This window comes from Scyliorhinus torazame, chromosome 8 (assembly GCF_047496885.1).
Source record: "Scyliorhinus torazame isolate Kashiwa2021f chromosome 8, sScyTor2.1, whole genome shotgun sequence".
Classification (NCBI taxonomy): domain Eukaryota; kingdom Metazoa; phylum Chordata; class Chondrichthyes; order Carcharhiniformes; family Scyliorhinidae; genus Scyliorhinus; species Scyliorhinus torazame.
In genome coordinates, this window is record NC_092714.1 from 195,104,630 (window position 1) to 195,248,808 (window position 144,179).

General features: G+C 50.3%; 1 protein-coding gene across 2 annotated transcripts; it reads right to left on the reverse strand.

The window, feature by feature from the left end:
- Positions 1-6,942: 6,942 nt before the first annotated feature.
- Positions 6,943-68,107, reverse strand: LOC140428320 (protein-glutamine gamma-glutamyltransferase 2-like). 2 transcript variants are annotated; one of them, XM_072514665.1, is made up of 13 exons: positions 67,929-68,107; positions 54,147-54,341; positions 48,114-48,353; positions 40,870-40,988; positions 39,551-39,679; positions 34,312-34,489; positions 26,539-26,674; positions 21,302-21,405; positions 19,904-20,146; positions 18,790-19,059; positions 16,103-16,263; positions 10,422-10,558; positions 6,943-8,114 (listed from the first exon to the last, which is right to left on the reverse strand). In XM_072514665.1, exons 1-13 carry the CDS (start codon positions 67,945-67,947, stop codon positions 7,964-7,966), a joined length of 2,082 nt encoding a protein of 693 aa, XP_072370766.1. In that variant the 5' UTR covers positions 67,948-68,107; the 3' UTR covers positions 6,943-7,963. The 2 variants fall into 2 exon arrangements, with proteins under 2 accessions (XP_072370766.1, XP_072370765.1); XM_072514664.1 differs by lacking the exon at positions 67,929-68,107 and adding an exon at positions 65,507-65,690.
- Positions 68,108-144,179: the final 76,072 nt, after the last annotated feature.

Here is a 144,179-nt window from a genome sequence, read left to right on the forward strand (position 1 = left end):
ACCATTAAAGTTGTGGGAGTTAGCTGTTTCACAATTAAGGTACAGCATATCGCAGGGAAGAGATGAGATGAAAACAGAGGTAGCACATGACATCCACAGTGAATACCATCTAAGAGCAAACAGTGCTTGTGAACAATTGTCTCTGACAGCGCTCATCTTCCTGAGCGAGAGCGTAGCTTAACTTTTGCCTGTGTGCCACTGTTTATGGCAAATATGGCCCTATATGGAGCTGCCTCTGAGACCATCAGAGTCCCACGGAACAGTTATCAGGGATTTCACAAACAGGAAATTTGTCCTCTCGCATGTTATGGCCTACTGCTACTCAGCAAGCTCCAGACCACCCTGCAATTGAACATGTAGGGGAACAAAGGAACATATCAGTGATTTGCGTGCAGTCTATTATACCGACGCTGCTTGAATACAGATGTTATCACCCCCATATGATATCCATTGTTTTCGAGAATTCTTTGTGTGTCAACTGGCACTGTTTGTATCTGGAACAGCGAGAAAAGCATACCTTCCCATCTATTGAAGTATAAAGCATCTCTCCATGTGGTCACAACACCCTAGGCTAGTGTGGGCTCAATTCCAGCCCCACTTGACGAGAAATTGCAACACAGTTGAAATTAACTCTTAATTTAAAAAATGCTCCAATTCTTTGATCTTTGGCTGCCCAATAACTACAGTCACCAGGGGCGAAATTCTCCCCCAACGGCGGGATGCCCGCCGACTGGCGCCAAAGCCGGCGCAAATCAGACGGGCATCGCGCCGGCAAAAAGGTGCGGAAGTCTCCGCATCTTTGGCGGCCTAGCCCCAACATTGAGGGGCTAGGCCGACGCCGGAGGGATTTCCACCCCGCCAGCTGGCGGAAATGGCGTTTGTTGCCCCGCCAGCTGGCGCGGAAATGCGGCGCATGCGCGGGAGCGTCAGCGGCCGCTGTCAGTTTCCCCGCGCATGCGCGGGAGCGTCAGCGGCCGCCGAAAGTTTCCCGCGCATGCGCAGTGGGGAGAGTCTCTTCCGCCTCCGCCATGGTGGAGGCCGTAGCGGAGGCGGAAGGGAAAGAGTGCCCCCACGGCCCAGGCCCGCCCGCGGATCGGTGGGCCCCGATCGCGGGCCAGGCCACCGTGGGGGCACCCCCCGGGGTCAGATCGCCCCGCGCCCCCCCCCAGGACCCCGGAGCCCGCCCACGCTGCCTGGTCCCGCCGGTAAATACCAGGTTTGATTTACGTCGGCGGGACAGGCAATTCCTGGGCGGGACTTCGGCCCATCCGGGCCGGAGAATCCAGCGGGGGGTCCCGCCAACCGGCACGGCTGGATTCCCGCCCCCGCCCAATCTCCGGGAGCGGAGACATCGGCGGGGGCGGGATTCACAGCGGCCAACGGCCATTCTCCGACCCGGCGGGGGGTCGGAGAATGACGCCCCTGGTTTGTAAATTTAAACAATTTGGGGCGCGATTCTCCGCTCCCGCACCGGTTGGGAGAATCGCCTGGGTCTCCACATTTTCCCGCGACGCCGGTCCGACGCCCTCCTGCTATTCTCTCAAGCGGCGAGAACGGCCCCGTCGAAGAACCCCCTAAATGAATAATTATCCATTTTGATGAGATAGGAAGGCATATTACCATATAAAGATGTCATCTTATAGAAATGTAAAGGCTATGTCCAGGACATTTCAGTAGATCCCTTTGAAATAATTCTTGCCATCCGCAGGTGTGAAATTCCAGAGCCGGATGCATGTCTGAATTCTATTTCACATTAGAACTTCCCAGAAAATTGTAATTGGCAATAGCAGAGGTATGGTGACTCATGGCAGCCATCTTTAGTCTGTGTCTTTTTTAGTCTTTAAAAAGTCCTTCTTTACAAAATATTTTTATTCAAATAAGGAATATACATCCCCCAGCCATGAAACAAAGGTATCCTTGTTCTATAAGGGCATTCAAATGGTCATTGGATAGACATATGGACGATAAGGGAATAGTGTAGATTTAGAGTGGTTTCACAGTTCGGCGCAACATCGAGGGCTGAAGGGCCTGTACTGCGCTGTAATGTTCTATGTTCCATGATTCAGAAATCAGATAAACAAACACCTTCTGAAATCATTATGGGGGAGAGAGATCCTGTGACTAAATTCCCTTTAGTCCAAGCTGCTAAAGACAGAACTGTGAGCAGTCTGGAAAAATTGCTTTTCTCCTCTCTCAAGTTAAGACCCTGGTCTGAATAATAAGTCGGGGTTGAGGGGAGGGGAGGGGGGGTGGGGGGGGGGGGGGGGGGGTATGCAATTGGCACATCCACCCACCAAAATACCACATTGGCATGGGACCAACATTCTCCACTCTGACCTGCTCCACTGCCATGGAACACAGCAGGGTAGACTAACAAGAGCCAAGTGAGACTTCCACCACACCCATCATTGGGGAGTACGACCCACCTTCTGGAGCTGCCAGCCAATAACATTGATCAATATTTCTGTCAGTCCCATCAATGTCAGCAAGGAGTCAGTGGAAACTACTCGGACTGCAGGAGAAGAAGTTGTTCAAGGCTCATGGATCCCTGAGACAGGTAAGTCCAGAATCTTGGGCTGGGAGAGTTTGGGTTGTTGGGAAGAGTGACGGGGGTGAGTTTAAGCGTGAAACTGGGGTATAAGGAGTTAGAACTAAGGAAGGCTGTCCCATGAACGTCAAAGGGCATCCATGAAGAGGGACCACTCTTCCTTTCCTGATTCATTGGCCTTCTACCAGGAAAGGCCTGCAACCTCCCAAAAGTTTTGTGAGTCCTCTTCTCAAGGCAAGTTCCATAGATGTCCTCTCTTCCACACACTCATCTCTTCTCTCATGCACACTTACTCCTCTCTCACACACTCTCTACCTCCCTCTCACACATTTTCACAGCCTATCTCACACACACTCTACCGTCCTCTCTCACATACACTCTACCCCCTCTTTCACACTCTACCCTCTCTCTCACACACACCCTAACCCCATCTTTCACACACACTCTACCCCTTCTCACACACACTGTATCCCCTCTCACACACATTCACCCCCTCTCTCACACAAATACTCTATCCCCTCTCTCTCACACACTCACACCCTCTCGCACACATACTCTGCCCTCCTTTCTTAAATGCACCTCACCCCTCCCTCTCACACGCAGACTCTGCCCTCCTCCCTCTCACACACACTCACCCACCCTCTCACACATACACTCACCCCTCTCTAACGCACTCATTTTACCTTCCTCTATTTCACACACTCTATCCCTCCTCATATACACTGTATTCCTTCTCACACACATTTACCCCTGTTGAGTTTGATGGCTCTCCTGATCATGAAGGCCCGCATCGAACACAAAGATATGATTGTTGTAAGTATTTATTCTTGACATGCAGGATGGTAACCATGTAATTCTATGTACAATTCTGTCTATGTTACTGTGAAGCTAAAGAGAGAAGTGACTGTCTCATTGTCTGTCCTACTACCAAGTGACCCCGCCTCGTACATCCCCGGGTATATATATGTCTGTTCTGGGTGCCTGGTTTCACCTACTGGTGGGAGGTCATAAATGTTACTACACGTATTAGTCAGTGGCTATATTCACTAGCGCTGTTATATACAAATATATACATTGGTGCAATCATGTACCGTTATACATAGATATGCCTATGCGCATATCACCACAACTCCCTCTCTCACATACACACACTCTACCCCTCTCTCACATACTCACTCAACCCCCCCTCTCTCACACACTCTACCCCCCTCACACACCCTCTACCCCCTCTCTCACACACACTCACCCCCTCACTCACACACTCTCACCCTCACACACACTCACCCTCTCTCTCACACACACTCACCCCCTCTCGCACACATCCTCTCCCTCACACACACTCACCCCCTCTCGCACACACCCTCTCCCTCACACACACTCACCCCCTCTCTCACACACACTCACCCTCTCTCTCACACACACTACACCCTCTCACACACTCACCCAGTCTCTCACATGCACTCACCCTCTCTCTCACACACACTCACCTTCTCTATCACACACACACTCCACCCTCTCACACACACCCTCTCTCACACACACACACTACACCCTCTCACACACATTCACCCCCTCTCTCACACACACTCTACCCTATCTCTCACACACACTCTACCCTCTCTCTCACACACACACTCACCCTCTCTCTCACACACACTCTACCCCTTTTCTCACACACTGCTCCATCCTGAGGCCTGGTCTGAACCCTCCACATTTCATTCCAAGGCCATCTACTCTATTGTCCATGCTCATCCAATCAGAATTTGGTTTCTGCAGAAGCCAGCCTCTGATTGAACACAGTAAGAAGTCTTACAACACCAGGTTGATGTCCAACAGGTTTGTTTCAAATCACTAGCTTTCGGAGCACTGCTCCTCCCTCAGGTTGGACTTTAACCTGGCGTTGTAAGACTTCTGATTGAACAAGCAGATCTGCCGAATTTTTCAATGTGCCTGTATTGCCACGGACCCCCTGTGAGGCTCCGAAAGATCATTTGGGTTCTGTGGACCCCAGTTTGGGAATCTTTAATTTAGACCACTGGAGCTAAGACTTTTGCTTAATCTTCCCAGCCCTTGTGAATAACAGTGGGAATTGTTGCCTCATTAGCACATCAAATTATCCTTCATTCCAGTGCTGCTGTCTGAATGTTTTCTTTTAAACCTTTGCAAATCCACGTTGCTATAAAACATACTCTTTCAAAACAGTTGATTACCAAATTTTCTCTGTGAAAAAAATTGAAGTATCTCCAGAATTGACAGTGATGCAAAAAAGACACCAAACCAAAAACTAAGAAAGAAAGCTGGAAGAATGAGAAAAGACATCAATGGGCGGCACGGTAGCACAGTGGTTAGCACTGCTGCTTCACAGCGCCAGGGTCCCAGGTTCGATTCCCGGCTCGGGTCACTGTCTGTGCGGAGTCTGCACGTTCTCCTTGTGTCTGCATGGGTTTCTTCCGGGTGCCTCCCACAGTCCCGAAAGAAGTGCTTGTTAGGTAAATTGGACATTCTGAATTCTCCCTCTGTGTACCCGAACAGGCGACCAGAGGATTTTCACAGTAACTTCATTGCAATGTTAATGTGAGCCTACTTGTGACAATAATAAAGATTATTATTGTTAGATTATTATAAAATCGATTTTCTTTGAACACGTTAGATTGATCACAGAGCAAGTCAAAAAGCACAAACAAATTTGGCAAATTTGTTTTGATGAAAAACTGGCAGAAATGATCGATTTCTCCGTCATAAAAGGTTAGTTTCCCCAATTATTCATTGAGATTATATTAAAAAAGCATTGAATTTAATTGCAGAATCACCATAAATAACCAGTAATGAGGATAATCCCTTTCCAAAGCTGCAGAATATTTAACTGATGTTCTTACTACCCTTTACCAATTCATGCAAAATACTTCTATCTCAAAGTAATTAAATGCCAAGAATGAGATTCGTACAGATAAAACGCATGATGAACTGAAGTCACATGCCGGTTTTTACATGGATAGACCACCCGGAGCTTTGAGAGGTGTCAATTGGTGTTGGGTTTAATTAATATATTTGGTGCAGGAAAGGAAGCTGGCAGGATAGTAGATTTGATGAGTTATTTGAAGAACTTAAGTTCTGACTGCGAAGTGGAGGTGAAGAGGTTCAGGACACAGGAACAGTGGGCTGGATTCGCTGCACCCAACGCCAAAATCGCGGCCGGCGCGGGGGGCGGTGAATCCATTTCTCCACACGGAATTGGGTCCGGCGCCGGTTCCCGATTCTGCTGGCCCCAAAAAGCGTTTGGGATACTCGCATAGCGGCTGCGGACTCAGTCTACGGCCGCTGGTCGGGGGCGGGCCGATCGGAGGGCAGGGGGGACCTTTTACGCGGCTGGGCAATGTTTGTGCGGGCTGTCAGGGTCGCACGCGCGGCCGATCGGGGGGGGGTTATTTTCAGGGTCCAGCTCCGCGGTTCAAGTTCGCCATGGAGCTCGGCATGGCCGCTGGAGGCTGCTGCCATGCGCATATGTGGCCTCCGACCTGGAAGTGTGGGGGCCTATATCTGCAGCAAAAGCTGCTAGATTTACGCCGGGTCCCTGCTAGCCCCCTGCGAGGCTGGGAATATGTGGCTCTTTCACACCAGTTTTTCTGGCTTGAAAGTCCACAGTTCTGACGCCGGCGTGGGAACATAGTCCCAATAATGGAGAATCCAGTGTTCCGAGCTACTTAACCAGCAATTGGTAAACGTTGTCCTCATGGGTATTGTCATCGTTCAAAAAGAAAAAAAACTTCCATTGGTATATACACCTTCAAATGTTTCATAGTCAGTGAGGTACTTTTGAAACATTGTTGGGAAAAATGCTCGACAATCTGGATACAGCAGCATCACACCAACAGCAATCATGTTACCGACCAGGGCTGGGATTTTCCTGCCCATCAGAATTGACCGGCGAGTTCCCTGGTTATGCGGCCAGCAAGCAATGCAAATGGCCATTGCTTTGGGAGGGAAGATCCTGCGCACCGGGGGAGGGGGGAGTATGGAAAATCTCAGCCTCTAGACAATCTGTTATAATGATGTCGCATGAGGCAAATATTGGTCACAACACTGGGGGCAAAAGTCACAGATTTTCGTCCCAGAGTGGCATGAAATATTTTACATCCACCTGAGGAGGCAGATCAGCCTCAGCATAGTATGTAAGCTGAAAACTCATATATCATTTGTATTGTTTTATGAGGCTTTAATCGCTCACTCCTCCCCATGCAGTTTGAAGAAAGATTTTTCTTTCCAAATGAATTAAAATGTTCTCCTAAATCCTCTGGGGACAGAACATTCATTTATTACAATCTCCGTAGAGACCAATAACTTTGAAAAATAGATTCAAAATTCTAGCTGCTACCTGAAATAATAACACTACAAGATTTCAAATTTTAAAAAGTGTTTATTGTAATAAATGACTGAGAAAACACTATTGATTACATACTATTTTTTTTGTTGGCAACTTACACTTTAAACTACAAAAAGTGAGGTTTCTACATACGACCCCTCGCACACTCCACAAAATTGCCGTTGTTTTGGTAAACAATTCAAAGTTACTCCCAGCTTCCGATGGGTTTCCTTTTTAACATTCCCGGCAAGGTAACATCTAATCCCAAGACTGACTTTTACTGTGAGGGTTAAATTCCTTCCCTCCAGCTCAAGCCAAGCGAAGATGCCAGCCTCCCTTGAATGACCACAAACTTTGGTCTCTTCAATTTGAGCTTGTCCTGCCACCTGCATTCTATCTCACCAACAATAGAGTCAGTATTTTCTCTGCTTCAGGTGCAGGACTGGTTCACTCTATCTTCTGCCGTTTGCCTCTCTAGTAGCTGCACCCCAACACAAAACTGCTGTCTGCCTGTGATGTTCACAGATTTGTCTGTTGCCAGATCACAAAAATGATTTCCCTGCCCTGTGGCAACCTCGCATTCAGGTAGAAATGCCACTTGGACAACTTTGATCCCAACTCCTTTTAATCATGGAAATAAACAATAGTTTACAGTGCCACAATTTACAACTTTGGGAAATTCAGGTTCTATCCAACCATAAATACCCAGTCCCTTCTTCCCAATAAAACATTCCCCTCCTTTGATTTCCGACAAGCAAGTCACCCAAACTGACTGTCAGGCAGGTGCCAGGCTATATGACCCCCTTTATTTATCCTACGTTTAATGCTGCAGAAAAAATGTAACAATCTTCTAAACCTCAAACTTGTGACACACCCAAAAAGTGCAGTATTAAAATTGATTAGAATTTGTAACTAAACAAAAAGTATATTTAATCAAACACCCTGATTGCAATATGTAATGATTATGTGAAAATGTAAGCAGTTAATGCATCTCTTAACGACTATCCCTTCGATTCAGAAATAGGGAAAGCTCTTTTTCAGGCTTCTTCTGTTCTCTATTTTTCTTGGACTGTGATGTTCAAGAATCCTTTTACATCTCGTAGTTTGTCACAGTCAAAATCCAACAATAGTTTCTTCAACCCCGTCTTGTAAGGAGTAAAGGTACACTTTATTTTTGCTAATTCATTCACTGCCACATTGGGAACACTGAGGGGAAGAAATAATGAGGAAAAGTTCTTAGAATTTTAAGACAAGGATTGTAAAATTGCTAATACAATCAGTAAACCTGGAATTATGGGCAGAATGTTACACTCCTCACCCGCAACCCCCACCCCCCGCTCCCCTTCTCCCAGGGCTGGCTCTGAGGTTCTGAGGCAGGGGGTGTAACATTGCATGCACGGGGTTCTCTCCAGCATTCCTCCCGGCCAGACCGAGGCGCAATTTCACAGTGGAGCAGGCAGAGCCTCAGGAGGGAAGCCTGCCCATGCCTGAATTAATGATTGCCCCACCCAACTTCAATTTCTAAGCTGGCCGGCACCAGTTGGGAGCTCTCGTCCTTCTGTCCACACCAGCCTACATCCCAACACCAAGGCCACCCCCTTTTCGGCCCCCAGGGCATCCTCTCCCGTCCTGCCCCTGGGATTGTCCAGTACTTACTTGAAGTGTGGTCCCAGGACTCAGGTTTAGGCACAGCACTGCAGTACCTCTTCTGGCCATTGCAGCACTATGCCTGGAAAGGCTGGAGAGTTGTCTGCCAATCTGATTGGCTGACAGCTCTGCAATGCCCACCTGCTGCCAATCAATGCTCAACTGAGTGTAAAATGACTGTTTGGGGTCTGTTGGGGTCAGCAGGGATGGGTTACATGAAGACTCCCAGGAGGACAGGCCCGAGTGCTCACTATCCCAAAAATTCAGGTCTATAAATCTGGTCTAATGGTGATCACGAAACTATCACTGAATGTCGTAAAGACCCATATGCTTTACTAATGCCACCTAGGGAAGGAAATCTGGAATCCTTATCTGGTCTGGCCTACATGTGACTCCAACCTGCAGCAAAGTGGTTGACTCTTAGCTGACCTCTGAAATGTTCAGTTCAGGGGCAATTAGGGATGGGCAACAAATGCTGGCTTTGCCAGCGATGCCCACATCTCATGAAAGAAAAAAATGTACAAAACAATCGGCCAATAGTTTTCCTAGAGTGTTAGGGTTAGGGTTAGCACTACCCTAACCCTAACCCTAACCCTAAAGGTCCTTCAGCCTGATGTTTTGCGTTATCAAGTTCAACACTGAACTGGAACAGCAGAGAGGAAGGGAACGGTTGGTAATTTCTAACGTTTTCTTTACTAATGAAGAAAATTCACTGAACAACAAAAGAAAATAATTTCTAATTTTTAACGATTCTATTCACCTGTCTCAACTCCAAATGTTAAGTTCAACACTGCCCTCTGCAGGGTCCATGCTATTCTTAAATAGCGTGAGCTGCATACATAAACCACGTGCAGTGTACCAAATAAGCTTCAAAGTGTTAAATTTGTTCTTACCCCCTAACATGGTCAGCCCTGTGGAGGAGGGTAGAAGGCTCCCTCTAGTCACAGGCAATAATTTTTCCATACAACAGTTTCCCACTTTCAATTTGGGTCTTAACTCCCTCGGGGCACCTGAAGATTTGTTTGGTGGTGGTCCAACAAGCTTTGGTCAGCATTACCACCCCCTACCCCTCGACCCCAGCCCATCCTTATTAAATTCCACTCCATGTCTCAAAGACAGGAATCTCCAACAATGCTGAAAATGAGTCAGCTACATCTTTCACATTTGCTGAATATATCAAGTTATGTTATCAATTATCAATAAGGCAGTGACCTCACTCGGAGTCTACTATACCGATCCAATGAGTTCCACTGCGGTAATAGCAGAGCGGGAAATGATGCTCGCTGGGGTAGCTCTGAGGAAATTGGTGTGGAAGGTGTGCCAAATATGTTAAATGCTCCCCTGGCCATTTGACCAGACTTGCACAATAATGCCACGGGGATTTGGCAGAAAAAATGAAGAAAATGACTGGACCAGGTAAAGTGGATTACAAATATTTTTGGGACATTTAATTTTCTCATGGGACAGAGGGTGAATAACTGTCCACTTAAGCGCTGCATTTGGCAGTCAAGTGGAAAAAGCCATCCTTGGGCCATCCCGAACCAGACTTAACTGGGGGAATGGGAGGCATGGACCCAACACGCACGCTCTTCAAAAAGGCCTGAAGATTATAAATACTGGAATTGAAATGCCCAGTGTGCGCCTCTGCAAAGAACTTCAGCAGGGAAATGTTTGGGCTCCAACCAGGGAGAAGGGAAGGCTGCACATCAATCTCTGAGCTATACATTCGCTTCTTGGATCTTACTGACCCTGTGCCAATTTGCTCTTGACTCAGGTATGACATGATCATTTGTAGCCAGATGCTGGAGATATATTTGCTTATTACCAAACACAAACACTGTACTTTTCCAAAGGGGCTCTACTTACTTCACTTCCATTTCACCTTCAATCAGACCTGCCCCCTCAAGAGTCAAGACACATTCCTTCAGAATTTCAGGAAAAGAGTTCTGAAAGCTGACTTCGATGTGAACTTTCTTATTCAGCACAGCAGAGAAATTCATCATCTGATGAAATAAATCAGTTTTTTTTTAACATATTGAAAATGACACTTTACTCCCATCGAAACACTAAGATTAATAATAACGTGACTTTATAGATTCGGCTCACCGAGGACACAATATTTGGTTACACATTGGGGATTTATATCCAGATATCTTCCTGAGTATCAAAGACCATGCTCGATATCCTTAACAAGCACTAAACTATCCCAGTTTTGACAGCTCCTATTCTCATTGTATCCATAACCGTTTGGGAGATACCATCCCAAATTTCCACTGCTCTTGTCATTAATAAGTGTGCAAGATTCCCCACGAAGAGGGGAATTTAGTTTTTTTTTTTGGCAGACGAAGTAAGATGAGCTAATTGGTCTTGCAAATCTGAACTACCAGGTGATCTATTTATACACAGATCTTTCTTTTTATGCAAACTTCATATTGAAAATAAGCGCATGGCTTAGTCCCATAATAAACCATGAGAAATTGGACAAGTATAAGCAACATTCAAATTTTCATGGCATTAAATGCATTAGTGAATGCGATCATACATTTTTTGCAAGTACGTTTTAGGCCTGCCTCACAAATTGCAACAAATCTCACCTGACTCCGTCCCTGCATCAGTTCATCTGTTACTGAAACATCCATCCATTTTTTTAAATCTATGGAATTAACTATTCCAACACACTCTTCCCTGGTCTTCCACATTCTGCCTGCCATAAATTTGAGGTTGGACAAAACTCTTCTGCCTGAATCTTTTGCATCAAACCCTGCTCATCCATCACCTTGGTGCTTGCTGACTTACATTGGCTCCTGGTCAAGAAATACCTCAATTGTAAAACGCTCATCCGTGTTTTCAAAACCCTTCGGGTGAGATTTTCCATTTAAGAGATTAAGTGCTGACGATGGAACTGAATGGCGGGTATTCTACAGACAAGATGGGCCTGCTGGTCCCGGAGCCATTCAGAACATGCTAATGGGCCAGGACTGGTGCCACGTGGAACTAGTGCAATTCCAACGCACGCCGACATGTGATTTGCCAGGGCTGGGATCGGCACTCGAGTGGCTGACAAGCTGCAGCCACATATAAGCACTCACTCGCCACACACCCTTATTCCAGCCACTAAAGTGCCACCCTGAAGAGCGGCACTGAGGCTCGTCGATGCAGGGCTGGGGACACCGCTGGATGCCATGGAGCAGAAGTGAGACTCCCTGCTCCCCAGGGTGGGAAGGAGGCTGCCACCGGCCGATGTCAACCTGGATTGGGCGCAGGTGGCTGAGGCCGTGAGCGCCGTCGGCCTCACCGCCAGCACCAGGGAGATGTTACACAACATCCTCAGGGCAGCCAGCCCAACCTCCATGCCCCTGGCACCACCCCTGCCCCACACAATGCAAAATCCATCAACCCCCTTGCCCCCCTTCCCCCCAGCTCCATGAGGCATTCACCAGGTGGATCAATAGGCAGTGCTGGGTGAGGATGGGCAACCCTCCTGTGCATCACACACTCAAGTGCCTCACACTGTGCATTATCTATCCCCCCCCCACAGGAGAACCACAGGGAACAGAAGGAGCCGGAAGGGGGGGGGGGGGGGAGGCACTGGACCTGTGGCCCCTCACCATCAGCAGAGCAGAGGCGGTGGGGTTGCAGAGCGGGCACTTGCCGAGGTGGAGGTCGGCATTGGAGATTCAAATGAGCCCTTAATGAATTGTGGTGTTCCAATGGCACATGTGCCAACACTCCCCTCACATCACACCTAGCCGCGATCTAACCATTCGTCTTGTCCTTTGTCTTGCAGGATCACCTGGCGTCGTGACAGGATCTACTGGTGACCCGCACCCTCAGCCGTAACTGCGCAACACCCTGGAGCACCTGTCCGGGCACAACACTGTCTTCTCATCACTGCAGTCACCAGCAGCCTCCACCATCCCAGAAACACTCAGCTCGGTTAGGTACCATAGTGAAGGGGTTACAGGGAGACTCTCTGGTGTGCATGACACACATGCAGCAGTACCTCAGGTGGTGGTAGAAACCCTGAGGGAACAGACGGTTTGAGGGCAGTCCAACCCTGGGACTAGCTGCTGCCAGACAAGCATCGGGCTACTGGAAAGGACAGTCCCATCAATGTTAGAGATGCAGGCACAGAGCCAGTGAACACACGAGAGGGCCTCAGCAACCATCCAGTGCCTGCAGGTGCTGTTGGAGGAGCTGCAGGCCGTGCCAACCATGCATGCCACCCAGGCCAACATCACATGGGTGGCATCTGCAGTGGAGGCCTTTGGTGCAAAGATATCAGCCATGGGTCAGGATGTCCAAGGCTTGGGGCGTTCTGAGAGTGGGCGTTGGCCAAGGCACAGGACAGGGCGACCATGTCACAGGCAGCCATGTACCAGGGCCACATGGACATTGCAGTGGCGCTCCAGAGCTTAGCCCAGTCACAATGGGTCATAGCTGCGGGCGTCGAGGGCATTGGCCTGGCACTGGCTAGTCTGAGCCAGTCTCTGAGTGATGTGGCACAGTCCCAGAGGGACGTGGCACAGTTCCAGAGGACGGTGGTGCAGTCCCTGTGCTCCGTGACCGCAGCATCAAGACCCTGGTCGCGATGAGATCAGGCTTCCAGACAATGCCAGTTGGCGGGGGAACCCCCGGAGCTTGTGTCGGCCACATCCCTGTCCCAAGAAGTAGCCCAGAGGCCATTGGGCACCCCGAGGGAGGAGGAGGTGATAGGGCCCATGCCGATTCAGAGCAGGTGCCAGACCACATCAGCGCCTCTGAATCTCCCCCACATGTCCCTGGCACATCCGATGGGCAATGGGCTGAACAGGACGGCACCACATCACTTATGATAACCGTAAGATTGCCAGGCCCATCCAGAGGATGGCTGCCAAGGGGCTCAGATCACAGGACAGTATGTGGAGTGCAGGGAGAAGGGGCAGTGGAGGGGGTGGTTGGCCAGAAGGGGACGTGTGAGGGTGGGACGAGATGTTTGGTGGCCTGCAGGTGGCCAGGCTGACTAGTTGGTGAACCTGGAGATCAAGTTGTCCCATGCACAGCGGCCCTGGTGCACATGCTGTACGGCCTCCTGTGACTTCCCATACCCTACCCATCCTAGCCCTCATCCGCATCCTCCTCGTCAGACAAGGCCTGCCGCTCAATGTCCTCCTCCAGTATGTTGCCCCTATGCTGCGTGATGTTGAGGAAGATGCAAAAGGCCACCACAATGTGGGAGACCTGCCTAGGGCTGTACAGGATGGTCCTTCCAGAGTGGTCCAAGTATCTGATCCACGCCCGCAGCACACCGAATCACCGCTGCATGACACTCCTGGTCTCTGTATGCGCGTCGTTATACCAGTTCTCTGCATCGGTCTAAGATCTCCAGATAGTCATCATTAGCCACAATGCAGCGAATGACCCTTGTCACCCAAGAGACAACCTCTCACCCAAGGGCAGCGTCGAGTGTGCCAGGATGACGCATTGTGCACGCTGTCTGGGTATCGGGCGCAGACATGCACGATGGGCAGGGGATAGTCACACACCAACTGCTCATTGGGTTTTTGAAGGGCTCCCCCTCATGCGGCCGTGGTCGTAGGGGGATATGTGTGTCATCGATCACCCCATGGACCTGGGGCATCCTAGCAGTGGCAGCGGATCTCGCAGCCCGCGAAAGCTAGTGGGCTCAGTCCATATTGAGATTGATGTATTGACCCACCCGTGCATATAGGGCCTCCGTAGCACAGATGCACCTATGCGCGGAGGTCTGGGAGATCCCAGACAGGTCCCCACTAAACGCCTGGAAGGACCCCGTGGCATAAAGGTTGAGGGCAACCATCACCTTGACGGCTACCAGGAGCGTGTGTCCTCCTTCATAACCTGCAGTTCCTGGTGTGCCATAATCCGACAGATATGGTCGCCCTGGTTAGCTGGAGTGTTTGGCGACACACTCGGTCTGGCAGGTCCTCGAATGACAGGCGCTGCTGGTATTTACAGGATGCAGTGCCTCCATCCTATGTCCTCCTCGGCCTGTTGGGCGGTCAGCTCTCCATCCTCCCTGCCACTTTGGGATAGGCTCCAGTTCAACAGGGCCCTCCCCGAGCAGCTCTTGCTCATGCAACCACAGTGCATCTGCAAGGGCCATCACGGCCAGGCTGGTGCCAAACATTCCTAGTTGGATACCAAACTCCATTATCTGCAGGGCTGAAGGGCAGACATGTTAGCATGGCGAGTACTCCTGTGCCCAACCAGGTCCAATGGGCTGCACGGTGGCCCTGGCTTGCACGGCTGCCCCTGCCCCCACTTGTTTCTCCTCCCCCCCCCACCACCCCCCCCCCCTCCCCCACACCCCCCGCCTTTCCTACCCTTAACCCCCGCCGCTCCCACAGACACTTGGCCCTCTCCACCACACCCCTGGCCCCCTCGGTGCTGGGCAATGGGGGGCCTCTAACCCTGCCGCCCAACCCTGCTGGCAGGGAACCGGTATCTGGTGATACCCAGGCCAGTGGTATGCTCTGCGGCCCCTGTCCTGTGCGGTCTACCGTGGGGGTGTTCCGTAGGTGGGCCGTGTGATACCTCGCCAGCAGGGAGCTACCAGGTTGTGGGGGGTGATGTGAGCGCAGTGCACCACCGACTGGTGCCATGCTTGGTGGCATGCATGTTGGTAGGGCCGACGGATGTAGCCCAGCCAGGCTGGTGGGCACCAGTTGGGATCGTGGCTGCAGTGTGCTGTCGGTCATTTGTGTGGTGCAACGGTTATGTCTACTTGCCTTGGGGCAGGATGGATGGGGGCAGGGGCGCAGTGGACAGGCAGAGCTTGGTCACAGCCAGTGGTCCTGCGGAGTGAGCTGGCTGATGGTGTCACTGGTGGGATGTCTGCCCTGCGGGCAATGTGCCAGGGTGGGTGTCGGACACAGTGCATGCGTCCATCGACTGCATTCACCGGAACATGGCGTTCCATTGGGAGCCCGGCGCTGACCTCAATTTTCTTTGCTTGATTGCAATTTGCAATGCTGGAATCAGCCGACGGAGTATCCCGCCATGTCCCATATCTTCCTTATCTCTGTAATTTCCTTAAGCCTATTGCCCTCCGAGATATCCGCAATCTTCTAATTCTGACCACTTCAGTTTCTCCAGTTTCAATTGCTCTGCCATCGGGAGCCATGCCTTCAGAAGCTAAGGCTCTAGAACTCTGACTTTTGCTCCTTAATCCTATCTATCTTTCCACCACTCCTTTTAAGATGCTCCTAAAACTCTACCTCCACCAAGCTTTTGGCCATCTGGCCTAATATCACCAAAAGTGGCTCTGTGTTTGATTTTGCTTTCTAATTCTCTTGCGAAGAGCCTTGGATTGTTTAATGATGTCATAAGACACTAGTAAGTGCAATTTGTTGCTTTTGGATTACAAAGTGAGTAGTGATCTGATTTCCTGACCCTGGCGCACACATGTGTCACCGCAGTCTACAGTCTGCCCTAATATAAAAAGAAAAAGGGAAAATAAATCCATCAATCCACAATCAGTGTTAGCTTCCAACATGAACATTGAATGAGGTGAGGTTCACTATTACCTTAACTGTTAATTTAGGGTTGATCAGAGAAATGTCTTTTATTGCACAAGCTTTTTCTTCAGTTGATACATCAGTTACAACAGATATCAGCTTAATTAGGTTGTACATGTCAGGGAACATGCCATATTCTTTGTAATCCAATTTCACAGGGATTTTCATATCTGCAAAATATCAGGAAAGGAAAAAAGGTTGCAAAACTGACATATATAATATTTATGTATCATTTCACATCTTGAGATACATTAATACAAATATAGTACAGTATTTTAACACAGTACCCAATGCTTATGAACCTGGTGACATCGCTGATGGATATTTGATCATAGATCATAGAATTTACAGTGCAGAAGGAAGCCATTCGGCCCATTGAGTCTGCGCCGGCCCTTGGAAAGAGCACCCTACTTAAGCCTACACCTCCACCCTAACCCCGTAATCCAGCAACACCACCTAAGCTTTTTTGGACACAAAGGGCAATTGATCATGGCCAATCCACCTGAAAATGAAATGAAATGAAAATCGCTTATTATCACAAGTAGGCTTCAAATGAAGTTACTGTGCAAAGCCCCTAGTCGCCACATTCCGGCGCCTGTTCGGGGAGGCTGGTATGGGAATTGAACCGTGCTGCTGGCCTATCTTGGTCTGCTTTCAAAGCCAGCGATATAGCCCTGTGCTAAACCAAATCTCCACTTTGGACTGTGGGAGGAAGTCGGAGCACCCGGAGGAAACCCATGCAGACACGGGTAGAGCAATCTCGGTCTAAATCCTCTGGTCATGCGCGTTGAGGGAATCATCATGGGCGGGACAGTAAATATGATGCACAACCCAAATTCCATGGGAATTTCTGGTCCCAGGGCAGATGGGACTGGAAAATCTCACATATTGCAACAACGAAAACAACCTAATGCAAAGCAAAGTGGTGGAATTTAGTTCCAGTCGTGCAGCCCCCCACATTCCCACCCCAACCGATGCTCTGTCACTTCCCCACCCCAATTTACCACAGCGGGAGGGATTCCCATGTCAGGCCCTTCCTGCCCTCCACTAAATTGCAGATCATTTTCCTGACTAAGAATCGAAGCGGGTGCTCCCATTGATTATCGCCTCTCCATCCCCAGTAAATATCACGCCTGTTCTGGCAGGCTCCATTAAATTCAACCCAGAAAACAGAAAATGCTCCCAAAATATTCAGCAGGTCTGGTAGCAACTTTGGAAAGAAAAACAGAGTTAAGATTTCATGTCAATGACATTTCTTTAGTTATGATGGAAGATCATTGAACTGAAACGTGAGATGAGCCATATATAATATTGTTGGTGGTACCTAGCGAGGACAGAATTTAAAATTCATGGTCACAGGGGACATCTCTGAATCGCAGTGAGCGGGAAACTGCTCACCTCCAATTAATAGGCCATTAAGCTCCTCTCCTGTGTTGTACAGGTAGGGACTGAAATTTTTGATGGAGAGTTTGAAAAGCTCAACACTCTGGTCCACTTTAATGTTGCAAATTCTGTGATAATGGAGTGCAGGCTTCAGTTGTGATTAAGAGCAGCTGATACAAATTTAGGTAAGGTTTAGGCACAATGATAATCTTGCCCGGGATTCTTCAATATGACGGCTAAGTGTTGACGCCGGCGTACACATTGGAGTGTTTCACGCCAGCATCAACGGGCCTCTTGGCCCAGCGATTCCGTGGCTCACGCAGTGCTCTACGCTGCTCCAGCTGCTGATACACGGCCCTGCACTTCCGGCCGCGGGTCAGCGCATGCATGCGGCGGCCCCGCGCGACATGGTGGATCTACACAGTAGGCCGGCGCGGAAGAAGGTAGGTCCCCCCAGATAGCATGCACCCGACGATCGGTGGCCCCCGATTATGGGCCTAGCCATCGTGGAGGCCCCCCCCCCTACCCAAGCTCCCGCCAGGTGGAACCATACGTGAACCACGCCGGCGGGAACTCGGCTGGTTGACCACAGAGAATCGCCGCAGGGGCCTCTTTTAACGGCCCACAACCGACGCCGCGTTTGGCACCGATTATCCGGTCGCCAGAGGTTCGGGTCCCGCTGTCGGACCCGATCACTGGTCTGATGCCCCATTCTTCGCCCCGGCGCTGAGAACGAATTTGGCGCGGAGGCTTGGAGCATCCCAGCCAACATTCAGTTTCCAGTTGTGCAGGGGAGAACCAGAATAGAATGGGAAAGTAGCCTGCACTTGGGTTTATCCACAAAACCCATTTAACATATGTTGAAGTTTCTATCTTTACCAGATGACTGGTCAGCAGAACGACATAGATATTCTGCATCAGGTCCCACACTTCACACCAGTTTTGTGCACTTGCACTCTGTCTCAATCCTTTGGCTGTTTGCCCTCTGCGGAGCTGCCTTCTTTCTTCAGCAAGGCTGCAGCAGGCCCCATCATGGATACCACCTGCCTATGCTGCAGGTCCCAAGCAGGTGGCCTCCATCACATGGTGCTGCTCGATGCCAATAATTGGGCACCATGCTCCCATCCTGCCAAATTAAAGCATTTACATTTAAAAGCAGCATCAAATAAGCAACACAGTTGAGACCTGGCAATTGGACATCAGGTACCTGGCACCTCTTTGAAAATCTGGCCAGTGAAGCCTGTGTCTCTCTCCACATTTGCTGCCTGATCTTCTGAGTATTTCCAGATTAAACATAGTATCACTTTCATTACCTTCATTGGGAGAAATAGTGATCTCTTGTTTAAGCTTCTTAATGCATTTGTTCTCTGATACTCCATGGTACCTTCTTTTCTTAGCCCAAAAGTTGACGCTGCAGACCTTTTTCTTTGAAGTCTTGTTGGAGACGACCAGTGAGACAGTAAATGGTTTTCCATTGTGAATAGGCAGATCGGTGGTCATAGACAAATTAAGTGTCTTGTCTGCTATTGGAATATTTTGTGTTCTGTTAGCCTTTTCAAAAATATCTGCTTCCTGAACGGAACCTTGGAGTCAAAAACAAATGAGCTTTATTGCATCCAAAATGAGTAAGTTTGCTGGTATTAATAATTCTGTGCATTAATAACCTGTGTTTCTGACAGTTTTATGGTCAGTACTGTTCAATATGAATTAACCAGCTGATTTAAAGCTGAACCATTTCAAATATGGTCTGCAAGTGGACCAAATTCTGATCACAGTTTGCACCAAACCTAACTGCCTGCAGTTTATTTTCCTGTTTTATATGAATTTAGTTAATTCCTAACCACTGTAAAATCATCTATCCAGCCTTCCAGGTCCCTTACACACTTGAGTGGCATCTTAATGATAGCATTGTGAAAATCCAAATGTGTTACATCCACTGGTTTGCCTTTATCGGCCCTGTTATTGCTTGGCTCAAAAAACTCTAATAGATTTCTCAAAAATATTATCCTTTCCATAAGGCCATGTTGATCCTACCTATTCACATCATGATTTTCTTAGTGTCTTGTTATCATTTTCATAATAATGGATTCCAAAATTTTCCCTCCTACTTATTTTTTTTTTGGACGACCAGCAATGGACTGAAGCAGGTCACTCTCAAACGCAATGTGAAATGTATACGATATTATGATCAATCTTACCCAAAGGATGCCACACCATGAGTGTATTTATTAAACCTGCTTCATTATAAAAGATAATACCTAAAATAGTCAGTTTTCTGCCTGTATTCACGATGAACAATACATTAACAATTCCTCCCAGCACAGTATTTTTGAACTCCTGCTTATTTTGCATTAAGCAGTATTATATACAATTAGAAATTAAACACATTTGCCTTTCTTACTTTGCATGAATTAATTCTGTTCTTACCGTCGGGATATTTGTAATTGCTTGTAATATCCTCACGCTCATCGGTACCGCAGCTCTTTGTGCTTATTTTGTGGCCGACACGTGATTCATCAACATCGATTTTCATTTTCTCTCCATTTTCAAAAATGAGCCAATTCACACAATGTGCATTTACCTCAGCAAAAACAAATGGGACGTCATATTTCATTTCCACCTCCCCTTCTTTGATTGCATTTACTGAAGCTGGTCCACAGCAGTAAGTTCCTGAAAGCAAACAGGGAAATTATTGAGAATTTGAAGAGATTATCATGAAATGAACTGAACGGGTACGTATAGGGCTTATTTCTATTGTCTGTGTGCTATATTTAAACAGATTATGTACCATATGCACATTCACACTGGGTGAACTCTTCAATTCAATTATTGAATTGTATCTAACCACTTCATCATTTATCCTATTTATAATCAATTAGTGTGGCACTGTGATTAGCACTGCTGCCATCACAGCGCCCAGGACCCGGGTTCAATTCCATCCCAGGACCACTGTCTGTGTGGACCTTGCACCTTCTCACCATGTCAGCATGGGTTTCCTCCGGGTGCTCCGATTTCCTCCCTCAGTTCAAAGTTGTGCAGATAAAGTGGGGCTATGGGGTTACAGGAATAGGGCAGGGAAGTCAGCCTAGGTAGAGTGCTCTTACAGAGGGTCAGTACACTCTCGATGGGCCAAATGTTCTCTTTCTGCACCATAGGGATTCTATGGCATTCCTAAAGGTACCAAAAGTGTAAAAATATGCCTGCCAGTTATATAAAAGAGACTTGTATTCTTCAAAACTCATAAGATCGCATTGAGAGTTTTAAGATGGTTAAAGGATTTAGTAGGGTAGATGAAGAGAAACTATTTCCTCTGGTTTGGGGGGGGGGTTGCAAAAGGAAGGTCATGTGGTTAAGATTAGAGCTTGATCATTCAGGGGTGAGGTCAGAAAGCTATTTATAATCAATTCGTGTGGCACTGTGGTTAGCACTGCTGCCTCACAGCGCCCAGGACCCGGGTTCAATTCCATCCTAGGGCCACTGTCTGTGTGGACGTTGCATCTTTTCACCATGTCAGCATGGGTTTCCTCCAGGTGCTCTGATTTCCTCCCTCAGTTCACATGAAAAGTTGTGGAAATCTAGAATTCCCTTCCCTAACAATCATCTGAGCCCTATGTCGATTGAAAATTTAAAAACTACAATTGCTATATTTTAATTATTAAAGAGTTTTAAGGTTTATGGAATCATGGCAGATAGGCAGAGATATGATTCAGATCAGCGGCAACATGTTGCAAGGCCTGAAGGTTTGACTCGTATTTCTATGTTTCCCATTTGTCAGTGTTTCATTCATAATGCACACGCGTTTCCTCATGCCATCCTGATCTTTACCGTCACTTTCCTCCTGTGGCGTTGCGTCCACTGCCTGCCATCCATCAAAGCCTGGGCTGAGGTCATTTCGTGTCATCCAACTTTCTACCCACACGTGGAAATTCCTGAAGCAAAAGCGCAAGAGGAAAGTCACAGGTGACTGGAATTCTGACAAGAGATAAGATATTAAATAGTTCTAGGCACGGTGTCAGAAACAGTACAAATACTGACAGATATAGAGGACATGATGGGTAGTGGTGATGCCACTGGTCTAGTAATCCAGGCTAATCGAGGCTGATGTTCTGGGGATGTGGGTTCAAATCGCACCATGGGAGTTGGTGGAATTTAAATTCAATTAATTACATTTAGAATTTAAAGTTGGTCTCAGTATGACCATGAAACTATCACCAATTGTCATAAAATCTCATCCAATTCACTGATGCCCTTCAAGAAAGTAAATTTGCCATCCTTACCTGATCTAGGCTACATTTGAATTTGGGCTACAGTAATGTGGCTGATTCTAAAATGGCCTTGTAAGCCACCCAGCTCAAGGGGTCTTAGGGGTAGACAACAAATGCTGGCCTTGCCAGTGATACCCACATCTCATGAAAGAATTTTTAAAAAGGATTCTTAGCTGTGACCATCAAATATTGACATGGAAATTCCATGCAAGGTGACTTCCTGCAAATATTGACACACTCCTGCAAGCTTCCATCTTAAATAAACATAATTTATCCAAAGGGATATAATGGGGCAAAACATATTTCTTATTATACAGCAACTTGTATCTATAGATATGTCAGGAATAAAAGAATGACTAGGGTAAGAATAGGGCCAGTCAAGGACAGGGATGGGAAGTTGTGTGTGGAGTCTAAAGAGATAGGCGAGATACCAAATGAATATTTTTCGTCAGTATTCACTCAGGAAAAAGAGAATGTTGTGGAGGAGAATGCTGAGACCCAGGCTATTAGAATAGATGGCATTGAGGTACGTAGGGAAGAGGTTTTGGCAATTCTCGACAGGCTGAAAATAGATAAGTCCCCGAGGCCTGATGTGATTTATCCTAGGATTCTCTGGGAGGCCAGGGAAGAGATTGCTGAGCCTTTGGCTTTGATTTTTATGTCATCATTGACTACAGGAATAGTGCCAGAGGACTGGAGGATAGCAAATGTGGTTCCTTTGTTCAAGAAGGGGAGTAGAGACAACCCCGGCAACTATAGACCGGTGAGCCTCACGTCTGTTGTGGGTAAAGTCTTGGGGGGGATTATAAGAGACAAGATTTATAATTATCTAGATAGGAATAATATGATTAGGAGTAGTCTGCATGGCTTTGTGAAGGGTAGGTCATGCCTCACAAACCTTATCGAGTTCTTTGAGAAGGTGACTGAACAGGTAGATGAGGGTAGAGCAGTTGATGTGGTGTATATGGATTTCAGTAAAGCGTTTGATAAGGTTCCCCACGGTAGGCTATTGCAGAAAATACGGAGGCTGGGGATTGAGGGTGATTTAGAGATGTGGATCAGAAATTGGCTAGTTGACAGAAATCTTTGGATCCTCGCTGTCTTCAGGGGATGTCCCGGAGGACTGGAGAATAGCCAATGTTGTTCCTCTGTTTAAGAAGGGTGGCAGGGATAATCCCGGGAACTACAGGCCGGTGAGCCTTACTTCAGTGGTAGGGAAATTACTGGAGAGAATTCTTCGAGACAGGATCTACTCCCATTTGGAAGCAAATGGACGTATTAGTGAGAGGCAGCACGGTTTTGTGAAGGGGAGGTCGTGTCTCACTAACTTGATAGAGTTTTTCGAGGAGGTCACTAAGATGATTGATGCAGGTAGGGCAGTAGATGTTGTCTATATGGACTTCAGTAAGGCCTTTGACAAGGTCCCTCATGGTAGACTAGTACAAAAGGTGAAGTCACACGGGATCAGGGGTGAACTGGCAAGGTGGATACAGAACTGGCTAGGCCATAGAAGGCAGAGGGTAGCAATGGAGGGATGCTTTTCTAATTGGAGGGCTGTGACCAGTGGTGTTCCACAGGGATCAGTGCTGGGACCTTTGCTCTTTGTAGTATATATAAATGATTTGGAGGAAAATGTAACTGGTCTGATTAGTAAGTTTGCAGACGACACAAAGGTTGGTGGAATTGCGGATAGCGATGAGGACTGTCTGAGGATACAGCAGGATTTAGATTGTCTGGAGACTTGGGCGGAGAGATGGCAGATGGAGTTTAACCTGGACAAATGTGAGGTAATGCATTTTGGAAGGGCTAATGCAGGTAGGGAATATACAGTGAATGGTAGAACCCTCAAGAGTATTGAAAGTCAAAGAGATCTAGGAGTACAGGTCCACAGATCACTGAAAGGGGCTACACAGGTGGAGAAGGTAGTCAAGAAGGCATACGGCATGCTTGCCTTCATTGGCCGGGGCATTGAGTATAAGAATTGGCAAGTCATGTTGCAGCTGTATAGAACCTTAGTTAGGCCACACTTGGAGTATAGTGTTCAATTCTGGTCGCCACACTACCAGAAGGATGTGGAGGCTTTAGAGAGGGTGCAGAAGAGATTTACCAGAATGTTGCCTGGTATGGAGGGCATAAGCTATGAGGAGCGATTGAATAAACTCGGTTTGTTCTCACTGGAACGAAGGAGGTTGAGGGGCGACCTGATAGAGGTATACAAAATTATGAGGGGCATAGACAGAGTGGATAGTCAGAGGCTTTTCCCCAGGGTAGAGGGGTCAATTACTAGGGGGCATAGGTTTAAGGTGAGAGGGGCAAAGTTTAGAGTAGATGTACGAGGCAAGTTTTTTACGCAGAGGGTAGTGGGTGCCTGGAACTCACTACCGGAGGAGGTAGTGGAGGCAGGGACGATAGGGACATTTAAGGGGCATCTTGACAAATATATGAATAGGGTGGGAATAGAAGGATACGGACCCAGGAAGTGTAGAAGATTGTAGTTTAGTCGGGCAGTATGGTCGGCACGGGCTTGGAGGGCCGAAGGGCCTGTTCCTGTGCTGTACATTTCTTTGTTCTTTGTTCTTTGTTCTTTGAAAGAAGACAGAGGGTGGTGGTTGATGGGAAATGTTCAGAATGGAGTTCAGTTACAAGTGGCGTACCACAAGGATCTGTTCTGGGGCAGTTGCTGTTTGTCATTTTTATAAATGACCTAGAGGAGGGCGCAGAAGGGTGGGTGAGTAAATTTGCAGACGACACTAAAGTCGGTGGTGTTGTCGACAGTGCGGAAGGATGTTGCAGGTTATAGAGGGACATAGATAATCTGCAGAGCTGGGCTGAGAGGTGGCAAATGGAGTTTAATGTAGAGAAGTGTGAGGTGATTCACTTTGGAAGGAATAACAGGAATGCAGAATATTTGGCTAATGGTAAAGTTCTTGGAAGTGTGGATGAGCAGAGGGATCTCGGTGTCCATGTACATAAATCCCTGAAAGTTGCCACCCAGGTTGATAGGGTTGTGAAGAAGGCCTATGGAGTGTTGGCCTTTATTGGTAGAGGGATTGAGTTCCGGAGTCATGAGGTCATGTTGCAGCTGTACAAATCTCTGGTACGGCCGCATTTGGAGTATTGCGTACAGTTCTGATCACCTCATTATAGGAAGGACGTGGAAGCTTTGGAGCGGGTGCAGAGGAGATTTACCACGATGTTGCCTGGTATGGAGGGAAAATCTTATGAGGAAAGGCTGATGGACTTGAGGTTGTTTTCGTTAGAGAGAAGAAGGTTAAGAGGAAACTTAATAGAGGCATACAAAATGATCGGGGGTTAGATAGGGTGGACAGTGAGAGCCTTCTCCCGTGGATGGAAATGGCTAGCACGAGGGGACATAGCCTTAAACTGAGGGGTAATAGATATAGGACAGAGGTCAGAGGTAGGTTCTTTACGCAAAGAATGGCGAGGCCATGGAATGCCCTACCTGCAACAGTAGTGAACTCGCCAACATTGAGGGCATTTAAAAGTTTATTGGATAAGCATATGGATGATAATGGCATAGTGTAGGTTAGATGGCTTTTGTTTTTTGACTTCCTATGTCGGTGCAACATCGTGGGCCGAAGGGCCTGTACTGCGCTGTATCGTTCTAAGTTCTATGTTCTACTAAATCATCATATTTACATATGTCGTACACCAACTGAGATCCCCTCAAGACCTTAGTTTGAGATTCTTTGTGATACACTGGGGGACATGATTAAAACCACATTTTAGTTCCTAAATCTGCTCACATTCTATCATATTTTAGCCTCTACTTGCAAAATTCAAAATTTCTGATCATTTTCAAAATAAAGAACAAATCAGTCTCCAATTTCCAAAGGTGATGATCAGTATCCATGAGCATGTTTTGCTGGAGTTACCATTTTGATTAATAAATTGATCACTGAGTATTCCGAAGAACAATTTCATGTGTGATCAACCTACCACTGATAGGAAACAAATGTGGTCAAAGCTTTGCTGGGTTGCATATTTTCTTCTGTCATATTAAGCTTTTTCCTGACCCACACTTAACTTTTAAGTTAAGAGCCCCAAATCTTAAGTTAACCTGTCATGATGGGCAAAGCTCATGACAACATTGGGCTGTACTTACAGGCTCTTGACCCTTGAACCCCCTCCAACTACCCTGGGCGAAATTCTCCTACCCGCCCCGCCACATTTCTGCGCCGACCGGCCGGCGGGAGTCTCCGTAACGCCGGCCGGTCAATGGGGTTTCCCATTGTGGGGCACCCCCACGCCGTCGGGAAACCCCCGAGCGCCGGCAGAACGGAGACTCCCGCCGGCGGAGAATGACGCCCCCTATGTCTTACTTACATAACTGCGGATTAAGAATCTCTGTTCTGCTACCAACATAACTGTATCGACCTATTCTAAGTGTATATTAACTTACTTGAAATATTGGCTGCTGTCCACTTTTCTAATATACTGAAATTTTCACTTGTGCTTATTCTTACATCTTGCAAAGCTATATTCCCCAGCTCTACTCTACCTCTGGTTTGATCATGTTTCTGATTTCATGCTACTTAACATTCTTTCCAATTTGGTTTCCCTTCTAAGAGAAGGTTCTCCCTCTCGCTCCTTGTTTAAGTCAGTGTACTTTTTAATATGAAAAATATTTATTCAGTCCTCATCCCACTGGCACTAGAACTGGTTCCCATAAAATTCTCTCCATTCAGTATAATTATATCAGTAGAATTATGTTATTCAGAGTGCATTTGTTAACCAGTCATGTTGTTTGAATATTCATTTTGGTTTTTAACTCACCAAATGCTATCCTCTGATTCTCCCATGCTGTTTGCTTCTACATCATAATATTCGTCAATTGTTAAGTTTGCATTGGTATCATGAGCAGAATCAAAGTTTGTAACCACACGGGTAGGAATTCCTAAACATCTCAAAACTAAAGAACGAAAGAGTTATTAATGGACTTCCATGTGTTTCCAACTATAGAAGAATAACTATACAAAAGATCTTAAAATGCAAATTCTCAACCAATGTGATTATCTCACATTTCGATGCAGATTACATCAGCCAATTGTTGAAAATTGAAGCCTCAAGATTGTTGCCACTGTGAATCATAACGTTAATACATTAAGATACTGACTAGCAATTTGGCATGCAATATGGAGCTCAGTTACTAGATCTTTTCAGACCCAGGCAAAATGCATAATAAAATGTTGCTTTGATGTGAAGAATGAGGATAGCAATTAATACCGGTGATTGAATATCACTTGATTGAAAACATAATGCAGCATCAATTTGACGTGGAGCCAACTCACTGGATGCCAGCCACAATGCACTGCACAATGGCTAAATAGGCAGCCCATGGAACTTACAACCCTCTCATCGGGAGGAAGTCCCATCTTCAGGTCCTGTCAGCCAGTTGGATTGGCCAAAAGCCCCAGCAGTCCCAACAGTACTGAGAGGGCATTAGTGGGTGCTGTTGATACAGCGAGCAGATCCAAGAAGAAGGCCCATGGATCCCGAAGCAAGGTAAGTCCAGAATCTTGAGTGGGGGGGTTTCAGCAGTTTAGGGAAAGGGAGCTAGTTGGGGGGTGGGTACTGTGTTTTATAGGGCAGGTGGTAGGAAGAAAGAGGGAGAGTACTATCTTAGGGGACTGCCGTCTGTCCTGATGCGCAAAGGACACCCCCAAAGTTGGTCCCAAAACTTCCTTCACACTCTTTGAAAACCTTTTTTTTATAAAAGTGGCCAGTCCATTCCCACCTTATTGACCACTTCTAGCATGTAATGGCATGGGCAGTTTATTATTGGAGTCCATAACCTTGTAAGCAAGTTAAGTTAATCTTAATTATTAATTTAAATGTCATGGGCAATATTCAGAACACATCACCCCCTTATTATTAGGGTGAGCTTGCAGGTGGGTGGTGGGGTCGGCACCCACCCTATTTTACATTCCTCTTCCAACCAAAACACACTCGGTGGGGACATGTATAATCCAGCCCAATTTCTCCTGATTTCTATCAATCAAATCATCTCATAACCTTTTATATTCAAGGGAACATATTTGTGCAATCCCTTCTCATTATTTAACCATTGGATTTCAGGTATCAATCCAATAAGCCTACACTACATATCTTCCAAGGTTAGTACATCTTTCCGAAGGTCCGGTGCCCGGAACAACTCACAGTACTCCAGGTCCAACTAGCTGAAGTACAAGTTCTTCATTCTAGTCCTCTTGACATAAAGGTCAAAATACCAGTTGTCTTTTAATTTATTTTCTGGTTCCAGAGTCCCACATAACACACGTGTTGGGTGGGGTTACTGGGTTATGGGGATAGGGTGGAGGTGTGTACCTTGGGTAGGGTGCTCTTTCCAAGAGCCGGTGCAGACTCGATGGGCCGAATGGCCTCCTTCTGCACTGTAAATTCTATGAGTCTATAACGCCTTCAATCTGAAATGGAAACCCTTTCTCCCACACTATTCCTCAGGTGGAATCATGTCATATTTCGTTAAAGTGTCAGGCTCAGATTGAAAACTGGGTTGTAGCTCTCCAGCTGCACAGACCAATTTCCACTCCAGACCTTAAGCCTCTCTAAGTAAAACAAAAATGAGTGGGCAAGGTTTATGGCATTACTCATGCAGGGTGGGGCCTGATGGGGCTGGCAGCCAGCTACACAGAGATCAGGGCACCATCCTTAAAGGGCACTCTGATCAGAACTGAAGATCAGCTCCACGCTCTTCCCCCCCCCCCCCCACTCCCACCACCACTCAACGGAAGTGAGGAATTGAACAAACGAGTGTGATATAAAATAGTTAGTTCAAATATCAGTTACAATAATGTATATGTGAGCCAGTCTGATAGTAGTGAGTTCACAAACAAAGGACAAAGGGATTCAGAAAGCATGGCAAGGTTGGGGAAAAGGATGCTGGGTAACAAGAGGCCCAGGGTTAAGGAATGTGAAGTGAGCCAATCAGGATATATGGCCAGGTCAGGAGGTGTATAGGATGACCTATGGGAATCTTGTATGTGAAACTTGATGCCATTTGATGAGATTTGTAAAGATGTCTTTGTCTCCGATAGCACTCGGTTCTGGAGCTCCAGGAGACCGCTTGTGTGTTCTGAATCTCTGTGGAGCGAGTCAGCCTTGCAATTTGGTTAAAAATAAATAATACTATACCGACAAACCCATCTTGAGTTTTATTGAAGCCAGACTGATGGGTAAAGAATTCAATATTGTCATTTGGTGCCGAAACCCGGGATTTCTCCAGACAGTCACCGGCCAGTTGCGAAATCAGAATTAGACTGATGTTGGACAAGGAAAGTGGAAATGGGCCCACAATGTGTGTAGCTGGAAAATGACCACATTGATTTTCCCCTCTTCTCATGGTCTGATTGGTTTGGTCACTCGCGGTTGGTACGGAAAGATCGTCTCAATGAAATCAAAGGTCAGTCTGGGGATTAGAAAATTAAAAATTCAGTCGATGTAGGTGCGACTGAAGGTTAAAAAAAAACTAATGGGATATCATAAGATTGATAGTTCAGTTTTGAGTTGATTGTGGAATTGATGGGACATCAGAAAGACGGTTCAGTTCCATGTATGGTTTGGAATTGATGGGACGTTGGAAAGACGGTTCAGTTCCACATGTGTTTTGGAATTGATGGGACGTCGGAAAGACGGTTCAGTGCCACGTGTGTTTTGGAAACTATAGTTGATTAAGCTAAAATTGTATCCTTGGACTGTAGTGGTCGAACAACGCAGTCTTGAGGACTAGTTCGAGATTATGGGGAATTGCTTGGATAACACGAGTGATCTGTGGAGCGAGTCAGCCTTGCAAGTTGGTTAAAAATAAATAATACTATACTTACAAATCCATCTCGAGTTTTATTGAGGCCAGACTGACGGGTAAAGAATTCAATATTGTCAGAGGCATCAATGGCATTTCCTCCCCTCCCACAATCATTGGGAGCTTCCCTCCACCGCGGAAGTATCGCCAGTGTATCCACCCCCTCACTGCCTATTCCACCGAACCTGCATGTTCGCCTCCCCCAGAAAGGAATTGGCATGCTCCCCCTACCACACATGATGGAAAACCACACACACTCTCCCCCCCCCCCACCTCCATGTGCCTCCTGTTCCTGGCACTGCCCCGTGACAAGGAGCAGTGCAGGCATCATTGTTCAGGCATGTGCCTCCAGCCCCCCCCCCCCCCCCCCCCCCCCCCAAGGGGCTGCTACCCATTTGATAGACTTAGGCATTTAAATAGCTGTTGTAAACCCTGCCGATGTGCCGTCACATCAGGGACATTTGAATATTCAGAGAGGGGATCAAGTGGCGGGGGGCTGGTTAATTATATTGAAAAGTATTTAAAAACATTAAAATGAGGTTCTCAGCCTTTATGAACATGAACCTCATTGTGCCAACATCGAGGTGCATGGAAAATCGGCAAACGTGATTCTCTCTAGATTTCACGCCTGTGTCAGAAAACCTGGGGCCGCTAACATTGGCTCAAAATCGCCCCCACTCAGTCTGAAAGAGAATCCCTTTCTCTTAAACCACTCCTTCGGTATGAAAAGGAATCTCTTTCTCCCACAATACTCCTTCAACCAATCCTATGTTCAAGAACCACCGATCCACCAGTAACCACTACCTCACACCCCACCCCCTGCATGCTCTTGAACGTACACATCTGGAATTTTCACGGACTCCTGCCGTAGTTTCAGCAAGAGATTGGAAAACGCCCCAGAGAATATCGCAAATTCCTGCTTATGTTTCTCCTGTAAGATTCCCCCTGATCTTACACTGAAACATTAAGTCAGGCACATGTGGTAAACCACTGTTGCACCTGTATTAGGTGATGTACGTAGGACCTGTACGACAGGTTCGCCGGTAGTCCCTGCCTGCTGGCTCCTCCCAGGAGGTGGGGTATAAATATGCCTGTCCTCCAGCCAGCAGCCATTTCGCCAGCTGCTGTGGGAGGCCACACATCTGATAGCAATAAAGCCTCAGTTGGATTCCACTATCGTCTTTGTCCAATTGATCGTGCTTCAATTTATTGCTATCAGTTTCTAAGGATGGACCTCCGTATCAAACTGGATCGCCTGCAGCTGGATCCGCACTCAAGCGACGCCATTTTGCATCCCTCAAGATCTTCTTGCGCCGCCATCTTGTCTACCCCTCAGCAAATGGGCACCACCAGCGTTCCAGGACCCGAGCTCACCAACCACCCCATTATCCGACACCAGCGACGACCAACCAAGACTCACCTCCCTGTCGATCGACCAGTCTCGTCCGCATAACCTGATCAACGCACCCACCAGCATGAAAGTCGACGGACACGGAACCTCCTGCCCGCTGGACTCCGGGAGCACCGAACGTTTCATACACCCGGATACGATAAGGCGCTGCTCCCTCACGATACACCCCACCAACCAAAAAATCTCCTTGGCTTCCGGATCGCATTGCATAGCGATCCGGGGGTACTGTACGGTCACGCTCACGGTCCAGGGTGTAGAATTCAGCGGCTTCCGCCTCTACGTCCTCCCTAACCTCTGCGCTGCTCTAATCCTCGGCCTGGACGTCCAGTGCAACCTCCAGGGCCTGACTCTGAAATTCGGTGGGCCCTTACCACCCCTTACTGTGTGTGGCCTCATGAACCTAAAGGTCGACCCACCTTCCCTCTTCGCCAATCTAACTCCGGATTGCAAACCCGTCGCCACCAGGAGCAGACGGTACAGCACCCAGGACAAGACCTTCATCAGGTCCGAAGTACGGCTGATTCGGGAAGGCATCATCGAGGCCAGCAACAGCCCATGGAGAGCTTATGTGGTAGTAGTTAAAACTGGGAAGAAACACCAAATGGTCGTGGACTACAGCTAGACCATCAATCAGTACATGCAGCTCGACGCATCCCCCTCCCACGCATATCTGACATGGTTAACCAGATTGCACAGTACCAGGTCTTCTCAACGGTAGACCTGAAATCCGCCTACCACCAGCTCCCCATCCGTAAATCGGAACGTCCATACGCAGCCTTCGAGGCAGACGGCCGCTTAGACCACTTCCTTAGGGTCCTCTTCGGCGTCACAAACGGGGTCTCGGTCTTGCAAAGGGAGATGACCGAATGGTCGACCGGTATGGGTTGCGGGCCACCTTTCCATACCTAGATAACATCACCATCTATGGCCATGATCAGCAGGACCATGACGCCAACCTCGCTAAATTTCTCCACACCGCTACTCTCCTAAATTTCACTTACAACACGAAGTGCGTGTTCCACACAAACTGCTTCGCCATCCTCGGCTATGTGGTCCAGAACGGAGTTCTGGGGCCGGATCCCGACCGCATGCGCCCCCTCATGGAGCTCTCCCTCCCCCACTGCCCCAAGGCCCTCAAACGCTGCCTGGGGTTCTTTTCATACTACGCTCGGTGGGTCCCAAACTATGCGGACAAGGCCCGCCCACTCATTCAGTCCACCCAGTTTCCCCTGACGGCCGAGGCCCAGCAGGCCTTCGCCCGGATCAGAGCTGATATAGCCAAGGCCACAATGCACGCTGTAGATGAGACACTGCCCTGCCAAGTAGAAAGCGATGCATCAGACGTTGCCCTTGCCGCCACCCTCAATCAGGCAGGCAGGCCCGTGGCATTCTTTTCCCGCACCCTTCATGCCTCCGAAATTCGGCACTCATCCGTCAAAAAGGAGGCCCAAGCTATTGTTGAAGCTGTGCGGCATTGGAGGCGTTACCTGGCTGGCAGGAGATTCACTCTCCTCACTGACCAATGGTCGGTTGCCTTCATGTTCAACAACACACAGCAGGGTAAGATCAAGAACGATAAAACGTTGAGGTGGAGGATCGAGCTCTCCACCTACAATTACGAGACTATGTATCGCCCTGGCAAACTGAACGAGCCGCCAGACGACCTATCACAAGGTACATGTCCCAGCACACAGGTAGACCGACTCCAGGCCCTGCACGACAGCCTTTGTCACCCAGGAGTCACACGGTTGTACCACTTCATTAAGGCATGGAATCTGGCCTACTCCGTTGAGGAAGTAAGGACAATCACCAGGGATTGCCAGGTCTGTGCGGAGTGCAAGACGCACTTCTACTGGCCGGACCGCGCGCGCCTGGTGAAAGCCTCCCACCCCTTTGAACGCCTCAGCGTGGACTTCAAAGGCCCCCTCCCCTCCATCGACCGTCACACATATTTTCTCAGTGTGGTCGACGAATACTCCAGATTCCCCTTTGCCATCCCATGCCCCGACATGACGTCTGCCACTGTCATCAAAGCCCTCAACACAATCTTCGCTCTGTTCGGTTTCCCCGCCACATCCACAGTGACAGGGGATCCTCATTCATCAGTGATGAGCTGCATCAGTTCCTGCTCAGCAGGGGTATCACTTCCAGCAGAACGACAAACTATAACACCCGGGGAAACGGACAGGTAGAAAGGGAGAATGGGACGGTATGGAGGGCCGTCCAGCTGGCCCTACGGTCCAGGAACCTCCCAGCCTCCTGCTGGCAGGAGGTCCTCCCTGATGCATTCCACTCCATTCACTCATTACTGTGCACTGCCACTAACAATTCACCCCATGAACGTCTTTTTGCCTTCTCCAGGCAGACCACATCCGGGGTGTTGCTCCCGACTTGGCTCGCAGCTCCGGGAACCGTGCTTCTCCATAAGCATGTGTGACTCCACAAGACGGACCCGTTGGTGGAGAGGGTGCACTTGCGTCACGCAAACCCCCAGTACGCCTATGTGGCATTCCCGTCGACTGCCAGGATACTGTCTCCCTCAGGGACCTGGCACCAGCAGGTTCCACCCCAACACCCCCTCCGCCCCCGGCTCCACCCTCCCCTCCCCTGTCTCTCCCAACAGCACCCCCCCCCCCCCCCCCAAGGACCATCTGTCCTCCCCCTACCCACACCCGATGATGAAGAGGATTTCGGCACGCTTCCAGAGTCACCATCGACCAGATCAGCACCAACATTGCCGACACCACTGCATCGCTCTCAGAGGAACATCAAGGTCCCGGACCGGCTAAACCTCTGACCGGTCCACCGAACATCAAAGGACATTTGTTTGCTCAAATCTTGTAAATATTAACTCATTGTTGTATATAGTTATCCACCACCCCCGCCGGACTCAATTTTTAACAGGGGGTAAATGTAGTAAACCACTGTTGCACCTGTATTAGGTGTTGTATGGTAGGACCTGTACTACAGGTTCGCCGGTAGTCCCTGCCTGCTGGCTCCGCCCAGGAGTCAGGGTATAAATATGCGTGTCCTCCAGCCAGCAGCCATTTCGCCAGCTGCTGTGGGAGGCCACACATCTGATAGCAATAAAGTCTCAGTTGGATTCAACTATCGTCTTTGTCAAATTGATCGTGCCTTAGCACAATCTAAGGACAGTCTCCCCCAAGACATTCTTCCACTACCTATTAAAATATGTGCTGCAAACCTTTGTTTATGTGCACATTTATTTGGAAATAATGAAATAGATATTGACATTTACTAATTCCATTTCAACAACAAGTCTCTTATTTTTGAAATGTAATACCAATTACCCCTCTACCTGTGCAGGTGACTGCTGCAAACACCCAGCACTGCCCATAGCGAACTCTTCGGCAGCCATTCTCACTCCATTTACGAAGGATTGCAAGACTTCCGTTCCATTTCCCTGGATATACTCCAGCAGAATATGGTGGGCTCCACCTGCCAACAAGTACTCCTGAATCATCATTGGAATTTACCTGAAAGGATAACACAGTAAGTTTGTATTGGCATTATTGGGAAGTCATGATAGCAATGAGACACATTGAAGGGATCAAAGGTATTAGATAATTTATGGCCATTTACAATTTATGGAACCCTTATTCTTTGCTGGTACTACCATTTACTAGCCTTTTGCAATAAATTACAAGATGTGCATTGGTTCCAAATCAAGTTGCTATTGTGGGACCTTGTTGTGCACAAATTGGTTGCCATGTTTACATTTGAAAAGTACTTCATTGGATGTGAAGCACTTGGGCCTCAGGTCATAAAAGATGAATTAGTAAATGCAAATTATTTTGCCCAGTAAAGCCATATAATTCCTAATCCTCAAAATATGAGCATTATTCAATGTGGATTCTTTGAAATTGGCTTTACTTTTTAAAAATGTTCAATGTGCTGCAAAGGTGACTGCAAAAAGTCAGATGATCCATTGTCAAAAACTGCCTCACTGTCTAACAAAGACAAAAAGGCACAGTGGGTGGCATGGTAGCACAGTGGTTAGCAATGTTGCTTCACAGCGCCAGGTCCCAGATTTGATTCCGGCTTGGGTCACTGTCTGTGCGGAGTCTGCACGTTCTCCCTGTGTCTGCGTGAGTTTCCTCTGGGTGCCCCGGTTTCCTCCCACAAGTCCCGAAAGACGTGCTGCAGGTAGTTTGGACATTCTGAATTCTCCCTCTGTGTACCCGAACAGGTGGGGAATGTGGCGACTAGGGGCTTTTCACAGTAAATTCATTGCAGTGTTAATGTAAGCCTACTTGTGACAATAATAAAGATTATTATTAAAGCAGGTGAAAGGGTGTTAACTGTACATTTCCCAGAAACCATCAGGGGACATTCCCAAGCTGAATGGGTCTTTTTTGGGAACAAAGTATGACTTAACTACACCCCACACTTCTCAGGTTAAATATCTTAAATCAATAAACCAGGGTGTGGCTAATCAATCCAAAATCACCACCACATATGGAAGAGGAACTGTTTTTGTGAGGAGTCACATTAGGACAACTATGTTTGTCCCTTCAAAATGTTGACTGCAGAAAGTAAGAGACAGCAACAGAGCAGCAGAAACAGCAATAGCATCTATACTTTAAAAGAGCAAAAGGTTGCAACATTGCAAGGACTCCAAGCCTGATCATTTTCATGTCTGCCAATATAGTAAACTGACTTCCTGGTAAAGAGACTATAAGCAACTAACTTCATGAATTGCAGCAAGTCTGTCCCTTTGAGAGAATCCTGCAACGACTTGGGCATATGATATCAGCTGTTGCATGCACTTAAACTACCTGTTAAGAGTGAAGAGGATTCCTTCATCAGCACTGCAATGTGTGTTTTCCAGAACAAGGTAATCATGTAAATTATGAACTATTCTTTTGCTTACAACTTGTAAAAGTGCACTATTCTCTTCAATTGTGCTCATCTTCAGTATGTTTGTATGTGTGACTGTGTGAGGGAGTGCCATCACATTAGATTTCAAAGTGGGTGTGTAAATAAACAATCATCTCTATTGAAACCCATGAAACGCATTTTGCTGGCTATTCAAATTGTCCACGCACTCAGGGCTTAGAAGACACACAGGGTGCGGTCTACTGGCCACATGGTGCCCGAACGGGAGTGTGGCGGGCCAGTAGATGCTGGGTGAGGCCACCCGCGGGCTTCCCGATAGCGACAATGCATCGTGGGATCTACCCAAGTCCCGTGACACGGCGCGTCTTCGGGGGTTGGGGCTGGGGGGGGGCCTTGTCACCCTCATGCTTGGGTAGTGAGGGAGGTGGGTCACACAGACTTTTAGTGATGGGTGGGGAAGGTTGTCTCTCCAGGGCGAAGATTGGGGTGTTGCGCATGTCTGCAGGGTTCCTGATGTCTGTGAGTGGGGGGGTGGGGTATACTCAATCTAACTTTGAGATCTGGGCATCCTTTACAAATGGCACCCTGATGTCTGAGGAGCCGTCTTGCCGTCATCTTTCGTTCCCCATTGCAGAAAAAGTTCTAAGGGTGCGATCGAACTGCCGCATTGCACTTGAGCAACAGCGCGATATGGTCATTTAAAAAGCAGGAGAGACCAATATCGGGCAGTGTACCGGGCACCGATCGGTTTGCCATCTAACCCTCCTGTACCCATTGGCAACAACCGCATCCCGCCACGTGGTGAGAAACCAATAATCACCAATTAAAGTCAATCATCATAGAATTAATGCGAACAACCCCCTATCTAACAGCCTTCCGTGGTCTAACCATCTCCCCAGCAAATGGTCACGCGGACTTTGATTAGCACTATTTTTTGAAACCATGAACCCGCAATGGTGGGAATCCGAGGAGATGAGTAGCCATCTTCGAAATCAGGCAGTCAGGCCGGGGGCACTGGGATTGTTGCCCCAGTGCTCGGTGAAGTGGGAGTGGGGGGGGGGAAAGACCCCTTGTGGGGACGAGTTCAGTTGGGGAGTTGGGCCGCCATCAGTGGGTGGGTGGGTGGGGGGACAGGGGAGTCACACCTTGAATGAAGAGGGTGGATGTCACAGCGACCGTGGGTCCACCATGCCATCTCCTGGATCGTGCATACCCATAACCCGTACTGACCGTGGCGGACTCTGGCCGCACAGCTGAAGGCTATTGTTAATAGGGAATGAGCAATTGTAATACTGTGAGCACTCCAGGGGCCCAAGTGGCTGTGCAGGGTGTGTGTTCCGTGAGCTCCTGCCTGTGATTGCTAACTTTTGCATGCTGCTGGTTTCTACAGTCAGGAAGAAAGCAGAGATTTGCTGCTGCCTGTTTTCTGGACAAGGAGAAGGAGAAGGGGAGTTCTTTCTCTCTCCTTTCTCTCAATTCCATTGCTGAGAGAATACTACAGGGATTTGCAGGAGAGAGAGGGACAGAACATTCTGCAGGTAAGGCCCTGGCCTGGGCTTCAGCCTGATGCCTGCCTCCACTGCCTGCTTGTTTGCAGGACTGCTGTGGCTGCCATTTGGTTGCTGCAAGTCTGCTTGCTGCCATCTCTTTACTTCTGCAGCCTGAAGTGAGGAAGGAAGGGGAAAGGATGGTGGTTGTTTCATCTGAGTGACTTGCTGAAGGTATGCAGTCTGTTTTGCATCTTGCTGGTGCATTTATCTGTACTGCTGCCTATTCCACATTTCAGGTCTGGAAGCCGTGTGTTGCAGTTACTGCCTCTTTCTCTGTGGCCTGGGGCAGGAGAGGGAGGAAGGTGCTTTGGAAGGAAGAGTGGTGACCCGATTCAACTGCTCAATTTGCGGGAGGCTGAAGGACTGCTTTGCTGTTTGCTGATGCTTTTATTGAACTGCTGACTGTTCAACATTTTATGTCTGGAAGCCGTATGTTGTTCCTGCCTATTCTGCTGCAGTGGCCTGGACCAAGGATTAGGTGGAGCAGGAGATCAGATGCCGGGACTGCAGGAGGAGGAGTGTGGTGGCTCACCTCAATAGTCCACATTGAAGGTTGTAAAGATGTGCCTTTGAAGGATGTCAGCAGCTTTAGTGTGATTATGACGGTTTTCTGTTTCACGTTTGGAGGCCGTGTAAATTGTTGGTGCCTTTTGTACTATTGCATGTTGTTGTTTAATGTTCGGAAGTCATACGCTTGCTACTGTATTGTTGCTGTTTCTTATTTTATGACTGGGGCTTGTTTGCTGCAGCCCCTTTTTGCTTCTGAGGCCTGGAGCAAGGAAAGGGAGGAAGTAAGATGACCTAGTCCAGTGCTTGGGAAGGGGAGGGGGTGCTTTAATGTGTAATTGTTTTTTGTGAGTAATGATATTGTTCAGGTTTTGCATTTGTACTGATGCTTTGTTATGCATAGGTGCCTGTGTGTATAGCATGGTGCCATTTACTTGTATTTGTATGGTTATTGTGATATGTGAACTGTTATTTAGTCTCCCACCCCACTCTCTCCACTCTCTGACTGCAGGGTTGTGGGAGGGGTTTTGTATTGTTGGTTGATCAGGGAATCCCGTCCCTGATGTTTCTGATCTCAGCAAACATTTACATGAATGCAGCGGGGATCCATAGATACTCCTGACTGAATTCTTTAGTTCTTGATCCAGATGTTGAGGCAGAGATCAGTTGGCATCACAGCGTGAGAATCAACTCTGGACCTTCTGGTTTACATGGCCCAGAATATGATCGGCTGGATTCTCCGTTCCTGAGACTAAGTGTTGATCGCGGGGCACAATTCATAGACTTCCATGATAGCAAAACTGGGGCTGCACCTGAACTGAGTTAACAACCATTGAGGGGCTGTTACCGGCGCCACGTGGAACACAATCAATTCCAATGAGAAATAGTGCCAGATTCGCGATCGACACTCAGGAAGCTGAGACGTTGCAGCAACATATACACACTTCATTCCCCGCACACACCATCCCAGCCAACAAGATGGCACTGGTTGTGCTGGAGCGCACCCATACGGCTGGGGCCAGATGGCACCTAGGGGGGTGGCCTGGAAAGACACTCATGCGACACATGACCCTAAGTTCACAGTGGGAAGTCAGCAGCGTGGCTCCTTGCTGGCTGCGGCAATGGTGTTCCGTGCCTGTCCACCCTGACCCCCAGGCCACCCCCCGCTACTCCCCCCGGCCATGGCAGAAGAACCCCCCCCTCACCGGCCAGCGGCACAACTGTCAGCAAACTATGGCAATGTTGGACACTTTCCGTACCCTCTCTCTCTCCCTCAGCAACCACGGTGCCTGTTTCACGATTTTTAAAAGCACAGCTGAACCTCGCCGTCCAGAAGTCAGCCCAGTGGAGGCGGAGAATCGCGGAGGCCTTGGAGGATACCGGGTTGGGCCCGCTAATAATATGCCAATGGCATTGGTTGTACGTGCATTCTGGAACGCAGTGACGCCATTGTTGAGGCAACGGAGAATTGCAATTCGGCGTGATACCGGTACCCGCCGCGATTACGGCATTGGAACAGATTCTCCGCCCAATCGGGTTTCCTGATTCCGGCGTCGGCCAACAGAGAATCCCGGCCAGTGATTTTAAAATCAAAAACATTGGGAAAAACTGTACCTTGACCTTTAAGATATCAATACTTACCATGGCAGAGACAATTCGAGCGATGTGAACTGGCAGACCTCTTCTCCTAAGTGCCTTACTTGGATTTTTCACATATTTGGGTGCTTTGTCCAATATCTTAAGACAGATGTCCAAAATATCATCTTCAAACTGTAAATATTAGCACATATCAATTGTTAAATAATATTAGAAATTATTCATTAACTTTAAGTACTTGGGTTTCTCTCATGCTACAGTATTCCATTTGATTGCATTTTACTTTATTTTATTCATTCATGGGGTGAGACGTTGCTGGTAGGTTCATCTCTAATTGCCCTTGAGCTGAGGGACTCGCTCGGCCTTTTCAGAGGGCATTTAAGAGTCATTCACATTGCTGTGAGCCAGGCAAGATAAGCATGGCAGAGGGATTTTTATGACAATTGACAATGGTTTCATGGTCATAATCATCAGACTTAATTCCAGATTTTTAGCGAATTCAAATCTCACCATCAGCCATGGTGGAATTTGAAGCTGTGTTCCCTAGAGCATTGCTCTGGATCACCATGGCCTTCCCTTGCTTCTTTATACTAATCAGGGGTGGGATTCGCTGGTTCCCCAGCAACGTGATTCTCAGCAGCGTGCCAGTTGTTGAACCTCCCGCAAATTCTCCATTTGTGCCGGCATTTAGCCTCAGAAACGTGTTTCTCGGCAGCGTGCCATTTGTTGCCGGCGGGATTGTCCCTTCCCGTCGCTTGTCAATGGGATTTTTCATTGAAGCCACCCCATGCCGTGGGAAAAGAGAATCCCCAGGGCTGGAGAATTCCGGCCCAGCAATGTAATATATAAGCTATGTTGGCTGTTCCTCTTCACTGTATCATTACACATGATTTAGAACTCCTGAAGTGATCCATTCTTCCTCAATGCCTCAGAATGATAAAACTATTCATTTCTCTTAAACTGTATTGATCAGTTCATATAATTGTTCTGGTGCTGTAGATCAGGATTCTGCACCCACACTTATAAAATTCTGGTGTTCACTAACTCCACATGCAGTGCCAATTTGCGGACTTGTAGACCAATAAAGGAATCTTTTGATCTGCCACTGCAGTATTTCATGGACAGCTTCATCTTGAAGCTCCATGTGACATTACAAAATATATAAATTAATAGCTCCCCATTTGATAATCCATTCAGAATCCAACCTACTCAAAACATTTTTGGGAATTCTGACCTTGTACCACGAAATGTAATTTGAACGAGCATTCCTGACCAATTATGTGAGTAAGGATCTGCCCATGTTACAGGACTTTAGCAGATTAAGAGAATGAATCAGAAAGTTCCCTTGTTTGCATAAACAGTACCTGTCCAAAGTTCCAGGAAATATCACTCATGTAATCACTACTACCAACATAAATAATTCCATTTTCATTCATCACATATTCATCGCGCTGAAGATCACTGTTCAGAAAAACCTCATCCTCTGAAATTAGATGTAACATTAGTTAAGTAATTTGGGATATAAAGACAAAGCAACAATTACAAATCTGTACCTGAAGATCCACTGATGCCAACACAGCCTGCCGAAATTAGCTGAACTCAAAAAGTTGCCAGGCAACCACTTCACTGCACTAAGGCTCAAAGCCTAGGTAAAATTCTTCAGCCTGTAGCACTGAGGGCATGTTCCATCTCAGTCTCCTCTAGAGTTCTCTGGCATTATAGGTCTCATTCTTTAGCAAGTTCAATTTACTCCATATGGAAATGGCTGAGTCCACTGAGAACATTCTGGTTTTAGTGCTGAAGACCTGTTCTCTCCAGAACAAAACCATTAAATTATTATCTCCCCATCAAACAACTCTCAATCATTTTTTTTAAAATTTAGTGCACCCAAATCATTTTTTTCCAATTAAGGGGTAATTTAGCGTAGCCAGTCCACCTAGCCTGCGCATCTTTGGGTTGTGGGGGCGAAACCCACGCAAACCGGGGAGAATGTGCACATTTCACACGGACGGTGACCCAGAGCCGGGATTGAACCTGGGACCTTGGCGCCGTGAGGCTGCGAGGCCACTGTGCCACTGTGTTACCCCACATTTCTCAATCAGGAGCAAATAGACAGAAGGTGTCAGCAATAGTGCTATCAAACGAGTCTTGCTCAGCATGAATCTGCCCATAAGTGTTCAGTTTCGGTTCCACCAGAATCTCGGGCGGGATTCTCCCGGAACCAGCAGGGCTGGCCGTACCGGCGCCGTGGAGTGGCGTGAACCACTCAAGCGTCTGGCCGCCCGTTAGGTGCGGAATCCTCCACACCTTCAGGGGCTAGGCCGGCGCCGGTGGGGTTGACGTCTCGCCAGCCGGCACCAAAGGGCTTGGCACCGCGCCAACCGGCGCCGAAGGGCCTCCGCCGGCCGGCGCGTGTTGGCGCATGTGCAGGAGCGCCAGTGTGCACTGGCATCATCCCAGCCCATGCGCAGAGGGGTTCTTCTCCGCGCTGGACATGGCAGACCATTACACCGGCCGGTGCGGAGGGAAAGAATGCCCCACGCCATAGGTCCGCCCGCGGATCAGTAGGCCTCGATCATAGGCCAGGCCACTGTGGCCCTCTCCCCCCACCTCCCCAGGGGCCAGTTGCCCCCGCACCCCTCCGAGGACTCCGCAGGCTGCCCGCAGAGCCAGGTCCCGCCGGTACAGACCTGGTGTAATGTACGCCAGCGGGACCCGCCAAAAATGGACGGCCACTCGGCCCATCGCGGGGCGGAGAATCACCAGGGGGGCCGCTGCTAACAGCCCCCGACCGGCACGGCATGATTCCTGCCCCCGCCGAAAACCTGCCGCCAGAGAATCCAGGATTCACGGCACTCCCCGGCAATTCTCCGGCATGGCGGAGGGTCGGAGAATCCTTCCCCTCGTATTTCCAGGACTTGGCCGGAGTTCTCCGGCCGTTGGGTTCTCTGCTCCTGCCGGCAGCGCAACCCTGCCCACTGGTTTTCCAGTGGAATGGGGTGGCTTCAATGGGAAATCCCATTAACAAAAGGAGGGAGTAAAGAACTCCGCCACCAGCGAACGGCGCACTGCCAGGAAACACACGGCTGTGGGACCGGAGATACCAGCCCCTTATTACAGCCTTAGTGCAATCATGGACAAAAGAGCTGAATTCCAGAGGTGAAGAAACAGTAACTGCCCTTAACCTCAAGACAGCATTTAACCAAGTGTAACATCAACGTGCTCTGGCAAAATTGAAGTCAATGACAATTAAGGGAGAAAAATGTTCACTGTTTGGAGTCACACTGAACACAAAAGAGGCTGTTCAGTCAATCATCTCAGCCCCAGGACATCACTGCAGGAGTTCCTCAAGATACTGTCCATGTTTATGGTGCAGGATGTTGTTCAATTAGAGCACTTAGAAAGAGAAACTGTGCTTTTGTGTTTTGTTCTTTGGTTACGGTGCCCTTTTAATGATATCTACTTTTATTAGTTTATTTGATCTTTTGCTACTTTTTAAAATTTGTCCTCTTTTACATGGCTATTTGTGTATTCAAACAAGTATAAAAAGAGACTTCTGGGATACTGGGGTTGAGAGGTATGAAGGAGATAAAAATAATACTGCATTCTGTGAATAAATTATTATCAAGAAAAGCACGGTGGCACAGTGGTTAGTACTGCTGCCTTACAGTTCCAGGGACCCAGGTTCGGTTTCAGCCTTGGGTGTCTGTCTGTGTGGAGTTTGCACTTTCTCCTGTGTTTGCGTGGGTTTCCTCCCACAGTCCAAAGATGTGCAGGTTAGTTGCATTAGCCATGAATAATTTCCCCTTAGTGTCCAAGGATGTGCAGGTTAGGTGATTGGGCGAGGGAAAGAGTCCAGCTGGGTGCTCTTTCAGATGGTCGGATGGGCCAAATGACCTCCAACAGCAACTTAGGGATTCTATGATTCTCGGGTTACGTAGTTCACAATCAGCTTAGAATCAAAATAACGGGTGCGATTCTCCGATATGGAGGCAAAGTGTTCGCGCCGTCGTGAATGCCGTCACGTTTCACGACGGCGCAAACAGGGCCCGGACACAACCTATTCTAGCACCCACAGGGGGCCAGCACGGCGCTAGAGCGGTTCACGCCGCTCCAGTGTCCTTATGCGGCATCAAATGGCGCCGCGCCAAACCGCGCATGCGCGGTTGGGGCGGCCCAATCCTGCGCATGCGCAGTTGGCCGCGTCATCCTGTGCATGCGTGGGGAACGTCTTACGCACGCCGCCCCCTCACCAATATGGAGCCAGTGTTCTGGGGCTGCGCGCGGAAGGATGTAGGCCCGGGGTGGGAAAAGCTAGCCCGCCAATCGGGGGATCCGATCATGGGCCAGACCCCATCGGAGGGCACCCCGTTGAAGGAGCCCCCCCTCCCACCCCCCACAGACCGCCCCCCCCCCCCCCCCCCGCACAGACCGCCCCTCCCCAGCATTCCCGCAGAGTTCCCGCCGGCAGCGACCAGGGGTGATGGCGCCGGCGGGAACCTGTCGTGTTGTAGCGGCCGCTCGGCACATCCTGCCGGAGAATCGCCGCTCGCCGGTTCTCCAAGCGTCCTGGTGCGAATCGCGCGCCGCTGGTTTCCGGGGGGGTGGGAGAATCGCGTGCGAGGGTCGGGGCGGCGTGGCGTGATTCGCGCAGCGCCCCAGCGGAGGGGAATAGCACCCTACATCTTAGACCCAACCATCTACAGCTGTCTCATAATTCTTTTTAATATAAATTTAAAGTATCCAATTCTTATTTTCCCAATTAAGGTGCAATTTAGCGTGGCCAATTCACCTACCCTGCACATCTTTGGGTTGTGGCGGGGGCGATCCACACAGACCACGGGAGAATGTGCAAACTCTACATGGACTGTGACCCGGGACTGGTATCGAACCTGGGTCCTCAGCGCTGTGAGGAAGCAGTACTAACCACTGCAGCGTCCTGCTGCCCGATGGATGACATTTACACAATGCAAGCCATCTTTCCTCCATCATAAGGGCAGAAGTGGAGATGTTCACTGATATATGTAATGTGTAGTGCCATTTGCAATCCCTCAGATAATGAAACATTCCATGCCTGCAAGGAGCAACACCTGGGCATTCAAGCTTGAGTTGATAAGTATTGAGTAACCTTTGTGTCAAACAAATGCCAGACACAGTAGTTAGCACTGCTGTCTCATAAGAACATAAGAACATAAGAACTAGGAACAGGAGTAGGCCATCTGGCCCCTCGAGCCTGCTCCGCCATTTAATGAGATCATGGCTGATCTTTGTGGACTCAGCTCCACTCTCCGGCCCGTACACCATATCCCCGAATCCCTTTATTCTTTAGAAAGGCATCTATCTTTTTCTTAAAAACGTTTAAAGAACGAGCCTCAACTGCTTCACTGGGCAAGGAATTCCAGAGATTCACAACCCTTTGGGTGAAGAAGTTCCTCCTACACTCCGTCCTAAATCTACTTCCCCTTATTTTGAGGCTATGCCCTCTAGTTCTGCTTTCACCCGCCAGTGGAAACAACCTGCCCGCATCTATCCTAACTATTCCCTTCATAATTTTATATGTTTCAATAAGATCCCCCCGCATCCTTCTAAACTCCAATGAGTACAGTCCCAGTCTACTCAACCTCTCGTCATAATCTAATCCCCTCAACTCTGGGATCAACCGAGTGAATCTCCTCTGCACTCCCTCCAGTGCCAATATGTCCTTTCTCAGGTAAGGAGACCAAAACTGAACACAATACTCCAGATGCGGCCTCACCAACACCCTATACAATTGCAGCATAACCTCCCTAGTCTTGAACTCCATCCCTCTAGCAATGAAAGACAAAACTCGATTAGCCTTCTTAATCACCTGTTGCACCTGCACACCAACTTTTTGCGACTCGTGCACCAGCACACCCAGGTCCCTCTGCACAGCAGTATGTTTTAACATCTTACCGTTTAAATAATAATCCATTCTGCTGTTATTCCTCCCAAAATGGATAGCCTCACACTTGGCAACATTAAATTCCATCTGCCAGACCCTAGCCCATTCACCTAACCTATTCAAATCCTTCTGCAGACTTCTGGTATCCTCTGCACTTTTTGCTTGACCACTCATCTTAGTGTCGTCTGCAAACTTTGACACATTGCACTTGGTCCCCAACTTCAAATCGTCTATGTAAATTGTGGAACAACTGCGGGCCCAACACTGACCTTGAGGGACCCCACTAGTTACAGGTTGCCAACCAGAGAAACACCCATTTATCCCCACTCTCTGCTGTCTGTTAGTTAACCAATCCTCTACCCATGCTACCATTTTACCCTCAATGCATCTTTAGTTTATGCAGCAACCTTTTGTGTGGCACCTTGTCAAAAGCTTTCTGGAAATCCAGATATACCACATCCATTGGCTCCCCGTTATCTACTGCACTGGTAACGTCCTCAAAAAATTCTACCAAATTAGTCAGACACGACCTACCCTTTGTGAACCCATGCTGCGTCTGCCCAATGGGACAATTTCCCTCCAGGTGCCCCACTATTTCCTCCTTAATGATAGATTCCAGCATTTTCCCTACAACCGAAGTTAAGCTTACCAGCCTATAATTACCCGCTTTCTGCCGACCTCCTTTTTTAAACAGTGGTGTCACGTTTGCTACTTTCCAATCCTCTGTGACCACCCCAGAGTCTAGTGAATTTTGATAAATTATCACTAGTGCGTTTACAATTTCCCTAGCCATCTCTTTTAACACTCTGGAATGCATCCCATCAGGGCCAGGAGACACAGCGCCAGGAATCCGGGTTAAATTTCAGCCTTGCATGACTGTCTGTGTGGAGTTTGCACTTTCTCCCTGTGTTTGTGTGGGATTGTTCCAGAGGCTTTGGTTGCTCCCACAGTCTAAAGATGTGGAGGTTAGCTGGATTGGCCATGCTAAAACAAATGCCCATAAGTGTCCAGAGATGTTAGCTGGGGGTATGAGGATAAGACAGGGGGAGGGGGCCTAGCTAGAGTGCTCTTTTAGAGGGTTGGTGCAGACTTGATGGGCCGAATGGCCTCCTTCTGCACTGTAGGGATTCTTTGGATTCTATAGAATGACTACCATTAACAAGAGAAGGTCTGTCCACCTTGCCTTGGTATTGCCATCACTAGATCCCCGCTATTTATATATTTGGAATCAACAGAAATGTAACTGGACCAGCCACGTCAGAGGTTGAGTGCTCTGGAATGGGTGAGTCACCTCCTTACTCTCCTGCCCACTCTTTACAAAGCATAAATCAGTTTAATTGGAACACATCAATCACCTTAAACAGTCACTCACTCTACTGTGTGCACCTCATGGGCGTGATTCTCCGAGCCCCGCACCGGGCCGGAGAATCGGCGCAACTGCGCCTCGCCGCCCCGATGCCGGTGCGCGATTCTCCGAGGTGCGGAGAATCGGCGCCATTTGCGCCGGCGCACTTGGCACGGTGCCGGTTGCAGGCTGCTGTCCATGGTGGGGCTGGCGATTCTCTGGCCCGGATGGGCCGAGCAGCCGCGCGGAAACGGCAGAGTCCCGCCGGAGCCGTTCACCCCTGGTCGCTGCTGGCGGGAACGCTGCGCGAAGGGTCGGGGAGCGGCCTGGAAGGGGGTGGGGTGGGGGGGGAGGGGGGGGCTCCGTCCCGGGGGCCCCTCCAATGGGGTCTGGCCTGCAATCGGGGCCCACCGATCGGCGGGCCGGCCTCTCCCCCCCGGGCCTACATTGTTGCGCGACCGGCCCCTGAACCCCCACGCCATGTTGCGTTGGGGCTGGAGCGCTGAAGAGGTCCCCCCGCGCATGCACGGGTTGGCGCGGCCCAACTGCGCAGACACGGGAAAGGGAGGCTGGAGCGGCGTGAACCACTCCAGCGCCGTGCTGGCTCTCTGTGGGGGCCAGAACCGGTTGTCCCCGCGCCTGTTTCGCGTCCTCGTGAAACGCGACGGCGTTCACCACGGCGCGAACATTTAGTCTCCATTTAGGAGAATCACGCCCCATGACTGCAGTGTATAACATTTACTTTTTAAAACAAATTTGAAGTATCCAATACATTTTGTTTACAATTAAGGGGCAATTTAGCCTGGCCAAATCACCTACCCTGCACATATTTAGGTTGTGGGGGTGAGACCCATGCAGGCATGGTGAGAATGTACAAACTCCACATGGACAGTGACCAGGGGCCGGGATCGAACCCTGGTCCTCGGCGCCATGAGGCAGCAGTGCTAACCACTGCATCACCGTGGCGTCCGGTGTGTGACATTTACAAAATGCATTATATCAAGCCAACAAGATTTCTTTGACCACTCCTGCCAAATGCATGATGCCTACTACTTGGAAAGACAGGGGCAGCAGCACATGAGAGTACCACCACCAATATCCGGGCATGGTAATAATATTACCCTTCCTTCACTGTCATTGAGTCACATTCCTGGGACCCACTAAGTGTACTGTGGTTCTACCTTCACCTCAAGATGCTCATTCACCACCAACTTCTCAAGGCCAATTAGGAATAGGTTATTACAGCTGATCTTTCCATGAATGACCACATCCCACAAATAAACAAAGTAAATGCAAAACTTGCTAATTGTAGAAATGTTGCTAGTTAAAAGAAACTGTACCTGAACACCATGGATTGAAAAGCACGACAAAAGTTCCAATATGGTACTGCACATCCAAATCAAAAGCATGCTGCAGAGTTAAAGTGTGGTAACCAATTTTGGCTCTTGGTGATGGTGATATGGCCAGGCACAATTTACTGCTGGTGGAAGAAGTGATGATTCCACTCCATCTTTTTAGATTTAGTGACTTTGTGAATGGAACCTCTATTAGAGTTCCATTTGAGTTCTTCGGCTCTGGACCTGAAGTAAGACACATATAAATTAGTAACAACAGGGAAGGTTTTGCCAAACTTTCATATTTCATGATCATGAATCTGAATTCTTATTCTTGGTTCTTAAATAGCTCCATGGCCTCGCACCCATCCCTATATCTGTAATTTTCTCCAGTCCCACAATCCTCCGAGGTAGGCCCTTTGTTCTGGACTTCCATCCCTAAACCCCTCTGCCTATTTACTTCACTTCTCTCCTTTAAGGTGCTCCTTAAAGATTACCTTGTTGACCAGCTTTGATCATCTGCCCCAATATCTCTTTATGTGGCTCAGTGAAAAATGTTGCCTCACAATGCTCTTGTGAAGTAACTTGGAATGTTTTGAGTGAAACATGCTGTAGAAATAAAAATAGGCCTTTACTGTCATACATATGTTGCTTCAGAGGTGGTGACACTATGATCACGTATAACAAGATGCTCGTCCCCTTGTGTCTAATTAGTATGAACCCTACAAAACAGCGATAATACAACTTTAGCATTAATGTAAAGAGGTTCTCAGATTGTATTAACCCTTCAGTATAAACCTGGAGTCAGGACTCAAACCTTATTCCAAAACAGTGTTGTCCAATATAAACCATTAATCTACTTTTGCTTGGCTTTGGTGGTTACTGACATGTTTTGAAGCACCTAAAATACACAGACAATACAAGAAAATGTACTTTGTGTGCGTGGATTTACTTAAAAAATCATTCGGAAATTACGGAATTGGAGCATTCCAATACATTGCTTCTTATCTTACCAATAGAATGTTAAAGGATAAATTCATTCATCTTTTGAGTATGAGTGTGGAATCACATGTTCAATACCAGTGTCTGTTAATCAGTATTGATTTACCAATCAGAAATTCAATTAAGCAAATGTGGAACCCTAATTTGCCACATTTGTCTGGTGATTATTATATTGTCCAACATTGCTTCAGAAGCTAAGTGGTTTCACTTCCTCTTATTTGTAGCACTTAGTTGTTTTTGATGTGGTAAGGGGCTATCAATCATAGCAAAATTGTTTATAAACATTGTGGTTAGCATCAAAGCAGTGTAATGGGGACGCATTCAAGCATGAAGGGAAAGATAGATAAATAATCTACCAAGTGTCTTTCTCTGGACCAATAAAACTGTAAAATCATTGACTAGTGAAATGTATTGCTGTGTATAATTGAATGCAAGATTTGCATTTTAAAGGCTGTCAAGGAATTTGAATCCCTTTCAAGTGTACTTGGCTTTCGAGGAAGCCTCTGACACTTGTAACAGCTGCTGCTTTAAACACTTTTGTCTGAGGCAGAACATATTGGGAAAGGTTAAGTGAAAATGCAAAGATTGTCCACGGTGCTGCCTGGACTACTCTTCAGCTTTTAGGCAGGGTTGACTGATGGGGTCTCTGACCACCCAAAGCCTCACCTCCTTTAAAGGGGCTCGCTACGACAATTCCCCTGCTCTGAATCAAGATCATTTCAGGGTTCCTTTTTGTCAAGTACGAGTATCAAGTGAAGCTTGCCTTCAACATGCTAAAGCTATCACCTCTTGTCTGAGTGACTCAGCTGTCAGTCTGAACTCTGAAAGCTGCCATTTCAGTCTTGTACTGTTAAAGACGTTGGGCTTTTTCTTGTTTTTGTTGCGTTGAACTCAGTAAAATTCATCAGACTGATACAAATTTTCATTACGAAAAGTGTTCCAATGTAGACTGTAAACAGTCTGTGATGTAAGGATACATTTGGGGATTTTTTCCCTATTATTTCTACACTTTATTAGGCAATGTCTGCATTTAGCCATGTCTGTAATGTGACTCAAGAGGAACTTATGAAAATATTGTAGACAACCCCAAATAGATCATCAGGTTTTGTTACATGTTCCGCACGTATCCACTGTGATCCTTTAATATTTGGCCCTGTAAACACTTTGTTGCATCCACACACATTAAAAATGCAAGATTTTTTTCTTTAAAAACATGCTGTGGGAAGTTCCAAAAAGACAGCTTGCAATCACTTTATCCATTTCTACATGGATCCAATCAAAACCAGTTCAACAATTACAATGGAACTTAAAAATTGTGGGTTAAAAATAGAAAGGTTTAACTGACCATTATCTTTACACACCCAGGTTCTCATAGATGTTGCATGAATCGAATTGGAATTATAGCATCAGACAGGGCAGGTATTTGTTGTGTCGGTCCCAGCTCAGGAGTAGAGCTATCCAATTAGCCCCACACTCCTGTTCCACTCCCAAGGCTGATCTGATGTGGTCCTACTCTACTTTCCGTCCTGTCCCACATAACCCTCGACTCACTGGTCATTCATAAATTTGTCTAATCCGGCTAGTAATAGATTCAATGACCTAGTCATTGGGCGGCATGGTAGCACAGTGGTTAGCATTGTCGCTCAAAGCTCCAGGGTCCCAGGTTCGATTCCCCGCTGGGTCACTGTCTGTGCGGAATCTGCATGTTCTCCCCGTGTCTGCGTGGGTTTCCTCCGGGTTCCCCGGTTTCCTCCCACAGTCCAAAGACGTGGATTGGCCATGCTAAATTGCCCTTAGTGTCCAAAGGGTTTGGGTGGGGTTGCTGGGTTACATGTATGGGGCGGAGTTCTGGGCTTAAATTTCCAAGGGCCGGTGCAGGCTCGATGGGCCGAATGGCTTCCTTCTGCACTGTAAATTCTATGTTCTATGTTCTAGTCTTCATTGCTCCCTGGTGCAGAGGATTGCAAAGATTGACCATTCTCTGAGAAAATAAATTCCTTCTCATCCACATCTAAGTGGGAGATCCCTTATTTTGAACTCTTCAGTGCTAGATTCCTGCAGGAGAGGAAACATCCTCTCAGCATCCTTAATGTTTCAATAAGTTCACCTCTCATTCTTCTAAACAGGAAAGAATATAGGTGCAACCTGCTCAATCTTTCCCCAGAAGACAATCCTTTCATCCCAGCAATCAGCCTATCGTCAGTCAATTCTGAACTGTCGCCAATGCAAGTCTGTTTCCCCCCCCTTAAAAGTACACACACAGTGTTCTAGGTGCGGTCTCACCAATGCCCGTACAATTGTAGCAAGCTTTCCCTGCTGCTATACTCCATCCTCCTCACAATCAAGGAGCCTTTGACTTCTTAGTTACTTTTGTCCTGCATTCTGCAGTCTTTCTACATTTAAATAATAGTCTGCTTTTCTATTGTTCATGCCAAATGGATCAACTCACATTCCCCTACGTTATACTCCATCTGCCAGATTTAAAAAAAATAAATACCCAATTAATTTTTTCCAATTAAGTGGCAATTTAGTGTAGCCAATTCACCTATCATCACATCTTTGGGTTGTGGGGGCAAAACCCACGCAAACACGGGGAGAATGTGCTAACACCACACAGACAGTGACCCAGAGCCGGGATCGAACCTGGGACCTCGGCGCTGATGTGTTGGGTGTTCTGGATCACAAACAGGTCACCAACACTGGAAGTGGTGCAACTCTATTTTATTATAAGGTTAACTATATTAACATACTTGAACTGTGGGTAAATGCAATACCAGCTTTAACTGTTGACCCTTGCCTAGTCCTAACCAGGTGATGCACTCAGCACATGGTGAATGTCTGTGTTGCAGGCTGTGAGCTCTGTGCTCCGAGCTGGCTGCTACTAGAATGAGCGGGAACTCTCCTGTCCCCTGGCTTTATAGTGTGTGTGCTCTCACTGGTGATTGGCTGCGGTGTTGTGTATGCTGATTGGTCCCACTGCATGTCCATCAGTGTGTGTGTGCCTGCACCATGATATACTGGTGAATATTATGACAGGCACCGTGAGGCAGCAGGGCTAACCCACTGCGCCACCGTGCTGCCCTGATCTGCCAGAGTTTTGACCGCTCAATTAACCTATCCCTTTTCAGACACTTTGGGCGGGATTCTCCCCTACCCGGCGGGGCTGGGGGTCCCGGCAGGACGGAGTGGCGTGAACCACTCCGGCATCAGGCCGCCCCAAAGGTGCGGATTCCTCCGCACATTTAGGGGCTAGGCCTGCACCTTTAGGGGCTAGGCCCGCCCCGGAGTGGTTGGCGCCCCGCCGGCTGGAGTGGAAGGCCTTTAGCGCCAAACCAGCCTGGGCTGAAGGGACTCCGCCAGCCGGCGAGAGTCCGCGCATCCGCGGGAGCGTCAGCGTCTGCTGACGTGATCCCCGCGCATGTGCAGGGGGGGGTCACCTACGCGTCGACCATCGCGGAGACCAAAACAGCCAACGCGTAGTAAAAGAGTGCCCCCACGGCACAGGCTCACCTGCGGATCAGTGGGCACTGATCATGGGCCAGGCCACCGTGGGGGCACCCCCCTGGGCTAGATCGCCCCACGCCCCGCCCCAGGACCCCGGAGTCCACCCGTGCCGCTAGATCCCGTTGGTAAGGGACCTGGTTCAACCCACGCCGGCGAGACTGGCATAGAACCAGCGGGACTTCGGCCCATCGCAGGCCGGAGAATCGCCGGGGTGGGTGCGCCGACCGGCGCGGCGCGATTTCCGCCCCCGCTGAATCTCCGGTGGAGAATTCGGCGGCCGGCAGGGGCGGGATTCACGCCGCCCCCCCCAGCGATTCTCCGACCTGGCGGTGGGTCGGAGACTCCCGCCCTTTATCTCTGCAAAACTCCATTAATTAGCATGTCAAGTGAAAATTAGCCATTTATCCCGACTCTGTTTCTTATCGGATAGCAAATACTCTCACCATGATAACATTTCACCCCCAGCCATTTCACCCCCAGCACCATATCCTCTTTCTTACCTTGTGTGTAAAGCACTAGCTGGTTTAGCACAGTGATGGCTTGTAATGCAAAACATGGCCAGCAGCGCGGGTTCAATTCCCGTACCGGCTTCCCTGAACAGGCGCCGGAATGTGGCGAATAGGGGCTTTTAACAGTAACTTCATTGAAGCCTACTTGGGACAATAAACCATTATTATTATTAATGTCGCCAAAGTCCCAGATGATCATAGGCTGCCCTTAGGCTGCTTTCCCCTTTGAGGGGGAGAGGTGATTGGTGGTGATTTAACCTGAGGATCACCACACCTCAGGCCAGGGGCAAGGCTGAGAAGGCGGGGCCTTCATGATAACCTCAGTGGGTACAGGAATTGAACCCGTGGTGTCGGCCTTGCTCTGCATCACAAACCAGCCGTCCAACCAACTGAGCTAAACCGGTCCTTGTGTGTACCTTCTATGTGGCACCTGACGGTCAAGGAGAGCTTGGTGCACAGTAGCAGAATTTCAGATGAGTGGAAATCTACGTAGTTAGTGATGGTTGGGCCCCGTCTTCAAATGCATTGGAGTAATAGAGACTCTGAGTGACAAAATCATGAATATGAATTGCATCAGCAGCAGGGCTGAGGAATGGGATGAAGCTGAAGTAGGCAGAGTTCGGGGGGGGGGGGGGGGTTGCAAACCCAGCCAAGGTTTAAACTGGATGCTAATTTTATGAACAGTCTGAGCCAATCAGTGACCAGGGAGAGGAATGGAGTCAATGGTGAAGACACAATTTGTGCTGGAGTGAGTGACAAGAGTAGTTCTGATAAGGCAAGGGTATGAAAAAAAATACGATTGCATATATATATATTGCTTTGACAAAGAGTCATCGGCCCCGAAACGTTTGCTCTTTTCTCTCCCTACAGATGCTGCCAGACGTGCTGAGATTTTCCAGCATTTTCTCTTTCGTTTCAGATTCCAGCATCCGCAGTAATTTGCTTTTATATATATTGCTTTCTTTTTTCTGATTAAATATTCATTGAAAGGTGTTTACTCTTAAAACATTTCCTGACTCATTACCTGTTTTGAAGACCATTTGTAATTTGGTCTCACTTGGATTGAATCCATCTGTGAAGTTCAACTTAATTTTGAAGCTCTGGCCCCTTCTGGTTATCAGCCGCTTGGTGCTGATCTTATCTGTCCTGTGTTCCTTGTTATTCTTCTCAAATTGAAAATCAACTTGGCAATTTCCAGCAACTGGAACAGAATCCACAGCTGAAAATAATAAAAGGACATTTTTAAAGTTTACACCAATATTGCCAGGAGCATTTAAATTTCACTGATGTTGCTGAGCTCCCCCCCCACTCCCCACCCCGCCCCACCCGGTGTTGGCCTCAGTGCCTGCTAGGACAGAGAAGAAAAATGAGCAGCCAATGTAAGATCAGTACAAAGAAATCCAGTAGGGCATTCAGAAGCAGCATCTTCAACCGAAAGAGTGATGTGAGTGTTGGACTCGCCACCAGAGGGAGTAGTCACAGTGAAAACCTTAGATGCATTTAAGTGGAAGGTCGACATACATCGTGGAATGCAGGATTACAATGGTAGATTTAGATGAGAAAAGGTAGTACGGGGCTCAAATGGAACATAAATCCCAGCACGGACATGTTTACCTGTTTGTGTGTTATATTCTCCAATGAAACATTGGGCCTTAATTTCTCGGAGTGGTAATCAGTGGCGGATTGCCACTCCAAACCAATTTAACTGCCCTAAAATTTTTAAGCGCTTGTCTCGCCTGACTCAGACCAAGTGAGATAAAGACAGCGTGTGCATCCCTGGCTGCAGTGGCAAAGTATAAAAGAAGCGAAGTGAAGGAGGACACTGGCTGCCGCAAAGCAGGTGATTTTAAAAGTCCCATTGGAAATAATAGGCCAGGTAAATGTCTGGGACAAGTGGGTTGAATTTGGCAGGGTACGGGTTCAGACATGGGCAGGATGTGAGATATCGGGGGTGTCAGTCATGAGGGGGTGTCAGGCAGCGCTGGAGTTGGGGTGGGACTGGACATGGGGGGGGGATTAGACATCATGGGAGGGGTGGAGATTGGACATCTGGGAGTTGAACAACAGGGTGATTAGACACGTTATGCAGGTTAGACAACCGGATGATGGGGGGGATTGGACATCTGGGGAGTTGGATGTTGGAGGGTTTGACATGGGGACGTTTGACATCAGAGAGGGCTGGGTATGAAGGATGGGACATTGGGGAGAGGGGGGCCAGACACCGGAGAGTCAGACATCGCAGGACATCGGGGATGGGTTGGATATCAGGGGCGTCATTCTCCGACCCCCCAGAGGGTCGGAGAATGGCCGTTGGCCGCCGTGAATCCCGCCCCCGCCGGTTGCCGAAGGGAGAAAAGTCGGCGGGGCGTTAATGTCACCGCTGCCGTCGGAGAATGGCACGGGTCTGCGCAAGGCAGCTGATTTTCGGCCTGCCGATATTCTCCCTTCCGGATGGGCCAAAGTCCCGTCGACGTGATGACCGTTCACGTCGACGTAAATTAAACCTCCTTTTCATCGGCGTGACCCTGTGCTCCAGGTTCACGCCGACCAGCGTGGAGGTGAGTGACGGCCTGGGGGGTTGGCTCGGGGCAGGCGATGGCGTGGCCGCAGTCTGAATGTGTGAGGAGAGGTGTGTCTCGGGTTGTGTGTGTGTGTGTGCGGCGGGGGGGGTGGTTAGAGTGGGCTGGGCTCCGGGGGAGTGCCGGGAGGGGGGTCCGTGCCGGGGAGGAGGTTGGGGTCCGTGCCGGGGAGGAGGTTGGGGTCCGTGCCGGGGAGGTTGGCGGGGGTCCGTGCCAGGGTGGAGGTTGGGGGGGGGGTCCGTGCCGGGGTGGAGGTTGGGGGGGGGTCCGTGCCGGGGAGGGGGATGGGGGGTCCGTGCCGGGGTGGAGGTTGGGGGGGGGGTACGTGCCGGGGTGGAGGTTGGGGGGGGGGTCCGTGCCGGGGAGGGGGATGGGGGGTCCGTGCAGGGGAGGAGGTTGGGGTCCATGCTGGGGAGGAGGTTGGGGGGTGGTCCGTGCCGGGGAGGGGGATGGGGGGTCCGTGCCGGGGTGGAGGTTGGGGGGGGGGTCCGTGCCAGAGAGGGGGATGGGGGGTCCGTGCCGGGGAGGGGGATGGGGGGTCCGTGCTGGGGAGGGGGATGGGGGGTCCGTGCCGGGGAGGAGGTTGGGGTCCGTGCCGGGGAGGAGGTTGGGGGGGGGGTCCGTGCCGGGGAGGGGGATGGGGGGTCCGTGCCGGGGTGGAGGTTGGGGGGGGGGTCCGTGCTGGGGAGGGGGATGGGGGGTCCGTGCCGGGGTGGAGGTTGGGGGGGAGGTTCCGTGCCGGGGTGGAGGTTGGGGGGGGTCCGTGCCGGGGAGGGGGATGCGGGGTCCGTGCCGGGGTGGAGGTTGGGGAGGGGTCCGTGCCGGGGAGGGGGATGGGGGGTCCGTGCCGGGGTGGAGGTTGGGGAGGGGTCCGTGCCGGGGAGGGGGATGGGGGGTCCGTGCCGGGGAGGAGGTTGGGGTCCGTGCCGGGGAGGAGGTTGGGGGGGGGGGTCCGTGCCGGGGAGGGGGATGCGAGGACAAGTGAGTTGGTCCACCTGGCCAGGTGCCAGCCTCCAACAGTTTGACCCATGTGGTCCATGCCACCTGGCTGGGGGGAGGAGGGGATATGGGCAATGATGACATGTCGTCATTCCCCTCCCCCCCCCTCCACCAGGCCGTCATGTTTTCCGATCATCCAGCGATGTTGGCTGCCGTGGTGGCAGCCGCTAATGTCTACGTTGCCCTGGATGAGGAGGAGGAGGAGGTGCGTGCCAGAGAGGCGGCGCAGGCTGCCGCACAGGGACAGGCGGCAGCCGCCCAGGCTGGAGGGACACCTGACCGACAGGACGAGGAGGGGGAGGAGGTCGTCGCGGCCCCACGGCAATGGAGGCACCCGAGGGCGCCCCGTGTGTACCGGCCCCGGCAGTCATACCAGGACCTCACGGACCGGGAATGCAGGAGGAGACTCCGGATGAGGCGGGAAACCGTGGCACACATCTGCCACCTGCTGGCACACCTGTCACCGCGTGGCACTGGCGGGGGACACCCTCTCCCCGTGTCCGTCAAGGTTACGGTGGCCCTGAACTTCTATGCAACGGGGTCATTCCAGGCACCGAGTGGGGACCTGTCCGGCATATCGCAGACATCGGTGCATCGGTGCATCCGGGCAGTGACAGATGCCCTATATACCATGGCGCACCGCTACATCCGCTTCCCCGTGGACCGGGTCAGCCAAGATGCCCGGGCCGTGGGCTTCTCTGCCGTGGCCGGGTTCCCCAAGGTCCAGGGCGCGATCGATGGGATGCACGTCGCCGTGCGGCCACCTGCAGATAACAGGGCCATGTTCACCAATAGGAAGGGGACCTATTCGATTAACATACAGGTGGTCTGCGACCACCGCATGATGATCCTGCACGTCTGCGCCCATTACCCAGGCAGTGTACACGACTCATACGTGTTGTCACGGTCATCCATCCCCGGCATGTACGAGGGACGCCATCCCCGGCTGAGGGGCTGGTTGCTGGGCAACAGGGGCTACCCATTGCGATCGTGGCTGATGACGCCTATACGGAGGCCACTCAATGAGGCGGAGAACCGATACAATGATGCCCATGTAGCGACAAGGGGAGTGATAGAGAGGTGCTTTGGCGTGCTGAAGATGCGTTTCAGGTGCCTGGACCTCTCTGGGGGCGCCCTCCAGTATCGGTCAGATAGGGTCGGCCGCATCATTGTGGTGTGCTGCGTCCTGCACAACATAGCCCAGCAGAGGGGCGATGTGCTGCAGGCAGAGGAGGGCGGAGTGGAGGAACAGCAGGAAGAGGCGCAGTCCTCCCCAGATGAGGGGGATGGGGGTAATGGTCAGGGCAGACGGGGTAGACACAGGCGGGTGGCTGTCCACTGTTACCGGCTGGCCCAGCGGGCACGGGATAGACTGATAGCCGCCCGCTTCACTGACTAGATGGGCGTGGGAATCGGGTAGTATGGCCACAGACCGCACACCATGGCAACAGCCGACCACCCACACCCCCCACCCATCCACCCACCCAGCACCCTCACCCCCCTCCCCAACCCCACCCACCCCACCCGCATGCACACCGCCCCCCCCCATTGCCGATCCACCTGCGGCACAACGGGCCGGGCTCACACAGTTGCGGGTGGACGCGTGTCTATTGCAGGCCATGGAGGATGATGACAACCCGCCCTGCGGTGAGCTCCTGGCTCCACGTCGTTGGACTATGTCTGACCCATGGCCACAGTACCACCATCCACCCGGACCACCCCTGCATGCGGCTGTGACACTGCAGCGCACGGTCCCGTCCTCTGCCCGGGGGGATGTTGATGGCGGCCCAGGGGGAAGGGGGCAGACTCACCTGGGGCTGAGGTAAGACCACCCCTCACACACACACTTGCGCTCAACGTACATTACACCCCCGCACGCTTTGGACAGAGCACAAAGGCAGCTTCTGTAGATGTAACATTGACTTTAATAACCAAAGGAGTTCATGCACGTGCCCTAGCCCCTAAAACTCATCTGTGCCCTGCACCCGTGCCAACTTACTCAGTGTCTAATTGTTTGGCCTTACTGGCCCTTTGACTACGTCTACGTGGTTCCCCAGACGGTACAGCAGAACTGGAGGTGGACTCCTGTGATTCCTGCCCTCTGACACTGGATCCCTTTGGCGGCCGTTTCCTGGGGCGTCCTGGCCTAGATGGGCCAGGCTGCGGCCCGGGCGACTGGGATGGTGAGCTGCCAGCCTGTCCTGCCCGTTGCCCACCCGATGCACCTGGGACGGAAGGGGGGGAGTCCGAGGTGTCGCGGTGTACCGGGACCTCCCCTACAGGGGGAGCCTGGACAGACCACACCACCTCCTCCTCCCTCGGGGTGCCCGATGGCCCCCAGGCCTCTACATGGGTGGGGGATGCGAACGGACTGGCCATCTGACGCCCCCCCGACATCTGGCGCTGCCAGTCCTGGAGGCCCGTGCTGGTATCGACAGGGGTCTGCAGGTTTGCAGCCATGGAGCCCAGGGGGTTGGCAAACCCTGTCTGTGACAGTGCGACGCCGGCTCGCACATGGCCATTGGCGCCGATGCCCTCAGCGATGGCCTGCTGAGACTGGGCCATGGCCTGCAGAGACTGGGCCATGGCCTGCTGAGACTGGGCCATGGCCTGCAGAGACTGGGCTATGGCGTTGAGCGCCTCTGCCATCTGGCGCTGGCACTGGCTCCTGGCCTCCTGCGAGAGGGCAGACATGTCCTGGGCCACAGACGCCGCCTGCACGGAAAGCCCCAGGCCTCGCAAACCGTTCCCCATGTCTGACACCGTCGCACCCATTGCCTCCACCGCGGACGCCACCCGTGCGGTGTCAGCCTGGGTGGCATGCATGACCGGCACCACTCCCAGCTCCTGGACGCGGGTGGACTCCTCCACCTGCGACTGCAGCCGCCGCAAGCCGCCCGTCACCCTCTTCGCTTGTCTCCGGGTCGGTGGTGGCATCGGATCTATGTGTGGGTGTGGTAACTCCAGGAACCCGGGATCTATCTGGGCGGCAGATGTTCGCTTGGGCTGGGCTGCCCTCCGACCGCCCGGCCCCTCTGCTGCTCCTACCTCCACCTGCTGTACCGGGACGGCTGTGTTGTGCGCACCAGTGAGTGTACCAGACGCCTCATCACTAAAGTGCCCAACCGAGGTGAGTGTTTCTGCAATGGTGGAGGGTGTTGGTGACAGCAGTGGCGTTGTGTCGTGCTCTTCATCCCACTCTGAGTCCATGGCACTTTGGGGTGGGGGTTCGTCTCCACCCATCCACTCTGAGTCATTGTCCGGTATTTCGTCTTCCTGGGTAGTGCTGTCCCGGGTAGGGGTGTCCTGGGCAGTGCTGTCCCGGGTAGTGGTGTCCCGGGTAGAGGTGTCCCGGGTAGTGGTGTCCCGGGTAGTGGTGTCCCGGGTAGTGGTGTCCTGGGTAGTGGTGTCCTGGGTAGTGGTGTCCTGGCTCGGATGTGACGGGGGCCTGTGGCTGCCCCCCTCGTCGCTGGGTGGTCGCTTCCGCACGTGACGGGGGTGTCGTCTCCCTGTTGCTCCAGGTCTCTCCGTCTCCCGTGGTGTGCGAGGGGCATCCTGCGGGCGTCGCATGCTGGAGGGTCCGTGTCTCTCCGTCTCCCGTGGCCTCCGAGGGGCATCCTGTGGGCGGTCTGCATCTGCGGGGATGGGTGTCTGGACGTTTGGTCCTGCGATACACAATGAAGCATGCATGGTTAGACATCAGGCAGTGATCAGGTGATATGGGGGAGGGGGATATAGGGGAGGGGGGATATGGGGACGGGCTGTCGGTGGCTCACTTGCTACTACACCCCCGACCTCTGCATCAGCAACCTCCCGGTCGTCAGGTCCGCCAGCCAGTTCCAGGGCCCTTTCCTGGTGTTCGGTCAGTGGCCTCTCATCAGCGTGGCCTCCTCCAGTCCTCACATGCTCCCTATTGTTGTGTGCGCGCTTCTCCTGTGGGGGGGGGGTGGCAGGGGTAAAAGGCAACACTGTTAGGCAGGTATATGAATGCACGCCATCGGTTGCGCGTGCATTGCAGAGGTTAAGGTTAGGGCTGGATTCACTTGGGGATATGGGGGAGGGGGGGATCTGGGGGAGGGGGGATATGGGGGAGGGGGGATATGGGGGAGGGGGCATATGGGGGAGGGGGGATATGGGGGAGGGGGGATATGGGGGAGGGGGGATATGAGGGAGGGGGGATATGGGGGGAGGGGGGATATGGGGGGAGGGGGGATATGGGGGGAGGGGGGGATATGGGGGGAGGGGGGATATGGGGGGAGGGGGGATATGGGGGCGGGGGGATATGGGGGAGGGGGATATGGGGGAGGGGGGATATGGGGAGGCTCACCCTGCCTGCTCTGACGAGGTCATTCACCTTCTTGTGGCACTGGGTGCCTGTCCGTGGTGTCAGGGCCGCAGCGGTGACGGCCTCTGCCACTTCCCTCCACAGACGCCGGCTGTGGCGTGGGGCAACTCTGCGGCCATGCCCGGGATACAGGGCGTCCCTCCTCTGCTCCACCGCGTCCAGGAGCGCCTCCACATCCCGTGACTCGAACCTCGGGGCTGAGCGGCGGCCAGCCATCCAGTCGGGTGTTCCGGTCGGGTGTTGCCGGTCGGGTGGGGGGGAGCAGCGCGCGGCCTTATGAGCCGTCACGCCGTGCGGCGCATATGACGCTGCACGGCGTGAACCATGTGCGCAAGCGTGGATCCCGTTACGTCGCTGCTAGCCCATTTCGGGCCGGAGACTTTCGACCCATTTTTCCGACGTGACGCAAGTCGGATTTGCGCAGTTTTTTGCGCCGATCGGCGGACTTTCCGCCGTTAACGGAGAATTTTGCCCCAGGATGTTGAACATCAGAAGGGGTATGAGCGTCACACATTGGGGGAGGGGGGGAGTTGGGTTGTTGGATATCAGATGGATCGAACATCAGGGGGTAAGACATCGGGAGAGTTGGACAGGGAATTGTTGGACATTGGGAGGTGGTAGAGGGTCTGGGGGTCAGGTCAGAGTGGGGAATTTGCCATTGGTTTGGGTCAGAGAGGTGGGAGTCTGGTCGTGTTGGGAGTGGATGAGAGAGTGGGTCAGTAGGGGTGTGCGTCAGGTCAGGAGGTGTTCGGAGGCAGGGTTGGGTTGGGTGGGGTCGGCTATGGAGAGCAGGCTTCTGGTGGAGTTGAGTTGGAGGGGGAGAGTTGGGGTTGAGTCAGGTCGGCAGGGTTAGAGGTCAGATTTGGTGCCATCATGTCAGGGGGCCAAGTCATGTGAGGGGGGGGGGGTGGGAATCCAGCGCAGGTGAGGGGGGAGGGTGGCAGTTTGGGTGAGATGCTTAGTTGGCGGCAGGGAATGTGTAAGGAGTCCCCTGGGGGTATCGGGGACGTGGTGGGTGCCTGTGCGGGACTCGCTCTGGGTGCTGAATGTGGAAGTGTTTTTATTTCTTCAAACCCTTTCTGAGTAACTATTAGTGTAACATTGGCAGAACCATCTGAAGTTAGCGATTTAAATTACTTTGTCGAATGGTTCCCAGTGAGGCACAAATGTCGAGGTGGCATGGTGGCACAGAGGTTAGCACTGTTGCCTCGCAGCGCCAGGGACCTGGGTTCAATCCTGGCCTTGGGTAACTGTGGAGTCTGCACGTTCTCCCTGTGTCTGCGTGGGTTAACTCTAGGTGCGCCGGTTTCCTTCCACAGTCCAAAGATGTGCAGGTTTGGTGGGGTTACTGGGGTGCATTGGCCTAGGTTAGGTGCTCTTGGTAGGGTCGGTGCAGACTCAAAGGATCGAATGGCCTCCTTCTCCACTGTAGAGATTATATGGATTCTAAATTAGCCCTTTTTGGGTAATCCCTTACCTGGGAACACCAGAGAGATTTCCCAGTACATTTTTGGGGTACCCCCCCAAACAAATCTGACACTGGGGAGTCAGAAATTAACATGTCATCCCATATAATTCTCATATTTACTATAACTGCCTGTTCAGATTAAATTGCTAACCACAGTTTCCTAAGCATTCCGGTTATTCTTGATTTTAATCACACCCACCCAGTTTTCATCCTTCCCTTTGTGAAGGTGTAAATGCAACCTGTAGTGCAATTTGATCTGCAAAGGTGGCTGGTTTTTTTAACCCATGAAGGAGGCTGTTCACCCATGATGTACATCATAGTTCAGAATTGCTCCATCGCTCCCCATTTCCAAAGGCATTTGAGAGTCCATTACATTGTGTGGATCGGATTCACATCAAATGGGCCTCGAGGTTACTAGTCCAGTGACAGTACCACTGCAATATTGATTAGCAGTCTAAACAATCTGAATTTTACAGCACTTCAGAAACAGGCCATTGGTTACAAAGGGAACATGTGAGGTTGTGAATGACTTGTAAATTCAAACTTTTCTTTTCTTTTTTCGGGGCTAATGACAATGGGACAATAGTTATGTTTGGAATGGGTTGTTGCTTTAGGGTGAGTATCAAGGAGTATAGGATCTGGGTTTCATTCCTAGCTTGGGTTACTCTCTGTGCGGAGTCTGCACATTCTCCCCGTGTCTGCGTAGGTTTCCCCTGGGTGCTCCGGTTTCCTCCCACAAGTCCCAAAAGATGTGCTTGTTAGGTGAATTGGACATTCTGAATTCTTCCTCAGTGTACCCAAACAGGCGCCATAGTGTGGTGGCTAGGGATTTTCACAGTAACTTCATTGCAGTATTAAGGTAAGCCTACTTGTGACACTAATAAACATTATTTTTATTAAAGAAATGTATCTAAGCTTTGAATATTACCCTTTACCGCATCTGTGAAAAGTCTTTGGACTTTTGAAATTAACTACAGTCTGTAAAGTGGCTATAATTCACTGTAAAGGGGCTATAATTTACTGCAAAGACATTGACAAAGTGGCTCGTGCAGGTCAAGGCAGCACAAGTAATCTCTCCAAGTTAACGTGGAAGTAACAATGGAGCCATTGTGCTGTTGGGTGTGGTAGCATGCTCCTTTAAGTGGGTGGGTTCTCAGAGGGTTATTTGAACCGTTCAGCCAATCAGGCCAGAGTGCGTGAATCCTGGTGTTGAGCACGGGTTTTACAATGAGTAACTTCTCCCCATGTCTGCGTGGGTTTCCTCCAGGTGCTTCCATTTCCTCCAACGGTCCAAAAATGTGCAGGTTAGGTGGATTGGCCAGACTAAATTGCTCCTTAGTGTTGAAAGATTGGGTGGGGTTGTGGGGACAGTACGGGGGAGTGGGCCTGAGTGGGGTGCTCTTTCAGAGGGTCGGTGCAGACTCAATAGACCAAATGGCCTTCTGCACTGCAAGGATTCTATGAGAAATGGGTTTGGAGTCGTGGAGCACTATAAAGAGTTATTTGTCTTAATAAAATGTTTATTTGTTAATCTACTTAGTTGTCGCCAGTCTTTCAAAATACTACATTGGAAATTGAAAGAAGCAGTAAATATTGAAATGTTACAGTGCTGGAGCAATCGACGTTGCGCCTCACTCCTTCAGCACTGTGATATTTAAAGTTGGGGCTACATTGCTATTTTTATTTAGAGGCAAAGTGGATGTTTTTCCAAACGATAAGCATTATTCATTAAAGTTCTAAATTGCATTGCACAACAGTTCAAGTCAGATAATATATAAAGTGCAAAACTGCTCTATTTATTTCACCATTGTTATTGGCACTCTGAATTGCCTCACTCCACCTACAAATTACGGTTATAATATATATTCTGCCAAACATCCTCTGGGGTTTTACAGCCCGAGGGGCTTTACACAGTTCCCCCCCTCCATACGTCATGATGAAACATTCTTCGATTGTGTGCTTTCCCCATTAAGCCTTTGCAATTCCTGCCCTGTGCCCCTCAGAACATAGAACATAGAACATAGAAAATACAGCACAGAACAGGCCCTTCGCCCACGATGTTGTGCCGAACCAAGTTGATGTTTATAGAAGTGTGTCCCTGCATACAGCTTTACAGACCTCCTCGAGATGTACTTTGACAAAGAACTACTGCATTGCTTTCCAGATTTATTTTGCAAAAGCACATTCCAGAAAGAGGTGGACAATGATCTCTTCCTCACCCCAACTACGTCGAGGGCACATTCTGGCGATGTTTAGATTGTTCAAAGAACAAAGAAAAGTACAGGAACGGCACTTTGCCTATCATGATGTCCTAACTAAAAACAAAACCTTCTGCCCTTACTCAGTCCGTATCCGTCTATTTTCTCCCTATTTACTTACCCATCCAGATGCCCCTTGAATGTTTCCAAAATGCCTGCTTCCACCACATCCTCTGGCAGCAAGTTCCAGGCATCCACCACTCTCTGCATGAAAAACTTACCTCGCACTTACCTTAAACTTTCCCCCTCTCACCTTGAACCTGTGCCCTCTTGTAATTGAGACTTCTACCCTTGGAAAACGCCTCTGACTATCCACCCTGTCTATGCCTCTTAATTTTGTAGACCTCCATCAGGTCTCCCCTCAACCTTCGTCTTTCCAGTGAAAACAATCATAGTTTATTCAACCTCTCCTCATAGCCAACACGCTTGAGACCAGGCAATATCCTGGTGAACGTTCTTTGCACTCTCTCCAAAGCTTCCACGTCCTTCTGATAATGTGGTGACCAGAACTGCACGCAATACTCCAAAGGCGGCCGAACCAAGGTTTTATACAGCTCCAACATGATTTCCCAACTCTTGTACTCAATGCCCCGGCTGATGAATGAAAGCATGTCATATGCCTTCTTAATTGCCTTAGCCACTTCTGTTGCCACTTCTAACGAACTGTGGACTTGTACATCCAGATTCCTCTGTAAATGTTTCTAAGGGTTTTGCCATTAACAGTATAATTCATACCTAGATTTGATCCTCCAAAATACATCACCTCGCATTTGTCCGGATTAAACTCCATCTGCCATTTCTGAGCCCAAGTCTCCAATCTATCTATATCCCATTGTATCTTCTGACAATCTTCAATACTACCAGCAACTCTGCCAATCTTCGTGTCTTCCGCAAACTTACTCATCAGACCTCCCACATTTTCCTCCAGATTATTTACATAATCTGCAATTTACATAATAGGGCAACACGGTAGCATTGTGGGTAGCACAATTGCTTCACAGCTCCAGGGTCCCAGGTTCGATTCCGGCTTGGGTCACTGTCTGTGCGGAGTCTGCACATCCTCCCCGTGTGTGCGTGGGTTTCCTCCGGGTGCTCCGGTTTCCTCCCACAGTCCAAAGATGTGCAGGTTAGGTGGATTGGCCGTGATAAATTGCTCTTAGTGTCCAAAATTGCCCTTAGTATTGGGTGGGGTTACTGGGTTATGGGGATAGGGTGGAGGTGTTGACCTTGGGTAGGGTGCTCTTTCCAAGAGCTAGTGCAGACTCGATGGGCCGAATTGCCCCTTCTGCTCTGTAAATTCTATGATAATCTATGATATACTGGAAACAACAGAGGTCCCAGCACTGATCCCTGTGAAACACCACTAGCTACAGATCTCCATTCTGAAAAGCACCCTCTCACCGCTACTCTCTGTCTTCTATAGCCAAGCCCGTTCTGTATCCATCCAGCCTGCCCAACCCGAATCCCATGTGATTTTAGTTTTTGTACCAGTTTGCTATGTGGTACCTTGTCAAATGCCTTACTAAAGTACATATAAACTACATCCTTCCCTCATCAATTTTGTTTTATCACTCCTTCAAAAAACTCAATCAAGTTGGTGAAACATGACCTTCCCTGTACAAAACCATGCTGCCTATCACTAACTAATCCATTTTACTCCAAATGTGCATATATCCTGTCCCTCAGTATCTTTTCCAAAATCGTCCGCACCACTGATGTCAGACTCACCGGCCTATAATTTGCTGGATTATCCCTGCTTCCTTTCTTAAACAAGGGAATAACATTGGCTATTCTCCAGTTCTCTGGAACCTCACCTGTGGTCAAAGAGGATGTGAAGATATCTGTTATGGCCCCAGTTATTTTTCCCCTTGCTTCCCGCCTCCCGCAGTAACCTGGGATAGATCCTATCCGCCCCTGGGGACTTGTCTACCTTAATGCAATTTAGGATACTCAACACTTCCTCCTTTGATATATTGAAGTTCTAATGAAGGAGGATCATTTGACAGGGAGGACCTTTCTTGCTACCAGCCAAGAAACATCTTATTGGTTGTTTGAAAGTTCTGGTGATGAGACAATTCTGCGAAATGGTTTTGACAGTCTGCTCAGGGAACCATCCAATCGGATCTGCCATTTCCTTTTACTATAGCGTCTCAAAGGCATTACGTGCAGACTTGATGGGCTTGCAATCAAGAGTGTTTTTTCGACAAACGTTTTTACAAGAGTCAGTGCGGCACTGTCCAACTGATGGGAGAATCCGATGGTGACGTGTACAAACCTAACTCGTGCAGCACCGGGGACAAGTAGAACCAAAGCATGCCTGGTGTTTGTGCACCAAGAGACTATGCATAACTCGATGCAGCCACACACAAAGGTTGAAGGCAATGTTGGAAACATTCATGGCCCCCTCGATCAGGAGATTTGTACAACAAATTTCAAATGTGCTTCTGTGCAGAAGTCTTAGCAGGACCCAAAAATATGACTGTCGAACAGACTGAGGCCAAACAACACAAAAGCCCTATGCAGTCGATATGTCTTAGCCCACCTAATCTACACAGCCTATGGACAAATAATTATATTGTACAGATGGGGTACTTAATTCTATTGTATGGCGAATCTGGGATTACCAAGTGCTTGTACTGTCCTTTGCTGAGTTTACCGAATATTATAGAGAAGGGATTTTTTTTTGCCCACTTCCTGCTAACATTAAACCGAATCAGGTTATACAGCTTGCCGCAGTTATCGTAAACCACTCTTTTAAATTTGCATGTTAATTATCTCAAGAAAGTCTGAATATTAACTTATAAAAATAGGGCATAAAACAGAGCTGTAAATATTCAATCTCTCAATTTCTGTCCATAATCTAAATGTTATGATGAGAGCGGGTAGGTTGGAGGGAGGCAGGTTGGAGGGAGGCAGGGTGAAGGGGGGGGGGGGGGGATCCGCAGGTCTAAAGCTATCATTATACAATCAGAAGCTAACAGTGGCAGACTCCACCCGTAACCCCGTCAAAACTCCAACTTTCAACTGTTCCACGAAAATTCAAGTCTAGGCATATATAGGGGGAAGATAAGAAAATCCCTTCGAAAAGAATAAACAGTTGGACTAAAAGGGGAAATAAAAGGACGGGATTCTTTGAGGTTAGAAGTTTAGAACTTACCCATCGCCGTGTCGCTCATGTTGTTTCAACAAGATGGTTTTTCTCAAGCTTTCTCAGACCAGCTTCTCCAAAATCCTGTGAGAGCAGACTGCAGCTTCCACTTGGAGATCCAGAGCATTTATATACAGGAAGTCTGCATTTATTTGGAGCCTCAGTAATTGTAGTACTTGGCAGTAACAAATGGGGCTTGGCCTTGCCAAAAAAAACACGCAAATGCTTAATTTGTTTGACTCTCAATGATGTACATTCATCATTGCACAATATTTCTGTCATTTAATAAATGCACTGTCCCTCACCCGGTTGAAAAAGAGATGTGCAGTACAGTACTTCTTCCTTTGGGGGGTGCTCTTTATAATGCTGGGTGGTGTGCTTTGTGATGAGCCCTGATCCCATTTGAATTTCTTAACAAACTAAACAGTCACCCCCAACTACAACAGCGTTACTCCAAAGTAAATAGAATTGTCGCACTGCCTGTAACCTTGAATGTGTGCTTGTACAGTTTGCTCACATTCCTGCAGAGGCAGCCCCAATAAGCAGAAATAACAAAAGGAAAAATGCTAGATATGCCTTAACAACCTCAAGGTCCCCACAAAGCACCTTGAAAATAACAAAGTACTTTTGAGTGTAGCCAGAGTTGTCAGGCAGGAAATGTAGCAGCTAGTTCACACACAGCAAGGTCCCTGTCATGAAGGTGCAATTACGATATTATAGTCATTTAAACAGGCAGTTGAAGACGTAAACATGGCCACCAAAAGTCACCGGACCTTTTACAACTGCATTATTTGGCAAGCTTCGTTTAGATTCCAGGTGGATTGCAAGTAGATATCCAGACCCTGTGAATACATTGGAACTCAATGCACATTTCAACAGAGTAAACTGAAACTCACTAACCCTGGTTTCCATGGAGCTGGGTGAGGCACGATCAATTTGGCTGGAGACGAAGTTGAATTCAAACTGAGGCTTTATTAGTATCTGAAGTGTGGCCTCCTACAGCAGCTGACAAAATGGCTGCTAGCTGAAGGCCCCGCATATTTATAACCCGGCTCCTGGTCGGAGCTAGCGTGCAGGGGCCGAGGTGAACCTGTAGTGCAGGTTCTACCATACAACCCTTAATATAGGAATGATGTGGAGATGCCGGCGTTGGACTGGGGTGAGCACAGTAGGAAGTCTTACAACACCAGGTTAAAGTCCAACAGGTTTGTTTCGATGTCACTAGCTTTCGGAGCGCTGCTCCTTCCTCAGGTTAATATAGGAACACAGTAGTTTACCACAATGGGTATAGCTTTTTCCTATCTCACCAATACGAGAAGAATGGGAACCATTCAAGTTATTGGTTGAGACGCTTAAAAAGTTAATTGCCTCAATTAAAAGACAATGGATGGGATTATGTCCAGGCCTGGGATAACCCAATGCACATTATGGAAGCAGGGTTAGACAGTTTGGGAAAGTAGCCATTTGTACATTTGAACATCTTTTTGATGTACTTTTGAAGGAGGTTGGAAGAAGCCATTTTATTTGGCAGCATATGAGACAATACCAGCTCACGCTGACAGCTGAATCAGCCATTAGCCACATTTGTGACCTGTGGTTCTCCGTCAATGGAAGTAACAGAATAAGGCATCCAACCTCCAGTCTGCTAAAAAGTAACTCGATAATCTTTAATTGTCAGTACCTGCAGTTTCCAATAAGGAAAAGGATATATGGGGCGGGATTCACCAAAACCCCCGCCGGGTGAGAGAATCGCTGGGGGGCGGCGCAAATCCCGTGCCAACGCCAAATTCTCTGGTGCCGCTTTTTTGGCGGGGGTGGGAATCGCGCCGCGCCAGTCGGGGGCCGTTGGCAGCGCCCCCCCCGCCAGCGATTCTATGCTCCACAATGGGCCGAACGGTCGCCCGTTTTTGGCCAGACCCGCCGGCCCGTATATTACACCAGGCCCGTACCGGCGGGACCTGGCTCTGTGGGTGGCCTGCGGAGTCCTCGGAGTGCGTGGGGGGATCCGGCCCTGGGGGGGGGGAGGGGGGGCGACGGTGATCTGGTCCGCGATCGGGGCCCAATGATCTGCGGGAGGGCCTGTGCCGTGGGGCTCTCTTTCCCTCCGCGCTGGCCACTGTAAAGCTCCGCTATGGCCGGCACGGAGACGAAGCCCTCTGCGCATGCACAGGAAATACGCCAGCGGTTCTGCGGATGTGGCAGAACATGCTGGCGCTCCTGCGCATGCGCCAACTCACGCCGGCCGGCGGAGGCTCTTCAGCGCCGGTTGGCGTGGCGCCAACCCCTCCAGCGTCAGCCTAGCCCCCGAAGATGCGGAGGATTCCGCACCTTCCGGCTGCCCGACGCCGGAGTGGTTCACGCCACTCCTTGGCGCCGGTACAGCCCACCCCGCCAGTTAGCGGAGAATCCCACCTATGCTCTCTCCCATCATCTGCTCTGTCCATCAAGACCATCTGCAAAGGAAATCTCTGGCTGTTTGACTTCACAAGCCATCACAGCTGCTAACAAGTTTCAATCCCTTCAACTTGGAAATAAGGAATATAAAAAATGGATCAACAATGATATCTGACAGAAACTAAAATCTCATGGTTAAGTACCTTTTCCACTATCTGCATTTTAATCCTTGTATCTGTATTTTAGTTAACAAATTATCGATTTTCCTTAAGTAGTTTCCAGCAATAGCTTTGTAATAAACTAACCTTTGTCTTGTCTTGTCTGCTGGGTTACTTTAAATTTAACCACTCGCACATGAAAGCTGAGAATTTTTCAGCTCACAGACCACTTTGAGGAAGTGCCTTTTACGTATCTAACAATCAAAACCGCTTGCTGTCAGGCAGGTTTCAGAATGTGTCACATGACACCCTTCATTTTACTTTAATTTAAAGACACGGCAGAATTCTCCCATTTGGGGGCAAAGTCCTGTGGCGGGGACGAGAACATGGAGCGTTTTCCTCAGCGCCAAATCTGCTGGCCCTGGCCTTATTAATTACACCTCTGGGTGGTTTGTGCCGTATTCTGTGGTGGGACAAGTGTGGATGCCACGTAGTCCACTGTTGTGTCATGTTGGTGCCAAATTGAAAAGGCCATATTGAAAAGTCTTGCAGCACGGTAGCACAGTGGTTAGCACTTTTGCTTCACAGCTCCAGGTTCGATTCCTAGCTTGGGTGACTGGTTATCCGGTGTCTGCATGTTCTACCCCATGTCTGCGTGGGTTTCCTCCGGGTGCTCCAGTTTCCTCCCACAGTCCAAAGATGTGCAGGTTAGGTGGATTGGCCATGCTAAATTGACCTTAGCACTCGGCCCAGGTTCACTGTCCGTGTGGAATTTGCACATTCTCCCTGTGTCTGCGTGGGTTTCACCCCCACAACCCAAAGATGTGTAATTTAGGTGGATTGGCTACTCTAAATTGTCCCTTAATTGGAAAAAAAATAATTGGGTACTCTAAATTTACTTTTTTTTAAATTGCCCTTAGTGACCAATGTTGCTAACTTTGCCTTAGTTTAATTGCTCTGTTTTATCACCTTTGCTCTTGCGTCACCAGGTATCTTTATGATACCGCTACGTGGTTCAAGTCCGAGTAATGATCAATAATCCAATACACCGATTAGTAAGATTTAAATCAAAGCACATTTATTATACACAGTAATCACTACTCATGTACAAATTCTACGTCTAAGCTACTTCTACAGCTAACAGGCCAATACTTAACTTGGAACTGGCCCACCAGGTCAGGGAAACAATTGGCCTTTCGTTCGGGTTCTGAGCCTGCGGGATTCGAAGTTGGTACAGATTGGTAGCTAGGAGCGCCTATCTCGTAGCGAGCGTTGAAGTAAGACTTACTGGATATCGGTGGCGGCTGAACCGGTCACTGTCAAAGAACAAAGAACAAAGAACAAAGAAATGTACAGCACAGGAACAGGCCCTTCGGCCCTCCAAGCCCGTGCCGACCATACTGCCCGACTAAACTACAATCTTCTACACTTCCTGGGTCCGTATCCTTCTATTCCCATCCTATTCATATATTTGTCAAGATGCCCCTTAAATGTCCCTATCGTCCCTGCCTCCACTACCACCTCCGGTAGTGAGTTCCAGGCACCCACTACCCTCTGTGTAAAAAACTTGCCTCGTACATCTACTCTAAACTTTGCCCCTCTCACCTTAAACCTATGCCCCCTAGTAATTGACCCCTCTACCCTGGGGAAAAGCCTCTGACTATCCACTCTGTCTATGCCCCTCATAATTTTGTATACCTCTATCAGGTCGCCCCTCAACCTCCTTCGTTCCAGTGAGAACAAACCGAGTTTATTCAATCGCTCCTCATAGCTTATGCCCTCCATACCAGGCAACATTCTGGTAAATCTCTTCTGCACCCTCTCTAAAGCCTCCACATCCTTCTGGTAGTGTGGCGACCAGAATTGAACACTATACTCCAAGTGTGGCCTAACTAAGGTTCTATACAGCTGCAACATGACTTGCCAATTCTTATACTCAATGCCCCGGCCAATGAAGGCAAGCATGCCGTATGCCTTCTTGACTACCTTCTCCACCTGTGTAGCCCCTTTCAGTGATCTGTGGACCTGTACTCCTAGATCTCTTTGACTTTCAATACTCTTGAGGGTTCTACCATTCACTGTATATTCCCTACCTGCATTAGCCCTTCCAAAATGCATTACCTCACATTTGTCCAGGTTAAACTCCATCTGCCATCTCTCCGCCCAAGTCTCCAGACAATCTAAATCCTGCTGTATCCTCAGACAGTCCTCATCGCTATCCGCAATTCCACCAACCTTTGTGTCGTCTGCAAACTTACTAATCAGACCAGTTACATTTTCCTCCAAATCATTTATATATACTACAAAGAGCAAAGGTCCCAGCACTGATCCCTGTGGAACACCACTGGTCACAGCCCTCCAATTAGAAAAGCATCCCTCCATTGCTACCCTCTGCCTTCTATGGCCTAGCCAGTTCTGTATCCACCTTGCCAGTTCACCCCTGATCCCGTGTGACTTCACCTTTTGTACTAGTCTACCATGAGGGACCTTGTCAAAGGCCTTACTGAAGTCCATATAGACAACATCTACTGCCCTACCTGCATCAATCATCTTAGTGACCTCCTCGAAAAACTCTATCAAGTTAGTGAGACACGACCTCCCCTTCACAAAACCGTGCTGCCTCTCACTAATACGTCCATTTGCTTCCAAATGGGAGTAGATCCTGTCTCGAAGAATTCTCTCCAGTAATTTCCCTACCACTGAAGTAAGGCTCACCGGCCTGTAGTTCCCGGGATTATCCCTGCCACCCTTCTTAAACAGAGGAACAACATTGGCTATTCTCCAGTCCTCCGGGACATCCCCTGAAGACAGCGAGGATCCAAAGATTTCTGTCAAGGCCTCAGCAATTTCCTCTCCAGCCTCCTTCAGTATTCTGGGGTAGATCCCATCCGGCCCTGGGGACTTATCTACCTTAATATTTTTTAAGACACCCAACACCTCGTCTTTTTGGATCACAATGTGACCCAGGCTATCTACACCCCCTTCTCCAGACTCAACATCTACCAATTCCTTCTCTTTGGTGAATACTGATGCAAAGTATTCATTTAGTACCTCGCCCATTTCCTCTGGCTCCACACATAGATTCCCTTGCCTATCCTTCAGTGGGCCAACCCTTTCCCTGGCTACCCTCTTACTTTTTATGTAAGTGTAAAAAGCCTTGGGATTTTCCTTAACCCTATTTGCCAATGCCTTTTCATGACCCCTTCTAGCCCTCCTGACTCCTTGCTTAAGTTCCTTCCTACTTTCCTTATATGCCACACAGGCTTCGTCTGTTCCCAGCCTTTTAGCCCTGACAAATGCCTCCTTTTTCTTTTTGACGAGGCCTACAATATCACTCGTCATCCAAGGTTCCCGAAAATTGCCGTATTTATCTTTCTTCCTCACAGGAACATGCCTGTCCTGTATTCCTTTCAACTGACACTTGAAAGCCTCCCACATGTCAGATGTTGATTTGCCCTCAAACATCCGCCCCCAATCTATGTTCTTCAGTTCCCGCCTAATATTGTTATAATTAGCCTTCCCCCAATTTAGCACATTCATCCTCGGACCACTCTTATCCTTGTCCACCAGTACTTTAAAACTTACTGAATTGTGGTCACTGTTACCGAAATGCTCCCCTACTGAAACATCTACCACCTGGCCGGGCTCATTCCCCAATACCAGGTCCAGTACCGCCCCTTCCCTAGTTGGACTGTTTACATATTGTTTTAAGAAGCCCTCCTGGATGCTCCTTACAAACTCTGCCCCGTCTAAGCCCCTGGCACTAAGTGAGTCCCAGTCAATATTGGGGAAGTTGAAGTCTCCCATCACCACAACCCTGTTGTTTTTACTCTTTTCCAAAATCTGTCTACCTATCTGCTCCTCTATCTCCCGCTGGCTGTTGGGAGGCCTGTAGTATACCCCCAACATTGTGACTGCACCCTTCTTATTCCTGATCTCTACCCATATAGCCTCACTGCCCTCTGAGGTGTCCTCTCGCTGTATAGCTGTGATACTCTCCTGAACAAGTAGCGCAACTCCGCCTCCCCTTTTACATCCCCCTCTATCCCGCCTGAAACATCTAAATCCTGGAACGTTTAGCTGCCAATCCTGCCCTTCCCTCAACCAGGTCTCTGTAATGGCAACAACATCATAGTTCCAAGTAGTAATCCAAGCTCTAAGTTCATCTGCCTTACCCGTAATGCTCCTTGCATTAAAACATATGCACTTCAGGCCACCAGACCCGCTGTGTTCAGCAACTTCTCCCCGTCTGCGCTGCCTCAGAGCCACACTGTCCCTATTCCCTAGTTCTCCCTCAATGCTCTCACCTTCTGACCTATTGCTCCCATGCCCACCCCCCTGCCATACTAGTTTAAACCCTCCCGTGTGACACTAGCAAACCTCGCGGCCAGGATATTTATGCCTCTCCGGTTTAGATGCAACCCGTCCATCTTATACAGGTCACACCTGCCCCGGAAGAGCTCCCAGTGGTCCAGATAACAGAAACCCTCCCTCCTACACCAGCTGTTTAGCCACGTGTTTGTCTGCTCTATCTCTGTCAAGGGTTGGTTCGCTTTGCTGAGTGACCCGGTCAAGAAGAACGATTTGAACTTGGGGCTTAATTCTTATAGTTCCCAGGGGCTTCCCGCCTTTCGGGGCGGGCCCTGTACCTGGTTCCAAGTGATTGGACTTTGTCCCAATCACTTGGTTCGATTTTCTCCAATGCTGGAGCGGTTCCCTGATCGATGGGCGGTCCTGAGGTGGTCGTTCACCTCCTTTTGTGTAGGCGTCTGCTGGCGCCAAAGAATCTGGTTTTGCTTTATGTGTCTAAATGTTGCTCATTGTTCCCGGGGATTGCTCATTAGTATGCAGATGGCTGGTGTTTTGTTATGCTGTTGGTTGCTGGTATCGATCTTGTCTGGCCTTTCCAGAGGTAAATACACAGTCAACCTGCAGCTGCTCATTTTGTGTCCTGTTGGCTGACTTTCCCATCGGCCTTTTCCGTTCGCCATTTTAAATCGGGAGTTAGCCATTTTAAGTGGCTACATTCCCTCCTTGTGATCCTAACGTGAAGCGTGAAGGATCATATAACTATGTTGCTTCCCATTCCCTGACCTGGGGGGGGGGGGCACTTCCTTCATGGCCTATGCACTGACCATAGCTATGCAAACATTTTTTAACTATCAATTCTAAGGGCGCTATGTCAAACAGGGACATGCATTACAAAACAATAAACTGGGAACCTCTAACTATCCTGAATACACTACACTCACTTAAACATTTCATCATCCTAACTTCCTCATCCATCCAAACAAAAATTATAGCAGTTTATACATCAGTCTTCCTGGCTTGGCAGTCAAGCTCAGGATCGTACAATTTGCTCATGAACAGTTCTTTACATTTCTTTATTTACAATAAACGCAAGTGAATGCACTTTATTATAGATCGCGGGGGTCGGGGGTCTGGCCGTATCCGAAAATAGGGGATCTGATCCTATATACTGGGGTTCGAGCGCGGTAGGCTCTCCTTCTCCATTTCCGTAGACACATAGTCCGCACTATGCAGCAGAGTATCGCTAATACCAGTAATGGTTCTATTACATAAGACAGAGAGTACCAGGTTATAAACCTGGCACACCAGGATGATGTGGTGTCGCTGGTGACTGGGTTCTGGGTACTGCGGGGAAGTGAAACATTAACGGCTGGGGGGCTTGAAGTCATGTGGTTCGCGTTCACGTGCAACCAAATGTCCATAAATATGATGCTGATCCAAGTGAAGGAAGTCCTCATGGCTCTTCTCTTTCCTTTTCTTTCTTCTCTTCTCCGGTCCTGGACCTTCTGGAGTTCTGTGGAAACAAGCATAGTGTCTGTAACTATCTTTGTTTAATACCTTGTATGATAGTGTGTCTGTCCTGTAGTGCCAATTACTCACTTTATAATTGGTCACTATGTGTGACTCCCTCATTTTTTTTTTCAAAAATTGAATTTTAGGACAAGACACACTTCCCAAAAATGAACCAGTTCGAGCCGTCTCGCAGGCTGTGCAATTTACCATCCAAATGTTTCAGGATGTAAATAGCATGTGATTGGCAACCTAAAGGTTACCTAAAACAAAACAAAACATTTTGAACGAAAAGTGTCAAAATGAGGTGCGTATGGGCCACGACGGGTAAGAGTTGGATGGAGTCCCCGGGCAAAAAATGTAGTCATCGTGGTGGGGCTGCCGTAGTGGTTCTACCTTCGAACCTGAAGGGCGGTTACGAACGGGCGTCTGGTTCCTGAACCAGTCTCTGCAGACAAGCTAGTTCCGCTGAACTAATGTCCGGCAATAGTGAGTCTCTGTAGGCAAGTCCTCAGAGGTTTCGGCCGAATAGGCATGGGGCAGTGAGAAAAAAAATTCTCCTGTCGGACATACAACATTTAACAAACTTATAAACAACATAAAACATTCTGCAGGTTCCATCAGAAAGGACACCACTTCTCCCAAGCGGTTCCTTTAAAAACATCATCTGGACACCTCAGTTCCCGTTTGCGAACAGGGTCGCAAAGGGGTTCTCGGTTTGGGAGTCAGACCCAAGGCCTTCATCTTCTCTCGGGTGCCAAACTCTTGAGTGTATCAGGGCTGAAAGGGGACGAGTCGGAACGAGTTATCTCGGTGCCAATAGTTGGTGTCTAGCTGTGTGGGGACAAAATTGGGGTTGTCAGTGTGGTTCGGTGGTCGGTGGTGGGGTTTGTTTAGGAAAATGATCATGAAGGGATCACTTGGATGGGAATCAGAATCGCTGGGTGTGGGTCCTGTTGCATGGGGATAGTAGGGAGGCGTGCTGTGGCTATCGTTCGAGTCACAGTCGCTGTCTCTGCTGATGCAGTCTGTGGGCGTTCCTGGGCGGAGTGTATGTTTCGGGGGTGGAGTCGAGGTCGAGTCCGTGGCTGGGCTGGACGTAGTGGGGGTTGGTAGGGTTACGTTGGCGGTGGGCGGTGCGTGGTGTGCTGCGTCGAGCATGACGTGGTGTGCATGGTTCGACTGTGTTCCATATGCCTTCAGCTGATTTATATGGAACCACGCAGTCTTACCGTTGGGGTACTTTATTTTATACACGGAAGGGCTTACTTTGTCCGCAATGGAATATGGACCTGAGTATTTTGGTGACAGGAATGTGCTGGGGTTATATACAGAGAGCATATCTTGCTGTCCTATACTGTACTCAGTCGCATGCACTGTCTTGTCGAAACAAGCCTTGCTCTGTTTCTTTCTTGTGCCCAATTTTACTGCGGCTGCTAGCTGAGCCGTTTTAACATTTTCCACTAATTGTTCTACTTCTTTCTCGTGTGTGAGGGCCGTCACTTTGGGGCTGGTCAAGTCCAAGCCTAATAAATATTATGTGCCTTTCATGGGGCGTCCGGTCATGAGAGTGTGTGGGGTGTAACCTGTGGAAGTAGAAATTGTGTTATGTATAAACATCAGCGCAAAAGGGAGAAGTGAGTCCCAAGTGGTGTTCTGCTGGACCATTTTTCTGAGGGTGGATTTTAGGGTCCGATTCATGCGCTCCACGATACCACTCGACTGTGGGTGGTATGCAATGTGGAATTTTTTGGGTGATGCCAAATATCGTGAGGACGTTCTGCATGACACGTCCCGTAAAATTGGAGCCTTGGTCGGATTCAATGCTACGGGGAAGTCCCCATCTTGTAAAGATGTGGTGGGTCAAAATCTTGGCTGTGGATTTTGCCGTGTTTGTGCAGGCTGGGAATGCTTCCACCCATTTTGTAAATGTGTCAATTACCACAAGTACATATTTATAGCCATTCCTGCAAGGGGGTAATGGTCCTATAAAATCGATCTGGAGGTTAGTCCAGGGGCCATTAACGGGTCGGGTGTGGCTGAGTAGAGCCTTTTTGGCATATCTGTCCGGATTATTCTGGGCACAGATAAGACAATTCTCGATGTAATGGTTTACACCGTCCTTTAAGTTCGGCCACCAACAAAGCTGCTTGAGATGGGCTGTAGTGGGATCGATTCCCTGATGTCCATGACCGTCATGGAACAAACAAATCAGTTGATTCCTGTCCTGTTCAGGGACCACATGAAGGGTGTCTTTTAACGCCACACCGTCATGTGTGGTCAGTGCATTTGTAAACCTCTCATAGGGAGCTGGATATTTTCCTTTTACAATCTCCCTGAGATTGCTGTCCTGCTTCTGGGCCTCCACTCGATCCTCGATCTTTGTCTGTGAGACCTGAACTACACTCACTGGTGCGCTTTCGGGGGGTGTCCAAAAATATCCATGCCTGGAACTTGCTTTAGCCAGTGCGTCGGCTTTCACATTTCCAGGGGGGGAGGAACGATGGTGACTGCGGACTTTGATTATCCCATATGTCCTGTTCTGGGCTCTCTCTAAAATGTGACGGAGCAATGGGGCTGAGGGGAGGGGTTTTCCGTCTGCGGAAAGAAATCCTCTTGCTTTCCACAGGGGCAGAAATTCCATGAGGCTGTTGCAGACATAGAGGCTGTCCGAGTCTATGTCTGCTGGGCTGGGGAAGGAATCTGGGTGCTCAACTATATATGCGATGGCCGCAAGCTCTGTTGCCTGTGCGCCTAAGTGGCCTGGCAGTTTTAACAATATTTCCTCAAGGGCACGTCCCTGCGCGTTTTCGACATAGATACCACAACCTGTTATGCGCTTCCCATCCAAGACTGTGGAAGATCCATCCACATAGATCTTTATGGGCTCACACGTGTCCGTGTGCTGGGGGCTCTGGGTTGAACTACCTATCTTTCTGGGGGGTGTCTTAGCAATAAAGGGGCCTGTGTTGTGGTGTGGAGAGATAATTTCACATTCATGGGGGGGTTCCGGGGTACTGTAAGTTGTCGGCTAAATAGATGTGCGTCTTTATCCTTTTAACAGTGATGTCCCGTCCCTGCAAAAGAAGGGTCCATCTCACTGCTCTAATCTGACTGACTGTACCGTCCTTGAGTCGTTCGTCCAGTAAAATTTGGGTGGGGGGGTGTTCGGTGAGAATTGTGATGGGGTTCAGTCCGGTAATGTATGAAAAATACTGGACTGCCCAAAATACTGCGAGCAGGTGCCTCTCACAGGCTGAAAATCCCTGCTCCACAGCATCTAAAATTCTGGAGGTGTAAGCTACGGGCCTTAACTGGTCGTGCCGTTCCTGGAGGAGCACGGCTGAAAGGGTGTGGTCTGTGGTCGCTACCTCTATGGCGTAAGGGGAAAGCGGGTCTGGAACTTGTAGTGCGGGGGCTGCTATGAGTGTCTCTTTTAAAGAGTCCACAGCATCCGTATGCTGCGGAAGCCATTCCCAGGGGGCTCCTTTCTTTAGAAGGTCTGAGAGGGGCGCTGCCTTGCTGGCGAAACCGTCAATGTGGTTTCGGCAGTAGCCAACCAGTCCTAAAAACGACCGGAGGGCTGAAACGTTCTGGGGAAGGGGAAATTTAGCAATCGAGTCAATTCTTTTATCCTCGATCTCGCGTTTACCGTGCGTGATAATTGTTCCCAAATATATCACTTTTCCTTCCAAAATCTGGGCCTTTTTGGGGTTGACTTTACAACCGATTGAGTGTAAGAGTTCCAGGAGTTTGGACAGAAGCTCAATGTGCTCTTCCTTGGTGTCTGTCTGCAGTAGTAGGTCGTCTACATACTGTACCAGACATTCGGGGCGAGAGAATTTTTCTAAACCATTTGCCAGCTGTCGGTGGAAAATGGAGGGGGTGTTGTGGAATCCTTGTGGCAGGCATGTCCACGTGTACTGCTGTGCTTTAAAGGTGAAGGCAAATTTGTACGGGCCGCCTTTGCCAATGGAATGGACCAGAATCCATTACTGACGTCCAAAACCGTAAAGAATCGGGAATTGAGTCCCTGCTTGAGCATAGTCTCGGGATTTGTGGCTACTGTGGGGGCTGCTGCGGGGGTGATTTTGTTGAGTTCACGGTAATCGATGGTCAGTCGCCATGATCCATCGGGCTTTCTCACTGGCCAAATCGGGGCATTATTAGTGGAGGCTACTGATCTAAGTACGCCCTGCTCTAATAAGCTTTCTATTACCTTGGACATTTCTCCCTCTGCCTCTTGGGGAAATCCATATTGGTTTTGGGGTCTAGGGTCAGGTCCTGTTCTATGTACGGAGCCAGTGATCCATCCACAGTCGTGCTTGTGTGTCGCGAATGCTGCCTTGTTCTTTTGCAGAACTGCCCTAACCTGCTTGTCCGTGCTAAGCGTGGCCGACATGAACCAAAATTCGAATACTGCGCTAATTTTGTTTGCGTACTCTCCTATGTTGAGCGTTGCGGGGGCTCTTGCGGATTTTGCCATCTTCCAGACACACCGGTTGACTGGATCGAATGAAAGATTATGGGAATTCATGAAATCGTTTCCCAGAATGTGTTCTGCTGTGTGGGGCAGGTCAACTAAAACTACGGGGTACTTGGTGGTGATGTTGCTGATTTGAATGGGTACAGGGGCTGTGATGTGTCCCTGCTGTGAGTGGCCTGTAAAGCCGCTGAGGGTGATAGTGGCTGTAGTGGGCCACGTGTCTTTTTGGAACATTGTGGAGGAATTTATTGTGGTGCGGGGCCCTCCTGTGTCCCAGAGAAATTCAATGGGCTGTCCCTGAATTTTTGCTGCAACTCCCGGTCATCCGGACCTATCCCAAACGGTGTCGCAGACCCAACTGGGGGAGCCCGTACACCGTCAGTCCGTTCCGGTCAAGTCCATCTGATCAACGGACGCTAACGTTATGAATGGGCTCTGTCTTTTTCTTAATCAGAGTGCCCGTCTGCTGGGCTCTCTGTGGCTTTTTAGGGGCATTGCACTCTCTTGCGAAGTGTCCCAACTGTCCGCAGTTGTAACACTCCTGTGACTTGGGTGGGGGGCTGATCTTTCCCTCATTCACCCATGCGGGGTTCTGGTGTGTTGTTTTTACTGCCTGTATATCTGCACCGGCCTGCTTTTCCTCTGGATTCTTAACTGCGGGTTTACTTTGAACAGATTGCTCCCAAGCGTGGGACAATCTTTTCACTACCCACTCCTCGTTATGGGCCTCCTCTGAGGGATCATAACTCGTGCAAGCTTTCTGTCCTGTTTCTGTGGCATGGGAGATAAGGGTGCGGGTCCATTTGGCCATGTTGTCTGGGGACAAATGGGCACGGTCTAAGTCTCCAAAAACTGCTGCAAAGTGGATCCACAGGCATCCAGCAAACGCTGTGGGGTGCTCGGATTTCTTTTGCCTACATTTGTTGAGGCCATCTACGGGGTCACGCCGGTTATACCCGATCGCAGCCAGGATCGCGGTATGCATTTCTGCAAGGGTGCCTCCTCCTACATTCTGTGGGTCGGGAAGGGCTGCTGCTACCGACGGGTCTAAACCTAAAACGGTGAGCTTTACAAGCTCTCGCTCATCCAGACCGTACATGGTCGCCTGATGTTTAACTGTGGCAAAGAAATGGTGGGGGTCTGAGGTGGGGAGGAACGGTGTGATCTTATCGCACGCGTCCCGTAATTGGATCACTGTTAAGGGGGTGGAATATAGAAATTCCGCATCGTCTGATGTGGCTGTGCGGTGGGTGGTTACTGGGTTCATTGGAGCTTGAACTATCTGCTGTGTGGGGGGTTGGGGCGCTTTTCTCTTTTGTGGCTCTCCCTGCGCACATGTTCCCTGAACATATCTCTGCGCTGTTTCATTCAGTTCTTCCCAATCAGGGCCGTCTTTCTGATCTAATTTTTCTCCAAAGGTTTCCTGAAAACCTTTCTGAACTGAAAGCAGCGATTGCAGCTCTGCAATCTGCTTCCGGCACTTTGCGTGGTCTAATGTGCTTTGTCTTTGTTCTGTGGTGGCAGCATGGAGTGCTCTTAATGCTGCCTTGAGGTCACTACACTGTTTCTGTAATGCCTCTACCTGTTTTTCCGTTTCTTCTCGTACCAGGACTGCACGTTGCGTGTCCTGATAGGCCTTTTCGTATTGAGACTGGAAGCTGCTTAAGTGCGCCAGACAAGACTGCTAAGCCCTTTTGGCATCATCCACCTCTATGTCTTTTGCTGCCAATTTCCTCCTCAATTTTAAATTCTCCTTTTCTACCTCGCTTACATCGACCTTACTCATCCGATGTATGCCCTCCACTTCTTTCCGGAGCTTCCTGACGACCTCCTCTGTGCCTCGCAATTGTGCCAAGCAGGACATGATTGCCATCAGCTTGCAAGCTTTCGCTAAGCTCTTTTTGTGGATCTCGCTCAGGTTCTCCCACCAAGTATGTCCTATACTCCCGGGACCTGATTCCTCGTTATCACAGAATTCATTCCAAAGGGGCCATACTTTCCCTTTGAGATATTTCCTGATCTCTTCCTCCCAAATGGGACGTTGTCCCACTCTACTGCTGCTGGTCGCTGTGACCGCAAATTCCTCGGGGTTCATTGGGTGCTGCATTGCCTGCATTGCCATCTTTCCTATCCGAATGCTTCTTTTCAAATTTTGGGACAGGGGTTTTAATCCGAATGCTGCTCTTCAAATTTGGGACGGGGTATTAAGGCGGTGCTGTAAATACGGGTACGGCTTTCGCTACTTTCCGATATACAAACTTCCGACAGTTTAGTCGCAACAAAAAATCTATCAGTTTTACCTTATCGCCCTGTTAGTTATGCATGCATACACACACTTCCGAATTATGAGTATTGATCAGAACTGCTTGAACACTTGTGTTTTTCTGTTTCCAATTGGATCTCTAATTCAAATTCTGGGTTCTCCCGGAGTGGTTTTCCACTTCTAGATCGGGTCCTGTCAGGATGTCGCCAAATAATGTTGCTAACTTTGCCTTAGTTTAATTGCTCTGTTTTATCACCTTTGCTCTTGAGTCGCCAGGTATCTTTATGATACCACCACGCGGTTCAAGTCCGAGTAATGATCAATAATCCAATACACCGATTAGTAAGATTTAAATCAAAGCACATTTATTATACACAATAATCACTAGTCATGTACAAATTCTACATCTGAGCTACTTCTACAACTAACAGGCCTATACTTAACTTGGAACTGGCCCACTAGGTCAGGAAAACGAATGGCCTTTTGTTCGGGTTCTGAGCCTGCGGGATTCGAAGTTGGTACAGATTGGTAGCTAAGAGCGCCTATCTCGTAGCGAGCGTTGAAGTAAGACTTACCGGATATCGGCGGCGGCTGAACCGGTCACTGTCAAGGGTTGGTTCGCGTTGCTGAGTGACCCGGTCAAGAAGAACGATTTGAACTTGGGAATAGGTGGGGTTGCGGGGATATGGTGGAGGTGTGGGCTCAGTCTGCGGCCGCCCTGTTGAGGGGGGCAGGGGGATTGTTCACCGGGGGGGTCTTATGGGTGGCCGGGGACAGATCAGTCCGGTCGGATCTTCACGTGCGTGGCCGATTGGAGGGGCCTACATTCTGCAGCTACCTCCATGGTCCGAGTCCGCCATGGCTCTCGGCACGGCTGCTGGAGGCCGCCGCTGTGCGCATGCGCGGACTCAAAACCGGACCCGAATTTGCCGCTCCAGCCTCCCTTCCCGGCGCCAAATCGGCGCTGCGCCAACCCACCCATGCGCAGTTGGGCCACGCCAACCTGCACATGCGCGGGGGACTTCTTCAACGCAGCGGCCCCGACACAACATGGCGTCGGTGTTCAGGGGCCGGCCATGCAGAAAAGTAGGCCCGGGGGGGGGAAGAGGCCGGCCCACTGATCGGTGGGTCCCAATTGAGGGCCAGACCCCATCGGAGGCCCCCCACCCGGGTACGGATCACCCCCCCCCCCACAGGCAGCGACCAGGGGTGAACGCCGCCGGCGGGACTCTGTCGTATCCGCGCGGACGCTCGGCCCATCAGGGACAGAGAATCGGCTGCCCCGCTGATTCCAGTGGCCCGCGGCCGGCGCCGCATCAACCGCGCAGGCGCAAATGCCGCCGATTCTCCGCACCTCAGATAATCGCGCGCCGGTGTTAGGGCATTGTGGCGCGGTGCGCCGATTCTCCGGCCTGGTGCGGGACTCGGAGAATCGTCCCCTCTATTCTAATCCACAGCTACAGGAATGCTCCACAACCTCCGCAATAGGTTCTGGGGACTCTGGTTATACCAACATTTTTCATGGTTTTATCTATTATTCTTAATTTTCCATCATAGTAAACAATGCAATATGACATTGCAAAACCGAACATCTCACAAAGCTGGTCCAAAGGGATGCATTTCAGTTGACATAAGTAAGGGTCTTTCCTGTTTAACCCATATTGTCATAATATCCACGTATATAATGAGATGCAAACAGGCAGTGATTGACACACAGGATGACCAGTAAGCACACAACACAGTGCAGCCAATCACCAGACAGGACTCCACCACTATAAAGCCAGAGGGCACTAGGTTTCCCGCTCTCTCGAGACCCAGCCACTGAGACAGTCAGAGTCCACGAGCTAGCAAGTGCAAATACCATGCGGTAGCTAGTAAGTCTGGTCAGGCTACTACAAGGTCTCCAGTCAGTTCAGTATAGTGTCGACCCACAGCTGAATATGTATATCAGTCCTATCGTTGAATAAAACAGTGTTGGATCTTCTCCAGTGTTAGATGTCTGTTTCTAGCTTCCCTGCATCGAGTGCAGTCCACATCGAACCTACCTGCCTAACACATCACATATTTCTCCTTCATTTTATTTTGCCGTTCTCATTTTTGGACATGTATCTTTAAGTCAAGCAGCAGAGAGAATGAGGAATTCAGAAGTTACAGGAGGGAACACCCTGCTAATCTCTGCTAGTTTGAACACGAGCTACGGCATCAGAGAGAGATGGGATGGGACTCAGTTTGATTGATTGGCTGGTGACCAATAAATTGGTCAAAAGGCTTTACTCTGCCTGGTAACAGGGGGCGATTGGACCCTAACCCAGAGGGAGGGTTCTCGGCCGCCTCAGGAAGCAGTTGAGTTCCAGGCACAGAAAGCCAGGAACCTGCTTTTCTCCCTCACCAGAATGGCTGTGAGTGCTGTATTCCTGAAGCTGCAGAGGACCTGAATGAATGAATCTACAGGAAAAACATTGCAGGCAGCAAGCAAATATCGGAATGCTCACTCTCTCTCTTCTCTCTCTGCCTCTCTCTCTCTTTCACTCTGGAAAGACTGTGGACAGAATTCTCCCGAATCGGGCCGACCGGAAGTTGTGGAATCCTCCACACTTCCTGGCCCTAGGCATGCGCAGACTGGCCGGCGTATTCTAGCGCATGAGTAGGGGGTGTCTTCTCCGCGCCGGCCATGGCGGAGCACAACAGGGGCCGGTGCGGAAGGAAGGAGTGCCCCCATGGCACAGGCCTGCCCGCAGATCGGTGGGCCCTTGGGCGGGCCAGGCCACCATTGCGGTTCCCCCCGGGGCCAGATTCCCCCGCGCCCCCCCCCCACCCCGAGGACCACACCAGCTGGTCAACAGCCAGGACCATGTGGGACCATGTCCAATCCACGCCGGCGGGATGGCCAGAAACCGACGGCCGCTCGGCCCATCGGGGCCTGGAGAATTGCCGAGGGGGCCGCGACCAGCACGCCGTGATCCCCGCCCCCGCCCGAAAACCGGCGCCAGAGAATAAGGCAGCCGGTGTCGGAGCGGCGGGGCGGGATTCACGCCGCCCCCGAGCGATTCTCCGACCCGGCGGAGGGTCGGAGAATCCCACCCCGGGAGTGCTGTATTCCTGAAATTACAGAGGCCTGAATGAATCTACAGTAAAAACCTCAAACTGAAAGCAAAGTATAAAGAGCAGTCAGGTACTGGAAACACCCATTTGAAACAAAGACTCTTTTTCTCTAACTTATGTTTTTGTGAGAATCTCTCTCACTCTTCTAACCTCTAATGAATATAATCCTAACCAACTTGGTCTCTCCTCGTATGACAATCCCAGAATCAGCCTGGTAAACCTTTGCTGCACTCCCTCCACAGCAAGAACTTCCTTCCTCAGATAAGGACACCAAAACTGCACACAATATTCCAGATGTGACCTCACCAAGGCTTATACAATGCAATTAAACATCCCTATTCCTGTACTCAAATCCTCTCGCTATGAAGACCAACATACCATTTGCCTTCTTTACTGCCTGCTGTACCTGCGCACTTACTTTCAACGATTGCTGCACAAGGACATCAAGGTCTCGCTGAGTATCACCTTTCTCAATTTACACCCATTCAAATAATAATCTGCCTTCCTATTTTCGCTACCAAAGTGGATAACCTCACATTTAGCCACATCATACTGCATCTGCTATGCATATGCCCACTCACTCAGCCTGTCCATGTCTGCATCTCCTCACGGTTCACCTTCCCACCCAACTTTGTAACATCTGCAAGTTTGGAGATACTACATTCAGTTCCCTCATCCAAATCATTGATATATAATGTTATAATGTGAACAGTTGGCATCCTGGCACAGATCCCTGCGGCTCCCCACTAGTCACTGCCTGACAATCGGAAAAAGACCCATTTATTCCAACTTTTTGCTTCCTGTCTGCTAACCAGCTTACTATCCATCTCAAGACACTACCCACAATCTCATGCACTTTAACTTTACATAATAATCTGTTATGTGAGACCTTGTCAAAAGCCTTCTGAAAGTCTAAATAAACCACATCCACCAGTTCTCCCTGGTCAACTCTACTAGTTACATCTTCAAAGAATTCCAGTAGTTTTGTCAAGCCTTTTATAAATCCATGCTTTCCAAATGCTGTGTTATGAATTCCTTGATAATAAGGGTGGCATGTGGCGCAGTGATTAGCACTGGGACTACAGCGCTGAGGGCCCGGGTTCGAATCCCGTCCTGGGTCACTGTCCTTGTGTAGTTTGCACATTCTCCCCATGTCTGTGTGGGTTTCACCCCCACAACCCAACGATGTGCAGGCTAGGTGGATTGGCCACGCTAAATTGACCCTTAATTGGAAAACAAATAAGAATTGGGTATTCTAAATTGAAAAACAAAAACAAATTCCTTGATAATGGACTCTAGCAACTTCCCGATTACTGATGTTAGGCTCACTGGTCTAGTTCCCAGTTTTCACTCCCCTCCCTTTTGAATAGCGGGGTTGTGGTGGTATGTATTAGGGGTATATGGTTAATGTGAAGCCGAGAGGCTATTGGCTGACAGGTCGCGGGTCCTGGTTGGATCTGCCGACTTCTGGCTCCGCCCTGAAGGCGGAGTATAAGAGCTCGAGTTCTCCCTGCAGCCTCATTCTGTTACTGAGCTGCTGGGGAACAAGTCTCGCTTAATAAAGCCTAGATAGACTTCATCGCTTCTCGTCTCGCGTAAGTCATTGTGTGTTACAATTTATTAAGCGAGCTTAAAAGACTATGGAGCACCGGATCGCCCCGGTGTGCCCGCGGATCAGCCGCCATGCAGCAAACTCGGCGGCCGTGTTCAAACACTGGCTAGCATGCTTCGAAGGCTACCTTCGAACCTTCGAACTGCCCCCGGCCGGATCACGGAAGAGCAGAAAATGCAGGTCCTGCATTCGAGGCTAAGCCCGGAGTTTTACTCGCTTATAGAAGACGCGGAGGATTTCCCGAAGGCGCTCGCGTTGCTGAAGGGCATCTACATTCGGCCCGTAAACCAGGTCTACGCACACCACCAACTCGCGACGAGATGGCAAATTCCCGGAGAATCGCTCGATGAATTCTACGGCGCGCTGCTGATTTTGGGACGAAACTGCAACTGCCCGCAGGTGAACGCGATCGAGCACACAGACCTGCTAGTTCGAGTTGCATTCGTGGCAGGTATGAACTCTCCCCAAATTCGTCAGAGACTTTTAGAAAGAGAATCGCTAGGACTCTCAGAGGCACGGGCCCTTGAGGCCTTCCTTGATGTGGCCTCCCAAAACGCCCGCGCCTACGGCCCCGACCGCGCGGCAGCCCCTTGGGCTCCGTGGACCCCCCCCCAACCCCCCCAGCGTGCCATGTGCGACCCGCGGGCGCTGCCATTTTGGGTCCCGGACACCACGAAGGGAGGATGCGCGCCGCCATCTTGTGACCCCCCAGCCACGTGCGATTCATGAGGGTGGCCATTTTGTCCACCCTCGACCGCGTGCGATTCATGGGGGCGGCCATCTTGGTTGACAACAAAGGACCCCAGCATAGATGGCTCCATGGGGTCCAAAGAAAATGCCGTGACACTACTGCCACGACTGGCTTCTGTGACACTGGATCAATCGCGGCCCCGGACGCTCCAAACGATGACAACAACGGTGCTGGTCAACGGATACGAGACGCCATGCTTGATCGACTCCGGGAGCACGGAAAGTTTTATTCACCCAGATACGGTAAGACGCTGTTTTCTGTCCATCCATCCAAGCACGCAAAAGATTTCCCTAGCTGCAGGATCCCACTCAGTGGAGATCAAAGATCGCGAACCTAACGGTGCAAGGGAGGGAGTTTAAGAACTACAGGCTCTACATCCTTCCCCAACTCTGCGCGCCCACATTACTGGGATTAGACTTCCAGTGTAACCTCCAGAGCCTAACATTCCAATTTGGCGGCCCAATACCCCCACTCACTATCTGCGGCCTCGCAACCCTCAAGGTTGAACCACCGTCCTTGTTTGCAAACCTCACCCCGGATTGCAAACCCGTCGCCACTAGGAGTAGACGGTACAGCGCCCAGGTCCAGACGTTTGTCCTGTCTGAAGTCCAGCGGTTGCTGAAGGAAGGCATAATCCAGGCCAGCAATAATCCCTGGGGAGGCGAGGTGGTAGTCGTGAATACCGGGGAGAAGCAAAGGATGGTCGTAGACTATAGTCAGACCATCAACAGGTACACGCAGCTAGATGCGTACCCTCTCCCCAGCATATCCGACATGGTCAATCGGATTGCCCAGTACAAGGTCTTTTCCACTGTGGACCTCAAGTCCGCATGCCACCAGCTCCCCATCCGCCCAGGTGACCACAAGTACACCGCCTTCGAGGCAGACGGGCGGCTATACCATTTCCTAAGGGTCCCATTTGGCATCACGAACGAGGTCTCGGTCTTCCAACGGGAGATGGACCGAATGGTTGACCAGCACGGGTTGCAGGCCACGTTCCCGTATCTCGACAATGTAACCATCTGCGGCCACGATCAGCAGGACCACGACGCCAACCTCCAAAAGTTCCTCCAGACCACTAACGCCCTGAACCTCACACATAACGAGGAAAAATGCGTGTTTAGCACAAACCGTTTGGCCATCCTGGGATACGTAGTGCGCAATGGAGTGATAGGCCCCGACCCCGAACGCATGCGCCCCCTTATGGAATTTCCCCTCTCCCACTGCTCCAAAGCCCGGAAACGTTGCCTGGGCTTCTTTTCATATTACGCCCAGTGGGTCCCCCAGTACGCAGACAAGGCCCGCCCGCTAATACAGTCCACTACCTTCCCCCTGTCGACAGAGGCCCGCCAGGCCTTCAGCCGCATCAAAGCGGATATCGCAAAGGCCACGATGTGCGCCATCGACGAGTCACTCCCCTTCCAGGTCGAGAGTGACGCATCCGATGTAGCTCTGGCGGCCACTCTTAACCAAGCGGGCAGACCCGTGGCCTTTTTCTCCCGGACCCTCCACGCCTCAGAAATCCGCCACTCCTCAGTGGAAAAGGAAGCCCAAGCCATAGTGGAAGCTGTGCGACATTGGAGGCATTACCTGACCGGCAGGAGATTCACTCTCCTCACCGACCAACGGTTGGTAGCCTTTATGTTCGATGATGCACAGCGGGGCAAAATTAAGAATGACAAGATCTTAAGGTGGAGGATCGAGCTCTCCACCTATAACTATGAGGTCTTGTATTGTCCCAGAAAGCTGAGTGAGCCGTCCGATGCCCTATCCTGCGGCACATGTGCCAACGCACAAATAGACCGCCTCCAAGCCCTCCACGAGGACCTCTGCCACCCGGGGGGGTCACTCGATTCTACCATTTCGTAAAGTCCCGCAACCTCCCCTACACTGTTGAGGAGGTCCGTACAGTCACCAGGAACTGCCACATATGCGCAGAGTGCAAACCGCACTTTTTCAGGCCGGATAGAGAGCCCCTTTGAACGCCTCAGTTTGGATTTCAAAGGGCTCCTCCCCTCCACCGACCGCAACGCATACTTCCTAAACGTGGTGCACGAGTACTCCCGTTTTCACTTCGCCATCCCCTTCCCCGACATGACAGCGGCCACGGTCATTAAAGCCCTGGGCACCATCTTTACACTGTTCGGCTTCCCCGCATACATCCGTAGCGACAGGGGGTCCTCCTTCATGAGTGACGAGCTGCGTCAGTTCCTGCTCAGCAAGGACATTGCCTCGAGCAGGACGACCAGCAACAACCCCCGGGTGAACGGGCAGGTAGAGAGGGAGAACGGCACGGTCTGGAAGACCGTCCTACTGGCCCTACGGTCCAGAGATCTCCCAGTTTTCCGGTGGCAGGAAGTCCTCCCGGATGCTCTCCACTCCATCCGGTCGCTGCTGTGTACCACCACTAACCAAACGCCTCACGAGCGCCTCCTTATCTTCCCTAGGAAGTCCTCCTCCGGAACATCGCTGCCGACCTGGCTGGCAGCCCCAGGACCCATCTTGCTCCGGAAACATGTGCGGGCGCACAAATCGGACCCATTGGTCGAGAGGGTTCACCTTCTCCACGCGAACCCGCAGTACGCCTATGTGGCGTACCCCGACGGCCGACAGGACACGGTCTCCCTGCAGGACCTGGCGCCCGCCGGCAACACACACACACCCCCAACACCGATCACCCCATCCCTGCCACCGGCTGACCCCCACGACCGCCCCCTTCCCGGGGGGATCGGTCCTCCTCCCGTGTCCGCCCAGGAGTAAAACAGGAACAAACAGCGCAACGCTCCCGGAAACGACAGCGCCCGAGCCAGCACCTGCACCACCACCGGGGCTGAGGCGATCGACGAGGAAGACCAGACCGCCCGCTCGTGGAATCCGCGTGACACCAAGAAAGCAAGAATTTTGTTGTAAAATAAAAAGATTTTTCTTATTGTAAATAGTTCTGACAAACTTGTACATAGCTAAATGTTGGGCTAAATATGTATAGCCACAGTTCGAAATTTGTTCCAGGGCCAGCCTTGTAAACCCCTACCACCATGCGAACCACCACCCCGCCGGGTTCCTTTTTAACAAGGGGTGAATGTGGTGGTATGTATTAGGGGTAATCTGGTACCTGTGAAGCCGAGAGGCTATTGGCTGACAGGTCCCGGGTCCTGGTTGGATTTGCCGACTTCTGGCTCCGCCCTGAAGGCGGAGTATAAGAGCTCGAGTTCTCCCCGCAGCCTCATTCTGTTACTGAGCTGCTGGGGAACAAGTCTCGCTTAATAAAGCCTCGATAGACTTCATCGCTTCTCATCTCGCGTATGTCATTGAGCACTACAGGGGTTATATTAGCTACCCTCCAATCTGTCGGCACCAATCCAGAGACTAAAGAATTTTGAAAAATGGCCACTGCTATTTCTACGGCCACTTCCTTAAGTATTCTGGGATGATGATTATCAGGCCCTGGAAATGTATCCACCTTCAATCCCATTAATTTCCCCCAAACCATTTCTCTACTAATACTAATTGCCTTCAGCTCCTCTTTAAAACTTATGTTTCTAAGAACTTCCAGTACATTATTCAAAGTTTGAATTTAGTCGTTCATCCATTTCTTTATTACCTGTTTTGAATTTCTCCACTTCTTGACTGTAAGGGGCCTACTTTCATTTTTATCAATCTTTTTCTCTTTACATATCTATAGAAACTTTTACAGTCAGTTTTTATGTTCCCCACTTGCTTACTTTCATATTGGACTGGATTCTCCGTTTCAGCAGCGAAGTGCCGGCTCAAACGGAGAATTTGCGGGCATTTTATAATGCCAAAATCGACACCGAACCCTCACCAATTCCGGGACCAGTGAGGGACTAGCAGCAGCACCGGGTGAAACTCCTGGCTCCGGAGAATAGCCAGGTCCCTGGCCGCACATGCGCTTGGCGCCGACCTGCAGCGGTTGATCGTACAACATGGCACCGGCCATGCGCGGACCTGACCCACCATCTGTGACCCCACAGGCCACCCCCTGGCCACCCCCTACCAGTATCCCCAGCCCTCACGGAAGCCCGCCCAGCCAGCGGCACGAATCCAGGCCCAGTGTGGCGGCGCTGGGCACAGTCTGCAGCGCCACACCGGGTTCCCGACCATTCAGACCACATGTCACCCGCGCGGTCGGGAACTAGGTTCAGCGGGGGCAGAACATCGCGGGATGGCCTGCCGATAACGGGGCAACGGCGTTGCAACGGCGTGCAAAATGATTACACCACTTCTGAGGGGACAGAGCGTGGCTGACCGTCGTCAATCCGGCGGCCGCCCCGATTTGGGCATTGGAGTGGATTCTCCGCCCGAACGCCGATTACAATATTGGAACGGGCAACAGAGAATCCCGCCCATGGTATTTTGCAAAGAAGTCTAGGTTAATTCTCTTGTGTTGTGGCTCTGGGTCAATAACCTCTTCATGCCCGCCTTTACTCTGTTCCAGGAGAGGGACCCAGATCACCCAAGTGAAAATATAAATAATTTTATTATGAATTTAACTCACTAGTTAAGAAACTCCGAATATCAATAAAATTATCAATAAATTTATCAATAAATTTAAATCATTCCCTCCTGAAAGTGACCACGCTCCAGCCGAGTGTGTCGTAACGCATATCACAGAGCTGGTCCAAATGCTGCATTTTGTCTCACAGAAAAAGAATCAGATCAAAGGTACATCTATTTTGTAGCAGAGATTTCATGCACAAGTAATAAAATGATATGCTTTGGTGCAAATTAAAAACACGTGACAGAATAGGTGTGAGCTTTGGTCTATCGGAGGCAGATCGTGGTGCAAGAGATTCAATCACTCAGGGAAATTATGTAGAAGCCACTTCGGCCTGATTTTCATCCATAAAGCATTCAACCCAACCACACCCATATTCCCTCATACATTGAGGCACTCCTTGCGATTCACCCACCAAATTGTGATGTGATATTATAATGAATGCCCATTACACAGCTTTCTGCTTTTACACTGCCAATCCAGTCTGGTAACTTAGACTGGGATTGATGTGACTCAGCAGCTGTCTCAATTAAATTAGACCAATGGAGGTTAGGGAGGTGTCTTTGAGACAGAAAACTCTGGAAACTTTGAACATTGTTTTGTGCTGTTGAGAAACAACTTTTACAATGATTTTGTTTGTACTATTCTATCCAAATTATCCTTTTTACTGACATGAGGGCGGGGGATGGAGGAATGTCATAACTCTGGCAGAGTCAGGCACTCTAGCCATCAACACTCCCTGAGGCTCTGAGCCCCACTGATCAGTTGGATTGCTGGTCTATTAGCAGTTTGCGGATCCTGAAAATGCTGAGGAATTTCAGAATGCTTCAGGATTTGGAAGCTGCTATGCAGAGTCCCCACTACCAGCGCCACTGAAGCAGCAGTCTGTTGCTCCAGGAAAATGGAGGCACTGACTGATCCCTGGCTGCTTCTTAGCCAAGGATGGCGCCTGCAGCAATGGAAAAGGGCTGAGTCCTTCAGGCTCTTCGTGGTCAGACTGGGAGATGGGAGGGCTGGAAAAATGTTGGGAAGGGAGCCTGCCTTCAGCCTGCCCACAGCCTTGCCATTGCCAACAGTGAGAAAGTTAGCCTCATCCACATATTGGGAGGTCACCTGAGGGACCTACGTGGTAAATTAAGGTTTGTTTCTCACCTCTGAGTGCATTTTGCCCACATTTGGACGGTGTGGCCTTATGTGGGGAGACTGCCTAGTGAAACCTGGTGACTTCCCAATGAGTTCCAGGAGGGCGGCCCATGGTGGCAATAGCTGCCCTCGCAGCAATGACACTTTGGTGGCAAGGCCACCCTTGCTCACTCTAAGACCATAAGACCATAAGACATAGGAGTGGAAGTAAGGCCATTCGGCCCATCGAGTCCACTCCACCATTCAATCATGGCTGATTTCAACTCCATTTACCGGCTCTCTCTCCATAGCCCTTAATTCCTCGAGAAATCACTGGGGCTTGCCTGGTCCTTGCTTCCCCCACTTCACACTCTTCAAAGTCCCCTGCCGTAAGCCACCTGAACAATAGTCAATGCTGTGGGGGAGGGGGGAGCCATCCTTAACTGGATAGTGCCTCGAGTGGAAGCTTCTTAATTGCCCACCACCAGCAAAATGCCAATCTGGGTCGCACCACCATCCAAAATTGGGATGCCTCCCAGGGGCAGGAATTCCCTGTTTACACCAAAATAAGCCTGAAGCTCTGAGATGTCACCACATGGAAAAGTGATGGACTGAAGAGCCACAAATGTCAGTTATCACATATCATCAGATGACAGCACGTAGGTACAACGTTCCCTTAAAATCCTCCTCTTCCTCAAAAAACAAAGAACAAAGAAAAGTACAGCACAGCAACAGGCCCTTCAGCCCTCCAAGCCTGTGCCGACCATGCTGCCCGTCTAAATTAAAATCTTCTACATTTCCTGGGTCCATATCCCTCTATTCCAATCCTATTTGTGTATTTGTCAAGATGCCCCTTAAATGTCACTATCGTCCCTGCTTCCACCACCTCCTCCGGCAGCGAGTTCCAGGCGCCCACTACCTGTGTAAAAGATTTGCCTCGTACATCTCCTCTAAACCTTGCCCCTCGCACCTTAAACCTATGACCCCTAGTAATTGACCCCTCTACCCTGGGAAAAAGCCTCTAACTATCCACTCTGTCTATGCCCCTCATAATTTTGTAGACCTCAATCAGGTCGCCCCTCAACCTCCTTCGTTCCAGTGAGAACAAACCGAGTTTATTCAACCGCTCCTCATAGCTAATGCCCTCCATACCAGGCAACATCCTGGTAAATCTCTTCTGCACCCTCTCTAAAGCCTCCACATCCTTCTGTTAGTGTGGCGACCAGAATTGAACACTATGCTCCAAGTGTGGCCTAACTAAGGTTCTATACAGCTGCAACATGACTTGCCAATTCTTATACTCAATGCCCCGGCCAATGAAGGCAAGCATACCGTATGCCTTCTTGACTACCTTCTCCACCTGTGTTGCCCCTTTCAGTGACCTGTGGACCTGTACACCTATGTCTCTCTGACTGTCAATACTCTTGAGGGTTCTACCATTCACTGTATATTCCCAACCTGCATTAGACCTTCCAAAATGCATTACCTCACATTTGTCTGGATTAAACTCCATCTGTCATCTCTATGTCCAAGTCTCCAAACAATCTAAATCCTGCTGTATCCTCTGACAGTCCTCATCGCTATCCGCAATTCCACCAACCTTTGTGTCGTCTGCAAACTTACTAATCAGACCAGTTACATTTTCCTCCAAATCATTTATATATACTATGAACAGCAAAGGTCCTATCACTGATCCCTGCGGAACACCACTAGTCACAGCCCTCCAATCATAAAAGCACCCTTCCATTGGTACTCTCTGCCTTCTATGATCTAGCCAGTTATGTATCCATCTTGCCAGCACACCCCTGATCCCATGTGACGTCACCTTTTGTACCAGTCTGCCATGAAGGACCTTGTCAAAGGCCTTACTGAAGTCTATATAGACACCATCCACTGCCCTGCCTGCATCAATCATCTTTGTGACCTCTTCGAAAAACTCTATCAGGTTAGTGAGACACGACCTCCCCTTCACAAAACCATGCTGCCTCTCATTAATACGTCACGAAGAATTCTCTCCAGTAATTTCCCTACCACTGACGTAAGGCTCACCAGCCTGTAGTTCCCTGGATTATCCTTGCTACCCTTCGTAAACAAAGGAACAACATTGGCTATTCTCCAGTCCTCTGGGACATCACCTGAAGACAGTGAGGATCCAAAGATTTCTGTCAAGGCCTCAGCAATTTCCTCTCCAGCCTCCTTCAGTATTCTGGGGATGATCCCATCAGGCTCTGGGGACTTATCTACCTTAATATTTTTCAAAATGTCCAACACCTTGTCTTTTTGGATCTCAATGTGACCCAGGCTATCTACACACGCTTCTCCGGACTCAACATCCACTAATTCCTTCTCTTTGGTGAATACTGATACAAAGTATTCATTTAGTACCTCGCCCATTTCCTCTGGCTCCACACATAGATTCCCTTGCCTATCCTTCAGTGGGCCAACCCTTTTCCTGGTTACCCTCTTGCTTTTTATGTACGTGTAAAAAGCCTTGGGATTTTCCTTAACCCTATTTGCCAATGACTTTTCGTGACCCCTTTTAGCCCTCCTGACTCCTTGCTTAAGTTCCTTCCTACTTTCCTTATATTCCACACAGGCTTCGTCTGTTCCCAGCCTTCTCATCCTGACAAATGCCTCCTTTTTCTTTTTGACGAGGCCGACAATATCTCTCGTTATCCAAGGATCCAGAAATTTGCTGTATTTAACCTTCTTCCGAACAGGAACATGCCGGTCCTGAATTCCTTTCAACTGACATTTGAAAGCCTCCCACATGTCAGATGTTGATTTACCCTCAAACATCCGCCCTCAATCTAGGTTCTTCAGTTCCTGCCTAACATTGTTATAATTAGCCTTCCCCCAATTTGGCACTCCTAAAAGTTCTGCAGCAGAATTATGCCGTAGTACAACCACCAGTCTCAGTGATGGCTGCTGTGAAGGGTCTATATCAGCTCCCCACTTCATCGAACCTCCCTCCGTTTCTGCACCTGTTGCCTGGAATTGGACAGAAAGACCAATTATCGATTTTGGCTTCCCCGGATGAAAATCTGAACGCTACCCACCGGAAGCGGGTTTCTGATCTGACAGAGGACCTGCTGGCTTTTGTTTCTCAACCCCATGGAGAACATTCATCTCATTAATTTGTTTCTCTCTCCACCCATGCTGCCTGACCAGCTGAGTACTTTGAGAATTTCCCTTTATGTTTCAGATTGTTGGAATCTGCAGTATTTGAAAGATGCAGTATCTGCAGCTTGGTGCATGGTTAGCACTGCTGCCCCACAGCACCAGGGACCCAGGTTCAATTCCTGCCTCAGGTGACTGTCTGTGCGGAGTTTGCACTTTTTCCCCGTGGCTGTGTGGATTTCCTCCAGGTGCTCCGGTTTCCTCCCACAGTCCAAAGATGTGAAGATTAGATGGATTGGCCATGCTAAATTGCCCCTTAGTGGCGTTACTGGGTCACAGGGATAGGGTTGGGCATGGGCCTAGGTTGGGTACTCTTTCCAAGGGTCGGTTCAGATTCAATGGGCTGAATGTCCTCCTTCTGCACAGTAGATTCTATGATTCAGAGAAATGTGAAGCAGGATCAAACTCCAGGGACTCCCGTGTAACCTGATCCTCATCATGCCCTGACATTTAATTGAGGTGTGGCAGAAAGGAGTGGAAAGGTTGGCACATCAACACTCAGGGAGTGTTGATGCCAAGAGTGCCTGATGCTGCCAGATCCCCCTCCATCCTCCGCCCTCATGTCAGTATCAAGGTTGACACATCACACAATCTCTATTCCTAAGAATCATTGCAATTAGCTTTAAGGCAGCAAACAACAAACAACAGCTCACTCAGCAGAAAAGTCAACTATTGCAAAATTAACAAGTTCATGACCGTTTATAAAAAATATGAATAAATTGAGTCAGCTCTGCAGAATTATAGTAACTGAGGAAGCCAGCGATAGTGGAACAAGGATTTATTTTAAACTATGTATAATACTCTGCCCATGGCAGTAACTCTCACAATCCAGTCCCTTTTGGTACAACCAACAACTCCAGCCCTGCTTGGGCTGGCTTCTATGTGTAAGTCTAACGAGCTCCAGCTGCGAGCCGGGTAGCTGATCCCAGGAGCGGGTGCCTCCAGGCTTCTATTGGCTATGTTGCATCATGGTGCACTGCTTTTCAGGCACAGTGTGGCCCTTTGGTCGCACCCTACAGTTATTAGTTGGCTACTGAGTTCCTTGAGCGGGAACACCCCTGCCTCCTACCCCTGTGCAACCCAAAATATCCCAAGTTTGTCTCGTTCGTGGGCACACTTGCCATGGGTGACGACGCATACAGCAACCGAACACACGTCACAAACCTCAGCCCAAACCCAAACCTCCCCAGAATTTCAAACATATACCTCCACTCTACCCAGTCAAAGGCCTTCTCTGCGTCCATTGAACAATCACCTCTGGCACTCACCCCCCCCCCCCCCCTTCCCATCATCAACCGATCAAACTGCCCCTGCAATTTCTTTCTTTCGGACAACAACTCCTTCGGGCAGGCCACAGAGTACCTCAATGTTCACCTCAACTATTTCATCCAAGGGACAGCACAGTGGCACAGTGTTCAGCAATGCTGTCTCACAGCATTGTGGACCCGGGTTGAATCCAGGCCCCGGGTCACTGTCCATGGGGAGTTTGTACATTCTTCCTGTGTCTGCGTGGATCTCACCCTCACAACCCAAAGATGTGCAGGGTAGGTGAATTGGCAAAGCTAAATTGCCCCTTAATTGGAAAACAAAATGAATTGGGTACTTTAAATTTTTTAAAAAACGATCTCGTCCAACAGCCGCCGATGCACCTCCATCCCCATCCTATCCTTATGGGCATTGAACAAAATAATTTCCCCCCCTCCCTCATCCCCCCAGATCACCGCCTTCAAGGCATCCCAAGATGTGGCTGCCACTTCCTCCCAATTCTGATTTAGCTCAACAATAATCACCACTGACACCTTCCCACAGAACTCCTTGTCGGCCAAAAGCCCCAAATCCAATCTTCACCCCGACATCTGCGACTGAACCGAACAAAGTCTCACACCTAGACTGTGCAGGGCATGGTCTGAAATCATTATTCCCACATATTCCGCACCTTCCACCCCCAACAGCACCACCGGCTCACCACAAAAAAGTCAATCCAGGAATATATCCTATACACATGCGAGAAGAAGGAATACTCCCTCTCTCCAGGTGCAGAAACCTCCAAGGATCCACCATCCCCATTCTCTCCATAAACCCTCCCAACTCCCACGCCATTCTCAACCTACCCATTGACTTGGGGCGCAACCTATCCACCCTCGGCTCCAATAGACAATTAAAATCCACTCCCATAATCAGCTGGTGAGTGTCCAAGTCCGGGATCGCCCCTAATAGCCTCTTCATGAATCCGGCATCATTCCAATTAGGCACATACACATTCACCAACACCACCGGAATCCCCACTAGCACCACACTATCACAAACCCCCCACCGCGTCCCGCACCTCCCTAGCCTCCATAAACCACATTTTCTTGTTCAACAGTATGGAGACCGCCCTCGACTTCGAGTCAAACCCCGAGTGGAACACTTGCCCCACCAACCCTTCCCTCAACCTCACCTCTTTCACCCGGAGGATAGTCTCCTGCAGGAAAATCATCTGTGCTCTCAAACTTTTCAATTGCGTGAGCACCCAGGACTATTTAACCAGCCCATTTAGCCTGCGGACATTCCATGCCACAATTCTCACCGGAGGCTACCGCCTCCCCTCCCCCCTAGAGTCCGCCATCATCGCCCTTCGGCTCCACCCCACATCGCCACTCTGAATCAGGCCCACCCAAGATGGCCCCCCTGCCCTGTACTAGTGCACCACGGTAGCACAGTGGGTAGCGCTGTTGCTTCACAGCTCCAGGGTCCCAGGTTCGATTCCCGGCTTGGGTCACTGTCTGTGTGGAATCTGGTCCTCCACCTTCATTCACAGCATCTTGTCCCCCAGGATCACCATCTCTGCTTCCAGCGACGTATAAAGTCACTCTGGTCAGACACCACCTTCTCCACCTCCTGGATCGCCTGCTGCACCTCCAGGCTCTTGTCCACCCATTCCAAAGTCCTGTGGAGAGTTTCCATTGCCCTCTCAATTGCCTTTGACCAGCCACTCTGCACTTCTCTATGCTGCTGCCAAAATTCATCGTTAATTAATCTCATTAACGGCTCAATTGGCAGCTTTTCAGTCGTCCAAGACCCTTCCCCCTCCGCCATGTTCACAATTGATGCTGCTCCATGAGCCTCCACCAACCTTTTAGCCAAGGCTCTCACTGTCTTCTGTCGAATTTGGTAATCCGCAGACATGATTATCTGGGGGAGAACTAATCCCCCCACTCTCCACACAACCTTTCTCCCAAAATTCCCCAAAGTTTGGGTAAAAAGAGCCAAAACCAACTCCTTCAAGCAGGAGACGCACTGTGCACGGCCAGTCACTCCATGGCCACCACCGGGGACGCGATTCTCCGCTCCCGCGACTAAGTGCCCACGCCGTCGTGAACGCCGTCGAGGTTCACGACGGCGCGAAACGGCCCCGATCTCGACCGATTCAGGGACCGAAAATGGGCTAGGATCGGGGCCGCGAGAAGCTCAGGGGGCATGTCGCAAAAGCAGCGTCATCAGCGCGCGCCGGCGCCAACCCGCGCATGCGTGGTTGCCGTCCTCCCCAAGGCCACCCCGCAAGAAGATATCGGATGGATCTTGCGGGGCGCGGAGGAAAGGAGGTCCTCCTTCAGAGAGGCCGGCCCGCCGATCGGTGGGCACCGATCGCGGGCCATACCCCTTTTGAGTCCTACCCCGGTGGAAGAACCCCCCTCGCCCCCCCACAGGCCGCCCCCCCCCAACATTCCCGCGCTGTTCCCGCTGGCAACGACCAGGTGTGGATGGCGCCGGCAGGAAGCTGTCGCCTTGGGCAGGCTGCTCGGCCCATCCAAGCCGGAGTATAGCAGGTGTAACGGAGAATCGCCATTTTGGGTGTTCCGTGCGATTCTCTGGCCTGCGCCGCGCAGAATTTGACGGGGCCGTTGTCGCCTCTTGGGTGAATCGCGGGAGGGCGTCGGACCGGCGTCGCGGGGAAAAATGGCGCGCCAGGCGATTCTCGCTTCCGGCGCGGGAGCGGAGAATTGCGCCCCAGATGTCCACTCGGCCAGAATTTCTAGGGTCTTGGGGCATCATGCACATTTTCTCACATTGATTTCTACCCGATCAGCTATTGTTTTAAAGTTGTTCTACATTTCTATGGGAAGAGAATTGGGAGATTTCAGTTTATTGAGAGCGGCATTGGCTGGGCATGTCTATTCAAAGGAGGAGACCCCCTTTCCAGAAGCTTGAGATGGTCTTTGCTGAAGAAGCAAAGGTCACCTGACTCTTGGCAGCTATCTGAGCCATCTTGTGAGTCTCCATTTTAAATTATAAAAGGCAATTAAATAAGGTTCCACAGGACACAATACTGTTGGTCGAAATTTAAGGGGAGATTCTCCTTACCTTGTGAGAAAACAGAAAGGATTAGCTGGGTATAGTCCATGGAGGAAAATATATCAAGGAAGGTCACCCACCTTAAAAAATGGAATAACAGATTCAATTACAGACACGCACACTCGGGGATGTACCCAGGCAAAATAAAACCTGCCCAGGTAACATTGGGCTGGATTCTCCGGTCCACCAGCCAGGTAATTCTCGGCAGTGTGCCGTTTGCTGGCGGAGGGATTCTATCTTCCTGCTGCTTGTCAATGGGATTCCCCATTGAGCCACCTCATACCGCCGGGAAGCCCACAGGTGGGGGTGCGCTTCTAGCGGGAAAATAGAATCCCAATGACTGGAGAACTCTGACCATTAGTCATGGCAGGTAGTAAGTTTGGGACCAAACATTGTAACAGAAAAGAGGATGCAGCCTTTCCAGAATAAGGTGGCCAGGTAATATTACAGTCTGTCTTTGTAGAATTACTGAAAGCAGATGATAAGAATACCATCTGATTCTCTGCTTGTTTCCATCTCTAAACAGTGCATTGATCAAGCTGCCATGTTTTTGGAGTTTAGGACCATCTTGTAATAAAGAACAGTATCACAGACACAGGAATGAAAATGACAGGGTGAATGGATGCTGCCTTTTCTTCAGCCTGAATCTAGGAGCTGTGCAGGTTGACAACTGTGCAGGTTGGTAAAGTTCATATGCTGCCATGTAGCTTGACAATATTGGCTTACCATGGAATTTAACCACAATTAACCTCACTGGAAAGCTGATGGACTATCAGAGACAGAGCACTTTGCCAGCTCATCATGTATTTTTAGCTGCACAGGTATGATTATATTGTGGGCAGGATTATTTGCACCCCTCCCAACTCCATGGCGTGTTGTGTGGTGTTGGAGGCAACCTGCCACAGGCTGGTGGCCCAATCTTCCCGTCTCGCCACTGTCAATGTATTTTCCCATCGTTCATACCCTCCGCCGCCAGGGGACCCGTGACAGGGGGTTATCCACGGCGAGAATGGCTGCAAAGCTTCGGCCTGTAATAAAGCACCGCACAATATTGTCATGTGATGTGTTGATTCTGTGACCATTAATCACAAAAAGTAACAAGCCAGTGCCAGTACAAGGTACTTGAATGACTTCAATGGAGCAGAATATCAGGCGGAATGTATAAAAGTCACTCGATGTGATACTGGATGTTAGGACCATGTGCATGTCACAAGCCTGTGCTTGCTGTCAGGGCACTTGTCAGTCCAACTTTATGTGCGTCAGGCTACCTTGACATTCCCCATTCAATTAGGGATGGTGGGAATATTCCAAAAGAGAGAGATACAATCAGAGGGGCCAGCAGCACTGGACAACTATCAGCTCCACCAGGAGAGGTGTGTGTTGCTGAGGCAGAAATTCGAGCACAAGGGCCTCTTAACATAGAGATGCTCTCAGAAGCCTGCTGAAAATGAAACATTAAAGAAGGCCCACAGTTATTAGGGTCCAAGACATAGAGGGAAAAATGCCACCAGAGAATTGGTTTTACCCGCAGGTTGTAAATAAAATGGACACTTTACCTTTAAAAGCAGAATAGAAAATAGACAATTAGTTTGAAACAAGGTTGGAATCGGGATGTCAGTTGAACTCTCCTCCCTTTGTATCGACCAAAGGCTGGAAATAATTCTGCTTATCTGGTCAGGACATCCTGGCCTTTTGGAACATTCATGACAATCCATTAAAAATGCAACAGGTCTCTCCTGTGGATTAAATATTTGCTATTGTTCAAATACCTTTGGAAACAGGTGCACAAGACTGCACAGATTTAGTGTCTGCAGAATGAAATTCCACAGAATACATATGAGGTAAAACCGACACTGTAGTCATCTGACAGAAGTCAGCTGGTGATAAGAAACATTTATTAAGACATCTTTTGAGAGCAGCCTGATGTCAGTCAATCTGGGATACAAGGAGATCACAGAGGGAATATATCCCACCCAGCAAAGGTAGAACCCTACCTAGGATCTACTAACAGGCAGTGAGTGAGACTTAACCATTTACCAAATGATTAAAAGAACCAAACCCGATCTTCACTACAGGGTGTCAGCTCCTCAACTTCACAAGAAACCTATATGTTTCAAGGAGTTTGTGCCAGAAACTTCCAAGCTACATTTCCTCAGTGAAGCAAAAGAAAACCATCAACCCATAAAGTTTCTAGCTTCCATCTCATAAGACTCAAGAGTAATTGTGACGTTTTTGGACTTTTCTCAAACGTAAGTGCATGCTACCTCTTATGTAATCATGTGTGTGTGTGTGTGCCTTGTGTGCGTCCGTGTGCGAGGATGTGGTTGAGAAATAAACATTTATTTTTTATTTTTCAGAAAAAATAATGATAAAGCATGCCTCGAGAGTCACAGCGCCCATGGGGTTAAAACACTTCTTCTTTCAAATGTGGTTAGCTGAGAGGTGAGGAAAAGAGAGAATCTCCATCCAGTCTCTACCCTGCTTGCAACAACAGATTTAGCAACAAAAGCTTCTCCAACATTTGTGAAAACATTGTATGGGATTTTCCTCCTCCCTCGCAGCGTATTTTGTGCCGGTGTGAGGGGCCCACTATTGGCCGGCGGGGGGATCGTCCAGTCCTGCCGCTGTAAACGGGGTTTTCTGTTGCCCGCACCCTCCGTCGCCAGGGAACATGGGGTGGGGGGTTGACGTCGGGGGGTGGTGGGGGAGGGGACAATGCTAGAAAATCCCACCTTTTAAGGCTAATTGTGATTTCCTGGGATGTTAACGTGTTCCCCATATTCAAATTAAACATCATGACCACTTTTTATTTCTAAGCATTATTGTTTTGATATGCCACTACCCATTTGGCTTCTTCACCAGGGGCTGGTTTAACACAGGGCTAAAGAGCTTGCTTTTAAAGCAGACCAAGGCAGGCCAGCAGTACGGTTCAATTCCCGTACCAGCCTCCCCGAACAGGCGCCGGAATGTGGCGACTAGGGGCTTTTCACAGTAGCTTCATTTGAAGCCTACTTGTGACAATAAGCGATTTTCATTTCATTTTCATTTCACATTGCTACCTCGTCTGTTATTACCAAAGAGTTAGAATTCCCCGGCCATTGTGATTCTCTTTTCCTGCTGGCAGCGCACCTCCCGCTCACGGGTTTCCCACCGCGGGTTTCAGCACTCAATTCAGGAGGAGGCAATGGGGCTCTATTATGCCACCAACCCACCTAATTACATGCCCTTCACACATCCAACTTCGGCACCAGTGAGAGCACAGTATTTTGCACTAGATTTCCTAATAGTGTTCGGCAGTATATGTGCATTTTCACACACTTTCAACAACCTCACAGCACAACAGTTACCTTATTGGGTATTGTGGACTAAAATCATTTTAACCTTGAAACAGTTGTCTTTATGCAGTACTTTGAGTTGTTACCAATCTCATTGTTAGACTTAATCTGCTTCACTGCTCCACAGTGAAAAGAGTCGGTAGATTGACAGTTATCATGCAACTTGATCTGTTAGTAATTTTGCATCTGCATTACGCTGACTTTATTTCAGGAAAATATGCTGCCCTTGCACTCTCATCAACATTTAGGTGCAACAAAAGATAAAAAACACCCTGGCCCCTGGCGTGCCAATTGACATTTGCGTAACACCTGCTGTGACTTCAGTGTACAAAGCTCTGTGAAACAGAATGCACAAGCACAAATAGTCCCCCTCACTGCATTCGCTGACATTCATACTGGAGGTTGAGTGCATCAATGGCATTGGCAAAGTTAACATAAACCACAAACCGCTAATACTAAACATCTATTTATTAATCTTTATCATGAAGTTTGAATGGATGGAATAGTGGGTGAATACCTCAAGGGAGGAATCCGTCCTGATGTTAAATGTCCCTCTTTGTGTGTTTTAGAATATTTTTACGTAAGATCTATTCAGGATTGAGATTCTGTTCTTCATCAGGCAACTGGTTTACAGCAAAAATAATGGTAAGATATTTTGAGATATCTATAGTTAAACTAGAAAGCAATTGATCTATTTCTTCACATAACTAGTCCAGCTTTACCAAAGTGGTCCTCCTACATAAAAGTTTACATTGGCCAACTTGTTCCAAAGAAAATTCATCACTTTTTCTTTCTGAGAGGGCGGTAAAATTCCTTGAATGTTCATTTAATTTGTGTCTCAATGATTGTTAATATGTGTTCTCAGTGCCATACACCAGTCATTTTCAAATTCAGGATCGCAACCTGCGGGCGGGGGCGTCGAGAGGGTCATGGGGCCGTCGGTCGCGGTATTCCCGATCGCGGGAAGGAGTGCCAAAGGCCACGACTGGCTTTTAAAAATGCCGGCCACAACCAGCTTTCAGAATGCCGGCCGTCCTGCGCATGCGTGCCCCCTAAGCAGTGTTCAGGCCCAGAGCCCAGCGAGGCAGACCGCCTCCTCCTGACATCAGCGAGCTGATGCAAGAGCAGATTCTTTAAAAAAATCGATGGAGTCTTCTCTCCAGAAACGGGGACAGAGAACAGCTCATGTGCCTGTACACTGACGTGCACACAGATTCCTCCATTTGTAGCAGCCAGCAGTGGTGGTGTGAGCTCCAGGGCCTCTGGTGAACAACCCATTAAGAAGAAGCTTTAATCAGGAACAAAGCAGTATAAAGATGATTTCTTGAGGTATGGGGTTATTAATTGTGCCATTGCAAATCAGGACGCAAATCCGATGTGTGTTATGTGCAGGGAAGTACTGGCAAATGAAAGATCAAAACGTCAAAGGCTCAAATGCATTTGAAGACTAAGCGTGACGAGTTTGTGGACAAATCTCTTGTTTTTTTTCAACGGATGCTGTGAGATCATAAAGACCTAGCAGGCTCAGCTGTCAATCAAAGGTAAGCAAAATTGGTGGGTCGTGAAGTTCGGGTGGCGTGTGGTGCAAATTTTGGGCAGCATGGGTCGGGAAAGGATTGCCGGTGTGGGTCGCGAAGGTGGACGATTGGTAAAAATGAAAAAGACTGGTATACACCATTATGTATAGACCAAGAGTCTCGCTCAAGAAAGGAACCACACCATATTATTATCGTTGTGATGGATCCATGTGCTTGAGAAAAATAATATATTTTCTTCTTGTGCAGTGTTCTCTTTAAGACCAGGGTGAACTGGGGAGTATCCCGAAGAGGGTTAATTGGTTTGCTGATTATGACATCATTAGGTTCCAAGAAATGTGCAAGCAATCTAAGGTTACATAGAATTACATCGAATTTACAGTGCAGAAGGAGGCCATTCGGCCCATCGAGTCTGCACCGGCTCTTGGAAAGAGCACCCTACCCAAGTCCACACCTCATCCCCATAACCCAGTAACCCCACCCAACACTAAGGGCAATTTTGGGCACGAAGGGCAATTTAGCTTGGCCAATCCACCTAACCTGCACATCTTTGGACTGTGGGAGGAAACCGGAGCACCCGGAGGAAACCCACGCAGACACGGGGAGAACGCGGGTTGCCATGGGGATGAAGGGCTAAGACGCCATGGTAAATAGAAAGCTAATTGCAATGGAATTGGATCAGCCTGTCTGTTCAGTTTGCTTGTTCAGAACACACCGGACTAGATTCTCCACTGTGAGTCTGCCCCGCTACCGCTTCTAGCGAGTACGGAAAATGTGGCCGCGCCATTATCTAGCAGCAGGATTCTCTTCTCCTGCCTCTTGTCAATGGGATTTCCCATTGAAACCACCCCACACCGTCATGAATCCCGCAGGCGGGGGTACGTTGCCAATAGGAACAGAGAATCCCGTTGCCCACAAACAGCCTGAGAATCCTGCTTAATGAGCATTTGTGCAAAGAGGCACAAGTGGAACACTTTTCTGTTTGTCCATCTTTGGACAGATTCTGGCGTTGAATCAGGTCTCTGAGAATAAAGCAAAGGCTAAGATCCTGTGTGTGTTACATAGTTGGAAAAAACTGAGAATGTAGATTGACCAAGACTCACTACTGCGATTTCAGTGTTGCCATAGCCCACCACCGGACTGTTTAAAGGGGTCGGGCAAGGTAATCCAAGTGAGCAAGGGTTTGTAGACATGTGCCTTGTCAGTGTTAACTGTATCCAGGGACTTCAATAGAATATTGTTGCTGTTGAATTAGACTCAAGGGTTGAAACAATTGAATATTGGGAAGACTGTGAGATTGCGCATGTTGCCACATTTATGCAGGAAATAATGTGAATGTTTATAATTACATGAGACATATCTTTGTTGTATCGACCACTTAACATGAATTTTACCTTGTTATTTGAAATATCCTGCATCTGTTAATTAACTCTTGAATTGTATTAATTTTAGTTGTTTGTTACAGTAAAAGTTTTAAGCAGCAAACCTAATATCTTGGTTTTACTTCTTGTTGGTTTCATTGGGATTCCTTTCTTTTAAAAGTTATCATTCTCTACAGGAATTGTAATATGATGGAAGCAGATTTAGGTACATTGTAGAATTGGCTACAGGAGTAGCAAACCCCTTTATAGGGCAGGGTTTTGGAGGATTATGTGGCCCTTTCAGTCAATTGATCCAAAGAGTGCGAACCCTGGGGTTCAGTGCGGGCTTTCACAGGCTGTCTAGAAACTGGAGTCAAAGGCATTTGTAACATTATTATCATTCTCATTACATAGTTATTCTGTTAATAAATAGTTCTATTGTTACTCTGCTCAGTGGTCACCACTCCTTCCAAGATACAACATTTGGTGACGAGAATCAATGGCATGTTTTTCATTAGCCATGGAGAACGGCAGAGCAGACGTCGTGAACAGGTCATTGGAAGCATGTCTATTTAGCAGTCAGGGAGTTGTCATAATGCTGCTATTCGGAAAGCTTGAGCCATTCAACCCTAATTTGGAGGATTGGGTTCAATACGTTGCATGCCTGTGATATTTCACAAAGCAAACAAATTGGGGGAAGAGAGGCAGAGGGTAATACTGTAAGCAGCCTGCAGTTCCCAAATATGTAAATTGATAAAAAGCTTGACTTTACCGGACACCCCTGACACTAAATCCATTGAAGAACTCATAAAAATAGTCAAAGGACACTATGATCTGAAGCTCTCCATTACTGTGCAGAGATATAAATTTAATTCAACGGCAAGGGCCACCAAGCAGGTGATAGTAGCATTCATGATGAGGTTGAGACAAATGGCTGAACATTGTGAATTAGGGTCTGTCCTTAGTGAGATGTTGAGAGACTGGCTAGTGTGTGGGGTGAATAATGCTGCCATACAGAAGAAACTGTTGGCAGAAACAAAAATAACCCTGTTTCTTCCACAATAAAGCAGATTTCCAGATAACTCCCCTGGAACCATCAATACATGCAAACTATGAGGCATTCCAGGACACTTAACTCTCTGACTAATCTAATCTCAACAAAAGTTTATGATGCACATGAGTGAAACCAATGTAGTATGAACTATTTACAAGTGAAATTAAATTTTGGAAAGCACCCTTTGAAAACATCTTTGTGTAGATGGGCTGGAATGTGGCAGTGATATGAAGCCTACTTGTTTGAACAGACTATTTTACAGCCCACCCACACCTGTTGCATTGTCAGCTGACCAGCGAAAGGTTTCCCACGACTGAATTGCGCGTGCATGTCGCCAGCACGTAGAATTCTATTTGCAATTGTGTGGAAGAAAAGATAAAGAGAGGTAAATGGCACACTGTTGGGAATGGCACGCTGCAGACAAAATTCTGTCCGTAATCTCTTCCACTTCTCGATGCCTTAACTTCTCACTATCAGCCCCAGGTCCAGTTCCTGCCTAAATCAGTATCTTTGCTTTAGCTGAAAAAGCCTCTGTGCCCCATGCTAAAGGTGGAAATCCTCAATCGCATCATCAGGATTTGCTAGACCAAGAATTTTTGTCCATTGTGGAGGAAACAGATTGCATTCCTGAAGCATGGGCAGAAACTGGAACCAGGATAAATGGTGAAATGGCTATCAGTTATCAGCTTTTTTTCAGTGGGTTACTGGGGAATTAGGGAGTGTGGGAAGAGAATGGGCAGGATTCTCCATTTGGGAGACAAAGGGCTGGATTCTTTGATTTTGCGGCTATGTCCGCAGGAAGCGTCTGGCCTTACGACCAAAAAGTCGGCGGCGCCCCCGCACCGATGCTCCGCCCAGTGGGGGGCTCGCAGCCGCGCCATGTAAAGCCCCCAGCTTTACCTGTGGATACAAACGCAGAATGGCTGTGTCTGTGGCCACACATACACAGGGCGGCGACCTGCGGCGGCCACTCAGTATAGCATGGCGTCGGCCACGTGCAGACCCGGTCTGCCAGATAGTGCTCCCCTGCAAACCCCTCGCCACCCCTGGACCACCCCCCACCAATCCCCCAAACCCCCGCCGAAGCCCCCCGTGCCAGCGGAATGGCTCCCTCCCCCCCGACTGTGGCAGCGCTGGACACAGTCCGCAGCCGCCACGTGAAGTCCCCGAAAATTGAGAGGACACGTGACTGGCGCCGTCGGGAAGTCGGCCCATCGGGGGCAGAGCATCGGGGGAGGGCCTCAGGAGGCACCAGGAACCCTGTCCTTACTCTCGGGGTCTTATTCACCCACACAAACCCCATAATACTCCTGCCTACTCTCTTAAAAAAGGCCTTAGTGATCACGATGGGAAGGCACTGAAACACAAACAGAAACCTCGGAAGGACCACCATTTTGACCGACTGCACTCTACCCGCCAGCGAGAGCGGTAACATGTCCCATCTTTTGAAATCCTCCTCCATTTGCTCCACCAACCTCGTCAGATTCAGTTTCTGTAGGGTCCCCCAACTCCTGGCTATCTGGATCCCCAGATACCGAAAGCTCCCCTCCGCCCTCCTCAGCGGTAGGTCCCCTATCCCTCTTTCTTGGTCCCCCGCCTGAAATACAAAGAGCTCACTCTTCCCTACATTGAGCTTATAGCCTGAAAACTCCCCAAACTCCCTTAGTGTCTGCATGACTTCCACCATCCCCTCCATTGGATCTGCCACGTACAGCAACAGGTCATCCGCATATAGCGACACCCGATGCTCTTCTCCCCCTCGGACCACCCCCCTCCATTTATTAGACTCCCTCAATGACATGGCCAATGGTTCGATCGCCAATGCGAACAACAGGTGGGACAGGGGGCACCCCTGCCTCGTCCCTCGGTACAGTCGAAAGTACTCCGACCTCCGCCGGTTCGTCACTACACTCGCCATCGGGGCTCTGTAAAGGAGCTTAACCCAATTGATAAACCATACCCCGAACCCAAACCTACGCAGCACCTCCCAGAGGTACTCCCACTCTACTCGGTCAAAGGCCTTCTCCGCGTCCATAGCTGCCACTATCTCCGCCTCTCCCTCCTCCGATGGCATCATTATCACGTTTAAGAGCCGCTGCACATTGGTGTTTAGTTGCCTGCCCTTTACAAATCCCATCTGGTCCTCGTGGATTACCCCCGGGACACAGTCCTCGATCCTCGTGGCCAGCACTTTAGCCAGCAACTTTGCATCCACATTGAGGAGCGAGATCGGCCTGTACGATCCACATTGCAGTGGGTCCTTGTCCCGCTTTAGGATCAAAGAAATTGTCGCTTCCGACATTGTCGGGGGCAGGGTCCCCTCCTCTCTTGCCTCATTAAAGGTCCTCACCAGTAGCAGGGCCAACAGGTCTGCGTACTTCCTGTAGAGCTCCACCGGGAATCCGTCCGGTCCCGGGGCCTTCCCCGCCTACATGCTCCCCAAACCCTTGCTCAGCTCCTCCAACCCAATTGGTGCCTCCAAACCAGCCACCCCTTGCTCCTCCACCCTCGGGAATCTCAGCTGATCTAGGAATCGTCTCAACCCCTCTTCCCCTGCTGGGGGCTGGGATCTGTACAGCTCTTCAGAAAGGGCCTTGAATACCTCGTTTATTTTTGTTGCACTCCGAACCGTGGCTCCCCTTCCATCTTTGACTCCCCCCTATTTCCCTCGCTGCCATCCTCTTACGGAGCTGGTGTGCCAGCATCCGACTAGCCTTTTCCCCATACTCATAGGTCGCCCCCTGCGCTTTCCTCCACTGTGCCACCGCCTTCCCTGTGGTCAACAGGTCAAACTACGTCTGGAGCCGTTGTCTTGCCCCAAGTAATCTTTCCTCCGGGGCCTCTGCGTATCTCCTGTCCACTCTCAAAATCTCCCCCACTAACCTCTCCCTTTCCATACCCTCTGTCTTCTCCCTGTGAGCCCTAATGGAAATTAGCTCTCCCCTGATCACTGCCTTCAACGCCTCCCATACCACCCCCACCCGCACCTCCCCGTTGTCGTTGGCCTCCAAGTACCTTTCGATACACCCCCTCACCTTCCCACACACCACCTCGTCCGCCAGCAGTCCCACATCCAGCCGCCGCAACGGGCGTTGGTCCCTCTCCTCTCCCAGCTCCAGTTCCACACAGTGCGGGGCATGGTCCGAAATGGCTATGGCCGAATACTCCGTCCCCTCCACCCTCGGGATGAGCGCCCTACCCAGAACAAAGAAATCTATCCGGGAGTAGGCTTTGTGTACATAGGAGAAGAAAGAAAATTCCCTGGCTTGCGGCCTTGCAAACCGCCATGGGTCCACTCCCCCCATCTGATCCATAAACCCCCTAAGTAACTTGGCCGCCGCCGGCCTCTTTCCAGTCCTTGATTTGGAGCGGTCCAGTGCTGGATCCAACACTGTATTGAAGTCCCCTCCCATTATCAGGCCTCCTATCTCCAGGTCCGGAATGCGCCCCAACATGCGCTTCATGAATCCTGCATCATCCCAGTTTGGGGCGTATACGTTTACCAACACCACCCACGTCCCTTGCAGCCTACCGCTCACCATAACATATCGCCCTCCATTGTCCGCTACAATAGTCTTGGCCTCAAATGACACCCGCTTTCCCACTAATATTGCCACCCCTCTATTCTTCGCGTCCAGTCCCGAGTGGAATACCTGTCCGACCCATCCCTTTCTTAACCTGTCCTGGTCCGCCACCTTCAGATGTATCTCTTGGAGCATGGCCACGTCCGCCTTCAGTCCCTTTAAGTGCGCGAACACTCGAGCCCTCTTCACCGGCCCATTCAATCCCCGCACATTCCACGTTATCAGCCGGATTGGAGGGGCTCTCACCCCCCCCACGCCCCGCCGACTAGCCATCTCCTTTTCTGGGCCGGTCCCGTGTCCACGCCTCCCTCACCCTCCAGTCCCCCAGACCCCCGTCCCGACCACCTCTTCTGTGTCCCATTCCCTTTCGGCCAGTGCAGCAGCAACCCTTCCCCCCCCCCTTCCCCCCTCCCCTCCCCCCGCTAGACCCCTGTCTAGCTTTTTTGCTCCCCCCATGTCACTCTCGTAAGTCAGCTGACGCCTGCTGACCCCGGCTTCCCCCGCCGTCCCATTGACCTCCCCGCGTAGGAGTCTCCCAATCCATATTCATTCCTTCGTTCCCCTTCCCGCCTTTCTTCCCGCGCGCGGGAAAAAACCCCGCGCTTTCCAAAGCCCGCTCCGCCCCCTCTGGCGCAGCTCCTGTCGCGGCCTTGTCTCTCTCCCCCAGCCCATGTAACATTTCCTGTGCGTGATTGACCCCCTATATACAACAACCATCACACACCAAACCCCAAAACATCCCCCCCACCCTCACAAACCCTCAGTTAGAGTCCAACTTTTCGGCTTGTACAAAGGTCCACGCCTCTTCAGGCGTTTCGAAGTAATAGTGTTGGCCCTTGTATGTGACCCACAGTCGCGCTGGCTGCAGCATTCCGAATGTCACTCCTTTCTGGTGCAGCACTGCTTTGGCCCGGTTGAAACCCGCTCTCCGCTTTGCAACCTCCGTGCTCCAGTCCGGGTAGATTTGGATCTCTGCATTGTCCCACTTGCTGCTCCGCTCCTTCTTGGCCCATCTCAGGACCCACTCTCTGTCCGTGAACCGGTGGAACCTCACCACCATCGCCCTTGGCAGCTCATTTGCCTGGGGCTTCTTCGCCAGCACCCGATGTGCCCCGTCCAACTCCAGCGGCCTCGAAGGGGCCTTCGTGCCCATCATCGCCTCGAGCATCGTGCTCGCGTATGCCCCGGCATCAGCCCCCTCCACTCCCTCAGGGAGACCCAGGATTCGCAGATTCTTTCTCCTCGACCTGTTCTCCAGGTCTTCGAGTCTTCCCACCCACCTCTTGTATAGCGCCTCGTTCTGCTCCACTCACCGCCAGGCCCACGAGCTCGTCCTCGTTCTGACTGACTCTTTTCTGTACCTCCTGGATCTTAGCTTCGTGGGCCTTCTGCGTGATCCCAAGTCCTTCAATTGCCAAAAGCATAGGCGCCAACATCTCTTTGCGCATCTCCTCGCGCTGCTCCTCGAAGCAGCGCTTGATGAACTCCGGCAGCTCCCCTTTGTCCCTGGCCGCCGCCATTTTGTTTTCTTTCCCTCGCTTCCCCCGTTGCTCCAGTGCCGCTCCTTTGGCCGTTACACTTCTGGTCCGTTTCATAGAAGTTGACAGTGTTTGCTTCACCAGTCTGCCCCAAAAAGTCTATGGAAACTCCTGAAAAAGGTCTGAGAGTCGGCTCCAGACGGGAGCTGCCGAATGCGCGACCTACTCCTCCATGGCCGCCACCAGAAGCCTCGTCCCTGCTTCTTCAATGGCCCTGGTAGATCTGTTCATAGTTGTTCCCTCTGCTGCTAGAATTCACCTTTGATAGAGTCAAGCCAGATTGCAGCTTTAAGCTTGCCCTTCCCCCGCCTGCATGCTGGAAGAGGCCCTCGTCTACTGCTGCAGCTCAAGCCAAATCTTTCACTGTTTCTGCCGAGTCTGGTAGCCAAAAGACACAACACTCCTGTGGGACACTGTCAGGGGAATGCTGCAGCCTTCTTCCCACACCGGGAAATGTCAAACAAATGCCGTGGGGGCCCTGTAAAAGAGCCCAAATGTCCGTTCCAAGCGGGAGCTGCCGAATATGCGACCTAGCTCTGCATAGCCGCACCCGGAAGTCGACAGTGATATTGTTGACTACCTGTGGAGCGTCCACCTTCAATGTAATCAAAGTTCTAACGTATGCTACACGAAGATGTCAGACCATTATGGCAGGCCATTATTACCGCAATCTGTCGGTTATCGTGCAAATATATCGTTTTAACACAGCTGAAAGAACCCCAGGGGAGTCTGTAACCAAACTTTTGACATTTCTAAGGAAACTGGCTGAGTTTTGTGAGTATGGCCCTTCTCTGTCCAATATGCTACGGGACTAATCTATGGGGCACAGATTAGTCTGTGGGGTGAATAATAGTGCGACTCAATTGAGGTTGCGCACCGAGCCACTGCTGGACCGAAAGAAGGCCGTGGAAATCTCTCTGTCAAGAGAGAGTTCAGAGAAGGGAGTGCAAGAGTTGCAGGGAATGGAATTCAATAGTGTGGGATGCACCTCTCTCCTGGCTCCAGGTACCCCTAAAATGGGAACCTTCAGAACACCCTCCCTGGATGGAACACTGCCGAAGTAAGGGCCGATGGTCTAGGACCGAGTCAACCAGGCAGGACCCGTCCCCCCAAACTGAAGAGGATGTGGGGCATGTGGCCAGGGAAGCTGCAGGGAGTAGAAACCGTAGGGCAGACAGTCATCCTGCAACTCCACTAGAGTTAGACATCAACAGTGGTCCTACACATTTCTCTTAGAGCAGCCAGAAGACGGGTTTATGCATCTAAATTTCATCGCAGCACCCAACGTTACCCCCATTAAAAACACCGTTCAAATAAATGACCATCTCTTGCAAATGGATTTAGACATGGGAGCCAACGTCTCAGTTATTGGCAGGCAAACAATTTTTTTTTAATTTGCAGGACCCAATTATTTTTTTTCCAATTAAGGGGCAATTTAGCGTGGCCAATCCACCTACCCTGCACATCTTTGGGTTGTGGGGGTGAAACCCACGCAGACATGGGGAGTGATGCACTATCAATTACTACAAAGATGAGAGTAGTGAATAATCGAGGCTTTATTGAGCAAACATGTGTGGCCTCCTGTAGCTGCTCCCAGAATGGGAGCAGCACCGGCGAGCACACACATTTATACGCAGGCGGGGATTTACCCATGTACCTCTAGTACAGGAGCCTTACCGTACTACATCTAATATACATCTAATACAGTTAGTGGTGACTACCACATTCACCCCCTGTTAAAAAAAGAGTTTGGCGGGGGTGGTGGAAAAATTTACAAGTTCAGTCTGTCGGGGGCCTTGATCCTCCGCTGTGATTACCTCGGTCCTGGTGGTGATGCAGGCGCCGACTTGGTCACCGGTGACTCCGGGAACGTGTTGTCCTCGTCTTCATCGCCCCCGAGTGGAACCAGTGGGAAGACGTATCCTCCTGGGGCGGGGGCTGCGGTGAGGTGCACTGGTGGGAGGGTGAGTGGCACAGGGGCAACCGGAGGGGGGGTGTCGGGTGGTGGGCCGTGGGTGGGGATCCAGCGGGTGCCAGGTCCTGGAGGGAGACTGTGTCCTGGCCATCGTCGGGGTGTGCCACATAGGCGTACTGCGAGTTCACGTGCAGTAGTTGGACTCTTTCGACCAATGGGTCCAACTTACGGGTCCACACACGTTTGCGAAGGAGGACGCGTCCAGGAACTGCCAGCCATGTTGGGAGCGAGACCCCGGAGGTGGACTTCCTGGGGAAGGCAAAGAGACGTTCATGGGGGGTTTCGTTAGTTGCAGTGCAGAGGAGTGATCGGATGGGAGGACATCCTGCCAGTGGGAGACCGGGAGATTCTTAGACCATAGGGCCAGCAGGACGGCCTTCCAGACCGTCCAATTCTCCCTCTCCACCTGCCCGTTTCCCCGGGGGTTGTAGCTGGTCGTCCTGCTCGAGGCATTGCCCTTGCTGAGCAGGAACTGAAGCAGCTCATCGCTCCTAAAGGAGGACCCCCGATCGCTGTGGACGTAGGCGGGTAACCGAACAGTGTGAAGATGCTGTGGAGGGCTTTAATGACCGTGGCAGAAGTCATATCGGGGCATGGGATGGCGAAGGGAAACCGGGAGTACTCGTCGACCACATTCAGAAAGTATGTGTTTCGGTCGGTGGAGGGGAAGGGCCCTTTAAAGTCCATGCTGAGGCGCTCAAAGGGGCGGGAGGCCTTCACTAGATGCGCTCGATCTGGCCAGTAGAAGTGCGGTTTGCACTCCGCGCAGACCTGGCAGTCTCTGGTGACAGTCCTGACCTCCTCAATGGAGTAGGACAGGTTGCGGGCCTTTATGAAGTGGAAGAACTGGGTGACCCCGAGTGACAGAGGCCATCATGTAGAGCCTGGAGTCGGTCCACTTGTGCGCCGGCAGGGGCGATACAAAATCTCGTAATTGTAGGTGGAGAGCTCAATCCTCCACCTCAAGATCTTGTCGTTTTTGATCTTGCCCCGCTGTGTATTATTGAACATGAAGGCAACCGACCGTTGGTCAGTGAGGAGAGTGAATCTCCTGCCGGCCAGGTAATGCCTCCAATGCCGCACAGCTTCCACAATGGCCTCGGCCTCCTTTTCGACAGAGGAGTGCCGAATTTTGGGGGCATGGAGGGTGCGGGAAAAGAATGCCACGGGCCTGCCTGGTTGAGGATGGCGGCCAGAGCTACGTCCGATGCATCGCGCTCGACCTGAAAAGGGAGGGACTCGTCGACCGCGTGCATCGTGGCCTTGGCGATGTCTGCCTTGATGCGTTAAAGGCCTGGCGGGCCTCAACCTTCAGGGGAAAGACTGTGGACTGAATGAGTGGGCGGGCCTTGTCCGCATAGTTAGGGACCCACTGGGCATAATAGGAGAAGAACCCCAGGCATCATTTCAGGGCCTTGGGGCAGTGGGGGAGGGGGAGTTCCATGAGGGGGCGCATGCGGTCGGGGTCGGGCCCTAGAACTCCATTTTCCACAACATAGCCAAGGATGGCTAAGCGGTTGGTGCGGAACACGCATTTCTCCTTATTGTACGTGAGATTAAGGAGTTTGGCGATGTGGAGAAATTTGAGATGGTTAGCGTCGTGGTCCTGCTGATCGTGGCCGCAGATGGTGACGTTGTCTAGGTACGGGAAGGTGGCCCGCAGTCCATAACCGGTCAACCATTCGGTCCATCTCACCTTGGAAGACCGAGACCCCGTTAGTGACGCTGAAGGGAACCCTAAGGAAGTGATAGAGGCGGCCATCTGCTTCGAACGCAGTGTATTGGCAGTCCTCCTTGCGGATGGGGAGCTGGTGGTAGGCGGACTTCAGGTCCACTGTGGAAAAGACCCGGTACTGTGCAATCTGAGTGACCATATCAGATATGCGTGAGAAGGGGTACGCGTCGAGCTGTGTGTACCGATTGATGGTCTGACTGTAGTCAATGACCATCCTGTGTTTCTCCCCAGTCTTTACTACTACCACTTGGGCTCTCCAGGGGCTGTAGCTGGCCTCAATGATGCCTTCCTGCAGAAGCCGCTGGACCTCCGACCTGATGAAGGTCCTGTCCTGGGCACTGTACCGTCTGATCCTGGTGGCGATGGGTTTGCAATCCGGGGTAAGGTTTGCAAACAAGGAAGGAGGATCGACCTTAAGGGTCGTGAGGCCGCATACGGTGAGGGGGGGTAGGGGTCCACCAAATTTTAAAGTTAAGCTTTGGAGGTGACACTGGAAGTCCAGGCCAAGTAACAGGGCAGCCAGAGGTGGGGGGAAGATGTAGAGCCGGAAGTTGCTAAGCTCTATGCCCTAGACAGTGAGGGTCGCGATGCAGTACCCCCGGATTTCCACGGAATGGAATTCAGAGGCCAGGGAGATTTTCTGGCTAATGGGGTGTAACGCGAGGGAGCAGCGCCTTACCGTAGTGAGGTGGATGAAGCTTTCCGTGCTCCCAGAATCAAAAAGGCAGGAAGTCTTGTGCCCATTGATTTTCACCATTGTCGTTGCGGTTGCGAGGTTGTGAGGCCTGGACTGGTCGAGGGTGATCGAGGCGAGCTGCGGCTGATGCTGGTAGGCCCCGGGCTAGTCAGCAGTGGTGGCAGGCGATGAGCAGCCAGACGAGCTTCCCGACGAGCAGGGATCCTGAGGCGCAGTCCAAAATGGCGCCAAAGATGGCGGTGCCCACGGGGCGCACATGGCGGGCGTCATTAAAGATGGCCACGCCATGGGCCACACGTGGCCTGTCGAGAAGAAGATGGCGGCGCCCACGGGCTGCACATGGGGGTGTAGGAACGCTGGGCCTAGAAACAGCAGTGACCGACCGGGCCTGGCACACAGCAGCAAAATGTCCTTTCTTTCCGCAGCCGTTGCAGATTGCGCTCCGCGCTGGGCAGCACTGCAGGGGGTGTTTGTTCTGCCCACAGAAGTAGCATTTGGGCCCCCCAGGGTTGGCTGGCTGCCGCGCGGCGCAGGCTTGCGGTGAGCTGGAGTCAGTAGCTGGTGGGGCCCACGATGCCCATGAGGGTGCCGTGCGGTCGGGGGCATACGACTGGACGTTACATGAGGCCACTGTTAACGGGTTCGGGAGCTGCCTGGTTCCCGCAAGATCAAGCGTACCCCCCTCCAATAGGCGCTGGCGGATGTACGCCGACCCCATGCCCGTAACAAAAGTGTCTCTGATTAGAGGTTCTGTATGCTGGACTGCCGAAACTGCCTGGCAGTCACAGTTCCTCGCCAGGATGTGCAGGGCACGCCAGAAATCGTCCAGGGACTCACCGGGGAGTTGCTGTCTCGTGGAGAGGAGGTGCCTGGCGTATAGTTTGTTGACCGGCTGAACGTAATGCCCTTTCAGGAGCTCCATTGCTTCAGCGTAAGTGGGCGCATCCCGGATGAGAGGAAAAATGTCAGGGCTCACCCGTGAATAAAGGACCTGGAGCTTCTGTGCGTCCGAGGGTTCTTCAGCGGATGTTCGGAGGTAGCTTTCGAAGCAGGCTAGCCAGTGGTCAAAAGCGGACGTAGCAGTGGCTGCTTGAGGGCTCAGCTGTAGGTGATCAGGCTTGATGCGATGTTCCATCGTTTTAAAATCTTTGCTCAATAAATTGATGCACTGTCAATTACTACAAAGACGAGAGTAGTGAATAATGGCGGCTTTATTGAGCAAAGATGTGTGGCCTCCTGTAGCTGCTGCCAGAATGGGAGCAGCACCGGCGAGCACATACATTTATACGCCGCCTACTGGGCGGAGCCAGCAGGCAGGGATTTACCCATGTACCTCTAGTACAGGAGTCTTACCGTACGACATCTAATATCCATCTAATACAGTTAGTGGTGACTACTACAAACTCCATACGGACAGTGTCCCAGGGCTGGGATTTGAACCCAGGTCCTCAGCGCTGCAGTCCAAGTGCTAACCACTGTGCCACATGCCACCCTGCAGGCAAACATTTGAGAGAATTAAATCAGGTGTGCAATGCATGCACCTATGGGATACTGAGACAAGATTGGCCATGTATACAGGAGAATCACTGGCCATAGCGGAGACTACGATGACCCCAGTGATCTACGGACAACAGTCCATACAATTATCACTGATTATGGCTGCACCATCTCCACCTTGCCTTGATTGGCAGTGAATTTTACAGATGGTCTCCCGAGATCGCTACGAGATACTGGGGAAGTACCCCAAGGTTTTTCAGGCTGACTTGGGAAAAATAAGAGGGGCCATGGTGAAAATTCATGATGCACAACCAAAATATTTTCAGGCTTGCCCGGTTCACTACGTGCTGCTACCAAGGGTTGAGGCAGAATGCGGGTGGCTGGAAGACCTGGTGATCATCAGACCAGTTAAATTCACAGACCTAAAGCCAAACAAAACTGTTCGCCTTTGTGGCAATTATAACCGAACTGTGAATCGGGCTTCCAGATTAGACTGATACCCGATGCTGCAGATTGATGAATTATAAGCAAATTTGGCTGGAGGTCAATGATTTACAAATCTCGATATGAGCCATGCATATCTACAATTGGAATTGAATATTGGGCGGGATTCTCCGACTGCCCACCGGGTCGGAGAATCGCCGAGGGGCGGCGTGAATCCCGCCCCAGCTGGCTGCCGAATTCTCCGGCGCCGGGGATTTGGCGGCAGCGGGAATCGCGCTGCGCTGGTCGGCGGCCGCTGGCCGCGGCCCTCACGGCGATTCTCCGGCCTGCAATGGGCCAAGTGGCCACCCGTTTTATGCCGGTCCCGCCGGCGTAAATTAGAGTAGGTCCTAACCGGCGGGACCTGGCAGCGCGGGCGGCCTCCAGGGTCCTCAGCGGGTTGCGGGGGGGATCTGGCCCCTGGAGGTGCCCCCACGGTGGCCTGGCCTGCTATTGGGGCCCACCGATCCGCGGACGGGCCTGTGCCGTGGGGGCACTCTATTCCTCCGCTGTGGTCCTCCGCCATGGCCGCGCGGAGATGAACCCCCCCCCGCACATGCGCTGGGATGACGCCAGCACACGCTGGCGCTCCCGCGCACGTGCCAACTCATGCCAGCCAGCGGAGGCTCTTCGGCACCGGTTGGTGTGGCGCCAAGCCCCTTCCCCGCCGGCCAGCGTGGCGCAAACCACTCCGTGGCCAGCCTAGCCCCTGAAGGTGCGTAGTGGTTCATGCCACTCTTCGGCACCGGGGGCCCCCGCCCCGCCGGGTAAGGGAGAATCCCACCCCTTGAGTCACGGCGATATGTGATGATAAATTGTCACAGGGGGCTGTACGAGTACTAGACTGCCTTTCAAGGTATCATCATTGCTCCATTTTCCAGAGAGCTATGGAAAATATTTTATGGGGTTTGCCACGTGTGGCAGTCTATCTGGACGATGTTTTGGTCACAAGCACGACGGAACGTGAGCACCTGAACAATCTGGATGAGGTACTCCACAGCTTTTCAGAGATAGGCATGTGCCTCAAGAGAGAGAAGTGTGTTTTTATGCCAAATAGGTCATCTATCTGGTGTAGTGGGTTAGACCAGGAGGGTCTACACCCAACAGAGCAAAAGATATGTATCATCAAACCAGCCCCCGTACCGGAAAATACAACTGGACTGCGATTATTCCTGGGACTAGTAAACTACTGTGGCAAATTCATCTCAGGGCTTGAAACCATTCTGGCCCCCCCCTGCACGCCTTGCTAAAAAGTAAATCAGGAGTGGGTGTGGAGAGCACCCAGGAAGAAGCGCTTGCTAGAATGAAATGGCAGCTGGCGTCATCCGGCCTGCTGACACACTACAATCCCGCCAAAACACTCCTAGTTACATGTGATGCCTCGCCATACAGCATTGGCGCCGTTCTCTCAAATGGGATGGGCTATGGTAGGGTGAGGCTAATCGCATTTGCCTCGAGAATACTGCCGCAGATGTGTACAATTATGCGTAAATCAAGAAAGAAAGTTTAACCGTGGTCTTTGTTGTAAAGAAGTTCCATCAGTATGTATTAGTCATAGCTGCAGTGCAGTTCATGGATATGTTGGTGTTATGGCGGTCCGAATACGATAGTGGACACAAACGGACCCCCTATTGTCCAAAGTTCGCCACATAATACTGTACGGGTGCCAGCACCGAACATTACCCAGTGAGTAAAATGGGGAACTCGTGCCATGGTCCCATACAAGGGTCCAGGACCTCACACCTGGGAGTGACCAAGATGAAAATGTTCGCTTGCATCTATGGCTGGTAGCTGGGCATGGAAGTGGAGATTGAGTAATTGGCCCAATAATGTAGTGTGTGCCACGAACTGCAGAGGCGGTCGCCCGCTGCACCTCTTCATCCCTGGAAGTGGCCGGGATCTTGGGCAAGGCTTTATGCCGACTTTGCCGGCCCTTTTCAAACCTCCATAGATTGGATTCTCCGATCGTCGATGCCAATCGGCAATCGGCCGGAGAACGTGTTTTTGCGCTGGAATCGGGTGCGGCGCAGTTTTTCCGATGCTCCACCCCCTCAGCACATCACCTGAGGCCCTCTCCCTATGCTCTGCCCCTGATGGACCGAGTCGAAAGCGCAGTGCAAACGTTCAAGAGAGGATTGAAACAGCAGACCTCGGGCTCTTTCGGCACATGCCTCACCAGATTCTTATTTTGTTATCGAACCACTCCACATGCCAAGGTCGGCGTAGCACAGGCAGAACTTCTGATGGATCAGAGCCTTCAGACCCACCTCAGCCTTGCTTTTCCAGATATTGTTAGGAAAGTACACTGCGGTCAAGAACAACAAGACTGTTCCCAGACAAGCATAAACAGACCAGGCAGTTCATACCAGGCGATTCAGTCTACGTTAAGAGCTTCAGTGACAGGGCTAAGTGGGTTCCAGAAGTGTTAGTTCAATAAACAGGAGCAGTATCATACCACATTCGGTTACAGGACCGAAAAATGAAGAGGCACCTGGATCATCTCCGCACCAGGAGACCCGCGATATGCAAAACTGATCCAGAGGAGCCAGCTTTGGCTCAGACAGCCCCGTATCCAGCAGCTTTGAGGGCGTTGCCCCAAGGGGGACACAAAGTCAAAATGAAAGAAGTCGAGGATTCCGACTCCAACATGGAGACCCAGGCATCGGAAGTTTCTGACGGTGAAGCCACCTGAGGTTTTCCAACCGTGACGATCAGCGAGGAAGTGCCGTTCGCCGTCTAGATATACACCACCTGATCCAGCTGCACATGCGCATGAAGCGCAGTCACAGGTGAAAAGAAGCAAGCGCCCTCCTACTCCACCTTCACGGAGGAGTCTTTGGAATATAGGGGGGACGGATGTTATAACCAACGCGAGACCTATGGGGTCGAACGAATTAGTATCCCCATGAGTCTCGTTGAGTACAAGCTTCCCCGCTGGCGGACAGGGGCTCCATCAGCGCAGACATGAACACTATGTATAAAAGCTCGGCCGAGTGGGAGCCGAGGAGAGAAGTTCCGACTGAGACCGGTGTACAATGTGTAAATAGTTTATTTTCCAATAAATAAACAGTTTCTCTTAGTCTCTTGGAGAACACAATATTGGGTTCCCGGTGACCGGAGGACACAGTGAGCAGTCAGCAGAGTGAACAGCCAGGGGCCTGTAAGTAGCACCAAAGGGGTGTGTTTAAAATACATATTGCACCAATAGCAGAACCAGGCCACCCCGACCCCAAAGGGGACACCCCAAGTTACATAGACTTGCCACCAAGTCATTCCCAGTTATTCCCCCCACCTGCCCAGCCAGCCACCCCTGCAGCAAGCATGACCATTTTGGAGAGTTTATACAAGTTTCTTTATTTTCTCGCTCCCTCTCAGCAGCACCCTGGCCCCGTTTGTAAATATTTGCACCAATTCGTACCCATGAGACTTCCGACTGAGAGGGGTTGAACATCGAGGAAAGGTGGAATACTGTGTCCAACCCATTGATATTAAATGACGGTGTTGCATGGGCACGGATCATGGCGTCAGAATTGGCGGCGGGCACAAACCTCGATTTTTCAATTCCTCACGATTCTCTGCGTGACCGCGATTCGCGTTTGCGGCTCTGCGAGGCGGAGAATCCTGCCCAGCATTTGTAAATGGAAAGGGTCAGTGGCTAGAGCACTTGCGTTTAAAGTAATTCCAAAAGAGCCAAAGGAGGTGGGAGGTAAAGAGAATTCCTTTTCCACAGTGAGGATTTTAAAATCTGAAATGTGCTGCCTGAAAGTTGTGGAAGCAGGTTCAACAGCAAGAAATTTGGATCAATACCTGAAAAAGAAAAAGAAATTGCCGGGCCCTTGAAAAACAGCAAAGCAGTGGGACTAATTGGGTAACCCAGAATTGGCACAGACATCATGAGCTGAATAGCCCCATTCTATTATTCTTTAAGCCTAAAAATCTGATGAGGGATTAAACGTACAGTGGTAAACCACTGTTAGTGTATTATATGTATTGTGGTAAACTGTTACTGTACTACATGTATTGTGGTAAACCACTGCCTGATGGCTCCGCCTCCACTCGGGCTCGGTATAAAGGTGGCTGACGTCCGGCCCTGCCCCAGTTCGGGATCAGTGGCCAGGAGACTTTCTGTTTAGCTTATTAAAGCCTCAGTTTCGTTCACTACTCATCTTGTGTTGATTGATGGCACATCACGTACGTACCATCAATTCTTTACGAGGGCAGCCAGAATTGAATTTGGATAGTGTCAGCTTTACTTTCCAGAATCAGCTCAAAGCCATTACCCTCCTTCTTCAGTGAGATTGTCCATTTACACACTGCCACATCACGTGGATAGCTCTGTAAGGCATTGAATGTCACTGCAGCATTAGTTTAATTATGTCCACTGCAAAAAGAAATGCATTCACTTTTTTACATATCTTAACCAAAATTGGGGCTGGAGAACCACGGGCGGGATTCTGCGGGAATCGGCGGGGCGGGCAACTCCGGCGCGAAGGAGTGGGGCTGAAGGGCCTCCGCCGGCCGGCGCGAGTTGGCGCATGCGCGGGAGCACCAGTCTGGGCTTGCATCAACCCAGTGCATGCGCAGGGGGGTTCATCTCCGTGTCGGCCATCGCGGAGGTCCAAAGCAGCCGACGCGGAGAAATAGAGTGCTTCCACGGCACAGGACCGCCCGCGGATCGGTGGGCCCCGATCGCGGGTCAGGCCACCATGGCGGCACCTCCCGGGGCCAGATCCCCCCGCTCCCCCCCCCCCGAGGACCCCGGAGGCTACCCGCGCAGCCAAGTCCCGCCGGTAAGTACCTGTTGTAATTTACGCCGGCGGGACCGGCCTAAAACGGGCGGCCACTCGGCCCATCGCGGGCCGGAGAATCCCGCCCCACACCTCACTTAAGCTATCTTCTGCAATTTGAAATTTCTCAGATGTTTGGTTTGGCTGTTCGTAAGTGGGATTTTCTCATGCAGGAGAGGCTCTCAAAGAAATCACACAACACTCAAGGCTGCTGCTCCTCACATCAAACGGTTTATTTCGCCGGCGGGGAGATGGCGTCTGGTAAAGTCCGAGACCGTCTTTCCACTGAACAAAGGAAAACATGCATTCTTAAATATTTTTCTAAACAGCTACACAGCCCATTTTGCTGGACCTTGTCCAATAATATTGATTATAGATTACATACATTAGCTATGATGTGTTGGGTATGCTGGGTCTGCGAGGACTGCGTTTGCTGCAGCAGTAAGAGAGACAGGCTTCCAACACTTGAAGAAATGCAACTCAATTTTATTGAACTCTTAACTATCACATACTTTAACTGTGGGTTGACACTATGCTGACTTGACTGGAGACCTGAGGCTAACCTGACCAGACTATCTTACTACCACATGGTGTATGTTCTAGTTGCTGCTCACGGGCTCTGACTGTCTCAGAGGCTGGATCCCAAGAGAGTGGGAAAACTGGTGCCCTCTGGCGATATCCTGACTGATGCCTGGCCAATATACTGCCTCTCGGGCTCGACGGCGACACTTTTCGACCCCCAGGTGACCCTCGTGGATTTGGCCAAGGATCAGCTCTCGCATGCTCTGTGGGATTACTATCCTGTCCAGCTTCATTAATATGCCGTCCACTACCGCTAGATCGTCCTTAACATTATAAAACTGGGGGCACTGCCCCTTTTGCCAACCATCCGTGAGATGTCGCAATACCTGCTGGAGTGAAGGATCCCAGGCCGTCTCCTGACGAATTTGCACAACGCTTTCATCAGTGGCCGGAAAGTTGGATGCACAAAACTTCACCTGAGCGTCTATCTGACAGATAAAGTCCGACTGCTAACACAGCGTGGTGGTGGATCTAGCGAGTGTGTCGGCCACAATGAGCTCTTTGCCCGGGGTGTAGACCAGGTCGAAATCATAGCGGCGGAGTTTGAAGAGGATACGTTGTAGCCATGGCGTCATATCATTGAGGTCTTTTTGGATGATGTGAACCAATGGCCTGTGGTCTGTCTCGAACGTGAATTTGGGGAGTCCATACACGTAATCATGGAATTTGTCAATCCCTGTGAGGAGGCCCAGGCATTCTTTTTCAATCTGAGCGTATCGTTGCTCAGTAGGTGTCATGGCTCTGGAGGCATATGCGACCGGGGCCCAGGAGGAGGATTCGTCCCGCTGGAGGAGTACTGCCCCAATGCCAGCCTGGCTCGCATCGGTGGAGATCTTCGTCTCCTTGGCGGAGTCGAAAAATGCCAGTACCGGGGCCTTGATGAGTTTCGCCCTGAGCTCACACCACTCTTGCCCATGAGCGGGGAGCCACTGGAAGTCCGTCGTTTTTTTGACAAGATTACGGAGAGCTGTGGTGTGTGATGCAAGGTTGGGGTATACTTCCTCAGGAAATTGACCATCCCTAGGAAGTGGAGGACCGCCTTCTTGTCCTCCGGGGTCTTCATGGCGTTGATCGCCGACACCTTGTCTGCATCTGGCTGCACACCGAACTGCGAAATATGGTCGCAAAGGAACTTTATTTCTGCTTGACCGAACGAGCATTTGGCTCTATTGAGTTGGAGGCCATGCTCGTGGATTCTGTGGAACAGTTGCTTGACGCGATCGATGTGCTCCTGAGGAGTTGTGGACCAGATAATAATATCATCACCATACACTCGCACCCCCTCGATGCCCTCCATCATTTGCTCCATTATGCAGTGGAACACCTCCGAGGCAGCGATGATGCCAAAGGGCATCCGGTTGTAACAGTAGCGACCGAACGGGGTGTTAAATGTACACAACTTTCGACTGGACGCGTCCAGCTGTATTTGCCAAAACCCCTTGGAGGCACCAGCTTCGTGAAAAGCTCGGCGTGAGCCATTTCGTGGGTGAGCTCTTATCGTTTAGGTATAGGGTAGTGTTCCCTCATGATGTTACGGTTCAAATCTTTGGGGTCGATACAAATGCGAAGTTCCCCTGACGGTTTTCTGACACAGACCATGGAGCTAACCCATTCCGTGGGTTCAGTGACCTTAGAAATGACGCCCTGATCCTGGAGGTCTTGCAGCTGCTGCTTGAGGCGGTCCTTAAGGGGTGCCGGCACCCGACGCGGTGCATGAACCACAGGTATGGCATTCTGCTTCAGCAGTATCTTGTGTCGGTAAGGTAGTGTACCCATACCTTCAAAGATGCTGTGGTATTGTGCTATGATGTCATCTAATTGGGCTTGGAAGTTGACATCTGACGAGGCCTTTGCCTCTGCGGGTGGCATGGTGTGAACCCGCTGCACAAGATTCAGGATTTTGCAGGCCCGAGCACCGAGCAGGGAAGCTCTGTTGATTCCTACAATTTCAAAACGCTTTTGAAGAACGATGGGATACCGCAAGCTGGCATGTGCCACTGGCAGCAATGGCATTGCCATTGTAGTCGAGGAGCTGGCAGGCTGGTGGAAGAATGCTTGGCTTGACGCGAATGGTGTCAAAGTCGGCCTTTGAAATGAGGTTCGCTGAAGCATCGGTGTCCAGCCTGAAGCGTATGCAAGTCTCGTTGACCGTAAGGGTGGCACACCACTCGTCGTCTGGATCAATGCTCATCACTGGGAGTTGTTTCACCTTCTTCGCTGAAAGCATCGTATGCTTGATGATGATGCCCACCCGGAATGGGGATGTGAGGCCCTCGGTGTCAGAATCTGGAACCATGTTGGAGTCGGAGTCTGCAACGGGTTGCTGTACTGACCGGACGTTCCTGCGCTGCGACTGGGATCACTGTGTATTGGGCAGTTGAGCAGATCTGCGCAGGGCTACATAGTGGCCAAGCTTGCCACACTGGAGACAGCGTCGAGATTTCGCGGGACATTGGAATGGGCGGAGCCACAATTGTTGCACATCACGGCGCCGACGTCAGGACGCTCCATGCGCCACCACGCATGCGCGGTGCGGTCGAACGATGTGCGCACTCGGTCGTCGGCCTCGCCGTCCCCTTGGTCGTGGCGCGCATGCGCAGGAGCCCGGGAAAACGCGCAAAATGACAGCCCTCATTCAGACTCAGGCCCTGGAGCTATTTTACGGCCTGCACCCGCTCCGCATCGTGGGGGCCTTGCCGCACCATCTCTGCCGCCTTGATATAGGAGTACCGGTTGTTAGCGTGCTCGTGGAGGACGCAGGTTTCGATGACGATGGTAAGGATGAGCTGCTTAACTTTAAGGAGCTGCGGGCGAAGGGGATCGGAGTGGACCCTGAAAACGATCTGGCCGCGGATCATGGAGTCGGAAGTGGAGCCGTAGTTGCAGGACTGCGCGAGGATATGGAGATGGGTTACGAAGGACTGAAAAGGTTCATCCTTACCCTGAAGCCTCTGCTGGAACACATAGCGTTCAAAGCTCTCATTGACTTCGATGTCACAGTGGCTGTCGAACTTCAGCAGGACTGTTTTAAACTTTGTCTTGCCCTCGCCTTCAGCAAAGGTGAGGGAGTTGAAGATGTGTATAGCGTGGTCCCCGGCTGTAGAGAGGAAGAGAGCGATCTTCCTGGCATCCGATGCGGTTTCGGGGTCGGTGGCATCAAGATACAGCTGGAACTTCTGCTTGAATATCTTCCAGGTGGCACCGAGGTTGCCGGCGATGCGGAGCTGCGGGGGAGGGCGGACGCTGTTTATTTTACCGGATGGCTGATCGCTGGTCAAAGGCAGACTATCTCAAGGTAAGTCCGTAAAACTCGAGCATGACTCACTGGTACCATGATGTGTTGGGTATGCCGGGTCTGCGAGGATTGCGTTTACTGCAGCAGTGAGAGAGACAGGCTTCCAACACTTGAAGAAATGCAACTCAATTTTATTGAACTCTTAACTATCATACATACATACTTTACCTGTGGATTGACACTATGCTGACTTGACTGGAGACCTGAGGATTACCTGACCAGACTATCTTACTACCACATGGTGTATGTTCTAGTTGCTGCTCATGGGCTCTGACTGCCTCAGAGGCTGGATCCCAAGAGAGCGGGAAAACCAGTGCCCTCTGGCTTTATAGTGGTCGTGTCCTGTCTGGTGATTGGCTGCTGTGTTCTGTGTGTTCACTGGTCATCCTGTGTGTCAATCACTGCCTGTCTGCACCATTATATACATAGATGTATATTATGACAGACCCTTCAAATTGGCTGTGCACCATCATATACCTGCGTGTATATTATGACAAGATATGTATCCAATTAAATTTGACACTACGTAAAGTACCAGCCTCTGACTTCCTGAAGAAGTCACTCATACTAACTGTTAAAGTTATCTTTCCTGCCTGCAGCTGGAGACCTTGGGCTGGCGAGGATGAACAATGGTCCTTATCCTGTGAACGCTGTTCATCATTTCTCTGTGCTTCCCTCCCTTGCCTCCCTAGAATTTCCCATGTCTGCTTCTCAATCAATGTAATGCCTATGGACAAGCTCTCCGTATACACAGGATCTGCTCAGACGAGGAGGAGCGTAACAGACATCTACAGACGTTGAAAGATGCCCTCGTACGAACGGGATATGGCACTCGACTCATCGATCGACAGTTCCAACGCGCCACAGCGAAAAACCGGACCAACCTCCTCAGAAGACAAACATGGGACACAACCGACAGAATACCCTTCGTCGTCCAGTACTTCCCCGGAGCGGAGAAACTACGTCATCTTCTTCACAGCCTTCAACACGTCATTGATGACGATGAACATCTTGCCAAGGTCATCCCCACACCCCCACTACTTGCCTTCAAACAACCGCGCAACCTCAAATGAACCATTGTTTGCAGCAAACTACCCAGTCTTCAGAACAGTGACCACGACACCACACAACCCTGTCATGGTAATCTCTGCAAGACGTGCCAGATCATCGACATGGATACCACTCTTCCACGTGAGAACACCACCCACCAGGTACGCGGTACATACTCGTGCGACTCGGCCAACGTTGTCTACCTCATACGCTGCAGGAAAGGATGTCCCGAAGCGTGGTACATTGGCGAGACCATGCAGACGCTGCGACAACGAATGAACGGACATCGCGCAACAATCACCAGGCAGGAATGTTCCCTTCCAGTCGGGGAACACTTCAGCAGTCAAGGGCATTCAGCCTCTGATCTCCGGGTAAGCGTTCTCCAAGGCGGCCTTCAGGACCCGCGACAACACAGAATCGCCGAGCAGAAACTTATAGCCAAGTTCCGCACACATGAGTGCGGCCTCAACCGGGACCTGGGATTCATGTCACATTACATTCATCCCCCACCATCTGGCCTGCGAAATCCTACCAACTGTCCTGGCTTGAGACAATTCACACCTCTTTAACCTGGGGTTACCCCATCTCTGGATCTGTAAAGATTTAATCACCTGCTAATGCTCGCATTCCTAGCATTGTTTGGCATCTTTGAATTTGTCTATATATGTGTTTCTGGAACAGACCTCTTCATTCACCTGAGGAAGGAGCAGCGCTCCGAAAGCTAGTGACATCGAAACAAACCTGTTGGACTTTAACCTGGTGTTGTAAGACTTCGTAATGTAATGTCTGTAATTAAATGATGTTATTTTTACCAGTTTGCAACTTAACCCAGCTAATTGTTGTGGAGATGCCGGCGTTGGACTGGGGTGAGCACAGTACGAAGTCTTACAACACCAGGTTAAAGTCCAACAGGTTTGTTTCGATGTCACTAGCTTTCGGAGCGCTGCTCCTTCCTCAGGTGAATGAAGAGGTCTTCTTACTGAGACAAACACCACATCAGCCGCTCCTAAGGGGCGTTGACTGAAAAAATTGCAGGATGCTGCAAAATAAAGACTTGTCAATCAGTTTACGGTGAAATGCTGCTTCAGCAAAACCCCCAACACTCAGCTAATTGTTGTTCAGGAATGTGGCTAATTCAGCTAAAGGCCATTTTGTGTAACTTCTTTTAATTGTATGTCTGTCCTTTCTGATATTAGTAATTCTTCGGTTCTAAAATCACATGCATTGTTTATACACTATCCATTCCTACGAATTGCCTCTTATGCAGGCATCTAAGCCAATGGGTAATTTTGTGTAAAAACCTTCTTTCTAAATCTGACTTCAACATTGTCAAACTTGCTCCAGGGTGTCTCTCTTCTATTTCGGTAGCAGGAGTGTAAACAGAAAACAATGTGTTAACGCACGTTGGTTGCTGAATCCTGTAAAACCTGACCTTCTTGCTGAGACAAACACCACATCAGCCGCTCCTAAGGGGCGTTGACTGAAAAAATTGCAGGATGCTGCAAAATAAAGACTTGTCAATCAGTTTACGGTGAAATGCTGCTTCAGCAAAACCCCCAACACTCAGCTCAGTCCAGTAACACAGACATATGCAGAATTACGCGCAAAATAATTTCCATTTCTCTTTTTCTTTGAAACTTTCAAGTGTGTCAGGTGAGTGAGGTGAATGTAGTACTGCTACCATTCACCATTGTAATTGCATTACATTGTATTGTATTATGTTGATGCCCTTGTGGGCTCCGCCTGTGGCTCCGCCCCCTCGGGGGAGGTATATAGAGCTGCAGCCTGTAGGCGGCACTCAGTACAGAGCAGTCGCAGGCAGGCACAGTTCTAGCTGATTAAAACCACTGTTCACTTCAACTCTCCGTCTCGTGTGAATTGATGGTCGCATCAATTTAATCAGCTACAATATCGCTATGGAAGCAGCCCTCAAACCTGATCGACTGGAACTCGACCCACAGGCAGCTGAAGCCAAAGGAATTTTTTCGCACTGGCTCTGCTGTTTTGAGGCCTACCTCGCCACCTCCCCCTCGCCAACCATCACCGAGGAACAGAAACTGAGTCTCCTCCACGCCCATGTGAGCCACAGAACCTCCGTGCAGATTGAGGAAGCGACCACGTACGCAGCCACGGTTGCGAGCCTGAAAAGGCAGTACGTGAGGCCAGTGAACAAAGTGTTCACACGGCATCTCCTCACCACTCGTCGTCAACACCCCGGGGAATCGCTGGAGGAATAGCTACACGATCTGAAGGTACTCGCTCGAAACTGCAACTACAAGGACGCCACGGCCCCGCAGCACATGGAACTCGCCATCCGGGACACCTGTGTGGCTGGAGTCCGGTCCAACTACGTCAGACAGCGCTTGCTCGAAAAGGGCGCCCTCGACCTAGAAGAGACGGTAAAACTACCCACCTCCTTAGAAGTAGCGTTTCGGAGCCCCAATGCTTTCCCCTCCGACCATGCGATCCCCTCATAGACACCCGACCAGAGGGTGTCCCAGGCCTGTGCCGCGCGGCTGCCCTCCCAACACGGGGGGGCTGCCCTGCTATTTTTGCGGTCAGAACCAGCACCTCAGGCAACGTTGCCCGGCTCGGAATGCGACCTGTAGCGACTGCGTCAAGAAAGGACACTTTGCCAAAGTCTGCCTGGCCAGATCCAAAGCTCCTAAATCACAGGCCCGGCTTTCAGGCACACAGGCCCCAGACCCCGCAGAGTGGATGCGTGCCTGCCGGTACCGCCCCCTTCGGACGCGTCATCAGCCTCGTGCTGTCCATGGGGGCAGCCATCTTTAACCCAACACGACACGTGCGTCTCATGCGCGGCTCGGCGCTGTCACCCTCGACCAGTCATGGCACAAGCACCTCAGGAACTCGATGATGACCGTCCTGGTCAATGGGCACGAAACGCCCTGCCTGTTTGACTCTGGGAGCACGGAGAGCTTAATACATCCAGACACGGTAAGGCGCCGTTCTCTCCAAATTTCCCCCGCATTCCAAACAATCTCCCTCGCTTCCGGATCGCATTCAGTGCAGATCCGGGGGTACTGTGCCGCGAACCACGCAATACAGGGCGCCGGGTATGCAAATTTGAAACTATATGTCCTCCCCGACCTCTGCGCTCCTCTCCTGTTAGGACTGGACTTCCAGTGCAACCTCAAGAGCCTGACCCTGAAGTTCGGCGGACCCCTACCCCCTCTCACGTGTGTAGCCTCGTGACCATTAAGGTCACCCCTACCCCACTCTTCGCGAACCTCACCGCCGACTATAAACCTGTCGCCACCAGGAGCAGGCGGTACAGTGCCCAGGACAGGTCTTTTATCAAGTCAGAGGTACAGCGGCACTTGAGGGAGGGGGTCATCGAGGCCAGTAATAGCCCCTGGAGAGCCCAAATGGTGGTCGGCAGGACCAGGGAAAAGAACCGGATGGTTGTAGACTACAGCCAAACCATAAAGCGGCACATGCAACTCGATGCATACCCCCTTCCCCAGATAGCGGACACGGTGAATCAGATTGCACACTGCCGGATTTTCTCTGCGGTAGATTTGAAGTCCGCATACCACCAGCTTCCAATCCACCCGGAAGACCGCCACTACACTGCCTTTGAGGCAGATGGCCGCCTCTCCCATTTCCCCCGGGTCTCCTTCGGCGTCACCAATGGGGTCTTGGTCTTCCAAAGTACGATGGACCGAATGGATGAAGGTAAAGCAGTGGATGTAGTGTACATGGATTTTAGCAAGGTATTTGATAAGGTTCCTCATGGTAGGCTTATGCAGAAAGTAAGGAGGCATGAGATAGTGGGAAATTGGCCACTTGGATAACGAACTGACTAACCGATAGAAGTCAGAGAGTGGTGGTGGATGGCAAATATTCAGCCTGGATCCCAGTTACCAGTGGCATACCACAGGGATCAGTTCTGGATCCTCTGCTGTTTGTGATTTTCATTAATGACTTGGATGAGGGAGTTGAAGGGTGGATCAGTAAATTTGCAGACGGTATGAAGATTGGTGGAGTTGTGGATAGTGAGGAGGGCTGCTGTCGGCTGCAAAGAGACATAGATAGGATGCAGAGCTGGGCTGAGAAGTGGCAGATGGAGTTTAACCCGGAAAATTTGAGGTTGTCCATTTTGGAAGGACAAATATGAATGCGGAAGACAGGGTTAACGGTAGAGTTCTTGGCAATGTGAAGGAGCAGAGAGACCTTGGGGTCTATGTTCATACATCTTTGAAAGTTGCCACTCAAGTGGATAGAGCTGTGAAGAAGGCCTAAGGTGTGCTAGCGTTCAATAACAGAGGGATTGAATTTAAGAGCCAATGGTGATGATGTAGCTGTACAAAACTTTGGTAAGGCCACATTTGGAGTGCTGTGTACAGTTCTGGTCGCCTCATTTTAGGAAGGATGTGGAAGCTTTGGAAAAGGTGCAAAGGAGATTTATCAGGATGTTGCCTGGAATGGAGAGTAGGTCTTACGAGGAAAGGTTGAGGGTGCCAGGCCTTTTCTCATTAGAACGGAGAAGGATGAGGGGCGACTTGACGAAGTTTATAAGATGATCAGGGGAATAGATAGAGTAGACAGTCAGAGACTTTTTCCCCAGGTGGAACAAAGCATTACAAGGGGACATAAATTTAAGGTGAATGGTGGAAGATATAGGGGGCATGTCAGAGGTAGGTTCTTTACCCAGAGAGTAGTGGGGGCATGGAATGCATTGCCTGTGGAAGTAGTTGAGTCGGAAAGATTAGGGACCTTCAAGCAGCTATTGGATAGGTACATGGATTACGGTAGAATGATATAGTGTAGATTAATTTGTTCTTAAGGGCAGCACGGTAGCATTGTGGATAGCACAATTGCTTCACAGTTCCAGGGTCCCAGGTTCGATTCCGGCTTGGGTCACTGTCTGTGCGGAGTCTGCACATCCTCCCCGTGTGCGCGTGGGTTTCCTCCGGGTGCTCCGGTTTCCTCCCACAGTCTAAAGATGAGCAGGTTAGGTGGATTGGCCATGATAAATTGCCCTTAGTGTTGGGTGGAGATGTTGAGTTTGGGTAGGGTGCTCTTTCCAAGAGCCGGTGCAGACTCAAGGGGATGAATGGCCTCATTCTGCACTGTAAATTCTATGATAATCTATGATTAATCTAGGACAAAGGTTCAGCACAACATCGTGGGCCGAAGGACCTGTTCTCTGCTGTATTTTTCTATGTTCTATATTCTATAAATGGTGGACTAGTACGGGCTGCGGGCCACATTTCCGTACTTGGATAACATCACCATCTGCGGCCATGATCAGCAGGACCACGACGCCAACCTTCAGTAGTTTCTCCAAACCACCCAAGCCCTCAATCTCACCTATAAAAAGGAGAAATGCGTTTTCCGCACAACCCGACTGGCCATCCTTGGCTATGTCGTGGAAAACGGAGTCCTAGGGCCCGACTCCGGCCGCATGCACCCCCTCCTGAAACTCCTCCTCCCCCATTGCCCCAAGGCCTTGAAAAGATGCCTCGGGTTCTTTTCATATTATGCCCAGTAGGTCCCCAACTATGCAGATAAAGCCCACCCACTTATCAAAGCCACCATCTTCCCCCTGACGACTGAGGCCCGCCTGGCCTTCAGCCGCATCAAGGCACATATTACCAAAGCCGCAATACATGCGGTGGACGAGTCCATCCCCTTCCAGGTGGAGAGAGACGCGTCAGATGTCGCCCTGGCCGCTACCCTTAACCAGGCAGGCCCGTAGCCTTTTTTTCCCGTACCCTCAACGCCTCCGAGATTCAACACTCCTCAGTCGAACAGGAAGCTCAAGCCATTGTGGGAGCTGTGCGGCAAAGCATCCCGGCCCTTTGAGCGCCTCAGCATCGATTTCAAAGAGCCCCTCCCCTCCACTGACCGCAACGCGAATTTTCTTAACATCGTTGACGAGTATTCTCGTTTCCCCTTTGCCATACCATGTCCCGACATGACCTCGGCCACTGTCATTAAGGCCCTGCATAGTATCTTCACCCTGTTCGGTTTCCCCACTTATGTCCACAGTGACCGAGGCTCTTCGTTTCGGTAAGGGCATTGCCTCAAGCAGGACTACCAGCTACAGCCCTCCGAGGAAAAGGGCAGGTGGAGAGGGAGAACGTGATGGTATGGAAAGCCGTCCTTCTGGCCCTATGGTCTAGGAGTCTCCCAGTTTCCCGCTGGCAGGAAGTCCTCCCCGACACGCTCCGCTCCATTAGGTCACTCCTGCACAGCCACGAACGAGACCCCGCATGACTGCCTATTTGTTTCCCCCTGGAAATCCACCTCCGGGGTCTCGCATCCATCCTGCCTGACAACACCAGGGCCTGTCCTCCTCCGAAAGCACTTGAGGAGCCATAAGTCCGACCCCCTGGTCGAGAGGGTCCAGCTCCTTCACGCCAACCCCCAGTATGCCTACGTGGTGCACCACGATGGCCGAAAAAATACAGTCTCCCTCCGGGAACTGTCACCCGCCGGTTCCCCTGCGACCATCACCTACCCCCCCCCCCCACCCTACACTGAACACCGCCCCCACCCCCTACATGGCCTACACCCCCCCTCACCCCATCAGCAACTGTTGTACCCTCAATAACGACGCGTGGAGAATAAAACGGTAAAGAAGGCTTTAATAAGCTAAGAACTAGCCTGGTGCCGGGACGGGTGCTTACTGGGTGCCATAAGGCTCCCAAATGGGCAGAGCCGAAGGCGGAGTCTCCCAGGGTTCCAAGCCCGGTCTTAAAGGGGACATCACCTCACATGATGATAAGGGTACAGTAATACAGTTACCGTTCATCACATTCACCCCCTATTTTTTAAAAAAAGTCCAGCGGGGGCGAAGTGCCATCTTAAGTCCATTCGTTTCGGCGGCCTGATCGTCCTCATTGACCTCCTCAGCTCGGGCGGTGGTGCGGCGGACATGGACGTCTTAGTTGAGGGTACGTCCGGGAGCACGGTGGTCGGAGCCTTGGTCCGCATCGGGGTAGGGGATCGGGGCACAGGGGAAATAGCTGGGGCTGGGGGTAGCGGTGCCAGCACCGGCGGGGTGTGTAGAGGGGGGGGGGGCGCTAGGTGGCACGCACGGTCGGTGTCCACCGATGGGGAGTAGGACCAGGGGGGGAGTGCCGGGTCCCGCAGGGGAGCTGTGAGGAAAGGGGTGTCTGTAGTGGGGGAACCAGCGGGTGCCAGATCCCGGAGGGAAACTGTACCTTGCCTGCTGTCGGGGTACTCAACGAGGCGTATCTGGGTTTGCGTATAGTAATCGGACCCTCTCGACCAGGGGGTCCATTTTATGGCTCCTCGCGTGCCTCCAGAGAAGAACAGGTCCCGGAGCCATCTGCCAAGGTGGAAGCGAGACCCCGGAGGTGAACTTCTTGGGGAAGACAAACAATCGGGGTGAGGGGTCTCATTCGCGGCCATGTAGAGGAGCGACCTAATGGAGTGTAGGGTGTCGGGTAGGACCTCCTGCCCGCGGGTGGTTGGGAGACTTCTCGATCGTAGGGCCAGAAGGACAGCCTTCCAAACTGTCGCGTTTTCCCTCTCCACCTGCCCGTTTCCCCGTGGGTTATAACTGGTCGTTCTGCTCGAGGCGATGCCCTTGCTGAGCAGATACTGACGCAGTTCATTGCTCATGAACGATGTACCCTGGTCGCTGTGGATATAAGCGGGGAAACCAAACAGGGTGATGATGCTGTGCAGTGCCTTTATCACGGTGACTGAGATCATGTCAGGGCAGGGGATGGCGAATGGGAAGCGGAAGAACTCGTCGATAACGGTGAGGAAATAGGCATTGCGGTTGGTGGACGGGAGGGGGCTCTTGAAGTCCACGCTTAGTCGCTCAAAGGGCCCCGAGGCCTTCACGAGATGAGCCTTGTCTGGCCGGTAGAAGTGCGGTTTGCACTCCGCGCAGATCTGGCAAGCCCTGGTCATGGCCTTGACCTCCTTGGTTGAGTAAGGTAGGTTGCGGGACTTGATAAAGTGGACGAGCCGGGTAACCCCCGGGTGGCAGAGGTCATTGTGGATGGCTTGCAGGCGGTCCTCCTGCGCGTTGGCGCACGTGCAGCGGGACAGGGCATCTGGGGGCTTGTTGAGCTCCCCTGGACGATACTTGATATTGTACGTGTAGGTGGAGTGTTCGATCCTCCACCTCAAAATTTTATCGTTTTTGATTTTGCCCTGTTGTGCGTTATCGAACATAAAGGCTACCGACTGTTGGTTGGTGACGAGGGTGAACCTCCTACCTCGGTTGTGCCTCCAGTGCCGCACAGCCTGCACAATGGCTTGTGCCTCCTTCTCGACTGCAGAGTGCCGAATATCGGAGGCAGTGAGGGTCCGGGAGAAGAACGCTACTGGTCTGCCTGCCTGGTTGAGGCTAGCAGCCAGGGCAATGTCTGACTCATCGCTTTCTATCTGGAAGGGTATAGTTTCGTCCACCGCGTGCATAGCGTCCTTGATGATGTCAGCCTTGATGCGGCTGAAGTCTGATCAGGCCTCAGCCGACAGGGCAAATATTGTGGTCTTTATGAGTGGGCGAGCTTTGTCCACATATTTGGGGAGCAATGGGTGTAATAGGAGAAGAGCCCCAAGCACCATCTGAGGGCCTTGAGGCTGCGGGGAAGGGGAAGTTCCTTCAGGGGGCGTATGCGGTCGGGTTCGGGATCTAGGACCTTGTTTTCCACAATATAGCCGAGGATGGCTAGCTGGGTTGTGTGGAAAACGCATTTTTCCTTGTTATAGGTCAGGTTGAGGGCTCGGGCAGTCTGGAGGAACTTTTCGAGGTTCGCTTCATGATCCTGCTGGTCATGGCCGCAGATGGTGACATTGTCCAAATGCGGGTATGTAGCCCGCAAACCGTACTGGTCCACCATTTGGTCCATCACCCTTTGGAAGATGGAGACCCCATTTGTGACGCCGAAGGGGACCCTGAGGAAGTGGAAGAGCTGGCCGGCTGCTTCGAAGGCAGAATAGGGGCGGTCTTTCGGTCGGATGGGGAGCTGGTGGTAGGCGGATTTGAGATCGACCATGGAAAATACCCGGTATTGGCCGATCCGATTTACCATTTCTGCTATGCGAGGAAGAGGGTATGCATCGAGCTGCGTGAAGTGGTTTATGGTCTGCCTATAATCCACGACCATCTGTTTCTTTTCCCCGGACCGGACTACCACCACTTGTGCTCTCCAGGGGCTGTTGCTAGCCTCGATGACCCCCTCTCCCAGTAAACGCTGGACCTCTGACTTGATAAAAGTCATGTCTTGGTCACTGTACCGCCGGCTCCTGGTGGCGACGGGCTTACAGTCGGGAGTGAGGTTCGCGAATAGAGAGGGGGATGCGACTTTCAGTGTCGCAAGGCTGCATACCGTCAGGGGGGGCAAGGGTCCGCCGAACTTCAGAGTCAGGCTTTGGTGGCCGCACTGGAAATCCAGTCTGAGCAGCAGGGGGCGCAGAGGTGAGGGAGGATATACAGTTTGAAATGGGTGTATTCGGCGCCCTGGATCGAGAGATCCGCAATACAATACCCCTTGATTTGTGCCGAGTGGGACCCGGATGCGAGGGCCATGGTTTGGGACGTGGGATCGGTGCGCAAGGAGCAGCACTTACCGTCTCAGGATGAATTAAGCTCTCCGTGCTCCCGGAGTCGAAAAGGCATGGAGTGTTGTGCCCGTTGACCTGGACCTTCATCATAGAGTTCTGTAGATGTTTTGGCCACGTTTGGTCGAGGGTAATCGCTCCCAGTTGCAGGTAATCTGAGTCCTCAGCCGAGTCGGATTCGTAAAATGGCCACTGCCGTCGGTCGCACATGTCGGGTCGAGAAGATGGCCGCCGACAAGATGGTCGCCCCCATGATTTGCACGAGGCGGATGACGCGTCAGAAGGGGGCGTGTCAGGTCAATGCGCAGCCGCATTGCGAGGCCTGCAGGCCTGTGAGCCTGATTTTCGGGCCTGCTGTTCTTAGTGTTTCTGGCCCTTTGGCCTGGCCAGGCAGACCCTCACAAAATGCCCCTTTTTCCCGCAGTTGCTGCAGATGGCGGAGCGGGCTGGGCAGCATGGGCGTGGATGCTGGCCCTGCCCGCAGAAGTATCACGGTGTGCCCCCGGTCTGGGCGGGTCGCCGCGCGGCGCAGGCCCGTAACGTGGCCGAGTCTGGAGAAGTCCGAGGGGGACTCGCAGGGTCTGCAGGGTACGTGCCCAAATTATGTCGGGCCACTTCCAGCGAGGAGGCGAGTGTTAGCGTTGCCTGGAGGTCTTTTGCCCCGTTCTCGAGTAGCCGCTGCCGGATGTAGGTCGAGCGGATGCCGGACACGAAAGTGTCTCTGATGTGCAGGTTCATATGGACATCCCCTGTGACATCCTGATGGTCACAGTCCCTGGCAAGCGCGGTGAGGTTTTCTACAAATTCATCTAGCGATTCCCCCGAGCGCTGCCGGCAGGTAGAGAGCAGATACCGGGCATGTACCTCGTTGGTGGGTTTGACAAACTCGACTGCCTCTTCGTAGGTAGTCGCCTTTTCGAGCGTGGCGGAGATTCTGTGACTCACCCGGGCGTGGAGTAGGCGCAGCTTGCTTGGCCCCAGGATGGGTGTCTCTGAGGAGTCCAGGTAGGCCTCGAAGCATCGGAGCCAGTATTTGAACATTTCTTTTGCCTTCGGTGTCCGTGCTTCCAGATTGAGCTTCTCTGGTTTTAGGCCTACGTCCATCCTGGTGTAGTTTAGCTTATTAAATTGTTGTACCCTCAATAATGACGCTTAGAGAGTAAAACGGTAAAGAAGGCTTTAATAAGCTAAGAACTAGCCTGGTGCCGTGACGGGTGCTTACTGGGTGCCGCCCACCAGGCGGCCCCTTATATATATGGCTCCCAGGTGGGCGGAGCCGGAGGCGGAGTCCTCCAGGGTTCCAAGCCCGGTCTTAAAAGGGACATCACCTTAGATGATGATAAGGGTCCATAGAACATAGAACATAGAACATAGAAAATACAGCACAGAACAGGCCCTTCGGCCCACGATGTTGTGCCGAACCTTTGTCCTAGATTAATCATAGATTATCATTGAATTTACAGTGCAGAAGGAGGCCATTCGGCCCTTTGAGTCTGCACCAGCTCTTGGAAAGAGCACCCTACCCAAACTCAACACCTCCACCCAACACCAAGGGCAATTTGGACATTAAGGGCAATTTATCATTGGCCAATTCACCTAACCCGCACATCTATGGACTGTGGGAGGAAACCGGAGCACCCGGAGGAAACCCACGCAAACACGGGGAGGACGTGCAGACTCCGCACAGACAATGACCCAAGCCGGAATCGAACCTGGGACCATGGAGCTGTGAAGCAATTGTGCTATCCACAATGCTACCGTGCTGCCCTTGAGAACAAATAAATCTACACTATATCATTTTACCGTAATCCATGTACCTATCCAATAGCTGCTTGAAGGTCCCTAATGTTTCCGACTCAACTACTTCCACAGGCAGTGCATTCCATGCCCCCACTACTCTCTGGGTAAAGAACCTACCTCTGATATCCCTCCTATATCTTCCACCTTTCACCTTAAATTTATGTCCCCTTGTAATGGTGTGTTCCACCCGGGGGAAACGTCTCTGACTGTCTACTCTATCTATTCCCCTGATCATCTTATAAACCTCTATCAAGTCGCCCCTCATCCTTCTCCGCTCTAATGAGAAAAGGCCTAGCACCCTCAACCTTTCCTCGTAAGACCTACTCTCCATTCCAGGCAACATCCTGGTAAATCTTCTTTGCACCTTTTCCAGAGCTTCCACATCCTTCCTAAAATGAGGTGACCAGAACTGTACACAGTACTCCAAATGTAGCCTTACCAAAGTTTTGTACAGCTGCATCATCACCTCACGGCTCTTAAATTCAATCCCTCTGTTAATGAACGCGAGCACACCATAGGCCTTCTTCACAGCTCTATCCACTTGAGTGGCAACTTTCAAAGATGTATGAACATAGACCCCAAGAGATCTCTGCTCCTCCACATTGCCAAGAACTCTACCGTTAACCCTGTATTCCGCATTCATATTTGTCCTTCCAAAATGGACAACCTCACACTTTTCAGGGTTAAACTCCATCTGCCACTTCTCAGCCCAGCTCTGCATCCTATCTATGTCTCTTTGCAGCCGACAACAGCCCTCCTTACTATCCACAACTCCACCAATCTTCGTATCGTCTGCAAATTTACTGACCCACTCTTCAACTCCCTCATCCAAGTCATTAATGAAAATCACAAACAGCAGAGGACCCAGAACTGATCCAGAACAGCGGTACACCACTGGTAACTGGGATCCAGGCTGAATATTTGCCATCCACCACCACTCTCTGACTTCTATCGGTTAGCCAGTTCGTTATCCAACTGGCCAAATTTCCCACTATCCCATGCCTCCTTACTTTGTGCAGAAGCCTACCATGGGGAACTTTATCAAATGCCTTACTAAAATCCATGTCCACTACATCCACTGCTTTACCTTCATCCACATCCTTGGTCACCTCCTCAAAGAATTCAATAAGATTTGTAAGGCAAGACCTACCCCTCACAAATCCCTGCTGACTATCCCTAATCAAGCAGTGTCTTTCCAGATGCTCAGAAATCCTATCCTTCAGTACCCTTTCCATTACTTTGCCTACCACCGAAGTAAGACTAACTGGCCTGTAATTCCCAGGGTTATCCCTAGTTCCTTTTTTGAACAGGGGCACGACATTCGCCACTCTCCAATCCCCTGGTACCACCCCTGTTGACAGTGAGGACGAAAAGATCATTGCCAACGGCTCTGCAATTTCATCTCTTGCTTCCCATAGAATCCTTCGATATATCCCGTCAGGCCCGGGGGACTTGTCTATCCTCAAGTTTTTCAAAATGCCCAACACATCTTCCTTCCTAACAAGTATTTCCTCGAGCTTACCAATCTGTTTCACACTGTCCTCTCCAACAATATCGCCCCTCTCGTTTGTAAATACAGAAGAAAAGTACTCATTCAAGACCTCTCCTATCTCTTCAGACTCAATACACAATCTCCCGGTACTGTCCTTGATCGGACCTACCCTCGCTCTAGTCATTCTCATATTTCTCACATATGTGTAAAAGGCCTTGGGGTTTTCCTTGATCCTACCCGCCAAAGATTGTTCATGCCCTCTCTTAGCTCTCCTAATCCCTTTCTTCAGTTCCCTCCTGGCTATCTTGAATCCCTCCAATGCCCTGTCTGAACCTTGTTTCCTCAGCCTTACATAAGTCACCTTTTTCCTCTTAACAAGACATTCAACCTCTCTTGTCAACCATGGTTCCCTCACTCGACCATCTCTTCCCTGCCTGACAGGGACATACATATCAAGGACACGTAGCACCTGTTCCTTGAACAAGTTCCACATTTCACTTGTGTCCTTCCCTGCCAGCCTATGTTCCCAACTTATGCACTTCAATTCTTGTCTGACAACATCGTATTTACCCTTCCCCCAATTGTAAACCTTGCCCTGTTGCACGTACCTATCCCTCTCCATTACTAAAGTGAAAGTCACAGAATTGTGGTCACTATCTCCAAAATGCTTGCCCACTAACAAATCTATCACTTGCCCTGGTTCATTACCCAGTACTAAATCCAATATTGCCCCTCCTCTGGTCGGACAATCTACATACTGTGTTAGAAAAGCTTCCTGGACACACTGCACAAACACCACCCCATCCAAACTATTTGATCTAAAGAGTTTCCACTCAATATTTGGGAAGTTAAAGTCGCCCATGACTACTACCCTATGACTTCTGCACCTTTCCAAAATCTGTTTCCCAATCTGTTCCTCCACATCTCTGCTACTATTGGGTGGCCTATAGAAAACTCCTAACAATGTGACTGCTCCTTTCCTATTTCTGACTTCAACCCATACCACCTCAGTAGGCAGATACTCCTCGAACTGCCTTTCTGCAGCTGTTATACTATCTCTAATTAATAATGCCACCCCCCCCCCCCTCACCTCTTTTACCACCCTCCCTAATCTTATTGAAACATCTATAACCAGGGACCTCCAA

Bases quoted from the DNA above. Each gene is read 5' to 3' on its own strand.
- LOC140428320 (XM_072514664.1), bottom strand. From the start codon at position 65,675: ATGAGTAAGTTTGCGGAAGACACGAAGATTGGCAGAGTTGCTGGTAGT. The intron at 39,680-40,869 runs GTACTGTTTATG...TAATATTTACAG, and splicing joins TTTCCTGGAACTTTGGACAG to TTTGAAGATGATATTTTGGA. The intron at 21,406-26,538 runs GTGAGTTAAAAA...CTTTTGCTTCAG, and splicing joins GAATCAGAGGATAGCATTTG to GAATTTCCACGTGTGGGTAG.